General features: G+C 43.6%; 3 protein-coding genes across 8 annotated transcripts; 1 reads left to right on the top strand and 2 right to left on the bottom strand.

Moving 5' to 3' along the window:
- Positions 1 to 42323: 42323 nt before the first annotated feature.
- Positions 42324 to 100451, bottom strand: LOC128122392 (mucin-17-like). 6 transcript variants are annotated; one of them, XM_052757932.1, is made up of 15 exons: positions 99946 to 100451; positions 84686 to 92409; positions 82288 to 82359; positions 80973 to 81044; positions 77094 to 77165; positions 75562 to 75642; positions 67623 to 67694; positions 64866 to 64940; positions 52666 to 52784; positions 48948 to 50668; positions 48054 to 48158; positions 44271 to 44317; positions 42753 to 42786; positions 42538 to 42677; positions 42324 to 42455 (listed from the first exon to the last, which is right to left on the bottom strand). In XM_052757932.1, the coding sequence occupies exons 2-15, from the start codon at positions 92296 to 92298 to the stop codon at positions 42362 to 42364; spliced, it is 10317 nt and encodes a 3438-aa protein (XP_052613892.1). In that variant the 5' UTR covers positions 92299 to 92409; positions 99946 to 100451; the 3' UTR covers positions 42324 to 42361. The 6 variants fall into 6 exon arrangements, with proteins under 6 accessions (XP_052613892.1, XP_052613888.1, XP_052613889.1 ...); XM_052757928.1 differs by lacking the exon at positions 99946 to 100451 and having other exon boundaries at positions 84686 to 92703; XM_052757929.1 differs by lacking the exons at positions 75562 to 75642; positions 99946 to 100451 and having other exon boundaries at positions 84686 to 92703.
- A 2486-nt stretch (positions 100452 to 102937) lies between these two features.
- On the bottom strand, positions 102938 to 108304 carry Lyzl6 (lysozyme like 6). The gene is made up of 4 exons (XM_052759855.1): positions 108124 to 108304; positions 106381 to 106539; positions 105284 to 105362; positions 102938 to 103214 (listed from the first exon to the last, which is right to left on the bottom strand). Exons 1-4 carry the CDS (start codon positions 108263 to 108265, stop codon positions 103145 to 103147), a joined length of 450 nt encoding a protein of 149 aa, XP_052615815.1. The 5' UTR covers positions 108266 to 108304; the 3' UTR covers positions 102938 to 103144.
- Positions 108305 to 121435: 13131 nt separating this feature from the next.
- Rprml (reprimo like) lies at positions 121436 to 122479 on the top strand. Its single transcript, XM_052756484.1, has one exon. It carries the CDS (start codon positions 121701 to 121703, stop codon positions 122052 to 122054), a length of 354 nt encoding a protein of 117 aa, XP_052612444.1. The 5' UTR covers positions 121436 to 121700; the 3' UTR covers positions 122055 to 122479.
- The last annotated feature ends 21700 nt before the right edge of the window (positions 122480 to 144179 follow it).

The raw sequence follows: 144179 nt of genomic DNA, 5'->3' as shown, positions 1-144179 counted from the left end.
GAGCGGTTGGGAAATCAACTGTATAAAAAACAATTTTCAATTTAAAAATTAATTTAAAAGTTTTAAGCGTATGGGTGCAGTGTTCACAGAGGGTAGAAGAAGGTGTAGGATCCCCTGGAAATGGAGCTACAGATAGTTTTGAGCTGCCATGTGGGTGCTTAACCAGGATTCTCTGGAAGAGCAGTAAGTATTTTTAAACACTGAGTCATCTCTCCAGTGCCAGCTCTTTATTTGAATAAACTGTAAAACTGCTTCATACTGGCTCACCCCGAACTTCGTTCTGTGGTGAAATCAAGGATCTATCTTTACCTGAGTGCAGGTCCCTCAAAGATTAAGGGAACACTTCAGGCTCCTGGCAGCAGTTCTGGGCTGTTTCTTCTGCTGAACCACCACTGATAATATTGGTAGCTGAAACACAAGTCAATACTACCCGACAAGTGTGTAGGGTAAGATGTACTGACTGCTTAACAGGAATTCCTTCCCAGAGTGTCACAATAAGCCAGATAGCTCCCTTGTGCTTCAGAGAGCCCCAAACCAAAGGGTAACTCAGATATAGGGTGATCAATCCCAACTCCTAAACCAGATGTAGGATTCCTTCCAGGCAGAATCTGAGGCTGGTGCACACAATAAGGTCATATACCCCTGACATTTCTGTTAAGACTCCAGTACCCAGAGTCAATCAGAATGTGTGGCTGTGAGGAAACATTATCTTTGAAGCTCCTATGTAATCATGTGGGCCCCCAAAGACTTAGGTAGCTCCACCCCTCAAGATCCACTACCTGCATGTAATTCATGTAGCCTCTTTGGGGTTATTTCCACTCCATGCCCACAGTTCTTCTTGACAGAAGTCTCATAGTCCTGGCATCTCCAATATCCTTGGGTCTCCACTGTAAATAAGGCTTCACCTTCACAAAGTCATACAATGGCCTCTCAGGGCCTCTTTGCATGGACTACAAGCATAGATGGATTGCCTGGCCTTAGCTTCCCTCCATAACCTTCTCAGTCCTGAATCTCTCACACCTTCAATACCTGCTAGATGGATGAAACTACCAAGTTCTGCTGTCATCTTGGAATGGAGCCTGGCCCTCCTGGACCACAATTGCGTCAGTTTCTGTACACTGACCCTCAGGAGGCTCTCCCACAGGCAGCTGACTTTGGGGAGCAAGGAACCCTTTCACCTCATGCTTGCTTCCCTTAAAAGGATTTGGGTCTTTAGAAGACAGAGCTCCCAAGGTTTGGGGTTTTTCCCAGGACATCTTTCCTATTGTCCCAGTGCGGTGCCGGGGTTTGCCTTAAGTAGTGCTGATTTCTTTAACAATTGTAACTACTTTCTCAGCACCATGAACTCTTGTTCTGAGTTTTCCACTGTCAAACAAATTAGTCCATTATCTCTAAATTCAACTTCACTCAGGTCATTAAGATAGGGACCAAATGAAGCTAAATTTTTCGCATAAATATCACACAAATGGTCCCTAGCCCAGCTCCTGGTAAGAGTTCCATTCTTCTCTGGAACCTTAGGCTGCATCTCCACTGTTCACATTTCTCTCAGCATCCTTGTCTTCCAAGCTTCCCCTAGAATGGCCCACTAAGCTCTGTTTACAGAATTAAAGAACTTTTCTAACCCAAAGTTCCAAACTCTTCCATATTCCAGAAACAGTTCTAGTAGCTTATGACCCACTTATGGCAGTCAGGTTTATCACAACAATGTCCCCACTTCTTGGTGCCAATTTTCTGTTGTGATAAAACACCCTGACAAAAGGAACTTAAGGGTGAAAGGGAGACTAGGGGTGTGGCTTAATTGGTAGAATACTTGCCCAGCATACGTAAAGTCCTACACAGCTCCACATAAAAACTGTAAGTGGTAGCACATGCCCCAAATTACAGCATTAGAGAAGTGTAGACAGGAAGATTAGGAGTGCAAGGTCATCTTCTGCTACATAATGAGTTCAAGGTGAGCCTAAGTTACAAGAGACCCTATCAAAAAAGGAGGGAGGGAAGATAGGGTTACTTTTTGACAAACAGTCCAAAAGGATACAGTTCATTGCTGTGGGATATTTGTTTACACTGTGTGAAGATATGTCCTTATGATTGGTTTAATAAAGAGCTGAGGGGTCAATAGCTAGACTGGACAGAATAGGCGGGACTTCCAGGGAAAGAGAGGAACTCGGAAGAATCTAGGTGTGCAGGAGAGGCCAGTGAGACACTGAGGAAGTCGGAAGTACATTATGGAGGATAGGTAACTAGCCACTTTGCAGAACATACATTAATTGAAGCAGGTTAATCTAAGTTATAAGAGCTAGTTGAGAACAAGCCTAAACTAAAGGCCAAGCTTAAATAATTAATATTAAGTCTCTGTGTCATTATTTGGGGGTTGGTGGTCCCAAAAAGAAAGTCCAACAACATTTGGCACTCCAGTGTGTGGCACTACCATATGGTTGGAGAAGTCACACCAGCCAGTGCTGCCACAGTTGCCTCCTGCGCCTCCTGATGAGCACTCACATGGCTCAGGAGAATCCAGAAAGCAGATTCAGCAACTTTCCAGAGCTGGGGCAAGTAGGCTTGGTGGCAGGCATGAGGGTTGGCTCTCATGGAAAGGGAAACAGCAACTGCAGCCCAGAACCAGTGGGGTAGCCTGTTGGACCAACCCAGGCGTTGAGGCTAGCCACCAGTGCCATGTGCTAAGCGGAGCCACAGGGTGGTAGCCTAGTAGTTTAAGGTTTGTCTCACAGGGTCAGAGAAGGCTCAGGTGCTTAGTAAAGTCAGGTCCAGACTGAAAAAAACCTCTAAACAGGTACAGAATGCTTAAAAATGTGCTTAGATGCTGACTAAAGAAAAGAAAATGGGTATAGACAGTAATAGAAAATAACAAACAAACAGTATTGCAGCCTGTAAAGACCAGTTTCCAGGCTGCTTCAGGGTTGTAAAGAGAGTGCCACAGAGTAGCAGGGTTTTAGGAAATTTTTCTATTTATCTGAGAGGTCAGGAATGAAAGACAAACATTCTAATGGTAACTTTCTTTATTCTTTCATGTTCGCTCTGAATCTCTTTGTTTTACACAGCTATACATATCCAATGGAAAGCTTTAGGCAATATAAAAAGTTACATTTGAGGGCCACATTTCAATTCTTGAGTAAATGATAGAAAGCAGAGCCATCCTGATAACACACATGTAATAAATCTCTCAGCTTCCTAATTAGTGGGCAACTGTAAAGGAAGCTCCAGCTGTTCTGTTATGACTAAGGAGATAGTCTATGATGGATTCACAACACGAACCAAGGCTGGGTGTGTTTGCACGTGCCTGGTGGACCTGGACACTTCCACCTAGCCAGTTCCAGGTCAAAATAGCCATTTCCGGGTCAAGACGTCTTGCGTATGACCAGGATCTGTGACTTTGCATGGTTACGTAAGAGTGCACAACACAGCCATGTGATCTACACACATGCGTGGAGTAGTTATGTCAACCTGTGCACACCCAGCCTTTATAAGCTGGCGCCATATTTCCGGCTTTCTCTCTCTCTTCCTCTTCTTCTTCTCTACACATGTGTCTCTTCCACAGGCCTGGACACTCGTCTGTCCCTTTTATCTTAATAAAACTCTTGTTAGCAGATTCTGTCATGTTTCATGACATTTCCTCCCAGGGTAAGAGCGCCGCGAAATAACTAACATATGGTGCCGAAACCAAGCGGGTGCTTCCGGGGGCCCTGCGCCTGGAAACCCATAAACCGGGGACTGCTGCACAAACACTGGGGACTTTGCTCTGTACGCAACAGACCGCTGTTCATTTTGCCTGGATGCACCAAAACTACATCCAACACCGCTTCTCCAATTGGTGAGTCCCCCACTTTTTGGCCATTTCCTGAATCTGTGAGAATGACCGTTGAGCGTCCGGTGCCTCACAAGTATTCTTGAAACCGGGGGAACCCCTGGCCATGGTCTTTATTGGCTAAGGTCGGCCCCTATCGCAGGCCTAAATTTCTAGCCATCTCCCACGTCTGCAGCCCGAGATATTTCTTGCAGTGGGACCACTGCTGTTGGGTGCGTCCTGGGGGCCACGTGAGGGCAACACGTTCATCCAGCTTGACGAAGCAGCAAACGCTGTCTGGATTCCTGGGGGAATCCTTGCCTCACATGGAGGGGCCCCCGCTTCTGTGGCTGACGAGCCAATTAGCGGCCTGTGCCCGGTATCCATCCTTGGCCTTGGGGATGCCTGGGGCCTTGGCTCCGGATGTTTTTTTTTTTTTTTTTTAATTTTCTGTCTCTCCGCTGCAGACATGGGAAACAAGGCTTCCAACCCTATTAGTCCTTCCTCTCCATTAGGCTGTCTTCTTGAAGCTTTAAAACCTCTCAGCTTAATGCCTTACATAAAGATTCCTAAGCTGACCCATCTCTGTACTAAACAATGGCCCAAATATGCTTTAGAAAACAACAAAAAATGGCTGCCAAGTGGCTCCTTAGATCCCGTTATTTTACGTGAGTTATCTAATTTCTGTCAGCGTGCAGGCAAATGGAAAGAGTTGCCCTACATAATAGCGTTTTTCTTTCTGAGTGCTAAACTGTCTCTTCTGGATTCCTTTTCTCCTGCTCATATGATCTTAGCTATGCCTAAACCGGAGGATTTTCTGACTCCGGAATCTCTAACTTTAGATCCTGCTAACGAACCTCCACCTATTTGACCTCCGGCTCCCACTCCTACTCCTAGGGCAACTGTTCCTTCAGCTCCTCTTCCGGATTCTTCTCCTTCTAAAGCTGATCTTCCTCTGGCAGCAGCTGCTCCTCCCTCAGCAGTGGTCGTTTCCAAAGGCCCTGACCTGGCTCCGACCTTCACTCCTCCTACCAACTGTTCTTGAACTGCTAAATTGCCTGAATCCAGCCATCCAAACCCTTCCACTGTTCTCCCTTTGTGAGAGGTGGCTGGTGTGGATGGACTGATTAAAGTTCATGTTCCATTCTCTCTCTCAGAACTCTCTCAGATAGAAACTAAGCTGGGTTCTTATACTTCTAATTCTGCTTCCTTTATTAAACAGTTTCAATATAGAACTCAATCTTATAGTCTCACCTTTCATGATATATACATGATACTTTCTAATAATTTACTTCCTGAGGAGCACAGGCGGGTATGGGAACAGGCTAGGACTCATGCAGATGAAATTCATCAGACTAACCTTTCACACCCGCCAGGAGCTGAGGCGGTTCCTGATCAAGAACCACACTGGGACTATAACATCCAGGGTGGCTATCTAGCCAGAGATAGGTTTATTACCTGTCTCCTGACAGGTCTCCATAAGGCTGCCCTAAAACCAGTAAACTATGAAAAACTAAAAATGATAATTCAGGATAAGGATGAAAATCCGTCTCACTTCTTAGAGCGGCTCACCAAGGCTCTACTTCAGTTCACTAGCTTAGACCCAGAGAGTCCTGAGGGCAGACAGTCGCTAATGACCCACTTTGTCTCACAGAGCTTCCCTGACATTAGGGATAAACTTAAAGGTTTAGAGAACGGCCCTCTGACTCCACAGGCAGATGTGCTGGCAATAGCATTTAAGGTGTACCATGGGAGAGATGAGAAGGCCCAGAAAAGGAACTGCCAGATGCTGGCAAGCACTGTCCGACCGGCTCCCCGAAAGCCGTTTGGTCCCTGTTTCAAGTGCGGGAAAGAAGGCCATTGGGCCCGGGCTTGCACCACTGCCCCACGAAGGGCACCGACAAGACCTTGTCCAAAGTGTTGCCAAAAGGGTCACTGGTCAGCTGACTGTCCTAATATCCCAAGCGACATAGGAACGCCAGACGAAGACCACCCTCCGGCTGACTTTCTAAGCTTGGCCTACAGCGAGGACTGATGCTGCCCGGTTTTTGCCCTGGCCACTCCCATCTCACACAGGGACCAAGGTGTAGTGGGTAGCCATTCCAGCTTTGATCTGGAAGTTCCAACCCCCATGAGACTTCGGCAACTGTCACGCCTACAAGGCAGGGCGAAAGGAGGCACCTGGAGACCTGAGATCTGGATGGGTGGGGCACTGACTCGGTTCTGGGACCTTGGATGGTGAAGGTGGGCCAAGCAGAGCTCCAGAGAACACCGCTGGACTGCAATACACCTTCCCCAGGCCCTGCGACCTACCTATCCCTTAACTTGTAAGTTACACCATTAAATAAATCTCCTTTTAACTACGTGAAGTGGCCTTAATAATTTCACCAATATCTGGCGTTCACGTGGGGCAAATTCCAAAGGCCTGGGTGGCTCCCACCCTCAGCCTCCTCCCCGGCTAGTGGGTACCTAAACCCACCTGCAAAGTTCCATATAACCAGGGAACGCCTACACGGAAAAGCTGGTTGAGAGAAGAGGCAAAAAATCTAGAACAAGGTAAAATCAGAGGATTTGTGATCTCCCAAGATCAAATATTTGGTGAGGGATGTTTCGCTGACAGGAATGTACAAGCCACTTATGATGAGCATACAATATCCCTATGCCGTACAGCAGCTCTAAATGCTTGGGAAAAAATTCCAGAACCTGGAAAACCAACTGAGGTATACACAAAGATATTTCAGGGACCTCACGAACCCTTCACTGATTTTTTACAAAGGCTGAACACAGCTATAACAAAAGCTGTATCAGATAAAGAATTAAGAAAAGTATTAACTGAGTCCTTGGCGTTCAACAATGCTAATGTAGAATGCAGAAGAATACTTACACCATTAAAGATCAGATCAGCTCCTTTGGAAGAATGGATTCAGTATACTAATGGTGTTGAGTCTCGTAACTACAGTAATGAGGCTTGGATAGGAGAGACAAATCCCAGAGGTGAAAGAAGGCCCCGTGTTACCAAATGTTTTAAATGTGGTACACCAGGTCATATAAGTAAAAACTGTACATGGGGTACTCCTAGAAGTAATACTCCTTTTAGGAATAGCCTAAACAGGAGACCCCAACCACCTCCCGGATTATATAGAAGGTGTGGCAAAGGCCGACATTGGACCAGTGAGTGCAGATCAAAAATAGATATACGAGGCAACCCTTTACTGGTGGGAAACGCCTCAGGGGGCCTCTTGCAGGCCCCCAAATCAAATGTAGTATGAACATTCCCAGCCACTGTGGAAGAAATTCCTCTCCAGGACAACTGAATAAACCAATGCCTAAAGTAAAAACTGATACTGCAATGGATGATAAAACAGCTCTGATAGGTGGATCACAGTTTACAAAGAACACTATAAAAATATTTTGGCAGACTTCCATAAATGAACAAAGACCAAAGCTTAGAATTCGAATTAATGGCCTGGTTCTGGAGGGCCTGGTAGACACAGGTGCAGATGTGACTATAATTACACCAAAATCATGGCATCCGAATTGGCCTGTTCAAGAGGTAGATGTCCAACTTTTAGGGATTGGCACCCTATCTCAGATAAAACAGAGTTTGAGATGGGTTGAATGCATAGGGCCAGAAGGACAGAGAGGAAGGCTGAGGCCATATGTAACAAATGTAGCAGTAAATCTTTGGGGCCGAGATCTGTTACAACAGTGGAATACCCAGATTAAAATTCCTACACTTTCAGAAAAGGAATACAGACCAATGCATGTTTCTAGGAACAATATCATGACATGCTATAAAAATCAGTCACCAACCATTCAGGCTGTTCACAAACAGAGCACAACTGCTGTTGAACTCTCAGAAGTACTAACTGCCTTACCTTTAAAATGACTAACTAATAAACCTGTCTGGGTTGGACAGTGGCCTTTGACAAAAGAGAAGCTACAAGCTTTAGAACAGCTGGTTCAAGAGCAGTTAAATGCTCAACACATTGAAGAATCTACCAGCCCTTGGAATTCTCCTGTATTTGTTATTAAAAAAAAGTCTGGTAATTGAAGAATGCTGACAGATCTGAAAGGTATTAATAAAGTAATTCAGCCAATGGGCTCCCTACAGACTGGGATGCCCTTGCCCTCTCTTCTACCTAAAGAATGACCTATAATAGTTATTGACTTAAAAGACTGTTTCTTTACCATACCCTTACAAGAAAATGATAGAGAAAAATTTGCCTTCACAGTACCTAATTATAACAATTCTCAGCCAGTCAAGAGATATCAATGGAAGGTCCTCCCACAGGGAATGTTAAACAGCCCTACTTTGTGCCAATACTTTGTGCAGAAACCATTGGAGATAATTCGTGTAAAGTTTCCACAATCTATAATTTATCACTATATGGATGATATCCTATTAGCTGATCCAAAATTAGATACATTAGAAAGCATGTTTGAAGAAGTAAAAAAAGTTTTGCCTCGCTGGGGACTGCAAATTGCTCCTGAAAAAATACAAAGAGGAGATTCTATTAATTACTTAGGATATAAGATAGAGCTACAAAAAAAAAATTAGACACCAAAAGGTACAACTAAGGAGAGATCGATTGAAGACTCTTAATGATTTTCAAAAGTTATTAGGAAGCATTTCCAACTTACTGGGTATCATGGGAATACCCAAAGATGGACTACAAAATTTGGCTAATACTCTAGAAGGGGACAAAGAATTAAATAGTCCAAGAGAATTATCAGCCGAAGCTGAGAAGGAATTAGCTCTAGTAGAAAAGTCAATTCGAGAAGCACATGTGGATCATGTGGATCCAGAACTTAAATGCATTCTTGTCATATTCCCCTCCAGACATTCCCCAACAGGTATTTTGATGCAGAGGGAAGATATTATATTGGAATGGATATTCCTACCACGTAAACCAAATAAGAAATTAAAGACTTATATAGAAAAGATCTCTGATTTGATTCAAAAAGGTAAACTAAGACTTTGCCAGTTGACAGGAATGGACCTAGCAGAAATTGTAGTACCTTTAACTAATGAAGAAATTTCATCACTATGGAAAGATAATGAATACTGGCAGAGAGCCTGCAGTAACTTTTTGGGAGAGATTAACAACCACTATCCCAAAAGCAAGAGAATAGAATTCATAAAGAAGACCGAATGGGTCCTTCATCACATTGTATGACAAAAGCCAATTTCTGGAGTCCTCACATTCTATACTGATGCAAATAAATCAGGGAAAGCAGGATATAAATCAGGAGACTTAAGTAAAGTGGTACAAAGTCCATACAGCTCTGTACAAAAGGCAGAACTGTATGCCATTATTATGGTACTGATGGACTTCACAGAACCCCTCAATATAGTCACTGACTCTCAATATGCAGAGAGAGTTGTTTTACATATTGAAACTGCTGAATTTATTCCTGATAATACAGAATTAACTTCATTATTCATACAATTGCAGGAAATCATCAGAAAAAGGGAACATCCTATATATATAACACATGTCAGATCCCATACAGGTCTGCCAGGACCTCTAGCACAAGGTAATGATGAGATTGATCAGTTACTAATAGGTAATGTGCTAGAAGCTTCAGAATTTCATAAGAAATACCATGTAAATAACAAAGGTTTGAAGAAGGATTTCTCCATCACTTGGCAACAGGCTAAGGATATTGTGAAAAAATGTCCTACCTGTTCCATCTATAACCAAATTCCATTACCTGCAGGGAGCAATCCAAAAGGTATACAAAGAAATGAAATTTGGCAGATGGATGTGTTTCATTTTTCAGAATTTGGAAGATTAAAGTATGTACCTCATACCATTGACACCTATTCAGGATTTCAATGGGCAACTCCTATGAGTTCTGAAAAGGCTGATTATGTGATTACACACCTATTAGAAGTTATGGCCATCATGGGAATACCTGTACAAATTAAGACAGACAATGCCCCAGCATATGTCTCCAATAAAATGAGACAATTCTTTGCTTATTACAATATAAAGCATGTTACAGATATACCACACAATCCCACAGGCCAAGCAGTCATAGAAAGATCCAATCGAACTTTAAAGGATATGCTAAATAAACAGCAACAGGTAACAATGACTCCTAGAAATAGATTGCACAGTGCTTTATTAACCTTGAATTTTCTCAATGCTGATGAGAAAGGAACAACAGCTGCGAAGAGACATTGGACGACAGACAAAACTCCTGAGCTAAACCAACCGGTTTATTTCAAGGATGTGCTGACCTCAGAATGGAAACCTGGATATGTTCTACGTTGGGGAAGGGGTTTTGCCTTTGTTTCTGAGGGAGAAGAAAAGCTATAGATACCAACAAAATTAATAAAAATTTGATTCAAACAGGAAAAACCCCTTGATGAGGAGAAGTAAAAGATCATCCACCAATGTGACATCTCTACAAGTTGTAAGAAAAATTTAACGGCCGGGCGGTGGTGGCGCACGCCTTTAATCCCAGCACTCGGGAGGCAGAGCCAGGCGGATCTCTGTGAGTTCGAGGCCAGCCTGGGCTACCAAGTGAGTTCCAGGAAAGGCGCAAAGCTTCACAGAGAAACCCTGTCTCGAAAAACCAAAAAAAAAAAAAAAAAAATTTAACAATCAAAGGTTGGGGTAGGGTTCTGTTTTTGTCTTTCCAGGATAATGGAAATACCCATCTTCCAAAAATCATAAGGCCTTGGATATCCGGATGTTTACAGCAGAAAGAAAGAATCTATTGGTACCAATCTACACACGGTAAAATCTCACTGTCTAACATCTATCTCTCTATCAATCTAAAAAAGTTGTGGTTCCAATTCAATTATAAGCCAAGCTGGCTTTGGAGATGGAATTGGCTCACTCCTTCTCTAAACCCAAGCACATTGATAAAAGAAAAGTTTGAGAGATTCTTCAGTCCCATATCAGAAGAGCCCTCTGGTGTGGGACAGAAGGAAACCAATAAAAAGGGACCATTGTCTTCTAGATTCTAATTCTCTCCATGCTTCCTCTTGATTTCTCAGAATCCTTTCTTTCATGCTATGTCCTCTTTAAATCCAAACCTTCCATTTTGATAACAAATAAGTTTTTCTAATAGCAATCTCAGAAGTCTCCAGAAGGAAGATGGGGCCCCAACAACAACTCTACCCAATCCAGAATTATGCCATGGTAATCATCATCATACTACACTTCTTACTAGAATTTCAGACAATCTTACCCATTACTCTAAGACTTGCTGCAGAACCTACAGTTAGTCTAACTGAGATTTAACTATCTGAGCTTTCTCACAGTACCCAACAGAGATAACATCACCCCCTAAACAGCAGGAAGCAATTCTAAGAAAACGATGCCCCTTCTCCTTAGGTTTCATAATTCTCAGGGTTATGGATGATGGTTATAGGGCTAGGGGTGGAAGAAAATATTAAACTCAGTATTCTAAAAAAAAAAAGAGGAAAAAGGGAAAAGAAGAAATGGAATGGATAGGTATAAGATATTATGGTAGATTATTGTATATACTAGTAAACAAATTTAGTAAAATAGCAGCCTAAATAATTTGCACTATAATTTGCATTGTTATGGATTCTTATATGTTGATACAAATGTAAACTATTTTTATATTCCTGTTTAAGATAATTTGTATATTGATACAAATACAGAACTATATTTGTTATAATGTACATATATTTCTACTCTTATTTGAAATATTTGTATATTGATACAAATGTAAATTTATATCTGTCATATTTTATGTATGTTCTACTTCTGTTTAGGATATTCGGTATATTGATATATATCTAAGATTATTGTCATATTGCATATCACACTACATACTCCTACCTCTGTTATAAATATTGATATATATTTAAGATTATTGTCATATTGCATATTGCACTATATACTCCTACCTCTGTTACAAACATCTTGTGTATTGTCACAATTTTGAAGTCATTGTTCTTTACCATACATTTGCTCATAGACTGTTTACCTTGTTTATGTGAAGCCTTAGTCCTTAGGTTATTTCGGTAGATAAGACTTTTAGATTTATAGTCACCTATGCTTGTCATCTCTATAGTTACGTTAGTTAGGTTATCCAGGTTTACAGATACATAGATCAGATGGACAGGTAATCTTCAAACACTTCATAGACCTAGAGAATATGGCATTTAAATAACTTAGAATTCTGTTGACGTGAGACACAATTGCTCCTGGCTGCACCAATTTGATCCTGAGAGAATGTTGGGCTTCTAAGACATTTCCATTTAGAAGTTTGTCTTCTTGGCACAAAATGGCCTACTGGGCAAAGAACTGCCCTTGCCTCGACGGCTGACAGTACGAATGCAATGCTGTCCTTTCTGGACAAGCGGGACACAAGGAAAGCGACCACTGTACTCTGCCAAGACAGGGTAAGATGGTCTTTCAGAATTCCTGCTTCTAAAAATGGTCTGTCAGATACTTTAGGCCTGTAGCCAATTTGAATGCACCAACAATGCTGAGAAACATTAGGTGACTGTCCAGGCTGCCAGCTGTCTCGGTCTACTCTTGCAAGATTCCCGAAAGTTGCTTGCACCCATCTACCATTTCTCAGGTACCATTATATGTTGCTAGAGTTTTCCTGCCTGGCCCACAGTCAGGACAAATCTCTCTCACCCGCCAGTCCCAACCCGCTCAAACCCGATCAAGTAAACACAGACACTTATATTGGTTTCAAACTGTATGGCCGTGGCAGGCTTCTTGTTAACTGTTCTTACAGCTTAAATTAATCCATTTCTATTAATCTATACCTTGCCACGTGGCTTGTGGCTTACCGGTACTTTACATCTTCCTTGTCCTGATGGCGGCTGGCAGTGTCTCCCCGACTCAGCCTTCCACTTCCCAGCTCTATTCTCCTCCTTGTCCCGCCTACACTTCCTGCCTGGCCACAGGCCAATCAGTGATTTATTCATTGACCAATCAGCAACACATTTGACATACAGACCATCCCACAGCAATTATATTCCTTCTCAGGTCTTTGACGGGATTGAAGACTAGCAGTTATAGTTACAACTTAGTAGATAGAATATATTAAGTATTAGATTCAGGCTCTTTAGGATAGGACACCTTTTGGAATGATCTTTGTAACATGCCATTTACCTATGCTCTATACTTCTCTGGATTTTAGTATGTGTTTCTTGCTTGATATTGTTTGCATTGGTTGTAGTTCCATCTTATCTAGGTCATTATCCCTCATTATTCCTGGACAATATTTGATAACCATTCCTTTGTATATAGTCTTGTATTAGGTTAGCACCTTCTTACTTAGACAAAAAGGGGGAGATGTAGTGGGTAGCCATTCCAGCTTTGATCTGGAAGTTCCAACCCCCATGAGACTTCGGCAACTGTCATGCCTACAAGGCGGGGCCAAGGAAGGCGCCTGGAGACCTGAGATCTGGATGGGTGGGGCACTGACTCGGTTCTGGGACCTTGGACGGTGAAGGTGGGCCAAGCAGAGCTCCAGAGAACACCGCTGGACTGCAATACACCTTCCCCAGACCCCGCGACCTACCTATCCCTTAACTTGTAAGTTATACCACTAAATAAATCTCCTTTTAACTACGTGGAGTGGCCTTAATAATTTCACCAATACCAAGGGTAATAATAAAAGGAAATGGGTGCCCCATCTCGTTCCTTTTGGACACCGGAGCTACCTACTCTGTCCTGAGAGAGTTTTGGGGACCCACCTCTCCTGCTCGTCTCCCTATTGTTGGGGTTGGGGGACAGTCTTACCTACCTCATCAGACACCACCACTTAATTGCATTTTCAGAGGCATCCCTCTCACACACACATTCTTAGTGGTGCCAAGCTTCCCTGTACCTTTAATGGGGAGGGATCTTCTAGCTAAGGTAGGAGTGTCCATTTCTTTTGCTCCACACATTCGCCTCATCCCAGATGCGCCAGCAGCTCCTCTTCTCCTTCTCCTAGCCACTCACTCTACTGACTCTAACAATTCTTTTCCCTTGCTAGCCTCTCAGGTAGACCCAAAAGTCTGGGATACCCAAAACCCTTCTATTGCTAGACACCATCAGCCTGTTATTATCCAGCTACAAGATCCTGCCAGGTATATCACCCAAGCTCAGTATCCTCTCTCACTCCAGAGCCTAAGAGGACTTAAGCCTATCATTTCTGACCTTCTCAGGAAAAAGCTGCTCTGCCTAACCTCTTCACCTTTTAACACCCCCATACTTGCAGTTAAAAAGTCTAATGGAACCTACCACCTGGTTCAAGACCTCCGGTTCATTAACTCTGCAGTGGTCCCTCTCCATCCTGTAGTGCCTAACCCTTATATTCTCCTGTCCACTATCCCTTCGGGAACCTCTCACTTCTCAGTTCTAGATCTCAAAGACACCTTCTTTTCTATTCCTCTCAGTCCTCAGTCTCAAAATATCTTTGCTTTCACCTGGACTGACCCTGATACTCACTGGTCCACACAGCTGACCTGGACTGTTCTGCCATAGTGATTCAGAGACAGTCCACACCTATTTGGTCAGGCTCTGGCCTCTGACCTGCTTTCTCTGTCTCTCCCTGGCTGTAAACTAATACAGTATGTAGATGATATTTTACTCTGTAGTCCGTCCTTACAGGTTAGTCAAACTAACACCTCTGCTCTCCTAAATTTCTTATCCAGCTGAGGTTACAGGGTATCTCCTTCTAAAGTTCAGCTGTCAACTCCCCAGGTCACCTATTTGGGTTTATCCATTACTCCAACTCACAAGGCTATTACTGTAGACAGAAAGTGTCTAATCCAGTCCCTCACAGTCCCTTCTACTAAACAGGAGATTCTGTCTTTCCTAGGAATAACTGGCTTCCTACAGTCTTGGGTTCCATCTTTTTCTCTCCTTGCTCGCCCCTTATACAAGGCAGCTCAGGGCTCGCCACATGAGCCCCTCCTTCATCCTGTCACTAAACCTTTCCAAAAGCTCCAACAGGCTCTTCTTCAGGCTCCAGCGCTCCATCTCCCAGACTTAACCTGTCCCTTCTCCCTCTATGTAGCAGAGAAAGAGGGATTTGCCCTGGGAACTCTAGGGCATCAGCTGGGACCCTTCTTTGTACCTGCAGCTTATCTGTCAAAATAGCTAGACTTTACCAGTCAGGGCTGGGCACCTTGCATCCGTGCCTTAGCAGCTGCTGAACTCCTTATTTGGGAATCAAAGAAGCTAAGCTTTGGGTCATCCATTACTGTTTTCTCTCACCATAATCTGTCCCATCTTTTAACTTATAAAGGCTTACAAACTTTACCTCCTTCCTGGGTTCTTTCTCTCCAGGTGGCATTACTAGAGGATGCCACACTTACTTTCCGGACTTGTCCACCTCTTAATATTTCAAGCCTCCTCCCTCAACCTTATGCTGACTATTCTCTTTCTCAATTCTTCACTGAAACCTTAGAGGAACTGTTACCTCGCCCTTCACACATACAGGAGGGCACATTGCCTCAGGCTACTTATACCTGGTACACAGATGGCAGCTCCTTTTTATATGAAGGGACCCGTAAAGCCGGTTATGCCATAGTGTCAGATACTGAGATAATAGAGGCACAGGCATTACCCACACACACCACTAACCAACAGGCTGAGCTGATAGCTCTCACCCGTGCCTTCCAATTGGCACAGGGACAATCTCTAAATGTTTACACAGACTCCAAATATGCTTTTCATATCCTCCTGTCCCACGCTGCTATTTGGAGGGAGTGTAGCCTTCTCACAGCAAAAGGGGGATCCATATCTAATTCAGGCCAAATAATGGCCATGCTGGGGGCTTCCCACTTCACCAGGACTACAGGAATTGTCCACTGCCCCATCATCTCTAGGGGAAACAACTGGGCTGACCAGGCAGCCAGGACAGCAGCCCTCCAGGGCCAAGTCTCACCTCACCCACCACAGGGAATTCATACAGTACAGCCTTCACCCTCACAGGGAACTCCAGACACTAGACAAATTCTTTCCTATCTACACCAGCTCTTTCATCCTAATAATCTTGCTCTGTCTCAATTCGTAAAAGCTCACCTGCAGCCCACCTCTGAGGACTTACAGTTCTTAAGAACTATTGCTGCCTCTTGTGAGATCTGCCAAAAAGCAGATCCCAATGCCAAGTACAGGAGTCAGCCTTTTCCCACCCACCAGGCTAGAGGTTCCCTTCCAGGGACTGACTGGCAGCTCGATTTTACCCATATGCCCACTGTCAGGAAAGTTAAATATCTCCTCGTGATGGTAGACTCATTTTCAAATTGGGTGGAGGCATATCTGGTTTTCTAATAAGCGGGCTCAGACAGTTACAGACCTTCTTCTCTGAGAAATTATTCCTCGGTTTGGGGTTCCTGCTTCTCTTCAGTCTGACAATGGCCCAGAGTTCACCTCTCAGATTTCTCAGACACTAGCTAAGGCTCTTAACATTCCTTGGCATTTTCATACCCCATACCATCCTCAATCCTCAGGAAAGGTGGAGCATACCAACTGATCTTTAAAAACTATTCTTACTAAGATGTCACAGGAACTTCATCTCGACTGGGTAAGATTATTGCCTCTAGCTCTCCTCAGGCTCAGGGCTCTTCCTAAAAAGCCTCTTTCAATTTCTCCATTTGAACTAATGTGTGGAAGGCCAGTTCTAACACCAGGTCTTTCATCCAACCCCCCAACTGTTCCAGATAGCCTGTTAACTCCTCTTTTACGTCACCTAAGGTCTATCCTATGGAGCTACGCAGACTGTTCATTACCTCAGCCATGTGACAATAATTGTCCACCTCCAATACACATTGGGGATCAGGTTCTTCTCTTCCCTCCAGGCCAGCGCCCTTCACCCCTTTCCCCTAAGTGGCAGGGACCCTTCAAGGTAATTCTTGCCACTCCGACAGTTGCTAAACTCGAGGGCTTTCCTCACTGGGTCCACCTGTCTCATCTAAAACCTTTTATCTCACCTCCATCCCAGAAAAATCTCTCTTCATATACATCAAAACCAACAGGGCCTTGCACTCTCAAGCTCCAGAGGACATCAGGATCCACTGCCTTGTCACCAATTCCAGAGGAATAAGGTATCACCCCTTCCTTTCCCAACCAGGGCCACACAGAGCCAGAGGCAAAAAGGACCATCAAAAATATCCAGGCGGTAAGGAATAATGTAATACAACAATCTATCATTGTTTGATACTCAGCAACTGATCACCTGCGTTTCCTAAATGCTAACCTAATAAGGGAAACAGGTGCCTTAAATAAACTACCTCTAATAAGGCTTGTCTCAGATAAAAATTAAGCAGAGTACTAAGGCCAGATCTATCTCAGATAAATGTCACATGTCTCCATCTGGGCAGGCCAGATCTACCTCAGATAAATGCCAACCCCAAAAATAAAATAATGATTCTTTTTTCTCTAAGCTTTTTCTATGTCAACAGTATCTTGTCAAACAGAAGGTTCCCAGCCACAGCACGGATGGACAGCTGCAGAATGAAGGGATGGCAGAACGTCATTCCAGGACCTGCCCACCATCATCCCAGGACTTCACAAGCTACCCTCCCCATTTCCCCCAAGAGCCAACTGACACCCACTATTCAGCCGGAAGCAGTCTTTGAGGGAAACGTCGCCTCATACTAACTCAACCACAATTTTTTTCTTTTTTAAAAGGAAGAGTCAGGGATGATGGATTCACAACACGCCCCCATGGTTGGGCATGTTTGCACATGCCCGGCGGACCTGGACACTTCCACCTAGCCAGTTCCAGGTCAAAATAGCCATTTCCGGGTCAAGGCGTCTCGAGTGACCAGGTTCCGTGACTTTGCATGGTTACGTAAGAGCGTGCAACACAGCCATGTGATCTACGCACATGCGTGGAGTAGTTACGTCGACCTGTGCACGCCCAGCCTTTATAAGCCAGCGCCATATTTCTGGGTTTCTCTCTCTCCTCCTCTTCTTCTCTACACATGTGTCTCTTCCACAGGCCTGGGCACTCATCTGTCCCTTTTATCTTAATAAAACTCTTGTGAGCTGATTCTGTCATGTTTCGTGACATTTCCTCCCAGGGTAAAAGCACCGCAAAGTAACTAACACTGTATAAAGGATTTCAAGGAAAAAAGGCTAAACTGTAGAGAGGTCTAAGAAATGAAGAAATTGTACATTGTATTCCATATTTCTAAGTTAGTAACATTTTAAACTAACATTTCATGATTAACAATCATAAAGGTGTGTCATTTTCTCTCAGACTTGGATTGTTTATGTTGAGAGGGAGAAAGCTGCACAGCTGGGAGGCTCCCTGGTGTGCAGCCTGTAAAGTGAAGGCAGGGGCATAGTGCTGAGTGAGATAAGCTACTTGCCACTCTCCGAGGGACAGTGACATAAAAAGCTTCTAAATCTTAAAATGTAGCATGTAATGTTAGACCATAAAAAAGGAAACTTGCAGCTCTTTCTCAGAGCTATGAAACTAGATTATACTCTGCAGTCCTGGCTAGTTGGAAAAACTTTTCCCGCGGTATAGCTGGACAAAAGCTGTTTCTCTCTAGACCTTGGTTAATTGCTTTCCTGTCACCCACGTAAATTTCAGGACCCAACATAAACAGTTGGTTGAACTTTGAGTCTTGTATCATAAAACTGAAATTAGGAGTTTGTGCAGAGAGTTAATTGCTGAAGATTTTATGCAAGGCATTAATTACTGTCCTAGATAGCAGCCAGACTATCGAGAGAGGGACTGGGGCCATGATAAAGTTGCTTTGTGCCTATAACCTTGGTTCAACAAATCAGACAGCTGGCAACTTTAACCTTGTGAACTGGACTGCAGCTGGCTATCTGTCCTTAAGAACAGGGCTGCATTTCCTGGGGAGGTTTATCTAAAAACCCATCTGCAGGGTACCTAGTCTAATCTGAACTTTCTTTGAGGCTTTAAATAAACTAATGGTGTAAAGGCTGTCTCTGTAGCTGGAAATACCACTATTATCCTACGTCAGCCTAAGCTATAATATAAAACAGGTTTCTAAGTCTCTCACAGTTTTTGTGGAGTAATAAGTCTAGCTATGAAAGCAAATGTTTATTCATCAAAATCACACAGTTTAAGAAGAAACCATCTTCCTGTCAATCCACAGAAATAAATGTACTCAATAAGGGGAATATACATTCATGAAGAAAATATATCACCAATACAGGCTGTGGGAAACATCCAATAGCTATTTAGGGAAGAATTGTAGTAACACATGACAAAATTATAGACAGAAGCAAATGGTATTCATAATCTGTGACCCTAAGGTCCATGCCTAGTGGAGCTCCCCATCAGAGAATTACTTATCTAGTGGGTTGACCTGTTGAATATTAGTTGCCATCTGCTGTAGATTACCATGGATCTTGGCAAATAGTTTAAAAATAATAAAGTGAAGTCTTTAAAGAAAGAGTAAAGTAATATAAAAAGAATAAGACATGTAAGAATAGGAAATATGCAGGGCCTCTGGATTGTGTATGGTGCCTTGTTGAGTTTGAATTTTTAAAATTCTAATGACCAAAAAAAAGGCAGCTGCTGAGAGATATTGGATTGCAGAAAAAATTACTGAATCAAACCAGCCTATATATTTTAAGGCTTTCTTAACTTCAGAATGGAAGTTAGGATATACGTTGCACTCTGGAAGAGGTTATGCCTTTGTTTCCATAAGAAACAAAGAGCTATGGATTCCTTCAAAATTAATAAAGATCAGATTTGACCAGGGAGATCTCCTGAAAATCATGGTTACAGACATTGTGGGAGCCCGTTCTCGGGTTCCTCGTGGCTTTACCCAGCAGGTCTGCATAGAGGATGATTAGACCACTGGCCTGAGTGCAGGTGTCTGAGATGGTCTGCACTTGGCTGTGCTGGGGGAGGAGGTCTTTTGCTCCACCCCTTGGCATCTCTATAAAAACCCTGGGGCAGAGACAGTCAGGCCCGTTGGAATAGGTTCCAGGCCCTCTCGAGGCTATCCTTTATTTTCTATCTGTTTATCTCCGCGATATTCTCCGCAATAAATCCTTCTATCTAATATTTCCTGCTGCTCGCACTCAAGAAAACTCTGGGGAACTGTGGGGGTGGTTGGGTAAACGCCCCACAAGACATGAAGGAAGAAACCTAGGAAAACTACAAGACAGGTTGCTGCAAACCACCAGAAAATGTAATGAAATCTAGTTACTATTATAAAAGCTACTACTTGGAAAGGTCGAGGACTTTTCCAAAGGTCAAGCCATGGCTTAGGAAGTCTTGGTAATATTTTAGCTTTTGTATGTACATATCTGGTTCCTACAATGATTTTCTTGTATGATATGTGTGCTTCCAAGAACTCCTAACAGTGTATTTATCTAAAATACCTATCAAGCATCCAAGGCCAAATGATCTCCTGAACTAAGGTAACACCCTTATGGAAACAACACCTGTCTCTTATGTCAGGCGGATAGCTTTATTTCTTGTGCAATTTAAACTGAGACCCTCTTTTCTTATAAAGCCTTAGTGGTATTTATACTAACATTATAGACTCCTAACATTTACCTAACCACCTCTAGGAATGTAGTTTGAGCACATAAATTCCCTTTTTCTGATATATTAACCGATTTTAGCTCTTAGATGACCTCCTCCTTTACCACTCCCTTTTTGGACTGTAAAAGAAAGCCTGACAGTCACTGCCTGAGGAAAACTCTTGTCTGCCTTTATGACCCTGTAAGAATTCAAGCCTGGTGACCTTGCTTTGGCTAAAGTACTGCTCTTGCATGGGTATATAATTGTAAACCTCAGAGACTTAGGGAGGATTTTGAAGATTTTGACTGGAGAAACTCAATGGAGAACTAGAAGAATGAGATGGAAGATGAGGAAGAGCCAGATGGGAAACAGCAAGATGGGTAAGAAAGAGATGAGAAAGACCAAGATGAGGCAGAACTAAGATGCGAGAATTAAGATAGAACTTAGACAGGACAGCAGATAAATGTAGAGAGAAATCATGCAAGAAAGGAGCTAGGCATGAGAACAGAACTGAAGCTGTGTAGATAGAATCTTATCCCAGAGTAATAAAGTAGACAGACTAAGAGCTCACTGTACTTAGATTCTTCTCCTGAAAATAATTTGCACCCTTAGTAGCTTCTCTTCTGGGACCCTGGGAAGGAGATTATTAAGGCAGGTCCCTAATAATATTCAAGAACAGGTGACATATATGTGGATCTCTCTACATGAAAATTGTTCTGAGACTGAATAAGACATGATAAATCTTATTGGCTACAGAGCCCTCATTACTTATTATTATATGCCATCCTTTCATATGACATGGATGGAGATTTATATTATGGTTTGGTTATGCATTTTAAACAGACTCATAAAGTTAAAGATGTCTTTTAACGCTCAAACACAGAGCAGAGAATCATCTTTAGCTGATTTGCACACACCGCACATTTTATACTTGTGTTAATACAGATATGTATGTTACCTTTAAAAGTTTGTGTGTTTTCAGAACAAAATGACAAGACACCAATGAAGACAAGACAAATACCCCAGGTGATACAGCCTCTCAGAATGCCTCTGTTACAGTTTCCTCAAAAATCTACACCTAGGACAACTTCAAAGCTGCTAGCTGAGATGGTTCAGCCTCACAGACTACTCCAGCCAGGACTTCAGATAAGCTCTATACTTTCCCATCACACAGAGACTGGACAACAAATGATACTGATAGCTCTCCCAGGATTTGACCATTATCCCTATTTTCCTAGGGTCTCCTAAAGATGTCGTTGCTGTGGGATGGTCTGTATGTCAAGTGTGTTGCTGATTGGTCAATAAATAAATCACTGATTGGCCAGTGGCTAGGCAGGAAGTATAGGTGGGACAAGGAGAATAAAGCTGGGAAGTGGAAGGCTGAGAGAGAGAGACACTGCCAGCCGACACGATGACAAACAGCATGTGAAGGTGCCGGTAAGCCACGAGCCACATGGCAAGGTATAGATTAATAGAAATGGATTAATTTAAGCTGTAAGAAGCCCGCCACGGCCATACAGTTTGTAAGCAATATAAGTCTCTGTGTTTACTTGGTTGGGTCTGAGTGGTTGTGGGACTGGCAGGTGAGAGAGATTTGCTCTGACCTTGGGCCAGGCAGGAAAACTCTAGCTACATGCTGTCACCCCTAGACAACAGGTGGGGTGGGTAGTTTTTGGCCATTCGGTGGATTATAAATGTTTATTATTGTTCAGGGGGTTGTTGCAAGTTGTTATTGGTCATGGTCAGGGAGGAAACAAAGCAAAGGAGGTTAGATTAAGGGATCTCTTTCTTTTAATAAAAGGGGGGAAATATAGGAATGATAGGATAAAAGGGTAGATTATTGATTCTACTTTTAAACTAAAGAGCAACTATTAATCTCGAATATTTTACATTGGTATAAAATTTTGTTTATTGATACAAATTTAAAGTTATTTATGTTTTAACACACTGTATATATGTTTCTACTCTTATTTAAGGTATTGTACCTATGCAGCTTATTTAAAAATGTAAAGTTCTCATTTTTGAAAGCTATCATTATAAACTACTTAGGACAATTAAGAAATGCAAGTTAGTAGTTTGTCATCTATAACAATCAAATTTGTAGCCATGTTAGGTATGTCTTCAAGGTCAAACAGAGACATATTTTAGATAGATGGATGGCCTTCAAACACTTCAGAGGCCTACAGAATATGGCATTTAAGATGTTTTAATAACATATGGTTTTTCATGACAGTGAGATAGGTCTGTGCCTGGCAGCACCAATATATTTCAATAAAGGATGATGGGCACTGAAGAACCTCCATATGGAGTTTTCTTTTAATGTACAAAGCTATCCATTGGTCAAGAAACTGCCCTTGCCTTGACTGCTGAGAGTATGCTGTCCTAATTGGACAAGCAGAACACAAAAGAAGGCAACTACCGAACTTTACCAAGACAAGGTAGGCAGCCCTTCAAAATTCCTGCTTCACAGAAAACTCTATCAGATATTCTAGGCCTATAGGCTGAAGATGGGTGCCCCAACATTGCAAAGGAAACTTGGGTAACTGTCTAGGAAGCCAGCTGTCCCTGCCATTTCTATAGTTTTAGAAGTTGTTTGCTTTGCATTTCCTGTTTACTCAGGTAAAATTTTATCCTTCTCAGGTCTCTGATGGAGGCTGAAGACTACATAGTTATACAGTTTTCTTTGTTACCAAATTCATAAAAGAAACTTACAAAAGAGATGTTAAGTTTATAAGGTTGAGAGACATAAAAGCTTAAGGTGTTTATTTAAAAAATGTTTTAAGGCCTAAAAAGATATTTTTAGGATGATAATACAAGTTGTGATAGAAAGTTAATTAGGTACAAAACTTTGAACTCACCAAGATATGGTAAATAATAGAGTATTTTCTCTGAATTTATCAAATACAAATGGGAATGTAATCCTTACTTGGTAATTGTTCTTATTGTATATAGTTTTCTTTGTTAAAGTTATAACATTTCCTTTTTATTTAGACAAAAAGGGGGACATGTTGCAGGATATTTGTTTATACTGTGTGAAGATATGTTACTGTGATTGTTTTAATAAAGAGCTGAATGGCCAATAGCTAGACAGAAAAGAATAGGCAAGACTTCCAGGGAAAAAGAGGAACTCAGGAAGAATTTAGGTGTGCAGGAGATGCCAATGAGACACTGAGGAAGTTGGACATACATTATGGAGGGTAGGTAACTAGCCATTGTGGCAGAACATAGATTAATAGAATCAGGTTAAGTTATAAGAGTTAATTGGGAGCAAGACTAAACTAAAGACTAAGCTTTCATGATTAATATTGCAAACTCAGGAAACAGAGTAATGAACGCATGCTGCTGCTTAGTTTCATTTCTCTACTTAAATAGTGCAATATCTTATCTGGGAAATGGTTTCACCCACAGCATGATAGTCTTCCAACCCCAACTAATGCAATTAAGATAACCCCTTACAGGTATGCCTAGAGGCTTATCTTCTAGGTAAGTTTAGATTCTGCCAAGTTGACAACTAACACCAAACATCACACTGTATTTGGAGACAATTTGCTGAGAGTGGCTGGTGCCAAAGACATGTTCTGCCCTGGCTTAACTTGCCAAAGTTGTTACTGGAGCTTTTAGGCAAAAGCCTGGGTAGGTTCCACCAGCCCTACAAGGCTTAGATACCTGTTCTCAATATATCAATTAAAAAATGTCTAATAGTAAAAAGCAGAGATATTTAGTCAATGTGATCAGAGGAACAGATGAATGGGTTTAATGATTCTAAGTCTCTTCCAGGGTGCCAACAGGAGCTATAGGTTTTACACAGAGGAAAAATTATAACACAAAGAAGATGTATGCATAACTAAGCAGTCCTGATCTAGGTATGAGTTTAGGGATCATTGTCTTAGCTTCAATCTTACAAGGTGTGTGGTGTTTGCTGTTGGTTGTTTTTTTACTCTTTGGGGGACCTATCACCCAGCTCCCAAATAAATTCACATGGAGGCTTATTCTTTCTTATAAATGCCCAGCCTTAGCTTGGCTTGATTCTAGCCAGCTTTTCTTAACTTAAATTATCCCGTCTACCTTTTGCCTTTGGACTTTTATCTTTCTCTATTTCTGTATACCATTTTTTTTTCTTTCTTACTCTGTTGTTGGTTGTGTAGCTGGGTGGCTGGGCCCTGGAGTCGTCCTCTCCTCCTTTTCTTGCTCTTTCATTTCCTTTGCTCTTTTTCTCTTCTATGTATCCTCTCTGCCTGCCAGGCCTGCCTATCCGGTCTCCTGACTTGGTATTGACCAAGTTCGGGTTCTTTATTAGGCCAATTAGGTGTTTTAGACAGGCACAGTAACACAGCTTCACAGAGTTAAACAAATGCAACATAAAAGAATGCAACATATCTTTGCATCATTAAACAAATGTTCTAGAGCATAAATAAGTGTAACATATCTTAAAATAATATTCTACAACAGTGGTTTGAAAGAAAATGGTCCCCAAAGGGAGTGGCACTATTTTGAGATTTGGCCTTAGTGGAGGAGGTGTGTTTCTTTCAAACCACCACATTCCACTCCCTGGCCCCCAAAGGCTTGCAGCCATATCATAATACAAAATGCATTCAGTCCAACTTCAAAAGTCCCCAAAGTCTGTAATGATCTCAAACTTATTTAAAAGTCTAAAGTTCAAAGTCTCTTCTGAGATTCATGCAATCTCTTAACTGTAATCCCCTGTAAAATCAAAATAAAAAAGCAGATCACATACTTCCAACATATAATGGCACAGTATTTCCTCACTATGCAAACTCCAAACTCTGCATCTCATGTCTGATGTCAAAATGCTCTTCAGATCTCCAACTCCTTTCAGCTTTGTTGACCGCAACATACTTCTTTCTCTTGGGCTGGTTCCACTTCCTGTTAGCAGCTTTCCTCAGCAGGTATCCCACAGCTCTGGCATCTCTAACATCTTGGGGTCTTCAAGGCAATCCAAGCATCACCTTCACAGCTTCACACAATGGCCTCTCTAGGCCTCCATTTAGGGACACTCCTGACATATGCCTAGACTCAGTGGCTTTTCTTAGTCTCTGAGGAGAGTTCCATAATGCCTTTCTTCTATCCTTGAAGCCAGAACCACGTGGCCAAAGCTATAAAGTTCTGCAGCTTACTGGGGCTGGAACATGGCCCCCTCGTTCAATTACTTCCTCACCAGCTTTCTGGGTTTTGTTTTGGTTTTGTTTTTTTCCAGACAGGGTTTCTCCATGTAGTTTTGGTGTCTGTCCTGGACCTCGCTCTGTAGACCACGCTGGCCTCGAACTCACAGAGATCCACCTGCCTCTGCCTCCCGAGTGTTGGGATTAAAGGCATGTGTCACTGCTGCCCAGCGAGCTTTCTGTTTTTGATAGTTTCCTTTACTGCCTGACCTTGGCTGTCCTGAAATTTGCTCTGTAGACCAGGCTGGCCTTGAACTCAGAGATCTTTCAGTTACAACTTCACCAGCTTTCTGTTTTCAATGATTTCCTTCACTGCCTAAGCTTGGCTGTTCTGGAACTTGCTCTTTAGACCAGGATGGTGGTGGTGGCCATGTTGGAAGAGCAGCAGTCAGCAATAGAACTTATGGAACACAACCCAGCAGATGGCACAAGGACGGTGAGTGAGCCCTGCAGGGGCAAAGCCCCAGAGGGATTGTCTCCAGAACGACCCTGGCTTCTGCTGCGCTTTCTCCTGCTTTGTGCTATCGTGTTCTTACTGTATTTGGCGTGGTGTGATTATTATGTGAAAGACTCCCACTGTATCTAGTATAATGTGTTTGTTTCTTGGAAAAATACCCCTCCTCACTGGGCAATTTACTTGCTGATTATAATGAAGATGATTTTTTTGTTGTTTTTGAGACAGGCTCTTTCTTTCTTTTTTTAAATTAGATGATTTTTTTTAGATCTATTTATTTATTTATTTATTTATTTAGTTAGTTAGTTAGTTATTATGTATACAGTGTTCTGCCTGCATGTATGCCTGCAGGCCAGAAGAGGGCACCAGATCTCATTACAGATGGTTGTGAGCCACCATGTGGTTGCTGGGAATTGAACTCAGGACCTCTGGAAGAACAGCTAGTGCTCTTAACCGCTGAGCCATACTTGCTGATTATAATGAAGATGATTTTTTTTTGTTGTTTTTGAGACAGGCTCTTTCTTTCTTTCTTTTTAAATTGGATGATTTTTTTTTTAGATTTATTTATTTATCTATTTATCTGTTTATCTATCTATCTATTTATTTATTTATTATGTATACAGTGGTCTGCCTACATGCCAGAAGAGGGCACCAGATCTCATTACAGATGGTTGTGAACCACCATGTGGTTGCTGGGAATTGAACTCAGGACCTCTGGAAGAACAGCCAGTGAGTGCTCTTAACTGCTGAGCCATCTCTCCAGTCTGAAGATGATTTTTATAAGAGCAATGACACTTGGTTGGATTGATGATTTAAAATACAAGTAGTTAGGACAGTTAGTAAAGATTATTAGGGAAAAGGTTTAGGTAATTCTGCCAATTGCTCCAATAAGAAATACAAGAAAGATAAAAATAAGGAAAGAAGTCACTGCCCCCATTGCTAGATCTGAGACTTGCTGAGGACAGAAAGTAATAACAAGTTAGTTTCATGCATTACAGACCCACAAACTCTGCCTGTGGAAAAACAGGCTGATGATCAAAGAAAGCAATTACGTCCCTACACCAAGGTTAGGTCTGAGTTCCTTGGTCATGTAGCTTACAGAATTAGTCACAGGTTTTGGTTTGCGCCTTGAAAAAACAAAGTTGTGAAAGGAAATCAAATGGCCCTATTGTGTGTAAAGAAAAAGAAAAACAGATGGTTAGCTGAGCACTTGAGTAAAACTTTGTAGAGTAGAAACAGGCTTGGAATCTGCTGCGCTGAAACCGCAAACAGCTGCCTGCCATCCAAAGGAACTGGCGGAAATACGCTCGGCTTGCTTAAACCTTCTCAAATAGTAATAAAAGAATCAGTGCTTTGAGGTGAAGATGTTATGGTGGGAAAATTAATACAAAGGAAAATGTCTAACTACTTGTGGGCTTCTAAGGAAAACATGTAACTTGTGATCATAATGTGATTTTTTCCTGTGTAAAGGTTTTGTTTTTGGGAAATATGTAACTTGTGGTTGTGAGGTAATCTTTTCTTGCATAGAAATTTTTGTCTTAGGTGGTATAAAAAGGATAAGAGAAAAATAAAGAATAGAAGAAGAATGAGAAAATAAAATGAAGAATTAAGCTTTGCCCCCTCAGATAAGTTTCCCGTGTGTGTGTTTAGTATTCATTAGTATTCACTGACTCTACGTCTCCTCTCACCTTCTCTGACCTGTTGAAGCTGGTTGGCCTCAAACTCAGAGATCTGCTGCCCTCTGTCTTCGCAGTGCTGTGATTAAAGGTGTGCACACCACATCTGGCTCTAAGCTTTTCTTTAATTCCTTTTTACAAGCTGGAAACTTCTCTAGGTGGGATCTTGCCCCGAGGTCACCACTTCCTTTATTCCATTTCTTCATCTGTTCATCTTGAACACAGCTCCATTCCACATAACTCCATTTCTGGTGCTTCTTTTCTCCTCAAATTGTTCTACGTGTTGTATTTTTTTTCTTGCTCAGCTTGCTCCTTTTCATTATAAATCTTCATTAGAGTTACCACTAATAACCACACAACAGAGTCTATACTAGACTGTTTCGAGATTTCCTCTGCTAAGGGAATTAATCCAAAACTCTTCACTTTAGCCTTAGGCAGACAAGGGCAAAAAGCTGCCATATTTTTCACCAAAACATCACAAGAATGATCTCTAGGCAACATACTAAAATTCTTCTCCTCTGAAACCTCTTGCTCAAGGCACCCACAGTTTAAATCACACTCAGCATCACTGTTTTCCATGTTCCACTAGGATGGTCCATTAAGCAGCACTTAAAGTGATCACCTGCTTTTCTAATCCACAGTCCCAAGGTCCATAGTCCTTCAAAGAAAAGCATGATCAGGCCTATCACAGCAATACCCCAGTCCCTAGTACCAACTTCTGTCTTAGTTAGGGTTTCTATGTTGTGAAGCGACACTGTGACCATGGCAACTCTTATAGAGGAAAAACATTTATTTGGGGTGATTTACAGTTCAGAGGTTTAGTCCACTATCATCATGGTAGGACATGGTGATGTTCAGGCAGACATGGTACTGGAGGAGTTGAGAGTTTTACATCTTGATATGCAGGCAACAGGAAGTAGTCTGTCTCACTAGCAGTAGCTTGAGTATAGGAAACCCCTATAGTGGCACACTTCCTCCAACCAAGCCCTGCCTCCTAATAGTGCCACTCCCTTTGGGGGCCATTTTCTTTCAAATCATCACAGTGTCATTGTGGGGGTGGACTTTGAGATCCCCTATGCTCAAGCTATGCCCAATGGGACAGTGCACTTGCCTGTGGATCAAGATGTAGAACTCTCAGCTCCTTCTCCAGCACCATGTCTGCCTATAAGCTGCCATGCCTCCCACCAGGATGATAAGAGACTAAACCTCTGAAGTGTACGCCATGCCAATTAAATGTTTTCCTTTATAAGAGTTGCTGTGGTCATGGCGTTTCTTCACAGCAACAGAAATCCTAAGTTAGGCAATGTGCTATGAACAGACCTTCTTCCAGCTCAAGCAAAGGTTTTTCAGCAATGCCAACTCCAGGGTTTCTATACTCTTAAGGCTGCCCTATGAGTACAGAAGGACATCTGGTCTGGCTTTTCCACACACAAGTAACTCAAGATTTTCTCCTCATGGTTGGAAAGCAGTTGAAACTGCTATGTTTTTGAATTACAATCCGTCCTAGAATTTGGTTTTGACTTTGTGGCACTGAGGCTCAAATCCAGGGCCTCATATATGCTAAGTGACCTCTCTGTTAGTGAGCCACATCCCCACTATCAGGTCCAAAGCTCCCCTTTTCCCGAAAGGGCAGTGCTGCTGACATTGTCTTAAACAGAAGGACTGTGGCCAGGTAAACAGAAGGATTGTTAACAGGTAAACAAGCCTAAAGGTGGGTTCCTCTTGACCTCCCCCCAAAGGTAAATGACCTCAGGCAGGGGCATCTCGTTCCAGATCAATCCCGGCAGCCTGTGTTAACTCAGATTTCTACCCTGCTGACTATCATGAAACATCTGCTTGCTTTTCCTGCCAGTTTGCTCTTCTCTTTGCCCTCCACAAGAGATGGCCTTGGCAGTTTGAATTCCCATAAATCTTTCTGCCCAGAGTAGTCTAGTTGGGCAGTTTCTCTGTGCCATCGCTTATAACCAGCATTCCTAGGTTTTTAAATGAAGAGAAATAAAAAAAATTGTGGTTCAGTTATCCCAGCTACTATTTGAGGTGTCCTATAGCTTCAAGATCAAGTAAGATTTGCAAAACACCTATCAGATATAGGGAATCACTTTTTATTTCACATCATATAAACAGTGGAGAAAAGTATGGACTTCATCATCCCTGTGACTGAAGTGATTAATTCTAGGTAGTAGACCAGTTCCAATCACTTAGAGGTTACAGATTCACATCCAGTTTCCTTTGACGGCAATTAGACTTTAACAATCCAGTTCAATCCTTTTGTCTAAAGTCTAGGATTAGAATGTTTAAAGGAAATCTATAAGGCTTACCTTCATGATCCTGTTAGTCAATCCAAAGCAGTACATTTTCAGTTCCCGGTATCATGAGCTGTTCGGAGCAAGGGCTCTGATATAAAACTGCCTTATGTCTGCTGCCCAGATGAACCTAAAAATCACATTTGGGAGAGCCACAAATATCAAAACCTGCCAGAGATTTCATTTTGGATGTACATTTAACTCATTTTACAGAGTGACCATAAAGATTAAATAGCATAGGAGAACAGTTTAACTGTATTAATAGGGAACCCTAAATAAATATTGTAGATGTAACCAACCATCTTATTAAATAAGAAACACAGAGCCGATTCAGAGAAGAAAGCCAAGAGGTCAGAGCTAAGAGCCTCACCCTTCCTGATTCAGCGATCCTCTTCAGCCAAGAGAGCTCTCCGAAAGGGACCTACTTCCTGTGTGTATGTCTTTATATAGTCTAGCTGTTCTGCCTTCTCATTGGTTGCAAACCCAAACACGTGACTGCCTCATCACTGCCTCTATGTACCGCCCTCCAGGTCCTTAAAGGCGTGCGCCACTGCCGCCACGCACTTGCTATGACTCTAATAGCTCTGATCCCCAGGCAACTTTATTAACATACAATTAAAATCACATTTCAGTACAAGTAAAATACCACCACAAAATATTATTGTTTAAGCCACAATACTTTCCTGCATAATTTTCAAGGCCAATGATGAACTGGTCTTTGGTGAACAGTGATGATAAAAGTAACCCAGGAAGCCCTGCAGAGAAAGCATAGGATTGTAAGTGAGCAAAGGAATTGTTTCAGTGTTCTTATCTGGTAGCTCCTGATTGAGAATATGACCCAAAGTGTGGATAAGATGATTCTGATACCTGTTAATTGAAGTTCCTAATCTCTGTTAGAAGGAAGAAATTCACTGATTTCTGTGGAGATATATTGTGTACCCTAATAAAATTTGCCTGAAGATCAGAGAGACAAAGGAACAAGCCACAGCCACCACCTCTTACCTCGAGGACTCCTCAGCCTGAAAAGGCTTCAGTTCCTGTCTCCTCAAGCCTTATATATCTTTCTCCGCCCAGCCATCACTTCCTTCTTAGTGCTGGGATTAATGGCATGTGTGCTTCCTAAGCAAAGGTATGAGATCTCAAGTGCTGGGATTAAAGGTGTGTGACTCCCAAGTATTGGGATTAAAGATGTGTGCCACCACTGCCTGGCTCTGTTTCTCTCCTAGACTGAGTTAATCTCATGTAGTCCAGGGTGGCTTTGAACTCACAGAGATCCAGACAGATCTCTGCCTCCCGAGTGCTAGGATTAAAGGTGTGTGTCATCACTGTCTGGCTTCTATGTTTAATCTAGTGACTTGTACTGTCCTCTGATCTTCAAGCAAATTTTTATTAGGGTACACAATATATCACCACAGATTTCTATGAATTTTACAAGAGAAAGAAATATGCATAATTAATCAGTCCTGATATAGGTGTGGGCTCAGTGACCATTATCTTAGCTCCAGTCCTGCAAGGTGCCACCAACAACCTTCCTAACATACCTTACAAGTAACTAAAACTATTAGGGGCTCATCTGCATCTCAAAACTTCTTTGAGAAAGCAAATTTCTCTTAGGTTAGATATTTTACATGTTACTGTGGAATTTTTCTCTTCTTGAGACAAAGTCTCACGGTGTCTGGGCTAGGCTTTAAACTACTTAGCCTGAATCATCCTGGACTTCTGGTCCTCCTGTCTCTGCCTCTTGAGTGCAGGGATGACAGGTGTGCATATGCCGCGAAGCACAGTGTTTTGTTTTTGTTTCCTATGGTGGGATATCCAACCCAGGGCTTCCTATAATCTAAGCAAGCACTCGACCAACTGAGCTACGCCCCCAATCCTACAATTTTTGTTGTTAGACAGGGTCTCATTGTGTGGCTGTCCTGGAAGTCACTAAGTAGACCAGGTTGGCTTTGAACTCAGAGAGATCAATCTGCCTCTGCCTCCTGAGTGCTGGGATTAAGGGCCTGTGCCATCATTCATGCCTGGCCCTACTCTAAATTTCTTATACTACTAGCTCTTTCTTAGATGTTCATTTCATTTTTAAAGATTTATTTATTTATTTATTTATTTATTTATTTATTTATTTATTTTATTTATTTATTGTAATCAGTGAGTGCCCTATCTGCATGTACACATTTATGCCAGAAGAGGGCTTCATATCCCATATGGTTACTGGGAATTGAACTCAGGACTTTTGGAAAAGCAGACAGTGCTCTGAACCACTGAAACATCTCTCCTACTTCATTTTTAGAAAGTGATATGTATTCATAATTTTTGGGCAATACAAATAAAGTTAAAGCATTATTATTATTTATGGATCTGTGCACACATTGTATTCCTGTCACTAGTTTGTAAGCTATTAAACACCTGAGGACCTAATACTTTATTTTTTTTCCATTCCGAGAACCAAGATGCCATACTATCTAAAAGAAGACCAACAGTCTGCTAATTGAGTAAATGAATGAATAATTTAAAAAATAAAACTGCTTTCTCCGTATGAAGCTGATCATTGTGAAGCACTTTAAGCGTTTGTTTTTATTTACATGTGCAAGTCTGTGTGTATGTGCACATGTGTGCAGGTGCCTGTGGAGACCAGAAGAGGGCAGAAGACCCTCTGGAGCTGGAGTTACAGGAGGTTGTGAGCCACCAGATGTGGGTGATAGTACCCATACTCCAATCCTCTGCATTGTCTGTCAGTAAGTCCTCTTAACCACAAAGCCATCATTCCAGTCCCATGATGACAAATTATAAATGGACAGTGCTGCAGGGCCACTGCCCAAACTAACAGGGATAGGTAGGGCTACTGCCACTTGTTTTAATCCTTTAAAAATTTTAAAATCATTTTTAAAAATTGCACTTATTTATTTACATGTGTGTATGTGCGCACATGTGCAAGCACCTCAGTGTGCATATGGAAGTCAGAGGACCACTTGTCAGAGCCTTTTCATTCAGTCGTGGGTTCTGGGGATCAAACTCAGGCTGTCAGGATTGGCAGCAGGAGCCTTTACTTGTGAGCCATCTTACTGAGGCCCTTACCACAGTTCTGGCTGTCAATCATTTTCCTTTATACCATTGGTAGGTGTGATGGGGATGAAATAAACACTCCTCTTAAGGTGCTTAAGATGTTTCTTGATTTTATTTTAAAATATTTTCTGTGTTTAAAAATGGAAAAAATGTTTCAAGGCCAGCCTGGTCTACAGAGTGAGTTCCAGGACAGCCAGGACTATACAGAAAAACCGTCTCCAAAAAGAAGTAGGAACTGTGTGTATAATGCATATTTATAGTCCAATTGGATAACAACTGGGGAAGAGATAGTTACAGTAATCCAAGGTTCTGTTTTAAGTAAATAAATAGATTAATATGATCACTTTCTTCTCTCAACTATATCTTGACTTTACTACCCTTAATGGGATTAACATGTGAATTTTTGTTGTTGTTGTTTTGTTTTGAGACAGGGTTTCTCAGTGTAGCCCTGACCATCCTGGAACTCATTCTGTAGACCAGGCTGGCCTTGAACTCAGAGATTCTCTTGCCTCTCTCCAGTGCTGGGATTAAAGTCATGAGCCACCACCACCCAGTAACTTGTGAAATTCTTAAAACCTAAAGCCTATGAAACGGTTTTGCTATGCAAACAGTACTAGAAAGTGCTGTGGGATGTTCTGTATGGCAAATGTGTTGCTAATTAGTCAATAAATAAAACACTGATTGGCCATTGGCTAGGCAGGAAGTGTAGGCGGGACAAGGAGGAGAATAAAGCTGGGAAGCAGAAGGCTGAGTCAGAGAGACACTGCCAGCTGCCGTGATGAGAAACAGCATGTGAAGATGCCGGTAAGCCACGAGCCACGTGGCAAGGTATAGATTAATGGAAATGGATTAATTTAAGCTGTAAGAACAGTTAGCAAGAAGCCCACCACGGCCATACAGTTTGTAACCAATATAAATCTCTGTGTTTACTTGGTCGGGTCTGAGCGGCTATGGGACTGGTGGGTGAGAGAGATTTGCCCTGACTGTGGGTCAGGCAGGAAAACTCCAGCTACAAGAAAGTAATTACAAATTTTCACATTTTCTAATCTTTCCAGTACCATCTATATTATCTAAATGGATATGGGACCTAGTCATAGGCTAGGAACAGACAGAACATAGTCCAAAAATTAAAGAATGTCTTCTAGGCATTCACTTCCACTCTAGGAAGTGGGTGGTTTAGGATGGAATAGGGTCTCAACAGTGTACAAAAGAGGACATAGCATACTTATAATTACCACTGAGTAGAGTTCTCAAAGTCCACAAAGGGTTAATCCATGAGGGACCAATACAAACAAGAAGAGGCAGCAAGGTCAGCAGCAAGTAGTCAGATAAAATAGCCTGTCAGAAAAAGGACAGGTGGCTGAACTGGGGGACATAATGGGATGTTGTCTAAGGCTTTGGGAAAATAAAATGGTCTGCCTGTTAACATGGAATAGGGCTTTTATAAGGCATTAAAGAATTGGTTTTCAAACTTCCAAATGCTTTAATACAGTTTCTCATGTTGTGGTGACCCCTAACCACAAAATTATTTTTGTTGCTACTTCCTAACTGTAATTTTGCTACTGCTATGAATTGTAATGTAAATTATCTGTGTTTTCCAATGGTCTTAGGTGACCCCCTGTGAAAGGGTCATTGACCCCCAGGTTAAGGACCACTGCGTTAAAGGCTGCACTGTCCATCTTCTGGGAACTGGCATTCTGACAGGCATTTTGGGTAATGACAATAAAGCTACAAGTGACCAAGTCTGTCAAGCTCACACGTTAAGTCCACATACAAAATAATAGAAGTCATGCAGCGAGGTGACTTGATGGCTAAAGGCGTTTGCCGAGTGTCAACACAAGTCTCAAGACCTAAGTTCAATTCCTGCAACCCATGTAAAGGTAGGAGAGAACGGATTCCATAAAGTCACCCTCTGACTCGACATGTGCTCCGTGGCTCCTGTGCCTACACACATACATACACACACCAAAAAATAAAATAAAAATAAAGACAAATTTTAAAAAATAAATAGCAACATAAATTGACGTGGAATATTCTACATGAGTACACTTTGGTTCGACCTCTTTATACCACAGTCACGGTCAGGAACCTTTAAAAAATCATGTAACCGCTGGGCAGTGGTGGGGCACGGCTTTAATACCAGCATTCGGGGGGTGGGGGTGGATCTCTTGAGTTCGAGGACAGCCTGGGCTACAAAGCAAGTTCCAGGACAGTCAGAGCTGCAGAGAGACCCTGTCTCAAAAAAAACCAAGAATCATGTAACCATCCAGAAAGTCTGAAAAAACCGCTTCCGGTCTCAAGCCTTCGGGGCTCTCTGCGCGTCCCTGGCCCAGGAAAAGTTGATGATGGTGTGGAAACCGGGCCCGCTGCAGCGTTCGGGAAGGCCCGGATTAGCAACAGAAGGGCAAACTGGGAGAACGCTGTGAACGGGAGAGAATGCTGTGGGAGGCCCACGACGTGAGCGCTCATCTCCCGCCCCACACCTTCCTCTGGGGTGGCGTGAGAAGTGCGGGTGGACCTGTGTCTCGCTGCCAGATGCTCCTGTCGGTCCCTCCCTCAGCGTGGGCGGCGGCCCTGTCAGTTTCTCCTTCAGCGCAGGCAGGCTGTCTGTCCCTCCCTCGGCGCCCGCGGCAGTCAAGGCCGTTTTTTCCTCGCCTAGCACTCGCGACTGCGCAGGGACGTGGGGGCGGGGCCACAAAGGTGAGGGGCGGGTCCGATCGTCCAGGCGCCCTCAGACCCCGCCTTCAGGGCGGGTATTTGGGTTTATTCTTCTACTCCAGTCTCACTGCCCAATACAAGAGTCTAACGTTTCAATTCCAAGGTTTAATTTTTTTTTTTAAATTTTATGTGTTTGGGCGTTTTGCTTGCTTGTATATTTGGGCACCACATACATGCTTGGTGTCCACGGAGGGGCATCAGATAGATCATGAGTTGTGAGACTGAGCTTTTAGACATTGAACCTTCTCTCCGCTCCTCAAATGTATATTTTAGATGGCCAGAAACCGGAAACTGGATGGCTCAGAGACCTAGGGAAAGAACAAACATGACTTATAGGACCCTAGCAAGCCCGGGCAAATGTGGCGCTGGCAGACCTTGCCTTTCCCCCTTCTTTCTCCCTTATAAACCACAGATTATACATACCCCTAAAGCTAGCCATCAAGGTCTATTCCCATATTTGGATATGTCTTTTTTTTTGAGGGGGGGGGTGGATTTTTTGAGACAGGATTTCTCTGTGTAACATTCCTGGCTGACCTGAAACTCACTCTGTAGACCAGGCTGGCCTCGAACTCACAGAGATTCACTGGCCTCTGCCTCCCAAGTGCTGGGATTAAAGGCATGCGCCACCACCGCCCGGCTTGGATATGTTCTTATACCAGACTCATTCCTAAGGATGACTACTGAAGTCCAGCAATCAAAGCCCCTTTTGGTTCACCTAATTAACATGCCCAATCAAAATAAACCATCACATCCTAAGCCCACTCTAACACAGGCATCCCCTTTTTTTTTCTTTTCTTGAAAATTATACCTGCAAGATCACTTGCTGCTGTTTTTTCAACACTTAATAAAGGGTCTCTCTGTGAAGACAGGTGTTTAGGTGTGGTTTGTGCCTACTCTGGGTCCACGAGGGAGCTCCCACTGTGCAAGGGTTTCTTTACAACTGATAAAAAAAAAGTCACTGAAATGATTCCTAATGATATTCTGCTATACTCATAGATCAGTGCCTAGCCCAATCATCATCTGGAAGGCTTCCTCCAGCAGCTGATGGGAGCAGATACAGAGATCTACAGTCAAACATTAGGCAGAGCATGGGGAAAGAAAGATTGTAGGAGTCAGAGGGGCCAAGGACACCAGAACACAGCCCACAGCATCAACTAAGTAGGGTTCATAGGTGCTCACAGTGTCTGGAGCAGCAATCACAGAGCCTGCATGGGTCTATGCTAGGTCCTCTGCATATACGCTGTGGTTGTTTAGCTTAGGGTGTTTGTGGGACTCCTAACAGTGGGAGTAGAGGAGTCTGACTCTTGTCTGCTCTTGAGACCCTTTTCTTCCTACTGGGTTGCCTTGTTTATCCCTGATGAGGCTAAACCCTCGATGAGGGTTTGTGCCTAGTCTTATTGCATCTTGTTATGCTGTGTTCTGTTGAATCACTGGGAGGCCTGCTCTTTTCTGAAGGGAAATGGAGGAGCAGTGGATCTGGAACAGAGGGTAGGTAGCCATGGGGGAAAGGACTGGGAGGAGTGGAGGGAGGGGAGGCTGTGATCAGGATGCTTGTATAAGAATAAACAAAAAGAAAAAATTATTATAGGGGAAGGAGAGAGCAAGAGAGAGGGAGGGATGTGGTCGGGGGAGGAGAGAGGGAGAGGAGAAAGAAATGGGAATTGCCTGGGCTTTTGAACCCTCAAGCCCACCCTCAGTGACATACCTCCTCCAGCAAGACCCTATCCTCCTTAATCCTTCCCAAACAGTTCCACCAACTGGGGACCAATTATTCAAATATATGAGCCTAGGGGAGGCATTTTCATTCAAACCACCACATTCATCCTATTTACTTGGGTTCTGGATCATACTCAGGTCACAAGGCTTACATGGCAACTGCTTTCACACAATGAGCTGTAGGCAGAGTTTTCCGTGGAGATCAGAGATCAGCTCTGCCCTGCCAACCACTCCCAAATGGCCACACTGAGATTTAATATTAATTATAAATGCTCAGCCAGTAGCTTAGACTCATTTTTAACTAGTTCTTATAACTTAACCCACTTCTATTAATCTATGTGCTGCCCTGAGGCTCGTTTACCTCATGTACATACTTCCCATTCTGCTTGCTCTGCATCTCATGACATCTTAAAACCCCTCCTGCTTCTTCTTCCCAGCATTCTTAGTCTGGTTCTCCTGTCTAACATTATTCTGCCTAGGTATAGGCCAGTGAGCTTTTTTATTTATTTATTTATTTTTGATTTTTCAAGACAGGGTTTCTCTGTGTAGCTTTGTGCCTTTCCTGGAACTCGCTTTGAAGACCAGGCTGGCCTCGAACTCACAGAGATTCGCCTGTCTCTGCCTCCCGAGTGCTGGGATTAAAGGCGTGCGCCACCACCGCCCAGCGAGCTTTTTTACTAATCCAATCACAGTGACATATATTCACAGTGTAAAGGAATATTCCACATTCCCCCCTTTTGTCTAAATAAAAAAGTTTTAACATTAATATAGTAAAATTATATACCACAAAAAACTTATCAAGTAAGAATCAGTTATAATATATAGTCCATTTGTATTTGGCAAATCTAGAGAAAATATTCCATCATCTATCTTATCTTTGTGAGTTGAAAGTTTTATACCCAACTTACCTTTTATCATAACTGAGGAACACTTTAATTATCCAGTCTTCAACTCCATCAAAGACCCCAGAAAGGAGCAATGTTACCTACTGACAGGGACATCTGGCTGCCTGGACAGTCACCCAAAGTTCCTCTGTAATGTTGGGGCATCCATCTTTGGCCTACAGGCCTAGTATATCTGGCTGAAATTTTTAAGAAGCAGGGAATTTTAAAGGACTGTCTTACCTTGTCTTGGCAAAGTTTAGCAGTCTCTTTTTTTGTGTCTTGCTGGTCCAGTTTGGACAGTATACTGTCAACAATTGAGGCAAGGGCAATTTCTCTGCCCAAATGGCTAGCTCCTGCCTTAAAGAAAGTACACTTCATATGGAGTTTCTTTGATGTCCATCATCTTCTTTGAAGTAAATTGGTGCTGCCAGGAGCAGATATGTTTGTCATGAAAAGCCTTAGTGTAGCTGTAAGTTTTCCTGAGTCCCGCCCAATCCTGCAGCCACTCAGACCCAAATAAACACATAGAGGCTTATATTATTTTCAAACTATATGGCCTAATGGCTCAGGCTTCTTGTTAGCTAGCTCTTATATCTTAAATTAACCCATTTCTATAAATCTATACTTTGTCACATGGCTTGTGGCTTACTGGTACTTTATCTTACATATTGCTTCTCCTGGAAGCAGCAAGCAGTTTCTTCTGACTCTGCCTTTCTCCTTCCTCTCTCTCTAGTTGGAATGTCCTGCCTAACCTTATTCTACCTCACCATTGGCCAAACAGCTTTATTTATCAACCAATCAGAGCAACACATAGTCACAACATACAGAAAGACATCCATAGCACCTTAGGTTATTTAAATATATTAAGTGGCATATTCTGTAAGTCTCTGAAGACCATCTATCTATCTAAATATATCTATTTAACCTTGAAAACATATCTAATATGATTACAAGTTTGATTATTATAGATGACTAATAACCTGTTTTTAATTATACATTGTATTTTTAAATGAGTTGCATAAGCACAATACCCCAAACAAGAGTAGAAACATATAGTATAGCAAAAATAACTTCAAATTTGTATCAATAAACAAAAATTCATATCAATGTAAAATATATTGAGATTAATAGTTGTTTTTTGGATTAAAGTAGATTCAATAATCTACCCCTTTATCTCATCATTTCTATATCCTACCCCTTTTATCTTTTAGACAGAGATCTTTGAATTTAACTCTTTTGTTTAGCCTTTTTTTTTTTTACTATGAACAATAACAACTTGTAACCAACCTCCATTAAATGATAACATCCATAATCCATCTTTTGGGAATGTGGGTATTGTTCTTTAGACTACCTTCCTGTAGTCTGTGGTTGCTGGTATCTTTGGGGAAACCTTGAGAAAACCAGGATAATTGTTAAGTCTTAGCTGGAGTAGACTGTGAGGCTGGAGCATCTCAGTCAGCAGCTTTGAAGCTGTTCTGCATGTAGAATACTGAGGAGACTAACAGAGATGCTCTGAGATGTTGGATTACCTGGGCCATCTGTTTTCACTGCTGTCCGGTCTCCTCATTATGAAAGTACAGAAGCTTTTAAAGGTAACACACATTTCTGTATTAATACAAGTATAAACCGTGTGTTGTACACAAGTTAGCCAAAGATGAATTTTTGTTTTATGTTTGAGTACGTAAAATATGTTATTTGTTTTGTAGTTTTCCTAGGTTTATTTCTTTATATCTATAGTCAGGATTTTCGGGGGGGGGGGTCTTTCCCAATCAAATCTGAATATCAACCTGGAATGAATTCACAGCCTCTCATTTCCTGTGGAAATAAAAGCATATCTTCTCCTCCAAAGCAACATACCTTTTGACTTCTATTTTTGAAGTTACTTTTAAAATACATAGGTTGGTTTAATCTAGCAGCTTTCAAAATCAAATCTCTTAGCAGCTGTCACTTGTTCATCAATAATCAAAAAATTCAAAGACAATACAATAACATACAAGATCCAGATTCCCCGTAAGTTTTCCATCTTTACGTGGCTTTTTAAAAATATTACTTTACTCCTTCTTCAAGGGCTTTATTATTTTAAACTATACTTTTTCTATGACTGTCTATATACCTTTTCTCCTTTCTCTCCCAAGCTTTTGTACATTTTTAAAGACACTGTAGCCTGTTTAGAGGTTTTGTCTGAATCTGTCTTTTACGGCCTATCTGTAATCTTTTCTGTCGGCATGAGCAAAACTTAACCCACTATGCTGCTTAGCTCATGGTGTGCTGGCAACTGGCTCACACTGGTGGCTCAAGGCCGCAGGCAGCAGCCAGGAGACATGTCTCTGTACCATGGCTAGCCTGAAAGATAGGAGACTAGGAAGCTGCATGTGGCTGCGTTTTTGTGTATTTATAACTTTTTTTTTTTTAAAGCTTTCTGAGGTCTTATGTGTATGTAGGTGCTGCACATTTGGGCGCCATTTGTAGGCACACTTTTCTGTCCTGGCCTCCCACTTCCAAATAAGCAGAAATTTATTATTAATTATGTTCAGCAGATAGCTTAGACTTGTTTTTAACAAGCTCTTATAACTTAACACATTTCTATTAATCTATGTGCTGCCCCAAGGCTTTTACCTCATGCACATACTTCCCATCCTGTCTGCTCTGTGTCTCATGGCATCTCTGGAGACCCCTCCTGCTTCTTCTTCTCAGCATTCTTAGTCTGGTTCTCCTGCCTAACTTTATCCTGCCTAGCTATAGGCCAGTGAGCTTCTTAATTAAAGCAATCAGAGACTATGGGGGCCCAGCCCCTCGATAGTCCCCTCCCAGGGTCTGGGAAGAATCTACAACCAGCTGATCATTTAATCTTTGATGATATGAAATGAATCTATGTACACGAAATTCCTTGGTCCATACACTTTATTATTCTGTCAGTTCTCTCTCTACACAGCTTCTATTCTGCTCTCATGCCTAGCTCCTTTCTTGCCTGATTTGTCTCTACCTTTATCTGCTGTCTCCTCTAAGTTCTATCTTAATTCTCTCATTAGTTCTGCCCCATCTAGGTTCTCATCCATCCAATTCCTTTCCATCTTAGCTCCTCTCCCATCTCCTTCTTTCTCATCTTGTTATTCCCCAGCTGGCTCTTCAACTTCTATCCTGTTCCTCTAGTACTCTCTTCTAGCCCTTCAATCTAGTTCTTCACCATCTAGTTAGTTCCTTTCCAGTTCTTACCCATCTAGTTCTTCCATTCTCTTTTCTCTTCTCCATCTCGTCAAGTCCTCTCTCCCAAAATTCTAAGTCTCCTTATGTCTCTCAGTTTTTTTCAAGTGTCTCAGGTATTCAGTTATAAAAACCAAGCAATAGCAATCCTCTGGCTGAGTACAGTCACCAGGCTTGAGTTCTTACAGGGTCCTAAAGGCAGACAAGAGTTTTCCTCGGGGAGTGACCATCAGGTTTTCTTTTACAACCCAAAAAGGGAGTGGTAAAGGAGGTCAACTGAGAGCTAATGATAGGTTAGTATATCAAGAAAAGGGGATCTATGTGCTCAGTCTACATTCCTAGAAGTGGTTAGGTAAGACGTTAGGAGTCTATAATGTTAGTAAGGCTGTATAAGAAAGAAGAGTCTCAGCTTAAATTGCACAAGAAATAAAGTTATCTGCCTGACCTAGGAGACAGGCGTTGTGTCCATAAGGGTGTTACCTTAGTTCACGAGATCGTTTGGCCTTGGATGCTTGATAGGTATTTTAAATAAATACACTGTTTGGAGTTCTTGGAACCACACATAGCATACAAGAAAATCATTGTGGGAATCGGTGAATATATATACAAAAGCTAAAATATCACCAAGACTTCTTAAGCCATGGCTTGACCTTCAGAAAGTCCTTGACCTTTCCAAGTAGTAGCTTTTGTCATAGTAGCTGGATTCCATACATTTGCCTGCTGCTTGCAGCACAATCAGTGATATATATTCACACAGTGTAAAGGAAGATTCCACAATGAGCCATCTTTACTGGCCCATAATATCAACTGCTATGCATTGATTTTCATTTATTCACAAAGGCCCTTGACAACCACAAATCTACAAAAAATAATTTATTAATAAAGGATAGCAGATCATTCTGTAACTTCAGCATCCTCGGCTCCTTCACTCTCTTCTGCTTCAGTGGCTGACGATTTCGGGACGGGTGTGATTTCTTCCTTGGTCCCCCTGGAAGAAGAGCAAGGCCAAGGCTTTCAGATTTTGAAATGTGCAACTTGCCCTAAGCTCTTTATTTGTGCTAGACATTTACCAAGATATATCATGAATGGTAATTTCCTCCTCTGTAGAGAACTCCTTGGACTGCAGATCCTCAGTCCCGCTTTTCTTTTCTGTGTCACATTTGAATATATTTGTAAGCCACTGTGGCCACCTTAACCAGGCAAATCTTTCCTAGGAAACAGAAAGGGAGACATTAGTTCTGCTAAACCTGCCTTCTCCAGCCACAGCACCGAGTCTCAGGCTTACCTGACTCTTACTGTCCTTGTAGGATTTCTTACTCCTTGGAAGAAAACACATGCAGAAGACAGTTAGTAGTGATTGTGTCATGTGTGTGTGTGTGTGTGTGTGTGTGTGTGTGTGTGTGTCTAGGGGATATTTTGGCTCTCCCAATAACAAAAATCACCCCAGCACTGGGACTTGAAAACAATTCCATGCATGTCTGGCTTCTAGGAACTTTCCAAGTCTGTTCTAAGGGCCCCACAATGCCTCTGGGGAGATCTTTGGATGTGGCTTGTCTTGGAGCATAGCCAAGGCACCAGCATGACAATAGCTCCACTTATCCTTTTCAACAAACATATCCCTTTGAAGAAGCCACCCTGGGCAGGAGCATTTTGCCCTCCTTCAGACCAACTCTCCCATGCGGACTTGCTGAGGTGAGGGAGGGGCCGCTCCTGTTTGTCTAGCTGCTTTATCCTCCAAGTGCAATGCCCAGGTTCACAGCACAACTGGCAGACTCACAGAATTTCATCCTGCAGACTGCCTCTGATGAGTGGGTCATGAGAACAGTTTAAAGGGCTTGACTGGCTGAGCATGATGGATCATACCTATAATTCCTGTACTTGGGAGGCTGAAACAAGAGTTCGAGGCCAGTTGGGCCATGGTGGCACACACCTTTAATCCTAGCACTCGAGAGGCAGAGGCAGGCAGATCTCTGTGAATTTGAGGCCAGCCTCGGCTACATAGTGTGTTCCAGGCCAGCCTAAGTGTGAAATACTGTCTCAAAAAAAAAAAAAGGCAGTAAAGTATATGACTAGCACCAACACACACACACACACACACACACACACACACACACACACACACACACACTAGCTATCTTTTCTCAATCCAAGGACAATTAGAAAACTCAGAGTGCACTTTCCAGACATATATGCTATACAGATTTGAAATGAAACATGACCAAAGCCTGAGCACAGCTGAATTAAAAACTAGGCCCCACCAGGGAGAATGGTCCTCTTCCTGACATGCCCTAGAGAGTGACCACAGGACCAGAAATTTCCTCCATTCTCCTTCACTTCCTCACAAGAAGGAAGGTAACTAGTGTCCATATTTTCTCCCAGCTTTAGTTCTACGAGGTTTGTGTCATTCCTAAGAACAGGCTCAAAAGGTGGCCAACAGGATGAGAAGATGCGTTTTCCTCCTCTCCTAGGAAGGTCTCATGTTCTACTCACAGCCCTGCACTGTAACACTGTGGCTCCCCTTCTTCTTCCCCAAAGCATCCAATTCTGGAGTCTCGGGTTGGAGCAGACAACACCAGCACAGGGGTACAGCCCAAACCTATGGATTTCTACCCTTGTGCTTGGAGGCCTGGAGACACCAGAGGCATCCATGCTAGTTCCTGGTGCCTCTCTGGGAGCCAGGCAAAACAACAGAGAAGATAATATTCTTTCTGGCCATTTTCTCCCTGTCAGATGAGGGAATTAGGTGCATCCCGAGTTCTCTGCTAACTCTCATGTTCTCCTTGAAAGACTGTCTCATATTTACCCTGTGGACTTTTCTTCATCTCCCTCTTTTGTTCTGTGTGAATAAACCTGTTTGGGAAGAAAAAACAATTCTGACTGTAACAATGACGGATGTCTCTAAATCCTTTTACTCACCTAAAGTCTTACCTGCTCAGCGAGCACAGGAGCCTGTGCTGCAGTTGTCTCTTCACAATACCAACCTTCAGGTTTCGCTTAATACGTTGTACTGATTATTTTAGATAAAATTCAGCAAACAATTACTAATAAAAATAATTTCTGAGCCGGGCGGTGGTGGCGAACGCCTTTAATCCCAGCACTCGGGAGGCAGAGCCAGGCGGATCTCTGTGAGTTCGAGGCCAGCCTGGGCTACCAAGTGAGTTCCAGAAAAGGCGCAAAGCTACACAGAGAAACCCTGTCTCGAAAAACCAAAAAAAATAATAATAATAATAATTTCTGTTAAAAGTGAAAAGCATGCTTTTTTTGGTGTGGTTTTTTTTTTGGGGGGGGGACAGAGTTTCTCTGTTTAACAGTCCTGACTGTCCTGGAACTTGCCCTGTAGTGCAGGGTGGTCTGGAACTCACAGAGATCTGCCTGCCTCTGCCTCCCGAGTGCTGAGATTAATGGTGAGCACCACCATGCCCAGCTGGCCAAAAAATATTTTTAAGTTCATCAATGTATATACCCAAAGTCTAAACAATGGCATTGTCTGAAAAATTAAGAACATTCACGCCTGCACGCAGAATGGCTTCTCACGTCAACACAAACTAGACACTCTGAGTGCAGCAGTAATGCAGATGTAGAGTATCTGAGAGTAAACTTGGAGATGTGAAGTCCTATGTGATAAGAGCTCCACAACCCTTCTGTAGGACATCAAGAAGAAATGACAGGCCAGCCTTGTCTATGGATTCAAAAACTACAAGAGCCACACCCAAGAGATGGCTCAGCTGCAACCGCACCTAACTATGTGAGTTCAATCTCTGGGGTCGGTCCACTTGGTGGAAAGGCAAGAGCTGACTAACCTCCCTATAGCCTCCATGTGTGTGCCCACTGCACAGCAGATGAACTGTTTGTTTTGAGACAGGGTATTACTGTGTAGCCCTGGCTGGACTGGAATGCTCTGTTTATATTAGACTGACCTTGAACTCACAGAGATCTGTTTGTCTCTGCCTCCCAACTCATAATTTTTTTTTTTAAATTTAAAAAGCCAAGGTGGGAGAGATGACAGATCAGCAGTGAAGAGCACATGCTACTCTACCAGAACACTTTGGTTTGATGTCCAGCACCCAACATGGCAGCTTACAATGTTACTGTCTGTAACTCCAGTCCCAGGAGTCCCAAAACCCTCTTTTGGGCCTCTGAGGGTATTACGTGCATGTGGTGCACAGACATACACACAGGCAAAACACCCAAATACACATACACACACATGCACACATGCATGTATGAAAAATAAAAATAATAAATCTGCAAAAAATAAAAAAAATAAAATCTGCAAAAAGAAGATTGAAAAATTATATATTAACTTAGGAGGAAAGAGATTCCCTGCCTCAATCCTACTAAACAAAAATAGATAAATTTTAGAAGGGCTAAAAAATAGAAATAACTGCTGGGTATGATGGTGTATGTGATCCTACCACTAGGGAGGTGGAGGCAGGAGGATAAAGGGTTGAAAGCCAGGTTACATAGTGAGTTTCAGGCTAACCTGGGCTACATCAGACCTTGTCGCAAAGAAACAAACAAGAAAAATCAAGAGAGAGACATGTACAAATGACAAAATAGTGCTAGGAAAGTGCTGGAAAGCAGTACCAGAATGTGCCTGGATTCCCTGAGGTGGCAAAGCCTCTATAATGACAGCATAACTCACACGGAGGGAGGCACAGGCTGGTAGATGAGTGGCTTCCTCTAGACACTCTCCTTCTCCACTGGGTGGTTTTTCCATGCAATGTATTAACGCTTTGGGTGGTTTCATTGTACCCCCACACTCCAATACTTCCTGTTGGTCTCTAAGGAGGTGAAACTGACCAGTGGTGTGTGTGAAGGGTTAGGTGCAGGCTTCAGGATCAGGGGACAGGGCGCTTTACTCTTGGTTTGGCCACTCTTTCATCCTAGGAGAGACTTGATAAGCTCTTCCTTCCCTGAAGGAGTCTGTGATTCCATCAGACAATGAATGGAGAACTCTGTCCTGTGCTCGGTAGGCACAGTGCTGACACTCCTAAGGATGCCAAAGACAGTGTGCAGACCCACCCAAGGCTTCTGCCTCTGGAGCTGGGACTAGAGAGCTCTGTTCCTCCACACGTTTATTTTTAGAACTACTATTTTCTCCATCATCATTTCTTTAAGGTAAAAAGTAGTAAGCTTTCATTACTTGACAACCAAACAGTCAGACAGTTGTTCTGCTATCATTTCTTCATCTTTCACCACTGACTAACCTATTAACGGGTGACATTTCAAAAGTCTGAGTGTTGGCTGGAGAGATGGCTCAGAGGTTAAGAGCACTGGCTGCTCTTCCAGAGGACCTGAGTTCAATTCCTAGCAACCACATGGTGGCTCACAGCCATCTGTAATGAGATCTGGTGTCCTCTTCTAGCCTGAAGTCATACATGCAGACAGAACACTGTATACATAATAAATAAGTAAATCTTTGGGGTTGGGGATTTAGCTCAGTGGTAGAGCACTTGCCTAGCAAGCACGAGGCCTTGGGTTCAGTCCTCAGTTCTGGGGAAAAAAAAGGACAAAATAACAATCAAAAGCCTTAGTGTCTGGGAATGCAGCGTATGCTCAGCGTGCACAGGCTGTGGGTAAGTCTGCAGACCCCAGTCCCTGTGTTCAAATGACTGGAGCACTGGTCTGTCCATCGCTCTTCTCCGTCTGTCACTCTTTCATATCTCTCTCTCTCCTCTCTCTCTCTCTCTCTCTCTCTCTCTCTCTCTCTCTTTTTCGAGACAGGGTCTCTCTGTGTAGCTTTGGTGCTGTCCTGGATCTCACTCTGTAGACCAGGCTGGCCTCGAACTCACAGAGATCTGCCTGCCTTTACCTCCCGAGTGCTGGGATTAAAGGCGTGCACCACCACTGCCCGGCTCACCTCTTTTTTTTAAAGACAGCATTTCATATATTCCTGGCCTGACTTCACTAGACTGCTGAGAATGATTGTGAACTCTGGCTCACTCTGCTTCTCTTTTCCAAGAGCTGGGACTACAAAGGCGTGCCAAACATCTTTCTCTGATGCTATTTGAAGTAAGTACTGGATTGTATCATTCCTCATAGTGGAATTGATGGAATGCTTCATTTATCTTCTTTGAATACCACTGCTATCTACTACAGGCAAAACACTGGGTATGCTTACTGTTCTCACAGAACCTATCATCTAAATTGGTAGAAGAAATAATGAAAGTATGAATATATGCAAGCACAGGGTGAAGTGTAAACACAACTAAAGAGCAATGGAGGATTTCACAGAGATTTCCCGGGAGGTCACAACCACAGTAGGAGTGGAGGTGCTGTCTCTACAGTGGCCAGAGGACATCCTCTGCCGTCCACACTCAAAATTCCACCATCCTCACCGACAGAGAACTCTCCATTGCTCCCACAGTGTCTCACACCAACACCACCCCTCTGACACCAAATCAGAATGTTACATAATGACCTGACATTGAGGAGCCCTGCTGCACAGACAGAATACCTGTGAACACACAGGGACATTACTTGTACACAGAGGGTAAATGACTCAGGTTTTCAGTTCGCAGATTCTAAATCTATTACACAGACAGGGTACATTCTAGACACATGAATGTACTGTTGTCCTTACCTCAATGAGACAGAAAATGATAATCAAAACTGTCACGACTCCAGTTACAGATACTGCCAAGATGACTTTGTTGTTGTAGCTGAATCCTGGAACTTGTTTTGCACGCTGGAATATATAAAATAAGTGAATGGACATTTGTGTGGTTGTTAAAAACTAATAAAGAAAAAAGAACGAGAGAAGGTGAAGGCTACCTGTGCATGGTAACTTATGTATATAATCTAGCATTTGGAAGCTAAGCTAGGAGGACTGATAGGAGTTCAAGGACAACCTAGAACACCAGGTGAGTTCCAGGCTACCCTGGATTAACATTAAGACTTTGACTCAATAAAACTAAGAGCTGGGCTTGGCAAGGTGGCACACACTTTTAATTCCAATACTCTGGAGGCCGAAGAAGGTGAATCTCTGTAAATTCAAGGCCAGCCTGGTCTACACAGCATTTCCAGGCTACATAGTGAGACACTGTTTCAAACAAAACAAAATAAGACAAAACAAAACTCCCCAACCAAACAATAAACAAAAGCAAAACTATGGGCTACAGCATATAGCTTAGTGGTCAGGTCCTTGCATATTATGTATACAAAGTTCTTAATTTAATCCCCAATACTATAAAACAAAATGATAGTAAGAAAAAAATGCTAATAAAAATTTTCTACTTCAGTAGCTCGCTGATTCTAAAAGAACATAACAAATCGAACATGCTACCTATCTAATGCAATTATTGTATTTTGTGTTTTAGGCTGGCTTCTGTCAATAAATTTAGAAGCACTGTGGGAATCACTGTCTCAGCTGGGCTAGAGTTGTGTGGCCAATACAAGATCTGGAGTTGGGAGCCCCTGGTGTTTCTGCTTGAATGACTGAGAAGGCAGGGACCCCATGTTCCGGCACTGTTCTCACCTGACTTGGTTCCAGGTGGGATTCTGAGGTCTCATTGAGGTAGTTCTCATTTTTCCACTGCTCTGTATCCCATTCGGTCCTGGAAAACTTGAATTCTTGTTGCTCACTGAGAAGCTTCATCAGGAGCCCTGTTCTGGAGATGAGCTTGGCACAGGACAGTTGCACTTCGGTGTCAGTGCAGTCCATCTTCAAAGTCCTGATAACATGAGAAATAAGCTTCCTCACGTCATTGTTGGGGATGAGGGGCTGCAGCTGCTTGTTTAGATGAGATTCAAAGTGTTCACCTGGTGACATCACCAATGGGTACTCATATTCTTTGAAATGGGAATGTTTCTGAGACCCCAAGATGAATTCTAAATGTGGGTCACTGATTTGCTTAACTGTTGGAATTACATAGGATGTAGGCACATTAGAATATACAACAGGATTCTCAGAGGGTATGTTTTCTGATACAGCTTCTTCAGGCATCATGGCGGTTGGTTCGAGGATGTTTTCTTCAGTATTATCTGTTGCAGCCTGATTTTCTTCAAGCGGTTTTTCTGTAGAAGGTTCTAAAGCAGCATATAATTCTGAAATAGGCTTTTCTGCATAACTCAGGTCTCCTAAAGATGAAAAGACCCCTCCAGCAGGGGAATTTACCAGGCTCCTCATTACAGAGGATGCTGGTTTCTTTGCAATCAACTGGAAATGAGATTTTTTCTTCCTAAGGTTTCGATGTCTCTCTTCAGACTGTAAATTAGGATTAGACCCCTTCGTTCTTTTCACATTGGCATTTGCACTTTCTAAAACATAAATGGTGTAAGACAAGTCTTTTCGTCTGTCTATGAACTCAGGTAGAGACTTTGTAGTGGGAGCCTCGTCCACCAGAGACTGTTTTGGGGAAGAAGACACTGCCTCCCTGTGTTCCTTTGGGAGCAAGGGCTCTGAGTGGAAAGAATTTCCCACTGACTTCCTGGGCTTCTGCCCCAGATGGAGCTGCTGCAGCTCTGTTGTGGGTGGGCTCCTGAGCTGCCCGTCTTTGGCGATGTTCTCCACAGGTGCCTGGTCACTCTGCTTGCTCCACAGGCTCTTGGCACTCACGTCCTTGAAATGCCTTTTCTGTATGCTTCCTGTCCCCTTGAGCACTCTGTTCATCCTGTGGAGCCTTTTCTCTGCCTTCTCAATCTCTGCAAGACTGCTTTTCTCTGCCTGGGCAGGTTCCCATCTCTTTTCAAATATTTCTCGCTTAAATTTTTTACCTAAATTATTATACTTCTCCTTCTGTACAACAGTTTTCCCTTCCTTTTTAACCTCATTAATTTCTGCATCTAACAAATTTTCTAGAAAATAAAGTTTATTCAATTTATTTTTGTAAGTGAAGTTACCGGACTCGGATTCATTTTTAAGAGGAAGACTTTCTGTATCATTCTGCACAGATCCCAAGGAATTATCTGAATCTTGTTCATGAGAAAACAGCAGTTTAATGTATGGTAACATTGTTGACACTACATCTTCCAGATTCCCCTCAGAAAAGTACGGCAGTATGTAATTCAGGGCACTCATGACGTCATTTTCATCACTAAAGTTGATCTCTTCTTCCATGGAGCTGGAGGAATTGGCATTTTCTTTGTCTGAATAGCCCTTCTCTGGTTCAATAATGAGTTCCATGGTGGTGTTCTCCTTCCGGGTCTGCAACACCTTCATGAATGGTCCTTCTGGGTTCCCTATAGATGCTTCTTCAACTATCAAAAAGGAAGAGATTGCCTTTAGTCAGAGAATACTTTAGCCCTTTCTCAGTCCACAGCCATACACTGTAATCAAATAAATTATGGGCCAGCAAATACTGGTGTGCCATTCGTGTTTGTGGGGAAAAAACCTAATCTTAATCCCGTGAAATGACAGGAGCAGAAAGAGAGTGTCACTGGCAAAGCAGCCACCTACTGGGAACACTACACACTGTGCACACAGGAAGTCTATTAAGACAGCCAATGGATCAGTAGAGACCCTGGGCCTTAAGACAAAGCCAGCCTCTCTGCAAGTCTGACTGACCTGCAGAGAACCTCCTCAGGTTCCTACACATTCACATCATCCTGCCTCAGAGTCCAGAGGCCCATTAGGCTTCCTCTCTTCATCTTTTCAATGTGCCCTGTGTTGACACACCCCACCGCTGACCACGATGATTGACATTCTTTGACAGGAGTGAGGGCAGAAATGCTAAAGCAGCTGCCTTTCATTCACATCTGGATGAATGTTCTTCTCTACCTACCCACCAATTTCTTCCTGTTACCATATTGCTCTGTTGCCATGTATTCTAGCTCCTGGAACAAAAGCATCCTTTCTGTGTATCTTCCTGGTTCTTCCCTTATATTTGAGGGGAGGGGGTTATGAAGTACAGGTGAAGACATATTTAATGTCCTGGGTTTATCCTTATGCACAATCCATTTACAGAACAACAGCAATTTCTAGATAAATATTACTCAAAGTCATAAAATGTCCAAGGTCAGAGCTATTCTTGTCTGAAGCCTATTCTCATTCATTGCTCATTATTCTAGCTCCTTATGGGAACAAATCAAAGCTTCTGGTAGTATGAAGGTCAAGTGGACCACTGTGTAGCTGTGTTTCTTTCCCAGGAGAATTAAGAGGATTTTGGGTGGTAGCGAGGGCCCAAGGGAGCGGTGAAAGGAAAAATGTGGGTCTGTGGACAGCCTAGAATTAGGGAAAGATAACTCAAGCATGAGGTGACAGCAGTTGACACTTCTGATGTGTAAAAGAAGTGAAATGCTTGCCATTTCTGGGGAAGAAGAGAATAATGTAATTGGTTAAAACTTTTTTTTAATTAAAAATAAGTAACATCTTATTTATATAGATAGTCAAATGCTAATTCTATTTATCTTCCCCAGACCAAGGCTAAAGGCATGCATTCAAGTTATTCAGACAAGAAAACTGTCATATTTCGGGGTGAAGTTAATGCTAACAAACTAATATATAGAAAAATATTTTAGGGCTGAGCACAAGCTATTCCATGGAGCTAAATCCTGGTTCCCTTTTAAAATAAAAAAAAATGAGATAGATTCTCATTCAATTGCTTAGTCTGGCCTTGACCTTAGTTCATCTTACTTCAGTCTCCTAAGTAGCTGGGATTACTGCCACATGCCACCACATTCAGTTTAGAAAAACACTTAAAATTACCTGAATGATCTGGTGATAGAAAGGCCTGAGGTTAAAAGCAAGTAGAGAATTGGTCAGTGTCGACATGGAAGAGCTCTTTGCTCCATTATCAGAGTGAGGCAGCACTCACTGGTCATATAGAATAGAAGCTCTCACATTCTAAATGAAAAGGTACCACTTATAAAATTACAAAAAGAAACTAAACACAATCCATCTAGAGATGTCCAAAAGGCAGGAGTCATTTGAGACTGATGTCCACAAAGCCAGCATACAGAGTGCGGTGCACTACATGCCTGTGTGATCATGGGAAGCAAGGTACCAGGCAGACAGCATCGTGCAGAGTCTGTGGTCCTTTATGTTATCCCTCCCCCATTCACTCCTTTCTCTTGCTCTTTCTGCAAATGGAACAGTTCTATTTTTCAATCATGCAATAATAGCTGAGAGCCCAACTTTCAGCAAAGAAGTTATAGATGAATGAATAAAAATAAGCAATTATTTTCAGTTAATACTTTTCATAACTAGTTAAAAATTAAGGCATAAAATTAGAAACATTTATCAGGAAGAGACTCACGACAATGTGTGGTGTTTATCAGACATCCACTATGACAATGCAGTTTGACTGTCTTGCAGACAATCTCAATATCAGTTTTATATTTGCAGAGGCAGCAGACCATGTGTTTAGGTAAGACCCTATAAACAGAAAGACAGAACACTGGTTTACTGAAAAAGCCTTACTGAGGTGCAGAAGAGGCAGGCCAAGGCCACCACAGCGTTGGAGAGGAAGGAATTCTTGAGGCACGTGGCGTGGGCAGTTGGGTGGGGACTCAAAGGCAAATTGCTGCTCTCTGAAACTGAAAATCATCATGGAGGAGGACAGAGGTGCTCAAAGAAGGGCGAGTGTCAGGGTGTCAGTGTCAGTGTCTAAAACAAAGGTGACGGGAACAGAACTAGGTGACATGGATGGAAGAAGCCTCTCCTCCCAGCTCAAGTCTCACTCGGTTGGTCATGAACAGGAAGAAGGGCCTGGGCAAGCCTCCAACCTAGGGATACTTTTCCCTATTCCTGTTATTAGAATATTAGAGATTATGCAAGGCCTAAAATAGCCTACTTTAACCCATACTTCACGGTTAACTGGCAGCATGGATCACTCTGACCAAATCTGGATTATTTTTGTGTTCCAATGAATAAGGGCTGTGGTGCAGCTCTTTGGTATGGTGTTTGTGCAGCAGTAAAAGGACCTGGATTTGATCACACACACACACACACACACACACACACACACACACACACACACACACACACACACACACACACACACTTTGGGAGACACAAAGAGAAAGTGAGAACAAAGGAGGGATAATAAATAATACAATGTAAAGAGAATCTGAATTCCTAATGATACTCAAAAAGAAAAGCAGGGTAGGTCTTGGAGAAAACACTAGCTAACTGATGTGGAAGAAAATTTTGCAACTACCAAGTAATAATTAGTTCCAAAAAGGTTCTCAAAAACAGTCAGGTGAAAGATGTTTGAGAGTAGGACCTTTAAGGTCTCAACAATTCCATAGGTTCATTCTTCCTCCTTCCTTCCTACCTCTTCTCCCTTCTCCTTCTGTGTTTGTTTTTTGAGACAAGGTCTTTCTACGTAGCACTGGCTGTCCTGAAACTTGATATATAGACCCTGCTGGCCTCAAACTCATACAGATCCATGAACTCCTGCCTCCTAAGTGCCACAGCCAGTCTCTAGTTATTCTCAAATTACAACATATAAAAACAATAATTTGAAGATCTTCAACATTCCCCTTTACATGTGATCAAACTCAACATGACAGGTCACTTTAAGTCCCATCAAGAAGGCAGTACAGATATCTGACCTGAATTACTCACAAGGAAACAGACAAATGTTAGATTTGAAGAGATTTAAGGAGTAAGTCATTTCATATAGTATGCATTCACCCTTTATGAAGCAAATGTTAAAATCATAGACCACTCAGAATAGAATTATCCCATAAGACTGAAAAAATTAGCTACAGCAAAAGAAGCTGGTCCTCAGTTACAATGGAAAACATGGCGTAGAGAGGAAGCTAGGGTCATAGAACAATGAATTAGGGCTAGGGGCATGGAAATTTCCCAAAACTAGCTTCTCAATGAAGGTGAGTATGCTGATTTGCAAAGACAGTTTAGATTTGATGATCACACCTTGGCCCTATGCTGTACAGAAACTTTGAATGCTTGGGATAGGGTTGAAGAATCAGGAAAGGTGACTGATTCATTTACTAAAATTATACAAGGCCCCCAAAAAACCCTTCACTGATTTTTTTTTCACAAAAATTGACTTCAGCTGTAAATAAAATGATATCAGACCAAGAAGCTAATAAATATTAATTAAATCTTTGGCTTTTAAAAATGCTAATTTAGAATGCAAAAGGGTGATTAAGGTTTTAAAGGCAAGATCAGCAGAACCCATAGATGAATGGATCTAAAATACAGTTGATATTAGATCTCACACTTAGGATAATAATTGCATAGGAGAAGTAATTTCTAAAAATTTTAATAAAATTCAAAAGGTCAGATATTTTAATTATGGCAAACAAGGTCATCTGAAAAGGGGTTGTAGACAAGGCATTCCTAGAAACAATGTTTTTTCTAGAGGTAGTCCAAACAGAAGCCCAGGCAGAAGGTGTGGCAAAGGCCAACACTGGACTAATGAATGCAGATCAACAAGGGACAGGCAAGGTAACCCTTTGCCATCATGAAATGCCTTAGGGGGCCTCTTACAGGCCCTAATATCAAATTGAGCTCAATCATTCCTTATCAGCATTGGTGAAACTCATCCACAGAGCAATTAAAAGACTTAATGCTTGTTGTTAAAAATCATACTGCTCTGGATGCAGAACAGCTTCAGTAGATAAAACAAAATTTTCAGGAGAGACCATAAAACAAGTATTTTTACAAACTTCTTTAAATGATCAAAGACCAAAGCTAAAAATACAAGTAAATGACATTGTAATTAAATGTTTACTAGACACAGCGTGGATGTAACAATAATTTCTCTAACATTTTGGCATCCAGATTGGCCTCTTCAGGAGGTAAATATTCAGCTTCTAGGAATTGGAACTTTACATCAGGTAAAACAAAGTACAAGGAGGGTCGAACGTAGAGGGCCAGAAGAACAGGTAGGGAAATTAAAGCCATATTTAATTTCCTAATGGCTAACATAGCAATAAATTTATGGGGATGTGATTTGTTACAGCAATGGAAAACCCAGACTAACATTCCTCCAATCTCAGAAAGAAACCATAAAATAAAGAATGCTTCTGAGAAAAATATTAAAAGGTATTATCAAGAACAGTCACGGGCCGGGCGGTGGTGGCGCACACCTTTAATCCCAGCACTCGGGAGGCAGAGCCAGGCGGATCTCTGTGAGTTCGAGGCCAGCCTGGGCTACAGAGTGAGTTCCAGGAGAGGCACAAAGCTACACAGAGAAACCCTGTCTCGAAAAACCAAAAAAAAAAAAAAAAAAAAAAAGAGAATAGTCACGGACTGTTCAGGTTGTACATAAACAACACACAAAACTGGTGATCTTTCACAGGTACTGACAGCCCTACCTTTAAAATGGTTAACTGAAAATCCTGTCTGGGTGGAACAATGACCTTTAACATCAGAAAAATTATGCGTATAAGAACAGTTGGTATAGGAGCAGCTAAATGCTCAACATATTTAAGAATCAACCAGCCCTTGGATTCTCCTATATTTGTCATGAAAAAGAAAGAAATTTCTGGCTAATGGAAAATGGAAACAGATCTAAGAGCCACTAGTAAGATGAATCAGCCAATGGGCTCTTTATAGAGAATTTCCTTGCCTTCTTTATTACCTAAAGGATGGTCTATTATAGTAATTGATTTAAAGACTGCTTTTACTGTACCTTTACAGAAACAGGATAGAGAAAATTTTGCCTTCACAGTACCTATTTATAATTCCTAGCCTGTTAAAAGGTATCAGTAGAAAGTTCTTCTACAAGGGATGTTAAACATTTCCACTTTGTGCCAATATTTTGTATAACAGTCATTGGAAATAATTCATAAACAGTTTCCTCAGTCTATGGATGACATCTTCCTAGCTGATTCAGATGAAGACACCTTAGAGAAAATGTTTAAAAAGTAAAGAAAATTTTGCCTTGTTTGGAATTATAAATTACTCCTAAAAAATACAAAGAGGAGATTCTATTAATTGAGTAGGATATAAGATATCTTTACAAAAAATTCAACCACAAAAAGTACAAATCAAAATAGATCAATTACAAACTCTTAATGATTTTCAAAAATTGCTGGGAGATAATAACTGGCTATGACCCACAATCAAATTAACTACTCATAAAAACTAAGTTATTTCAAACCTTACAAGGTGATAAGGACTTAAATAGTTTAAAAAATTATCAGCTGAGGCTGAGAGAGAATTGGCTTTGGTAGAAGAGAAATCACAGGATGCACATGTGGATCGCTTGAATCCAGAGCTTGATTGTATCCTAGTCACACTACTGTCTACTCATTCTCCTACAGGAATTCTTATGCAGAGAGATGATAGTATCATAGAATGGATATTTTTTACCACACAAAGAGAGTTAAAAAAAAAAGACCTATGTAGAAAAGGTTTCTGAATTGATTCTGAAAGGAAAATTGAGACTTCGCTAATTAACAGGAATAGACACAACAGAAATTGTGGTACCTTTTTACTAATGCTGAAATTTCCTCATTATGGGCAGAAAATGAACATTAGCAAAGAGCTGTCAGTAATTTCTTGGGAGAGAACAGTAACAAATATCCCAAAAGCAAGAGACTTCAGTTTATAAAAAGGACTAATTGGATCCTTCCTCACATTGTACGAGGAACACCAATTTCTGGAGCCCCTACATTCTATACTGATGCAAATAAGTCAGGAAAAGCAGATTATAAGTCAGGAAATTTAAGTGAAGTGGCTAAAAGTCTTTATGATTTGATTCAAAGTCAGCATTATATGCTATTCTCATGGTATTATTAGATTTCCCAGAACCTCTTAATATAGCTCCTGACTCAATTTGCATAAAGAGTTGTTTTACATATTGAAACTGCTAAACTTATTCAGATGATTCAGAATTAACTTCGTTATTTATTCAATTACAAGAAATAATCAAAAATAGAAATCATCCATTGTATATAACAGATATCAAATCGCATATGGTTAAAGGTAATGATGAAATTGATCAGCTATTGGTAGGAATTGTGCTAGAAACCTCAGGATTTCAGAAGAAACACCATGATAATAGCAATGGTTTGAAAAAAGATTTTTCTATCACTTGGCAACAAGCCAAGGTAATTATAAGGAAATGTCCTACTTGTTCTTTGTATAACCAAACTCTACTACCTGCAGGAAGTAACCCAAAAAGTAACCAAAGAAATAAAATTTGACAAATGGATATGTTTCATTTTTGTGGAGTTTGAAAAATTAAAGTATGTGAACCATACCATAGATAAATATTCAAGATTTCAATGGGCAATGGCTTTGAGTTCTGAAAAGGCTGATTCTGTAATTACACATTTATTAGAAGTTATGATCATTATGGGAATACCTGAACAAATTAAGACTGACAATGTTCCAGCATATGTCTCTAGTAAAATGAAACCGATTTTTGCATATTGCAACATAAAGGATATTACAAGTATACTACACAATCCTAGAGGACAAGCAGTTATAGAAATATCTAATTATACTTCAAAAGAAATGCTCAATAAACAGAAGGGGATAATGAAGACCCTCAGAGATAGATTGCACAATGCTTTATTAACTTTAAATTTTTTAAATGCTAATGAGAAAGGAACAACAGCTGTGGAGAGACAATAAATAGTAGAAAAAACTGCTGAACTAAAGCAGCCTGTATACTCTTAGGATGTGTTGATCTCAGAATGGAAACCAGAACATGTGTTATGTTGGGGAAGGGGTTTTGCTTTTATTTTTCACAGTAGAAAAAAAAGCTATAGATACCATCAAGATTGGTAAAGAGTAGATTCAAACAAGAGAGACTTCTTGATTAGGAGAGGCGATAGTTCATCAAACATCGTGGCCATTCAATCTAAACTAACTTAAAAGGCTATCAAGCCAGGCGGTGGTGGCACATGCCTTTAATCCCAGCACTCGGGAGGCAGAGGCAGGTGAATAGCTGTGAGTTCGAGACCAGCCTGGTCTACAAAGCGAGTTCCAGGAAAGGTGAAAAGCTACAGAGAAACGCTGTCTCAAAAAAAAAAACAAAAAACAAAAAACAAAAAAAAAAAAAGGCTATCAAATGCCTTTCATTTGATCAGATATAATCTGCCAAAAAGAGAAACTCCTCAAAGTCAGAGTTGGGGCAGGCTTCTGTTTTTGTCTTTCCAGGAGAATAAAAGTATCCAAGGAATCTGAAGACTACTGGACAAATGAGACATCTGAAGAAGAAGATGAATCATCCAGAGAAAATGTCCCAAGAAAAGGAGTAAACTGGCCTACTGGTATGTCACATTTCCAACAGAATAAAATTTCATAAATCTTCCTAAATGCTTGTTTCTGCTGTTCTTTACAGACATATAATGCAAATGGTCTTTTTGTAGTCCCAATTCATTTAAAAATTAAAGCTAGCTTTGGAGTTGGAGCATGACTCTCTCCTTCTCTAAATCCAAGCGAGCGTGTTAAAGAAAAATCCAAAATCTCTGTCTCATGTCAAAAGAGCCACCTGGTGTGGGACAGAAAAAAACTAAAATTAAGGGACTATTCTATTGTCACCAATCTTATAATCCTTTGGTTTTAGACTCTTTAACGCTTTTCTTAAGATATAAATATATATATATATATATATATATATATATATATATATATATATATATATATATATATATAAAACTTTCTGACAGATATTAAAAGTCAAATAGAGCCGGGTAGCGGTGGCACATGCCTTTAATCTCAGCACTCAGGAGGCACAGCCAGGCGGATCTCTGTGATTTCGATGCCAGCCTGGTCTACAGAGCAAGATCCAGGACAGGCACCAAAACTACACGGAGAATCCCAGTCTCAAAAAACAAACAAACAAACAAGTCACATAGAGCATTAATTCCAGAAACAGGCTTCATCTAGCTTCCTGTAGGTGATTTCGGGCTTGAGTCTGAAGCAGGTAACTAGGAATTAAGTTTGTGCACTCTGCATGTACTTAACAAATTATGGTCCTTTAACCTCTCAGAGATCTGCTGCATATGACATTTAAAAAAGTTTAAGTTTTCTGCAGTGATCTATGACCATTCCTGGCAGTAACAGTTGAGGTCTCTAAGAAGATGATGGGGTCCCACAACAACGAATCCACCTGGATTGTAGTAATGCCACTAAGCTGACAAACACCACCCAAAGATCAGCTTTGGACTACAAACTGCTCAGGACAACTTAACATCAGTTAGCTAAGATGGTAGAGCCTTGTAGACTACTCCAATCAGGACTGCAGATAAGCCCTGCACTTTCCCATCACACAGAGACTGGACAACAGCTAGCTCTCCTAGGACTTGACCACTATCTCAATTTTCTTGGGGTAGCTTAAAGATGCAGTTACCACCAGACAGCAGGAAGTAATTTTAAGAACATGATGCCCACATTCCCAAATGATGGTGTGAGTGGTTTTTGGTCGTTCAGTGGATTATAGATATTTGTCATCATTTGGGGGGGCGTTGGTTGCAAGTTGTTATTGGTCATAGTCAGGGAGGAAACTAAGCAAAGGAGATTAGATTCTGAGATCTCGTTCTGAAAAGAAAAATGGGAGTATAGGAATGACAAAATGGGAATATAAGATGGTAGGATAAAAGGGTACATTATTGAATCTTTTAAACTAAAAAGGCAAATACTAATCTTAAATATTTTATATCTGTATGAATTTTTGTATATTGATGCAAATTTAAGGTTATTTTTGTTATACTGTATATATGTTTCTACTCTTGTTTAAGGTATTGTACCTATGCAGCCCATTCAACAACATAATGTAAAATTCTAGTCCTTGAAAGTCGTTGTTACAAACTATTTAGGATAATTAAGAAATACAGGTTAGTAGCTAGTCAACTAACGATCAAATCTATGGCCCTGTTAGGTATATTTTCAAGGTCAAACAGATATATTTTAGATAGACAGATGGTCTTCAAACACTTCAGGAACCTACAAAATATGGCACTTAAGGTTTTTTGTTGTTGATGTTTGGCTTGGTTTTGGTTTTGGTTTTTCGAGACAGGGTTTCTCTGTGTAACAACCCTAGCTGTCCTGGAACTACTTCTGTAGACCAGGCTGGCCTGGAAAAAGAGATCTGCCTGCCTCTGCCTCCCAAAGTGCTGGGATTAAAGGTGTGTGCCACCACTACCCTGCCATTAAGATGTTTTAATAACAAGGCTTTTCATGACAGAGAGACACATCTGCTTATGGAAGCACCAATTTACTTCAAAAAAGGATGGGCCTCAAAGAACCTCCATATGGAGTTTGCTTTCATTGTGGCAAAGTTAGTTACTGGGCAAGAAACTGCCCTTGCCTTGACTAGTCAGAGTATACTGTCCAAATTGGACAAGACAAAAAAATAGAGACTGCCGAACTTTGCTAAGACAAAGTATGAAAGTCCTTCAAAATTCTTGCTTCACAGAAAAGTCTGTAAGATATTCTAGGCCTGTAGGCTGAAGATGGATATCCCAATGTTGCAGAGGAACCTTGGATGACTGGCTAGGCAGCAAGATGTCTCTGGTGTTTCTATAGTTTTGGAAGCTGTTTGCTCTGTACTTCCTGCTTTCTCAGGTAATATATCTTTCTGGGGTCTTTGATGGGGCCGAGGATTAGACAGTTATAGTTACAGTTTTCCTTGTTACCAAATTCAGAAAGAAACTCACAAAGGAGGTGTAAAGTATACAAGATTGAGAGATATAAAAGCTTAAGCTTGTTTATCTAAAAAAATGTTTTGAGGTCTAAAACGATGGTTTTGGGTTGCTAATACAAGTTAGGAAAGAAAGTGAATTAAGTATGAAACTTCAGACTCACCAAGATAGGATAGATAATGAAGTGTTTTCTCTGAATTTGCCAGATGCAAATGGACTGGACACTGTGAATGTAATTCTTAGTTGATAATGATTCTTATTGTATATAGTTTTAGTGTGTTAAGAGTTAATACCTTTCCTTTTTATTTAGACAAAAAGGGAAAATGTTGTGGGATATTATTACACTCTGACACTCCTGAGACTGCCAATAAAGTTTACACTGATCAGAGGGGAGAGTAGTTACTAGCTGAACAGAATTAACCATAGAATTTTTGGAGGATACAGGTCATATAGAGAGACACAGGAAGTGGTAGGAGGGGGTTAGAAAGATTCTCAGGCCCTTTAAGAGTTCACTGAGGCTTTTACAAGTCACTCCCACCTTGAGTCATAAAGAAGGCCTGACAGTAACTGCCTGGTGCAGTGCTTATCCTCTTTTATGACCCTGAAAGAATTCAAGCCTTGTGACCTTGCTTTGGCCAGAGAATTGCTGATTGTATGGGTATATAACCTGGGAACTTTGGTAAAAAGGAGGACATCAGAGAAAACAAGATGGAACAATAAAGAAACATGGATAGATAGAACATGGTGTGAGCAGATTCATTACTTCACCCTCTGATTAGTTTTTCCTTGCTTATTGAACCCTGTGGTGATATTTTATTTGTGCACCCCAATAAAGCTTATCTGGAGATTACAGGAAAAAGCCAACCACTATATTAAACACAGAAGTCAGGCAATGGTAGCACATGCCTTTAATCCTAACATTCAGGAAGCAGAGATCCATCCGGATCTCTATGAATTCAAAGCCACACTGGGAACAGAGCCAGGTGTGATGGCATACGCCTTTAATCCCAGCAATAACCATGGAGGTCTGTAGGTCTGTACAGACAGACAGGAAGTGATGTAGCTGGGCAGAGAGAGGAAGTAAGAGGGCAGAGACAGAAAGGCATATAGGCGTGGTTATACAAGAAGTAGGCCTCTCTCTCTTTGGCTGATGATTTCTAGCTGGCTTCTTTCTGCTTCCCTGACCTCTCAGTTTTTACCCCAAAATCTGGCTCTGGGTATTTTATTAATAAGACTATTTAGTAATTTGTCTTACAGAATCCAAAAAGAAGGCTTTTAGGCTGGCACTTAAAAGCCTTCATTACCCTTATGCTTTTTTCTTAGTGATTTTATTATAACATTTTGTTCCTTTTTTTCCGAGTCAGTTATATACCTGTGATAGTACATGATTTCAGAGTATCCAAAGGAAAAGGGGTCAGCCATTGTCTTGTCTCTGACTGCAGCACACATGTTTTTGTCCTGAGAGGACTGGTAAAATAGTTGGTGGGTTCAAAGTGCAGCTCTAACAAAAAAGACAGGGTATTTAAAGTCCAAAATGTCACTTTAATATAAACAGCCACTAGTGTTTCCGGTTGGGTCACCATATTCCTACACTGACTCACTGTCCATATCTTTAGAGGTGGAGAGTGCTAATGTCATGAGTCCTTCGGGATGCAGTGGGATTCTATTGTTGCTGATTCCTTTCCTGCTCTTGCTTCCTTCCCTGACTGTAGTTCCTCTTTGTGTTCATCTTGGGTATTACCAGGATGAAGTCCCGTTTCTTATCAATAGAGGCTGCCACAGTGTTGACACTTCTGCTCCACGTCCTTCTGATCTTCCTCAGAAAACCTGCATTTCTCTGTGAGCACATTCACCTGAAGCTGCTTCATAGCAGTAATTCTTCTGGGTAAAGTCTACAGGCATCTGGAAAAGAATCTTGAAGCTGCTACATGGTTCCTGTCAGGCTGGAGAAGGCATGCACTGTGCATCATCTGGCCATGAGCTTATCTGTAATTTGAATCTTGAGTAGCTTCTACTCAATCTTCAGAAACCTCATCTGCAAAACTGTCACCTTCCTCTTGAGTTTTTGTTTCTAGAACCAGAGAGCCATGGGGGAACTTGTGCTACCTTGCCCAAGAGGAAAATGTGGCAGGCAGAGGTCATGCCAGGCTGGTAGCCACTGCCTGGTTCTTTGCAGCAGGGGCCAGAGTACAGCTGAAAAGAGGGGGCAGTGCTTGCTGCTGCAGCAAACCCTGACTACTTGGTCCCCCTCTGCAAGACTTCCAGGCTGGTACCCTTCAGACTATTACCTCCATGCCATTCTTACCCACCTGTGCTGCAGTTCCAACAATGGGTAACTCAGACAAAGATTTCTTATGTAAGTCACCAAAAAAAACACATGCTATAGAAGAAACACTGCTAGAGTTCATCATACATAAAAATTTAAAAACATGTGCTCTTCAGAAGATATTTTATTAGTGAAAACATCAGCCACAAACAGAGAGAAGATACTGACTAAACACATATCTGGGAGAAAGGACTTGTATGCAGAGTACAGAAAGCAAATGACTCAGCAAGGCGGCTCAGTGGGTATTGGCATTTGCAATACTCAGAAGCCATATGGTGGAAGGAGACATTTGGAAGTTGTCCTTAGATCTTCACATGTGTGCCATGGCATGTACTCACCATACACATTCACACACACACAAATATATGCACACAAAATAAATAGAGAAAAAGAGATCCTTGGTAAGAAACTGGGTATGGTGGCAAAAGTCTGCAAAGCCAGAAAAGCCAGAATTCAGGAGGCAAAGGCAGGAGGATAGCAGCAAGTTCAAGGGCAACCTGGGCTATATAAAAGAGACTCTGTCTCAAAGACAAACCCAAACCGAAGCTCAACAAGAACAAAAACATCCAATTCAGATATGGACACAGGTGTAAATATACACCACTAAAACATACCTGGGTATAACCACACACTCCACAGCACCCGTTATTAAACAAATGCAAATCAGATTATAAGAACACAAACATTACTAGGTATCAGCTAGTAGGAAGACAACTTTTTATTGTTGTTGAGACAGGGTCTCATATGTATTCCAGGCTAGCCAGGAACTACCAATGTAGCCAAAGATACCTTAATCTTTTATTCTCCTGCTTATACTCTGTGAGTGCTGGGGAGGACAGGTAGTCACCACCATGCCTGGTTTATATCAAACCCATGGCATCATGCATGCTAGGCAAACATTCTACTAACTGAGCTACACCCCTAATCCAGGTAAATGCTTTTAAAGAAAACTGAAAAATAAAGACCAGGTGAATGGAGCAACTGCCATACACTGCTGATGAGATATGTTAAAGACCACACTCAGTGAGAGAAGACAGATCCAAATGGCCACACACTATGGGATATCATTTATGAGATGTGCTGGAAAAGGTCAACTATAGGTTCAGAAATAAGAACAGTAATGGATTAAAGGGTGAAAGGAGTGACTGACTGAAAAGGCACATGAGGGGCCTTTGAACTTTTATTACTGCATGTGTGCATGTGTGCATTTGAACACTCACGTGGAGGTAAGAGGACATCCTTGTCGAGTTAGCTCTCTCCCTCCACTTTAATGTAGTTTCTAGGAATTAAATTCGGGTCACCAGGCGTTCACAGTGCTGTGCACTAAGCCACCTCACTGCCCATGATGGGCCTCTTGGGGGCGGCAGAGTGCATGGTTACCTAAGCTCTGTGGCAGTGGCTAGCCAACTATGCAAATACATCAAACTCTGCACTTGAACTTAATTGCATGAAAACTTCCTCTCAATTATCTTGACAAGAAATTAATAAAATAAAAAACTAGCATAAAACAAACTTGAAAAAGAGCTAGGTGAATTATTCTAAGAAAATGAACCTTACAGATGTTCCAGCTGCAGAGTCATCATGAGGATGTTCTCAAGCGTCGTCAGTTGCACTTGCGTTGTTCCCAGGTCTCTGAAGGAGAAAGCCAGATTTCATGAGGAACCATTTTCGTCACATGTGATTACTTAAGCTCTGGCTTTCCTATGAAGCGATCTGGCTCAGGAGTAAGTAAGCCCATCAGAGAAGAAACTTCTATAGAGCTTACTATATCTAAGGCTACTACTTACACCACCCACTTAACGAGATGGCACTGAATAGAATTCTATCTTCTTACTTCTCATTTTCATATTGCATTTACCACATAACTACTACTTCCTATTTCCTGTTCTTTTTAAAAATAGTATACACTTATGCTTCTTTGCTTTCTGAAACAATGACATACTCATCTCTCTTCTTGACTTATTTTGTGTGTATATGTATTTGTGTGCCTAAGCAGATGCACGTGAATGTGTGTGGGTGCCATAGAAGCCAGAAAAGAGGACTGGATCTCTTAGGGCTGCAGTCAAAGTGTGTTGTGAGCTACCCACATGGGTGTTAGGATTCAAATGCTAGTCCTCACAATAGAGCAGCAAAAGATCTCAACTGCTGAGACCAGCTTTGTCCATGTTGCATATCTCTCTATGATCTTTAATACTGGTCTTTCCCCAGGCTGAATGTCTTTATTTATCCTTTCTTCATCATTTTCTTTGTTAATAACATTTGAAAGGATTAATTTTATTTTAAATTGTGTGTATATGGGTCTGTGTGTGTGAATCTGTGAGTATAGGTGTCTATGAAGGCCAGAAGCATCAGATTCTTCCAGAGCTGGAAACAAAGGCAGTTATGATCAGCCAGCTTGGGAGCTAGGAATCAAAACTCAGATTCTCTGCAAAAGTAGCATATACTCTTCTTAACTACTGAACCATCTCTCCAGCCCTTAATAGCATTTTAAAATAATCAAGTTAAAACTGAAACTGTGACTTTTTTATCCTTAAGACAAAATACTCTTTGATGGGCAAGGTAGAGGACAGAATACAAAAAGGAATAACACTAAAGACCTCTTGAAAAAGTTGTATGGAAACTTCTACCACTACAGAAGATATCACAGAGGGGGGGAGGGGGGAAGGGGAGAGGGAGGGGGAGAGGGAGGGGTGGTTTGAATAGGTATGGCCCCCACAGACTCATGTTTGAATGCCTGGCCCATAAGGGACATCACTATTAAGAGGTATGGCCTTGTTGGAGTAGGTATGGCCTTCTCAGAAGAAGTATGTCACTGTGGAGGTAGGCTTTGAGGTCTCATATATGTTCAAGCCATGCCCAGTGTGGCAATCTCTCCCTGCTACTTGTGGGTCAAGATCTAGAACTCTCAGCTACTTCTCCAGCACCATGTCTGCCTACATACTGCCATGTCCCACCATGATGATGATGGACTAAACCTCTGAAACTGTAAGCCAGCCCCAATTAAATGTTTTCCTTTATAAGAGTTGCTATGGTCATGGTGTCTCTTCACAGCAACAGAAATTCTAACACACAGTTTAAGTGGAGTAACCTATAATAAGGAAACATTTCCTTATAAGACACCACAGGCTAACAAATAAAAAGCTCCTTATTGGGAATGGATCACTTGCTTTGGAGTTATTGGCCTCTGAGGTCCCATAGATCTCCAAATATTATAGGTTATTGCTAATGCTCTTGGTTATCTTCCATAACTTGATGGTATTACCTCACTGCAGAAGATATCACATACTTGAGCCACAGAATATGGAGAAATCAAATTGGTACTCAACTGGAAGTTTCATATTTACTGGCTAGCTTTAATAGTGTTGGAAGGTGCTATGCACAATACTAGAGGAGAAAGTAATCATCAATCTTACTCAACCATGAATCCTGCAAGCTAAAATAATAATTGGCTGGGCAAGGCATGCTCACTGATTAATACTGGCACAACGTAAGATAATAAATAAACAACCATTTTCTGATGAATTTAAGATCTGCTCCACAAGCTAAAACCCATACCTGGCACATTACTGAGGCATGAATCTGTGCCCATAGAGGTCATAGGCCCTAGAGGTAAACCTACAATTATCACTCTGCTAAAGAACATAGTACTAAATGAAATTCTAATGACTTATCTTTAAATCCCTAGAGTAATGCATCCCTCAACCCTTATTAGAGAAGATTCTTTTTGGAATAGATGGCAATTAACACAGAGACCCACAGAGGTCACTGTCAGAGAATAAGAGACTACAGAATACTCAGCTCTAAATGGGATATTCTACATCACACATCTCTCTTAAGGCTCAGGAGTCATTGTGGAAGAGAGGGCAAAAAGATTGTAAGAGCCCGATGCTGTGAATGACTACATGGCAGCAAGTGTTTTCCAGACCTATCATGGCAGTTGTGACAGCATGTATGTATGAGACCCGTATAAACACAAGCCAGACAAAGAGAGGGCATGAAATGATGCCATTAGCTAATGGGCTATTGGCAACTGATAGCAACCGGAAAGGGGAGGCCTGCTTTAAGAGTGTGGCCCCAGACAGGCTGACCATGCTCCATTGGAAAGCCACACAAACAAAAGTATAAGAACACAAAGCTGGGTGGGTAGGGAAGGGGTGTGGATTTGGAAGAGTTGAGAAAGGGATGAATATGATCAAAACACAGTGTATGATATTATCAAAGGATTAATAAGAAATGAGAAAAATATTCTCCAGTGAAAATCAATAAGGACAGGAATCATCTCATGAACCCGAAGATTATCATCACAATACTTACAGATATTTTACTGCTGGCAATTTAAAAAAGTAGGGATCTTCAACAATTGTGAGAGGATTACGGCTGAGAATCCTGAAAAATACAAAGTAACTGAAATTATTAGCATTTTCAATGTGCATGCGTCTACTTATAAAGTTTACATTCATTTCTTTGGTATGGAATTTTTTTTTAATTGCTCTGTGGGCCAACAAGATGGCTCAACAGGTAAAGGAGCTTGACAATTTGAGCAAGCCTGACAATTCAGGTTCAATCCCCAGGACCTGCATGATGTAAGGAAAACACTGACTTCCCCAAGCTGTCCTCTGACCTCTACAAACATATCATGGCAATCACATGCCCTAGCATACATGTATCCACACACAGACACAAAATAAATGAGTAGACATTAAAAAAACATTTTGGTTTACCTATAAACCACCCCTAGACTCCATAAACATTCGTAGTTTGGAAACGATCCACATGTATAGAAAATAAAAAGACCATAGGGAGAAAAACAGAAAAAAAAGTGGATTGCAAAGAAAAAAATGCCAAAGAATTTTTCATTCAAATATTTTACAGATGAGGAGCTGGAGATATGGTTCAGTGGTCAGAAGTGCTGGCTGCTCTTGTAAAGGAACCAGGTCCCAACATTGACACAGTGGTTTATAAGCATCCATAACTCCAGTTTCGGGAGATCCAATGTCCTCTTCTGACTTCTGAGGGCACGATGTGCATGGACACACGTGCAGGCAAAATACTCAGACACAAAAATAAATAAATCTAAAAAATTGTTTTTAAAAATCCTACAATTACACTGATAGTAAAACGTAGGAAATATTATTTTTAATGACTCCCACAATCCAAGATGCTTGTCCATTTTTAGAAATACAAAATACTTTGTTGTTAATTCACTCAGTTAAGGGAGGAAAACTTTGTGGGAGAGGGGCTAAGGGATGGGGAGATTACTTCCCTGGCTTTGGAGACAAAGAAAAAAGGATGTCAGAGGAGGAACTGGTCGTATCCAAACTCCATCAAATGCTCACTTGCATTCTTGGTTAACCAAGCCTGTGTGAGGGTGCCTGTCACTATTTGTCTGTCTCCTGGCCCATGAACTTCTGAGGGCAGGGACCAGGACTTACTGTTACTGTCATCCTGTGCCTGAAATTACTATGGTATTTTTAAAATGTCTGTTGCATAAATAAGCAACACTGTTTATACATCAATGAAATCAATAAATTCTCTCTCCCACTGTGTTGACACAGGCCTTGTTTTGGTGCCCAGGCTGGGAAACAAACAAAAACAAAAAAATGAATAGAAGAATTGAAGTCAAACAGAAGAACAGAAAATCTGCCTTCAGGTTAAAGCTAATCAATTCAGTGCATATCTATATCATGTATTAATAATTATTTTGGCCAACATTGATTGTGCTGGAGGGGAAAGGAGTTCAAACCCTATGGTGGTTTGAATGAAACTGCCCTTATAGGCCTATAGGGAGTGGCATTATTAGGAGGTGTGGCCTTGTTAGAGGAAGTGTGTCACTGAGGGTGGGATTTGAGGTTTTAGAAGTTCAAGCCAGGGCTAGTGGCTCACTCTCTCTTCCTGCTACCTGCTGATCCAGATGTAGAACTTTCAGCTACCTCTCCAGCACCATGTCTGGCTGCATGCCACCATGCTTCCCACCATGATGATACTAGACTAAGCCTCTGAACTGTAAGTCAGCCCCAGTTAAATGTTTTCCTTTATAAGAGTTGTCATGGTCATGGTGTCTCTTCATAGCAATTGAAATCCTAACTAAGAGACACCCCTAACTGAGGAGTTATAGACAGCTGAATGTTTCTGGAGTGGGGAGAATAAGTTTTTCAGAGTGAGACTCCTGATAGGACAACCATGCTCCAGTAATGCTTCCACAATTAGGAATGCATAGGCACAATGGGTGTGTTTCTATTGCTGTGATATAAAGTACTCTTAACCAAGGCAACATACAAAAAAGAGTCCATGATGGTAGAGCACAGAAATGACAGCAGGAGTAGGAAGCTTGGGGCTCAAGGAAGCAGAGAAAGCAAACTTGAAATGGTGCAAGTCTTTAAATTCTGAAAGCTCACCACCAATGATGGACCTTTTTAAACAAGGCTCGTACTTCCTAAACCTCCTCAAATGGAGCCATCTGGGGACCATGGATTCAAATGACTAAGACAATGAGAGACATTTCTTTCAAACCACCACAATGAGTATTAAAAAAAAAAAAAGAGGACATGAAATCAGGGGTGGATCTGAGAGGGGCTGGAGGAGGAGAGAGGTGAGTATCATTAAACTACACTGTATGAAATTCTCAAAGAAATAATACAAATATTGTATTAAAAATCCATTGTGCTTCCAGGCATCTGTCATTACTGTTTTATGTTTAACTGTAACAATATCTTAAGTGGTCCAGGTTATAATTGGTCCATGTACCCATGAGGAAACCAGGTACACAGAGGCTACATAACTTGTTTTGTTTCTAAGATCATAAACAGTAAGGCAGGAATTTGAAGTCAGTTTGGACACCAGAGCTTGTGTTTAACTTATGAGAAAAGATGTAAGAGAGCTGCAACTTAACATTGATTTTCAGAGGACTTAATATGGAAAACCTCAAAACTTCTTCTTCTTTTTTCAGTGTGTATTCATTGTATAAAATAATGAGTTAGAAATTATTTCTTGTTTTGTGTGTTTGTTTTTTGAGGCACAGTCTCATGTAAATAAAGTTAACCCAAACCAGAACTCACTAAGCGTATCAGGATGGCCTTGAAACTCTGATCCTGATTTAAATCTCATGTGCTGGGATTACAGACATGAGCATTGTCATGACTGGCTTAGAAATAGTGGTTTAAACTTTCTGTGCTTATCTGAGAATGTCTCTATATTTATTCTTTTCCCTAATCATTTCCATGACTAATACCTAACTAGCCCATTGTCATTGAGACTTTAGAGACTTAAAGTCATGACAACATGGTGACATTAATGAAAACAATAATGTAAGAACATCAGAATTCATTCCTCTATCAAATGGTGAATTGTAAAAAAAAAAAAGCCAGAACCACTTTTTTCAGAACTCTGTAAATTTAATCAAAGGCTCATCACACTACAGAATAATTTATTTATTGAGAAAATCTAACTCAATCTCTGTAACAGAAGCAATGAAAAGTGTGTTGTTTTAAGTTGCTCTGGATCATTCCTCATTCTCCAGCTCAGTGGTAACAAACAGCCCATGGGAGTACAAACTGGTGTACTATGGAAACCAGTGGGGGAGATCCCTCAAAAAAGTTAGAGATAGAGCTACTGTATACACAATATCACTTCTGGGCTTAATGTCAAAGAACTCTATATCATATTACAGAGATACTTGCTATTCCCTGATTACTGCTGCTCTTTTCACAATAGCCAGGAAATACAAACAGCCTAGATGTCCATCAATGGATGACTAGATAATGAAAATGTGCTTCATGGATGCAAAAGGCTATTATTTAGCTTTAAAGAAAAATGAAATTTGCATATAAGTGGATATAGATATAAATAATCATTCTAAGTGAGGTAACCTAGACCCAGAAAGACACCACAATGTTCTCTATTGTTGTGTATGTTAGCTTGAATCATTAGAGATGTGTGTCTAAATAGGAGCACCCACAAAGGGTAAGAAATTAGTCAAGGGCCATGAGGATAAAGGGATTTCAAAGGAACAGAGATAGAATTTATAAGAAAATGTCCTACTTGTTCCTTGTATAATCAAATTCCACTACCTACAGGAAGCAACCCAAAGGGTACTCAAAGAAATTTGACAAATGGATGTGTTTCATTTTACAGAATTTGGAAAATTAAAATATGTACATCATACCATAGACACATATTGAAGATTTCAATGGGCAACTGCTTTGAGTTCTGAAAAGGCTGATTCTGTAATCACACATTTGTTAGACGTCATGGGCATCATGGGAATACCTGTACAAATTAAGACTGACAATGCTCTAGCATATGTCTCTAGTAAAATGAAACAGTTTTTTACATATTACAACATAAATCATATTACAGGTATACCACACAATCCTACAAGGTAAGCAGTTATAGAAAGATCTAATCGAACTCTAAAAAATATATTAATAAACAGAAAAGAGTAATAAAGACCCACAGAAATAGATTGCTTAATGTTTTATTAACTTTAAATTTTCTAAATGCTAATGAGAAAGAAACAACAGCTGTGGAGAGACACTGGCTAATAGAAAAAAACTACCAAATTAAATCAGTGTGTATACTTTAAAGATGTGTTGACCTCAGAATGGAAACCATGGTTTCCATTAGTGAAGAGGTTTTGCTTTTGTTTCTACAGGAGAAGAAAAGCTGTGGATACCATCAAGATTGATAAAGATTGGATTGGAACAAGAGACTTCTTGATTAGAAGAGGTGATAGTTCATCAACCAGTGTGACCATTCAATCTAAACTAACAAGACTAACAAATTCTTTTCATTTGATCAGATATAACTTGCCAAAAGGGAAACTCCCCAAAGTTAAGGTGGGAGAAGGGTTTTGTTTTTGTCTTTCCAGGAGAATGAAGGCAACCAGCTAAGGAATCTGAAGACCACTGGACAAATGAGACATCTGAAGAAAAAGGATGAATCATCCAGAGAAAATGTCCCAAGAAAAGGAGTAAATAAATTGGCCTATTGGTACATCACATTTCCCACAGGATAAAATTTCATAAATCTTCCTAAATGCTTGTTTCTGCTGTTCTCTACAGACATATAATGCGAATGGTCTTTTTATAGTCATAGTTCAGTTAAAAATTTAAGCTGGCTTTGGAGTTGGAGCATGGTTCTCTCCTTCTCTAAACCCAAGCATGCTTGTTAAAGTAAAATCTAAAATCTCTGTCTAATGTCAGAAAAGCCACCTGATACGGGACAGAAGAAAAACCAAAATTAAGGGACTATTCTATTGCTAGTAATCTCATTGATCCTTGGGTTTTATTTTGACTTTTAAAAACTTTTCTTATGGTATGAATATTATATCAAAATTTGTAAGATTAATATATATATTAAACTTTTTATTGTGATATTGTCATATAGAGTACTAATTCTAGAAAAGGGCTTAATCTAGTTCCCAGTACATGATTTCGTGTTTGAGTACTCTATCAGGTAACTAGGAATTAAGTTTTTGTACTCTGAATGTACATAACAAATTATAGTCCTTTAACCTCTTTGAGATCTGCTGCATATGACATTTAAAATGTTTAAGTTTTCTGCAGTGAACCATGTCCATGCCTAACAGCGACCTTTGAAGTCTCCAAAAGGATGATGGGGCCCTACAACGATCCCACCTGGACTATGATAACACCACTAAGCTGACAAACACCACCTAAAGTTCAGTTTTGGACTACAAACTGCTCAGGACAATTTCAAGGTGGCTTGCTGAGATGATCCAGCCTCACAGACTACTCTAGCTAGGACTTGAGATAAACCCTGCACTTTCCCATTACACAGAGACTGGACAACAAATGATATAGCTAGCACTTCCAGGACTTGACAATTAAGCCAATATTTTTTTCAGGGTCCCCTAAAGATGTCATTGCCCCCAGACAGCAGGAAGTAATTTTAAGAACACAATGCCCACATTCCCAAGAGATTTTTGGTCATTTAGTGGGTTATGGATATTTGTCATAATTTAGGGGAGTTGGTTACAAGTTGTTATTGGTACTAGTCACGAAAAAAGCTGAACAAAGCAGATTAGATTCAGGGATCTTGTTTTAAAAAGAAAAAGAAGGGATATAGAAATAGAATAAAAGGGTAGATTATTGAATCTACTTTTAAAAAGCAACTACAAGTTTTAAATATTTTACATTGGCTTGAATTTTTGTATATTGACACAAATTTGAGGTTATTTTTGTTATACTGTATAAATGTTATAGAAGTGATAGGATAAAAAGGTAGAATACTGAATATACTTTTAAACAAAAAAGCAACTACCAGTTTTAAATATTTTACACTGATATGGATTTTTGTATGCTGATACAAATTTAAGGTTATTTTGGTTAGAACATACTGTACATACATTTCTACTCTTATTCAAGGAATTGTACCTATTCAGCTCATTTAACAGTGCTGTTCTGGGTCCCTATTGCTCCTACTGGGTTGCCTCATCCAGACTTGATAGGAGGGTTTGTGCCTCATTTTATTGTGCCTTATTATGCCATCTGCCGTAGATATCTCTGGGAGGCCTGCTCTTTTTTTTTAAGAGAAGCAGGAGAAGTGGATCGGGGGGAGAGAGGAAGTGGGGATATGGAAAGAGTGAAGGGAGAGGAAACTATAGTTAGGATATAATGTATGAGAGAAGAATAAAAAAATACAAGAGGAGGAGGAGAAGAAGAGGGAGGAGGAGGAGGAGAGATGACGATGACGACGAGGAAGCAGCAGCAATTCCTGTCCTACCATGGGAAATATTTCCTGAAGAAAACTGCCCTATCTATCACAAAGAGTTGGGTGTTGGATCCTAACAAAGGAGTCCCAGCACACACTTGGTGGTTGTGTCCATTGTTGTCAAGCTTCTGCTGCTTCTTTTTTTTTAATGAGTTCTTATTATCCTGCCTAGGTCAGCCTTGAACTCCTGGGCTCAAGACATCCTCCTGCCTCAGCATCTGAGGGCCTACAAGCATACACTGTGCCTACCTCACTGGGCCAATCTGTGATAGTGACTGAATTCTGGGAGGTACCATTCCATTCAGACCACATGATGTGAATATCAATGTCCAATACCAGTTAGCGCTGCTTCTCTCATCACCGGGAAGCAGACTCCCTTTCTGCAAAGATGGACACAAACTAGAGATAACAAGCCAGTGTCTCCTGCATGAGTCTTTCCTAACCCACCATCCACGCTCCTCTGCCTGAAAAGCAGACCCTGTGGTTCCTTTTCCCAAGTTAGGAGTCAGCAAGCTGTGCTGGAGAGAGGGGACTGCCACAAAGCATCTACAGAACAGTTCATGCAGCTCTAGCACATCCCAACCCTTCGCCAATGGGAACCAACTGTGAATCTGGGTTTCTGACCTGCCAGACAGGTGACAGTCACCCAGAATCAGATTCAGAGCAGAAATTTCCTCTTGAGTTTATAATGCCTTCCTGGCCACTGAATGTCACACAAAGTGGGGTTTTTGCTTTGTTTTTTTTTTGGCACAAGAGTCTACTATTAGTCCAAGACTGCTTCCAAGTTATGATCCTCCTGCCTCTGTCTCCTGAGTACAACTGCTGGTATTTAAGCAGATGCCATAATGCCAAACAAACATGAATTTTTGGCTAAAAGCTAATAAAATTCACTTTCTTCTTGAGGAAGAAAAGTATTATATAGAACCAGGCTAGAGCAACATATTTTCTTTTTCAATATTTTCAACCATATAGCTTAATGCAGATGGCATCTTATCCCTTGCTGCAAAGGTGCCTCTTACCCACAGAGAATCCATGATTTCAGAGGCATATACTTCCTGAAAAATAATGTTCTGGATGATGGGGAGAGAAGTCACAGAGTGAATTCTCAGCTTTACATTTCTGAGGAAGCACCTACACCCTTTGCTCCCTGGAGGACTTGTTATTAATCTTTGTTCTTTGGGAACTGTGCATGGGAGAGGGAATCACAAGTGGGTTTCCAAAAGCATCACACATCAGAGCCACAGCACTAGGGCCCCATCATGATACCTAGTGAGTGTTACTTGAGTGGTGTTACTTCTAGTGTCTGTGCTGAAGGTCAGGACTAGGAAAGCAGATCATGTCCTGTAGTTTACACAGGTCTCCTAGTCTCCTGGGCCTTAGTTTCCTCGTTGGAAAAGAATGAATGGACCTTAAGACAAGCTATCACAGTTCACACAGGGTTTACACTCGGTGAATCAATACTCCATTGGGTTTTTAACACACAAATAAGTATTTACATGTGCTTAACTTCTACTTCACTTACAACTTCTGTAAAAACTGCATTCCATGCCATGCTTGAAATGTTCCAAAGCTCAGTTCAGTGAGTAAATTGCACCCAAGGTTCCTAAAATCATTTTAAAAAATTAAAGACATAAGCCAAAAGAAAAAAATTCTTCAGAACAGTTATCATTTAACAATCATTCTAATATAAATATGATGAAACATAACCTTTCTCAGAAATGGTTTCAATGTTTTCTCAATTCACTAAGAAAATCTCATTGTGGATGATATTGGCTTATGATTTACACTTCATATTTACTTATGCAATGCACTAACTACAGTGAATTATAAATAAATCCTTTTTTTTTCAATGATCTTACTTTACTAGGAGGGGGTTTCACAACCTCAGTATCCCTGAAATTTTGGGTTGGACCTCTCTGTTATGTAGGTTTGTCCTATACGCTGGAGGATGTTTAGAACAGCTGTGGGGTCTGCACACTAGATGCCCGTTGCAAATCCACAGTTGACAAATGTCACCTGAGTACACAGCCACACTGACTAAAAATCAGTGCTGTGTTGTGATTCAAGTCTCACTCATTTTTACCATAGACTAAAAGAATGTGGCCTGGTGAGATGGCTCAGTGGGTAAAGATGCTTGCCAACCAAGCCTGAGTTCAAGCCCCAGAACTCACATGGTGGAAGGATAGAACTCAAGTTCTGTGATCTGTATAAAGCATGAGAATATGCACACATCCACATGGGTGTACACACACACAGACAGACAGACAGACAGACATCCACATGGGTGTATACACAGACAGCCAGACAGCCAGACATCCGCATGAGTGTACACACAGACAGACAGACAGACAGACACACACACACACACACACAGGCATACACATGAAAAATAACTTGCTTTGTAATTGTAGTTACTTTCTATGAGCTATAAAGTTTATTTCATTTGTATATGTATAGTGGGTTTCATCATGACAGTTTACATTATATATGTGTGTGTGTGTCTATGTATACATGCATGTGTTGTAGCTTACTTATCCTTCCTGCTGCTCTCCATTGTCCCTTCCTTTTGTCCCTTTCCTCCCCACAGAGTCTCACTTTTCCTTTCATGCTACACACACACACACACACACACACACACACACACACACACACACACACACTTAAATCTAGATTTCAAATGACAGAAAAAATGGCATTTTGTCTTTCTCCCACTGCCCTCTTTTGTTTACATCTTTCTAGACTTCCTTCTTGACCTCCATAGTCCACCTTCTACTTCTATGCCACATATATGTGTATTTACATGGAAGTCCAAGGGTTGTGAATCTAGCTCATTGATAGAATGCTTGCTTAGCAAGTACAAGGCCTTGGGTTCGGTCCCCAGCACTGAAAAAAAAAAAAGGCATAAGTCTAACTTCTACAGATGAGAGAAAACATGCAATATTTGTTGTTCTAAGTCTGGCTTATTTCCTACTAGCAAAATTTTAATCACGTAACAGAATAAGTAGCATGGGGTTATAAAATTCCAAATGTAAATGAGTTGTATTTGTAACTTACATATACTTCAAAAAAGGTAATGATTCAAATGTCCCTCTTTCAATATAGCGTATTTTATTGCAGGATAAATCCCTAGGAAAAGTAAAACGGAAATATTGCTTTGATTAGCTATTAGATATCTAATTAGTATGAATAAACAATAGAATTTAGAACTGATAATATTATTGTTTTTGTCTAGACTCTAAACCATTGGATTTATACTTGAACTTTCTAGAGCCCCTACCCGGATCCACATCTATTCTAAATGTATCAATCTTCATGATCTTCATATATAAAAAGATAGCTATAGATGCTGGTAAGTTTTGGAGGTAGTCTTTCCTGAGAGAAGAATAATTATTAAGTGACTTTTGTTTTGAACATAATGTAGAGTGCACAGCTCTCACCTCAGCCCCCTGAGTACTGAATGTACAGGCACAAATCTGGCCCCTGGGAGCTGAAGAAAGTAGAAATCAGCCTTACTCTAGACTGAGTTGGTAACTGGGGTGGGGGCACTGTCATAATCAAGTTCTAACGAGCTCTCCAGGTGGTGCTATGAGGATTCTTTTTACAGTGCCATGGCTCCTCAGCTTGGCATTCAAATCTAAAGAAGTCCCGGTTCCGTCCTTCTTTCCCTTATACTCTGCAGGTGCTCATGGCACCCTCAAACTCTTGGATGTGTTTGGCTTTTTCTTCACTCTTGTTATTAGTATTTAGCACATTCTCCCCAAAGGGCCTATTGGATGATTCCCAGTAATTCTTCAAGGTTTTATCCAAATACAATTAGTGTAGGAACAGCTTCCCTGAACTAAATCCAAGTCTTTTCTCCTCTTCTGTACTCTAGACAAAATTTATACCTCAGTGACCTAAAAAAAATGTATGTATGAATGTGTACATGTGTGGAGGCCAGAGGACAGTTTCAGAAATCAGCTCCTATCTTTCACTTTGTTGAAGCAAGACTCTCTTGTTTCTGCCACACTGCTTACTGGAGGCTAGCTAGCTGAAAACACTTCCAGCTCCTGTCTGTCCCCATTTCTTCACAGTAGTGCTGGGATGAAAGATTCACAGTACTACATCTGTCTTTTTTCTAATGTGGGTTTTGAGGACCAAATACGGGCTTTCCTGGCTAGTGCTTTTACCCACTGAGTCCTATCCCCAGGCCTCATTACTTTAAAAAAATTTATTTTTATGTGTGTGTGTGTGTGTGTGTGTGTGTGTGTGTGTGTGTGTGTGTGTGTACAGGTGCTCACAGAGAACCAATAAGGGCATCAGATCCTCTGGAGCTAGAAGTACAGAAGGTTGTGAGCTCCCTGATGTTGATGCTGGGAACCGAACTCTGGTCCTCTGCAAAGCAGTAAGTGCTCTTAACTGATGAGCCATTTCTCCAGCCCCCTCATACTTTTGAAATTATTTTCACAACCCTTCTTCTAATCATAAATTCCTTGAAATCATGGAGTCTATCTTATCTACATTGCCCACCAAGTTTGAGACTGACACAAATATTTGAGCAAACTCAAATATTTATAAAATAAACACATAGTTGATGAGTTTAAGAACAGTGGCTTATTTGGAAAAATTCAGTTTATGACTTTATGGCTGAACCCTCTCTGCATCTCTGCAGCATTAAGATTCATGCTCCTGTGTTTGTTTCTCTCGAAGTGCATGAGTTTGAGAGGGAAGGAACCCTGTCTTACTCATCTCTGTGCCTCCAATAATAGACACAGTATTGGGCATGTTCTGTTTGAGCACATTTTTTAAAAATTGAGGGACATTTAAATAAAGGAATGACAATAAATTATGTTATTATGAACCAACTGTTTACAAACTAAAATAAATAAGAGGACTACTCTACTTAGGTATTTTATTGTTTTCCTCCAAACATTTTTGTACAGTTTGGGAGTTCAGATGCAAAGGGTCCCCAAAAATACCAATATAAAAGTAGGACCAGTGCAATCATGGCCATTCTCTAAGTGTCAATAGAAGGAAAATGTTTCTGGTTTGGTTTAGGATGAATCTCACTTTGTAGTCCTGGCTGGCCTCAAATTTAGAGAGATCCGCCTGCCTCTGCTTCCAGAATGCTGGGATTAAAGGCACGTGCCACCACACCCAGCAGATGGAAGATTTTTTAAACCATATAAAGATCTGTATATGCACTTCCCTAATGCTCTCAAATAGAAAGTATACCCCATACATTTTTAAAATATGTCGTTTTTATTTAGCTCAATAAGGATTAAAGATGTACACCACTCTGGACCCTATGGGTAAAGGTTAGAAAGCAAGCTTTCCCACTGAACAACATAGTGCATGCTTATCTCTAAACAGAATTACTGTTGCAAATACTCCTTCCTTGGCAACTATGTTGTTAAGATTTTTACTTTTTTATAGGGTATCTAGACACTATAGCCATGGCTAGCCTGGAACTCACTATGTAGACTAGACTGGCCTCAAACTCAAGAGATCCACCTGCCTCTACCTCTCTAGTACTGTGGTTCAAGGCGTGTGCCACTAGTCACATCTTTTTTTGTCTATTTTCACATAGGCACAAAAATTATTACATTAAAAACTATAATACCGGTCTGTTCTCCTAATGACTTAATCATGTTAATGATACTATTTATACAATCTAGCATTTAGCTACTTATTTAGTATTTCAGTGTCAGTTTAATTCAGATTAAATCATTATAAGAAACTAGGTATGATGGCACGTGCGTGCAATCCTAGCACTTAGGGGGCCGAAGTAGGAGGACTGTTGCAAATTCAAGGTCAGCCTGGGATACATTTGAGTCCTAGTCTCAAAAACAAACAAAAGAGCATAGGGTATTATTGTGGTTAGTAGAGTGCTTGTTCAGCATGTACAAAATCTTGAATTTTATTCCCAGAATTACATAAATTGTGTGATAATGAATGCCTGTAATCCTAGCACTTAGAAAATAGAGGCAAGAGATTCAAGAATTCAAAGCTAGCTTTGGCTATTTAGAGAGTTTAAGGCAAGCCTGAGCTACATGAGACCATATCTCAAAGAGGGGAAAACGTTCTGGGTTAATGACCTTCAAATTAATATAGTTGTCTATTTTCTTCTCTTTGATACAACTATTCAAAGTTAACATTAATTTCTCACATCCTACTACACTGCCTTAAATATTTTTTGCAGTCTAAATTAGTAAATTAGACTTGTTAGTTAGTTGGATTTGCAAGCCCACACACAGACCCAGAAACAATGGAGCCAGCGACCATAAACCAAAAACCTCTGAACTGAAGGGCCAAAGTGAATCCTGCCTCCTCCCAGTTGTTCTTATCAGGCACCCTGTCACATCAACAAAAAAGGCACTGGCACAAGTCCTCTAAAAGTGTCAAACCACTCCTATAGTAAATGAGAACATGGATCAGACTTGATCGAGGTATGACAGACTAGATCCAAATACAAGCATATGCCTTAGGAAACAAGGGTCGTGTGAGGTCCAGTAATTGCTCAGACCTTACTAACATTTCCCCCTGCAAATGGAGTTCTTCTATCTGAAGCTCGTCTATATGATTTAAGAAATTTAAAATGGATAGAAGGCATTTTCATGTTAGAGATGGGCTGAGCCCTCCCCCGCCAAACCCCTGAGTGGCATAACTGCAGATTCTGTTTTATTATGTTTTTGCCTTTAGAGCCAGGGTCTTGCCAAGCAGCCCTGGAACTGGTATGAAACCCACTATGTAGAACATGAAGATCTCCAACTTGGAGCAATCCTCCTATTTTCTACCTCCTCAGTCCTGGGATTATAAGCAAACACTGTCAAACCCAGCCAATAATTGCACAATTTTATTGCTTGAAGAGATGTTAGTATCTATCTAGTTCAAATCCCTTGTTAATCAATAGATAACCCATAACTTACAAAGAGATATGCTTAACTAACTTACAAAACCTGGAGGGACAGCAGGCCTTCAAATGTATCCTTATGTAATTCAGTCAGGTGATTTTCACTGATAATTCTGGAAGATTAAAAGGTTATCTGGATCAAAAATCATCAAACAGATGGACAACATTCAGTGGTGAAATGGAATGGAGAAATACATGCTGTCATATGCTATTGCTGAGAGTATAAATTGTCATCAGTGTTTTGGGGAGCAATTAAAATTTCATCTATACAATGGTCTCCACCCTAGAGATTCCATTTCTAAGTATCTAGCCTATAGAAACACTTGTCTGAGGTATACAGGATGTTTAACTCAGCCCTATATGAAATATTATGCAGAACTAGAAATTAATAGTATAAGCCTCTACATAGGGGAAAGGAAACTTTAAATATCATGAAGTGAAACCATCAAGTCACCAAATGTTATCAATCATGTAAAAGTGGTAAGGAAAGCAGCAATACTCCTATTTTTCTATATGAAAATATGTCTGGAAGGATATATACCAAATTTTGAGTAGCAGTTACCCCAGAACTGAGGGATTATGGCATAAGGAAGGTTTCACTATCCCTCTAACTTAATTTATAACCATTAAAAACATCATCATAGCCGGATGGTGGTGGTGCACACCTATAGTCCCAGCACTCAAGAGGCAGAGCCAGGTGGATCTCTGTGAGCTTGAGGCCAGCCTGGTCTACAGAGTGAGATTCAGGACAGGCACCAAAACTACACGGATAAATCCTGTCTTGGAAAAACAAAACAAAACATCATCATAGGCCAGGCAGTGGTGGCTTACATCTTTATTCCCAGCACTCAGGAGGCAGAGGCAGGCAGATCTCTGTGAGTTTAAGGCCAGCCTGGTCTACAGTGCAAGTTCCAGGACAGGCTCCAAAGCTAGACAGAGAAACCCTGTCTCGAAAAACCACACACACAAAAAGTGTCATCATAGATGATTTCTGAACTGGAAAACAAATTTGTCTTTCAATGAAAACCCACAACATTTAAATTAAAAATTTTGCCTGTACTGGTTAAGGTTCCAACTCAGGGCCTCATGTACTAGGCAAGTGTACTAACACTGAACCACATCCCAGTCCTCATGCAACTTATCAGAGAAACTCAATTAGTACCAATTTATTTGTTTATTTAGAGCCATTAAGTTTCCCTATCTCTAACCTAAACATTCCATGTCCAGCCACCTATTCTAAAGAAATTCAGTGGGATGAACAGAGGAAATGTCTTTCCTCAGACATATTGACTTCAAAACCTGGACAAAAAAGGGCAATATTTTCTATAACATTTGGAGAGAATATATACTACTCACAGTTTCTCAGCCCAACGGTATGCTTTCCAAACATTTTTGTCAATGTAAGAAATATCATTTCCTTGGAAATTCCTGTGAAGAAACCAAAATGCAAGCGGGGTTGATTTTGGTTGGTAGGGCATAGGAGAAGAGCGGCAAGCTACACGGAATGAGTTTTCTAGATTATCCTAGAAACACCGTGTCTTTTGCTTCCGTGTTGCGTGTGTGCATGTGGAGGCCCAAGTCTGATGTTAGGAGCCATCTTCAATCATTCTCCTGCTTTACTGAGGCAGAATCTTCCAATCCAACCTAGAGCTCACTGGTATGGTAGACTTGCTAGCCAGACTGCTCTGGAGAATGTGCTTCTGACTTTCAAGGCTGTAATTACAAATAGACTGTCACACCAACCTGTCATTGATATGGATTCTGAGGATCTGAACTCCAGTAACAGCTGAGTAACCTCCCCAGGTGTCCCAACCCTTCACCCTTCTTGGTAGAGCTAGTAATGGAATTCAGGGCATTTTGTGTGCCAGTCAAGTATTCTACCACTGAGCTGTATTCCTAGTCCTCTGGTCATTCTGAGACAGGATCTCACTAAGTATAGTCCAGGCTGGCCTTGAACTTGTGACTCTCATTCTTTAGTTCCCAAGTACTAGGATTATAGGTATATACTACCACACCAGGCTTCCGAGACATTTTTTTAAAATGAAAATATATCCTTGAGTGGCACATGCTTAAAAGAATCTAATGTTGAACACCTAATTTATGTTTAGTTTCAACTCTGTGTCTCACTTTGAGCATTTACCTTTAGCTCTGGTCTTATTTCTCAGTGAAGACCTTCTTGCTCAGTTTAAACATACTTTTTCTTGTGGTAGGGAAGAAGGAAATCCACTCATTTGATAGTGGACATCTCCATTCAGTCCCAAGCTGTCTAATTTTATGTTCACCAAGAAGGAAAATGCCTAAAACTGAACTCACCACCCTCAAGCTGCTCTCGCTCCTGACTGCTGAGTCCATCTGTCCTTCTCATCTTCATCCAGGACAGAAATTGTGGGCACACTCCAATCCTGTAGCCCTGGCTGGTGTGGAAGTCACTCTGGAGACCAGGCTGGTCTCGAATTCACAGAGATCTACCTACCTCTGCCTCCTGAGTTCTGGGATTATAGGTATGCGCCATCACATCCAGTATCAGTCCTCAACTCTTTCGTCAGTCACTAAATCCTATCTTCTCTTACTCTGTGGGGATTCAGGGTTTTCTTCCCACTCCCATAATAGCCACAGTGGCTCAGCTCTTGCTCACTTTATTCCTAGACTTTGTACATCTTTCTATATGGTCATCAAGAATTAAGCTTCCCCTCTGGATTCTCCTACACAAGGATGCTAAAATGATCCTATTTCTGAGCGTTAAGACACATGCCTATATTTATCATTTGAGAAGCTGAGGCAGGATGATCATGAACTCAAGGGCAGGCTGTATTACATAGCAAGGTTCTGCCTTTCTGTTTTAATACTTTTACAAAATTTCTTGGAAATTTATAATGGTTCTCTGTATCGCACTGTTGACTTTCAAATCACTTGAGCTGATATTCAAAGTATTTCATAACATCTCATTGTTTTTTAACTCAATCTCTGCTGGTAGACTAGTCTATTAGATCCTTATTCTTGCAGCTACGGCTTTGTCTATGCTGGAATACCTATTTTTACTTTATTTTAAAATCAGGCACTCTTTGAGCCAAAGGTAAAGTTTTAATGTAATATTCTCCCTTTCCCCATCTATTATTTCATGTTCCAGAGAAAATGTCACACGTCTATGTCTCCCATACTTCTTAGCCCTGAGTAGTGCACACAATACATGGAAAAATATAGAAAACTAAGAACAAGAATGAGCTCTGGACATAACTGAGATTGCAAAGCTAACATTCATGTATGCTAAGAACTAAGATAAGTATTCCATGTAGTCAACTAAACCTCACAACAGTTCTGTGAAACAGTAGCCATCATATATTCTTCATTTTACAGGTGAGGAAGTCAATTCACAGCAAGATACTTTACCCAGGGTTGCAGAGTTTAGGTCAAAGCCCAGGAGTCCAGCTCCAGCATCTACTCTAATCACTCTGATGCACCCTCACTAATAAGATAAATTATTAAAAGGGAGGAATGAAACAGAAGACCAAAGGTTAAGCAATGATATAATGGGGCTAAATAAGAATGAATATAGAAAAAGAAGGACTATCATAAATAAAAGACTGGAGAAGGGACACTGGAGGAAGAAGGGAACTGAGGACAAGGAAAAGTTGACAAGAGAAGAGCAGAAAGTCAGTCAATGGGAATTTGGGTGACAAGGAAGGTCCAGGAAGGCTTTGAGAAAAAGGGTGCTATGTCAGGCATGCTGTAAAACAGAAATAAAGGAGAGTCTTACAAGATAGCAAAAGTGTCATTGTAGGTGTCGGGCTTTGGCACAGGCACTTGCTGGAGTCTCCGCACTGGGCTGAGATGAATGCACAACAGTGTCTCATTTTCACACAAGCAGAAGTCACAGATGTCGGTGTACAAGTAGGCATTTTGTTCCGTAGCTAAATCTTGTTCTGTACTAGAACTTTCAGGATATGTAGTTGAGGTAAGTTTCACTTTGAAAAATGTAACTGTGACTTCAGCTGGGCTTGGATACTGTTTCTCAGCCAGATCTGGAGGTAGAGGTGTCATTTCAGGGAACTTTGGAGTAGCAGCTGTAGTTGTTGGGACTTTAAGATGTGCAACCTCTGGAGAAACAGCTGCAATTGTTGAGACTCCAACATCTGCAGCCTCTTTCGAAGCAGCTGTAGTTGTTGGGATTTCAGAATGTAGAGACTCTGAAAAAACAGCTATAATTGTTGCGACTCTACAGTCTGCATCCTCTGTAGGGGCAGCTGTAGTTGCTGGGACTTCAGAATGTGCAGACTCTGGAGAAATAGCTGCAGTGTTTGAGACTCTACAATCCAAAGCCTCTGTAGAAGCAGCTGTAGTCTTTGGGACTTCAGAACGGGCAGACTCTGTATAAACTGTAGTCTCTGCAACTTCAGAATGTGAAGGTTCTGGATAAAATATAGTGTCTGGGACTTCAGAATGAGCAGACTCTAGGTAAGATGTAGTCCCTAGGACTTCAGGATGCGCCGACTCTAGGACTTCAGAATGCTCAGGCTCTATAGCTGATGAATATGAATGTTGAGTTTCAACATGAACTGAAGTTAGAGGTGTTATCTCATAATGCTCTAGAGATTGAGCTACAGTCTCCATAGGTATCTCTGAAGTCTGAGCTGGGGTGTCCTTCATACGAGCAGAACGTTTAACCATTGTATTAGGTTGTCGAGTAACCGAAAATTCTGAGTGTAAATAGTGAGTTATGTTTGGAGGTTGAACCTGAATCTTGTCAGAAGGTGGGAGTGTCTCTTCAGGGTTATTTGGAGGAGGAATAGTAATATTCTCTGGGGCTTCAGAAAGTTCACCCTCTATCTTAGATACTTCAGTAGTAGCATGCTCTACATCAAGATGTTTAACTGGGACCTTGTGTGACATCATATGCTGAATTTGATGACCTGGCATTGCATCTTTACTATCATCAAACACTGGAGCTTTGGTACCAAGCCTCTCATGTAGCTGTGCAGGCTGAGAGAAGGTCTTTTGTACAGTTTTAAAGAGTCCTTCCCTAGTAGTAAGTTGATGAGTTATGGCAGCTTCCAAATCTAAAGGATGAACCGGGATTTCAGTTATGCTTGGATGCTGAATGTGATTCTGTTCTAGAAGTGTCACTTGAGAATTCATTGGAAGACGACCTTTAGTCTCACTGAGAATTGCAGGATGATGAGCCTCTCTAGTAGGCTCTGAAGTTACAGTGGGTTCCATGTCTAAGGGCTGATATGGTGGTGTTAGATACTCAGCTTGATCCTGAATTAGAGCTGGAACCTCACCCTCCGCATATCCTAGAGTTTGAGCTACAAACTTTTTAGGTGGTTTTGTAACCTTAGCTGTGGTCCTCTGCAAATTTTCAGTAATGTTTCCTACTGTAGATGGGATATAATCATCAGGTTCAACTATGACTTCAGTTAGAGTTCTTGTAATAGGAGCGACAAGTTCTGGGTTTAGCAGCACATTGTGACCTGAACGATGAACTGTAGTCTCCAGAGCTAGAGGATAGTGAGTCCCTGCAGGAGGCTGAGCAGATATGGTGAGTTCCTGGTCCAGAGACTGAAATGAGATCCTGGCTGGTGTTGGATACTCAGCTTGACCCTGAATTGGTATCGGAACTGTCACCTCTTGAAATTCTGGGGCTAGAGCTATACCCTCTTTAGGTGGTTTGGTAATCTGAGTTGTGCCCTCTTCCATACTTTGAGAAAGTTCTCCCTCATTAGTAGGTTGATGAGTTACAGTACGTTTTAGATCCAAAGGCTGAACAGTGACTTGAGGTGGATTTGAATGCTTATTGTGAAAAGGCTCTGAATATATCACCAGAGGGTACTCTGGAGGAGGAACTGTAGTCTCCTCTAGAGTTGTAGGATGGTGAGGCTCTCTAGTAGGCTCTGAAGTTATGAGTTCCTGGTCTGTGAGCTGAAATGTGACACTGGGTGAAACTGGATACTCAGCTACAACAACCTGTCTAGGAGGTTCTGTAATCTGAGTTGTGCTTTCTTGCATGCTTTGAGAAAGTTCTCCCTCAGCAGTAAGCTGTGGAGCTAAGGTAAGTTCCAGATCCAAAGGTTTCACTGTTACTTTAGCTGGGTTTGGATGCTGAGTATGAACTTGTTCTGGATGTATCTCCAGAGGGTGCTTTGGAGGATGAACTCTTACAGTCTTCTTGGAGGTTATAAAGTAGTGAGTCTCTCTAGCAGGTTCTGAACTTAAGGTGAGTTCAAGTTCCAAGGGCTGAAATGAGACACTGGGTAAGGTTGGATACTCAAGTTGATTCTGAGTTGGTGTTGGAGCTGTTGTCTCCTGATACTCTAGGGCTGGACCTACAGCCTCTTTAGGTGGTTCTGTAAGATAAGTTGTAGTCTCTTGCATACTTTCATAAAGTTCTCCCTCAGTAGTCAGCTTTGGAGCTATGGTAAGTTCCAGATCTAAAGATTTAACTGTGAATTCAGCTGGGTTTGGATGCTGAGTGTGAACATGTTCTGGATATATCACCAGAGGGTGCTTTGGAGTTGTAGGATGGTGAGCCTCTCTTGTAGGCTTTGAACTTATGGTGAGTCCCAGATCCAAAGGCTGAAATGATACAAGAGATGTTGAACCTTCAACTTGAGCCTGACCTGGTGCTGGAACTGTCACCTCCTGATATATTGGCACTGGAGCTACTACTTCTTTAGGTGGTTTTGTAAATTGAGTTGTGCTCTTCTGCACAGTTTGAGAAAGTTTTTCCTCAGCAGTAGTTTGACGGGATACAGTAAGTTCCAGATCCAGAGGTTGAACTGTAACTTGAGTTGGCTTCTGGTGCTGAACATGAACATGTTCTGGATGTTTCACAAGAGGGCGTTTTGGAAGATGAACTATTATTGTCTGCTTTGGACTTGTAGGATGATGAGGCTCTCTGGTAGGCTCTGAAGTTATGGTGAGTTCCAGGTCTAAGGGCTGAAATGAGACAATAGGTGCTGTTGGATACTCAGCTTGATCCTTACTTGGTGCTGGAACTGTCACCTCCTGATACACTGAGGCTGGAGCTACAATCTCTCTAGGTGGTTCTGTAAGATAAATTGTGCTCTCTGGCATAGTTTGAGAAAGTTCTCCCTCAAGAGTAGGTTGTGGAGTTTTGGTAAGTCCCATATCCAAAGGTTGAACTGTGATTTCAGCTGTGTTTGGGTACTGAGTGTGAACTTGTTCTGGATGTTTCACCAGTGCATGCTTTGGAGGAACAACTATTATATTCTGGTTTGGAATTAAAGGATGGTGAACCTCTCTAGTAGACTCTGAAGTTATGGTGAGTATCAGGTCCAAGGGCTGAAACGTGGTATTGGATGAAACCAGATACTCAGCTTGAGCCTGACCTGGTGTTGGAACTGTTACCTCCTGATACACTGGAGCTGGAGCTACAGCCTCTTCAGGTGGTTCTGTAATCTGAGTTGTGGTCCCTTGCACACTTGAAGAAAGTTCTCCCTCAGCAATAAGTTGTGGAGCTAAGGTAAGTTCCAGATCCAAAGTTTGAACTGTAACTTTATTTGGGTTTGGATGCTGAGTGTGAACCTGTTCTGGATGTATCACCAGAGGGCGCTTTGGAGGATGAACTATTACTGTCTGCTTTGGAATTAAAGGATGGTGAGTCTCTCTAGTAGGCTCTGAAGTTATGGTGAGTTCCAGGTCCAAGGGCTGAAATGTGGCATTGGGTGAAACTAGATACTCAGCTTGAGGCTGACCTGGTGTTGGAACTGTGACCTCTTGATACACTGGGGCTGGAGCTACAGCCTCTTCGGGTGGCTCTGTAATCTGAGTTATGTTCTCTTGCATACTAAGAGAAAATTCTCCCTCAACAATAGGTTGAGGAGTTATGGCAAGTTCCAGATCCAAAGTTTGAACTGTAGTTTTAGTTGGGTTTGGATGTTGAATGTGAACATGCTCTGGATGTATCACCATAGAGTGCTCTGTTTTGGGGGGTGTTGTAGGATGGTGAGGCTTTCTGGTAGGCTCTGAACTTACGGTGAGTTCTAGGTCTAAGGACTGAAATGAGGCAGTGGGTGATACTAGATACTCAGCTTGATTCTCAGTTGGTGTTGGAATTGTCATCTCATTATATTCTGGACCTTGAGCTACAACCTCTTTATGTGGTCCCATCATCTGATTTGTAGTCTCCTGAATAGTTTGAGAAAGTTTGTCCTTACTAGTAGGTTGTAGATTTATGGCAAGTTCCAGATCCAAAGATTGAACTGTGGTTTTAGTTGGGTGTGAAATTTCCCCTTGAAAATTAGTCTGTGGATTTATAGTTCTCTTCGGTAAATGCTCAGCCTCTTGAATAATTTCTGAAGTTGCAGTAACTTCTAGGTCCAAAGTCCGAAATGACCCATTAGGTGATGACGTAGACTCTACTCGATCCTTATCTGGCCTTGGAACTATCATCTTGTGTGTTGGAATGTGAGTTACAGTATTTTTCAGTGGTTTGGGAGTGTGATTCTCATGGAGGTCTGTGGCCATTTGCTGATGGAAAGAAGGTCTTATTCCCATACTGTGACCTGGAGGCAGTTCGGAGGCTTCCTGCTGAGCTGAAGAAAGGTGCACCTCTTTAGGTTGCACCTTTGTTGTCTGAGCTATGGCCTCTTGGAAGGCTGGAGATTCAGTTTCGAAGACATATGGAGGCTTTGAAAGGGCACTAGTCTGGATTTGTGAAAATTTACCTTGCTCAGTGGAATCTATGGGCTCAAGTAGGTCCTCCTGCGGAAATGGAACTGATCCAATCTCCAGAGAGGGCTTTCGAGTTATGGTAAGTGCTGGGTCCACATGTTTAACGGTGGTTTTATATGATTTTGAATGTTCAGTTCTGAACATTGCCTCTAGATCTGCAGGTGAAAAATATGTATCTGTCATTGAAGGCCAAGCTGAGCTAACCTGCTGACTTAGAGAAGGTTCCTCAGGAAGTTCTTCAGGCTGGGTTGGGACCCCTTGACCAACTGAAGAATGCTGATCCTCTGTTGAGGTGGTTGAATACTGAGTTGGGACACTGTGTGATGCTGGAGGATGAACTTGACCATGACCCAGGGATGGAACTGTTAATTCATGGTGAGCTGGAAGTTGAGCTACCTCTTCACTAGGCTGCTCTATAATCTGTTCTGGAGCAGGTTCCTCAGGAAGTTCTTCAGGCTGGGTTGGGACCTCTTGACCAACTAGAGAATTTTGCTCCTCTGTTAGGATGGTTGGATACTGAGTTGGGGCATTGTGTGATGCTGGAGGATGAACTTGACCATGACCCAGGGATGGAACTGTTAATTCATGATAATCTGGAGGTTGAGCTACCTCTTCATTAGGCTGCTCTATAATCTGTTCTGGAGCCTCCTGCTGGTCTGGAAAGGGTTGTCCTTCCTCAGAGATCTGTGATATTCCAGCTGTGTCTTCTTGTTGGCTTAGAGGTTTATGATACAAAATAGGTTCTGGGGATTGAGACAGAATATCCTGTTGATTTGGCATTTCAACCTCTTCAGGAGATGCTGTAGCCTCATGGTACACAGGAGAAGTTCCCATCTCAGCTACGGGTTTTTCTGTTATGGTAATCTCCACATCTGGAGGTTGACCAGTCACATTTGACAAGCTAGAATGCTGAGCTTGATAGTGACCTGGGGGTAAAACTGTCACTTCATGATGCTCTGGAAACTGAGCTGCTTGTTCCTGATCAGATGCAGAAGGTTTAAACTCTTCAGCATACTCAAAGGCTGGAGCTGGTACCTCCAGCTGGCTTTGAAATTGACTCTCCTCAGGAGGCTCAGAAGCCTGAGCTGGAGGCTTCTCCCCATTCAGAAAGGGTTCCATCTCATCAGCATACTCCAAAGGATGCACTGGGGATTCCTGCTGGGCAAGAGAAGATTCAGTCTCCTTGGTAGGCTCTGAAGTTATGGTGAGGGCCACATCCACAGGTCTAGCTGTAACATGTGGCAAGTGATAATGGTGCTCTTCACTCTGATCTGGCTGGACTTGGTGAAATGGTGAAGTTTCACCTACACTCTCAATAGGAGACTCTGAAGTTTGAAGCAGAGCCTCCTGCTCGACTGGAGGGACCTCTGCAGGCTGAACTGAGGCTTCAGGCTGGTTTCCAGAACCTGATCCTACCTCCTCAGGAGACTCAGAAAGTTGAACTGGCTGCTCTAGTTCACTGGGAGAAGATTCATCCTCCAACACAGGGCCCAGATGTTGAGACAGATCTTCCTGCTGGGTTGGTAAGGGCCCCACCTCCTCTGCATTCTCTTGAGGCTGAATTGGAGATTCCAAATCAATTCCAGAAGATTCAACCTCCTCAGGATACCCAGAAGGTTCAGCTGGCTGCTGCTGCTGGCTGGGGAAAGGTTCAGCTCCGACAAGAGGACCTGGAGTCTGAGTTGGAGTCTCTTCCTCATATGGAGATGACTCAATCTCCTTTCCAGGTTCAGAAGTTATTGTAACTGCCACATCTACAGGTTTGACTGTAATCTTGGGCGAAGTATAATGGAGAACTTGATCCTGACTGGGATGTGGAATTGTAGTTAGTGGAGTTTCAACTACACTCTGCATAGAGGATTCTGGAACTGGAACTGTAGCCTCTTGCTCAACTAGACTGATTTCTTCAGGGAGCTTTGTAGACGGAGCCAGAGCTTCTAGCTGGCTACCAGAATTTTCAAGGTCTTCAGGAAGCTCTAAAATCTCATCTGGGGCCTCGTGTTGGGTTGATGAAGGTTCCAACAACTCAGAACTCTCTGGAAACTGCCCTAGGGTCTGTGGCTGGCTCAGAGTAGCTTGTGCCTCCGTATCTGCCTCTGAAGTCACTGTCTCAAGATCAACAGGATTCACTGTGACATTTCGCAAGTTTGAGTGCTGAGCTTCATTTCTATTTGGAGGTGGACCATTTATATCAGGATGCACTGGTCGTTCCTCAGAAGGAAGAGGACGGTGAGCTGGGATTAAAGGCTCATCTTCCTCAGGGGGTTGTGGGAAATAATCTGGAGCATCCTGAAGGGGATTCTCTGGATTTGGAACTTGTGTCTCCAACTGGTCAGGTTCAACCTGTTCTAAGAGCTCTGGCATTTCATCTGCACTCTCCTGGGATTGCAGAGGAAGGCTGTAAGAATAAGTTTCATTCATATTTAGGTCTTCATAATAATCATCCATGATTTTTTGAGGTTTTCCAACAACCACTTTAGCAAGTTTCTTATGCTGAGCTAGATCTTTCTTCAACTCCTTGGGTGAAACAGTGAACTTTGTTGCTTTTGAACTCCGGCTGTCTAGTGGTGGAACAATTACTTCATACAATTGATGATCTGTAGCCTCAGATAGACTGGGAGTACTTCTGAACTGTGAAGGCACAATGGGAGCCTGAATTTGATCCCCCTTTAGCATTAAAATGTTCTTTGGCTGCTTCCCAGGTGGTATCAGCTTGTTGGTCAGATCCTGATGTGAAACAGCAAGCTCCTCAGGCTCTGGGTTCGGCTCCCGAGAAGTACTGGGATCCTGGAACGGAAGTAAACTGTCAGTCAACTCCTCAAGAGGGACCAACACTTCTGTGGAAGCAGAGGACCCCAGATCCTCAGTGCCCCCTGTGTCTGTCTTGGGTGCTCGAGTATGTGGGGATTTAGGTGGATGATCAGAGGGGTGCCAAGACCAGAGCTTGGTTGGCACCCAGGGCTCTGAAGTCAACTGGACTGGGTTTCCAGTGAACTCTGGAATGGGAACAGCCAGGGCCAGCAGCCACAAAAGTTGCCACGTGAAGAGAAGCCTTCGTGCGCCAAACTGCAGTAGAGACATGACATGCAGTAGGGACTCAATCCACAGTGCTGCCCCACACTGGTGGGAAACTGAATGAAAGCCCCCTGAGCTCAGGGAACCTTGGCAACCAGGCCTACCCCGCCCCGCCCTTTATTTATGACAGCTGACCTTTGTTACAAAACCATTACTAGGCAGGGTCCCAGTTGGATTCTGCTTGCTTTCTTGTCTGTGATCATTCCCCCTTTTGGATTCTCTTTCAACTTTGTTGTAGAAAACTCAAAAGGCCAAATTGAAAAGTTATCTTAGAGTATCTGTACCCTGTTTCTTGCTTCTGTAGCTTTTTTCCCTAATGTCCAGAGTAGACTGATCCATGAAATAAGCATCAAATGATGTCTGTTGTTAGGACTTTAAAAATAATCTTTAATTATAATAAAGTCAGACATTTTTATTATTGTTGTATGGTGGCACATGCCTCAACATGTATGCAGAAGTCAAAGGACAGCCTATGGAGTGGGTTCTCTCCTTTCACCTTTAAGAGGCTTCCAGGGTTGGAACTCTGGTCACCAGGCTTGCATTGTGAGGTGGCAAGTACCTTTATCCACTAAGTTATCTGCAGGCCATAATTGTAAACTTAATAATACAATAGCATCTTTCTTCAAGTTTTACCTCTCACAGACCTTTTTAACTTAGACCTTCTGTAATGTGCTTAACCTTTCTGTTTGTCCTCAATTTTGATGTACATTTTGGAACACTGCTTACTTTAGGACAAAACTACCACCTACAATCCTTTCTCATCTGAAAGCATTCTTTCTCTTTAACCTTCTTTACCAAAATGCATTTTATATCTATAGTCTTTTATATTCTCTCACTTGATTGTTACACTTTCTTTACAAATTTAAAAACATTTTATGTCATACTGCATACTGATACATATGGGTAAGCAGGATGCTTATAAATTGTAACAGCTTACAGTAATGCTTTGAGCTATACAGCTTTATACCTATGTTCCAAAATTAAGTATAAGCCCATCTCAGATAAACAGAGGGTATGGGCCACTCAGAAACGATATAGCTAACAGACTCAATGAGATTCTGTTGTCTTACACAGACGAGTAAGAATTATTAAGAGACTTCATGGTTCATATTATCTGAGAAGAGAATTACTAACTACTCTAGTTACTGGCACCTTTGGGGGGGTGGGGGGAGACTGACATCCACAATCTGTAATAGTTTCAATGCCCTTTCTGCTCTGTCCCAGTGCTAACCTAGGAGGTTATACTATCCACTGCCTTTCCTTAACCTAGGAACATGGAATGATACATTCTTTATGAAGAGATTGACCATTAGACTTTACTCAGATATTTCTTTGTCAGGACACAAACATCTTCTGATGTCTGCTGACACCTCAAGGTGCACAGAGGTTCACTCTACCCAAACTGAAAGAACTCAGAAAGTTACAGCCTCAAGAACATCACACACACATACACACCACAGTTGTTTAAACCTGCAACCTGTTGAAAACTTAAATGGTCTCTTCAAGAAAACAAAAAGGGCATTTAGTTAAGTACAAAGGGACGCTTCCTGTGCGAAGTTACCAGCAGCTGTACCTTGCCTGTGCCTCCATCTGCACCACTGCTTTTCTTGTGGGATGATACAGACTCTTGGTATAATATACACTCAATATATGAAATGGCTATAACCTCCCACTATTCTCTTTCTAATTATTCCACCACTGAATTCCTTCTTAGACTTGTTTTTATTTTTCTGTTTACCACATTCTTAACATATAACCTTCTGTATATAATTATCAGTAATTTTGTTTCACAGTCCAAGAAAGCTTATTTCTAAACTCAAAAGTTAAGATAATGAAAATAGCTATCTTAAAATACGTGTCTTAAATAATGACTAAATCTTAATGTCTGACAGCCGCACAAGGGGAGTCTGAGCCATTATTACACAGAATGTAACTGTCCTAGGTCCAACCAAACAGATGAATTTAAAATGCTTGTAATAATAATTGTTCTATGTTTAAAAAACAAAAGTATACACATAATTCTTAGACCATTATCCTAAGTGAGGAGAAGCAGACACAACACAGGGTCTGGCTACCCAGTTCTAGTCTAGGTACAATCTGGTATGACTCATTGTCACCACCTCAATCTATTCCAGAAGTTTCTGGTGCCAATTTAGGGATCTAAGCCAGAAATGTGGTATGAATCCCACACACTCACAGGTTTCAAATCGGCAGATGGAAGCTATACTTCCTGCAGACTCTTGCCTCCTGTGGATCAAGGCTTGAATCACACACTGAGGAATGTGTGGGTGGAACTGATCATGGTAAGTCTATTCCACTCCATCACTAACACCCTTGCTTCTGACTTAGACACCCTAGCCCTATAACCATGGAGTCTAGGAAAAAAGAAAACAAAAACAAAACAAAAAAACCCTCAGAATCAGTTGGAATACCTTTTCTACATCTGATTTATTCACTGCTTAAGTCATTCCACAAGCAGTCAAAGAAATAAATGTTTGGCCAGGTGGTGGTGGTTCACACCTTTAATCCCAGCACTTGGGAGGCAGAGGCAGGTGGATCTCTGAGTCTTCAAAGTGAGTTCCAGGACAGCCAGGGCCACATAGTGAGACCCTGTCTCAAACAACCAAAAAGGAGAAAAACCAAAAAACTAATTCACACAGGAGTTTATGCAAATATTTAGATAAAGATTTGCCAAGGTAACTGAAGACTCTAAGATATTCAGATTAGGCAACTACTTTAGCATAAAAGCAAGTCCTTAATCAGGAACTAGAGAAACATTTCCTCCTTCCTCCAAAGCTTGTGGCAAGTAAGTCAGCTCCCCGACTGAATTTACAAGTTCTGTCAAGTATATGCTTAACAAAAACTTGCCACTGAAAAGGGAAATTGAGAAATAAATTAATAATAATGCATCCCTTCCCACACTGAAAACAGAGCTTTTTCTAGCTTATATACAGGCTCTTTGGCAGTGCCAACAACTCAGGGGTTTCTGTCTTCATGGGACATCAGCACCACTTCTGCAGCACAGCAGAACTAAATAAAAGAACTGAAGCTCATGAAGCTGTTAGGGATCTGAATTAAAGTCCATTCTAGAAGTAAGTGTGTGTGTGTGTGTGTGTGTGTGTGTGTGTGTGTGTGTGTGTGCGCGCGCGCACTACTGACATTACTGACACTAAAAGCCAGGGCCTCACACATGTTAGGCAAGCTCTTTACCATTGAGCTACATCCACAGAACACCTAGAGTTTTAATGAAAAGAGTTAAAAAATAAACAATAATCCCAGCTAACAGTGAGGTATCCTACAGCTTCAAAATCAATTAAGATTTGCAAATGAACTACCAGATATTGGCATTTTTATTACATACTACACAAACAGTGGAGAAATTCATGGACTATCAAAGTGATTACAGTGATTAATTGTAGATGGTGGGCCAATTCATATATACCTATTTACTTTCAACAGTAGTTGTCCTCTCACATAATCCAGTTCAATCCTTTTATCTAAAGTCTAGGATTAGAATGTTGAGAGTATGGTTGGTCAAAGTCTACAAAGTTTTCCTTCATCCTTGTTTGGCCATCAATGGAAACCAAAGTAGTAATTTGCCAGTTCTTGGTATTGTGAGCCATTACAAGGGCCTGATGTCAAACTGCCTTATGTCTGATGCCAAGGCAAACCTAATCATAACAGACTTAAAATATCAAAACCTGCCAAAGACTTCATTTTGGATATACTTGAAATGCAATGCTCACTTTACAGAGTGGATGTGAAGAACATTTTAACTATGTATAGAGAACCCTAAATAAATGCTATTCTTTTTAAGTCACGGTACTTTCTGCATCATTTCCAGGAAGTCCTGCAGAGAAAGCATAGCATTTCGAGTGAGCAAAGAAATGCTTAAGTCTTCACACCTAGTAGGTCCTATTTCAGAATATGATCCAAAATGCAGATGAAATGAAACTGCCACCAACCCCTCTCCAAATTACTAATCTGTAGCTAGAGTTTTCCTGCCTGGCCCACAGTCAGGACAAATCTCTCTCACCTGCCAGTCCCACAGCCGCTCAGACCCGACCAAGTAAACACAGAGACTTATATTGCTTACAAACTGTATGGCCGTGGCAGGCTCTTGCTAACTGTTCTTACAGCTTAAATTAATCCATTTCTATAAATCTATACCTTGCCACGTGGCTCGTGGCTTACCGGCATCTTTACATGCTGGCAGCTGGCAGTGTCTCTCTGACTCAGCCTTCCACTTCCCAGCTTTATTCTCCTCCTTGTCCCGCCTATACTTCCTGCCTGGCCACTGGCCAATCAGTGATTTATTTATTGACCAATCAGCAACACACTTGACATACAGACCATCCCACAGCACTAATCCATCAAAAGGAAGAAATATACCTATCTCTATAAATTTTACAAGCAACAAAAACTATGAGAGGCTCATCTGAATGAATACACTTCTGTGAGAATACAAATTATTCCTCATGTTAACTCTATAAATATTTTACAAGTCACTGTGAATCTTTTTTTTTTTTTAAGACGTCTCATATAACTGGATTCTCTTTTTAGTCCCAGGACAATGTTGAACTTCTGATCCTCCTATCTCCAACTCTTGAGTGCTGGGATTAGAGGTGTGTACCATTATGCCCACCTTTCATTTTTTTAATGTGGTGCTAGAAATAGAACCCAGCGCTTCATGCTAGGCATGCACTCGCTCTATCAATTAAGTGAATTCCCAGTCTTACAGTACAGTAGACACTGCTAGTTCAAGATGTCTACTCCAATTGTGAAAAGTGTTATATTGTCTTAGTTAAGTTTTTATTGCTGTGAAGAGACACCATGACTCCAGCAACTCTTATAAAGAAAACATTTAATTAGGGTGGCTGGGGTGGCTCCCTTACAGTTTCAGAGGTTCAGTCAATAGTCATCATGACGGGGAGCATGACAGCGGGCAGGGAAACATGGTGGTGACTACATCTTGGCTTGCAGGCAACAGGAAGTCAACTGAGACACTGGGCAGTACCCTGAGCATAGGAAACCTCAAAGCCTGCCCCAACAATGATACACTTCCTCCAACAAGGCCATACCCACTGCAACAAAATCACACCTCCTAAGAGTGCCACTCCCTATGAGATTATGGAGGCCGGTTAGATTCAAACTACCACATATATATTCCTAAACTTTCAACAATACAAAATAAGTCAAAGCATTATTAGTAACCTGTGGATCTGTTTATGCATCTTCGTTCCATCACAAGTCGTTATTCGCCCGATAGGCCAATATTTTGTTCTTTTCTTATCCCAAAATCAAGCACAGTCCACACCATCTAGTAGAGGATTGATAGTATGTCAGCTGAATGACTGAATGAGTGAATGATTTAAAAATGAAATTGCTCTATCTGAAGATCTAAAACTAATTGCCTGTTAGAAAGCTGACATGCCCAGCACTGTCAGGAAGACTGGCCGTGTGATAGTCACATTGGGCTTTTCTGGACAAGCAGGAAGCACAGAGCCATTACCTAAGATAAGTTCACCACAGTTGTTGCTGGTAATCATCTTCCTTCATGAAGAGAAAATGAAGTAAAAATTTCTCTTAAGGTGCTTTTAAAAATATCATTCTCGGGCTGGAGAGATGGCTCAGAGGTTAAGAGCACTGCCTGCTCTTCCAGAGGTCCTGAGTTCAATTCCCAGCAACCACATGGTGGCTCACAACCATCTGTGATGAGATATGGTGCCCTCTTCTGGCCTGAAGTCATACATGCTGTATACATAATAAATAAATAAATCTTTAAAAAAATATATCATTCTCGGGCAGTGGTGGTGGCACACAGCTTTAATCCCATTAATCCCAGCACTCGGGAGGCAGAGGCAGGAGGATCTCTGTGAGTTCGAGGCCAGCCTGGGCTACCAAGTGAGTTCCAGGAAAGGCGCAAAGCTACACAGAGAAACCCTGTCTCCAAAACAAACAAACAATCAAACAAAAAATATCATTCTCTTTTCTATATTTATAAAAGGTATGTGTCAGGGGGAACAAGGTAGGAACTACCTGTATTCACCAAAGCTAGAAGAATATTTAAACTCTGTACTAAGTATGACTTCACTTATTCAATGATGGGCTTAATTTGTAAGATTCTTTTTTTGTTTGTTTGTTTTGTTTTGTTTTTCTCTGTGTAGCTTTGCACCTTTCCTGGATCTCACTCTGTAGCCCAGGCTGACCTCGAACTCAGAGAGCCGCCTGGCTCTGCCTCCCGAGTGCTGGGATTAAAAGTGTACACCACTGCCCGGCAACTTGTAAGATTCTTTTTTTTTTTTTTTTTTTTTTTTTTGGTTTTTCGAGACAGGGTTTCTCTGTGTAGCTTTGCGCCTGTCCTGGAACTCACTTGGTAGCCCAGGCTGGCCTCGAACTCACAGAGATCCGCCTGGCTCTACCTCCCGAGTGCTTAACACCTAAGATTTATGAAATAGTCCCAGTTTCCAAAAAGCAGGAAAAACTCACTACTGTTTTGTAATTTCTCCAGTGACATCTATACTATATAAATGCCTGGACCTGGTCACAGGTTAGAAACAGACCACAATTAAATAATTAAACAATGCATGACAGATGATCTCCTCCATTATTAGAAGTGGATGAACGAAGATGGAAGAAAGTGTTGAACATGGTACAGAAGCAGAGATGGTGTAATAGGGATCCCTACTGAGGAAAGTTCTCAGAGTCAATAAAAGTGGATGAGGAACGCTACATAGACAAAGACAAGCAAAAAGACAGATCAGGTGGCCAATCATTAACTGAAATGGTCCTTGAAAAGGACAGGTGTTTGAATTGAGAGACATAGATGTGGCCCCAAGGCAGGCGCTGGGAAATTAAATCGGTTGGCATGCTGACATGGAAGAGGGTTTCTACAGCACATTAAAGAAGCCTATTTTCTGGGAAATGGTTACAACGGACAGTTTGTCAAACTCACACATCTTAAATCTACAGGAAAGCAACACAGCTAACCTCCTGTGATGCCTTAAATTTAAAGGCAACAGAAACCCGATGCGGAATATTCTACATGAGTACACTTGGGTTTTGACCTTTTACACCAGTCACTGCTGCAAACCTGAAAAAAAAAAAAAAAAATCATGTAACCATCCAGAAAGCCTGGAGCCCTCGCGGCTCAAGTGAAAACACACCGGGATGCACTTGCGAACCAGAGAGCCGCACAAACGCTATGGCTGAACTCAACTTCCCTCCAGCTCCCTCATTTGTACCCACTTTCACGGACCACGTCTGAAGAGGAGGCTTCGGGGCTCAAGGCTTCGGGGCTCTCTGCGCGTCCCTGGCCCAGGAAAAGTTGATGATGGTGTGGAAACCGGGCCCGCTGCAGCGTTCGGGAAGGCCCGGATTAGCAACAGAAGGGCAAACTGGGAGAACGCTGTGAACGGGAGAGAATGCTGTGGGAGGCCCACGACGTGAGCGCTCATCGCCCGCCCCAGGTCCCACGAGTCGCCGCCCTTCTCCCCGCACGCACAGAGAGAGGCTTTTCCTCTGAGGAGGCGACGAGTGCGTGAGAAGCGCGGGTGGCGAAGGGCGCCCGGCGGGCTCACTGCCCGCCGCCGCCGGGTCCTGGGCCTGTGTCCAGAGCTCCAAGGGGGAGGGACCGGGACTCCCCAGGCGCAGGAGGTGGCCTCGTCCATCCTCCCTCCTCAGTGCAGCCTCCACCAGAGGGCCCAGAGCTCAAGTTTCCATTCAACGCTTTCGCGCTCTTGGTGCAACTCCTACTTCCTCCCCTCAGTGCGCCTGCGCGGCGAGCAACGCCTGCACAAGGCGCACGTGCGAAGGGTGTGGCCCGCGGCGGGCCAGCTTCGTCCTTCCGCTTCTCACCCGGCAGACAGACCTCTGGGGTCTAATCCTCGGCGCCAACCGCACCGCTCCGACGCTAGCGCTGACTCTAGTGCTCCTAACCAAGCATTTTTTTCAAGGGTAGACATACAGGATCCAGCTGGCTTCATCTTCACTTCCAAAAGAGTCTAAAATCCAGTTAGCACTGTTGAACTGGTGGGAAAAGACTTCTAAAGGTGGGATCCTTTGAGTTAACTTTAAAGAGTTTTAATGATGCAAAACTAAGCCAGAATTCAACCACTAGGGGTCTAGCGTGAAACCTTTAAAGACATGCCCCTGCTTGTCCTGGAGTTTCTGCTGATGTGTGTATGTGGAGTTTGGAGAGTGTGAGAAGCTGTGAGTTGAGAAGAAAAATTTGGAAAGGGATCAAAATGGACCCACATAAATACTGGAGCTGATACACCTAAGAAAGGTGTTCCAGGAGATACAATGGGCTACTTGTTGGAGTAACGCTCAGAGAGAAGGTGAGACCTACTACGGCTCAATAATTCTAGGCTTTCGGAGGATGAAAGGACTGAAGAACATTTGAGTTCTAAATGACAGCCCTCAGGTCCATACTGGTCTATGATGTTTTCACCTGTCCTCGACAAAATAACTGAAGTAAATTTTATTTTAATGTTTACAGGTGCTTTTGCCTACATGTATGACTGTGCACCACGCATACTTGTTGCCCACGGAGGCCAGAAGATGGTGTTGGATCCCCTGGAACTAGAATTACAGGCAGTTGTGAGCTGCCATGTGGGTGCTAGGAATTGAGCCTGTGTTTTCTAAAAGAGCAGCCAGTGCTCTTAACCACTGAGCCATCTCTCCAGTCCTGACAATATTAGTTTTTCATTTTATAAAATGAAGTGTATTATATTCCCCTCTCCTGCATGTATGACTTCCATAAAAATTTGATGCTATTTTACCAAAAAATGCTGAGACTAGTTGTAATATTCTTAACGAAGTATTGAAATCAAGTTCGAATTCGTGATGATTAATCCTTATCAGCTTGACTAGATTTAAGATCGCCATGGAAACACACACGGGGTGTGTCCGGGAGGATATTTCCAGGAAAGTTTTAACTGAGGAAGGAAGACCGACTTGAATGTGGGTGGCACTGTCCCTTGGACTGGGGTTCTGGACCAATCAAAAAGCAGAAAGCGAGCTAGCGGAACATCAGCGTGCATCTCTTTCTGTTTTCTAACTGCAGATGCCATGTGATCAGTTAGTCTCACACTCCTGCTGCCATGTCAACCGTGATGGACTGGACCCTCAAACTGTGAGCCAAAGAATGAAAAATGAGAAATAAAACCCTGGGTTTTTCGGGTATTTTGACACAAGACAAGTATCTAATGTAGGGCTCTTCTGGCTTAGTGATTGACTTCCTACTTGCTTGTGAAATATAGAAGTCAGGAAGCTAGTGAACAGTCAGATCCTTTGTTGATGCGGTTAAAGCTCGGGGTAGAGGAATAAGTGGCCCACGTGAACACTCTAGTTTAGTTAGACACTACTGATAGTGGCTGTGTGCAGGACATTTCCCCAGCTGTCCCTTTTCTGCCTTTGTGCCTTGTCCTTAAGCAAATTATACTCCATGTCTGCTCCTGCCAAACCAATCAGATCCTATCCAGAAAAGCTTTCATTCGCGTGCACGTGTGTGTGTGTGTGTGTGTGTGTGTGTGTGTGTGTGTGTGTGTGTGTACAGCCACATACCACTGCACAGGTGGGTAGGTCAGGACCACTTCCAGGAGTCAGTTTTCTTCTACCATGTAGGTTCCTGGGATTGAACTCAGGTCCTCAGGCTTGGCAGCAAGCACTCTTGCCTGCTGAGCCATTTTGCTGGTCCTCTTCTACTTTTTTAAAAATTATTTGGGTTTTTTTTTTATAATCTAGATTCTCATTCATTCTCTCCAAGTCATTGGCACCAGTTACCATTTTTTTTATCTCAGTACCATTTTCTCCATTTCAATGCCAGACCCTCAGCCCCACTGGCTACCTATATCTGAATCTTCTATTAACCTTTAAAAATAGTTGTCGGGGTGTAATTACTAATAGCTTGATACTGTTTCTAAGCAACAAGTATAGATTTTAGTAAATATTTTATCACCCACTGTAGTGTCTGTGGCTGGCCCTTCTTCACTAACTTAATTGTGAATCCCTTAAGAGCAACATATATATATATATAGATATAGATATAGATATATAACATATATATGTAATATATATATGTCAGTCTTCCTTTTTCTCATGCCTAGAACACTCAAAGTGTTACGTACTCAAATGTAAGTGGAATTAAGAACTAAATAAACATTCTTTGCCCAGAGTGTGCTTTAATAAATTTTTGAAAAATAATTGTATTTATTTGACGTCTTCTTGGTTTGCAAATGACAGTTAAGAACAAAGGAACTGGGTCTGGATGAACACAAGCAGGGAACCTCCATAAGACATTTTCCCCTGGGACTCTGGTCAGTTTTACTTGTGAGTGGGAAGAGAAGAAAATAGTGTGAGGTGAAAGCAAGAAGATGAAGTAGTGAAGAATCTCCCAGTAGAAGAGGGGTTCTGGAGTGACTCTCCAGTGGGTCTGCACCCTGGTTCATCCCAGATGGCATCCTGTCATCCAATAGGAGAGCGGCCGTTCTGAACAGTGCAACCTCCATTCTACCCTGTGGAGTAAAAAGAGAAGGTTTTTGTTCTCTGTTTAATTGCTGCTGCCCCACGTATGTGATCTAGTATTGGAGACGCCTCCCTGCAAAGCAGCACCCAGAGTCCACTTCATTCCTGACTGGGCTGTCCTTTCTGATTCTTCTTTGAGGTTCCCTCACTCCTGGGGCTTGCCCTCTTCCCTCATTCATAAGCATCCACATTTTTTTTTTTTTTTTTTTTTTTTTGGTTTTTCGAGACAGGGTTTCTCTGTATAGCTTTGCGCCTTTCCTGGAACTCACTTGGTAGTCCAGGCTGGCCTCGAACTCACAGAGATCCGCCTGGCTCTGCCTCCCGAGTGCTGGGATTAAAGGCGTGCGCCACCACCGCCCGGCAAGCATCCACATTTTTAATTCCTCACTTCCCTTTGAAGGTGGGGGTCACTATTCTATAGGATTTAGAGCTAATTAAAACAAAATCCTAGTTGCAACCTTTGAACCTCCCCTTCAAAAAGGATCATTAAGTTTCCTTCCTGGCTCTTGTTTTGAGCATGCAACACTTACAACTCTTTGCGTTCTTACCAGTTCCTGTATATGGGGCCATTTGTATTAGTTTTATGTCCAGTTTGAAGCACAGAAAAGATTAAGTGGTCCCCTATGCCTCCAGTTTTGAGGAGCTGAAAACTTTGAAGTATCTGTACCACTAAGGAGTCCCTTTTAATAGAAAATATCGTTGATTATGAGAAGGCCTCTGCAGGAGACACGTTTATATTACGACTTCGCTATGCTTTCGGTGGATTGGATCAAGGGGGAAAACACTGGTTCACACTGAACCAATTAGAGTCACTGTATCAGGAACTTTGACCAGGACTTGACTAACCCATCCACCAAGGACTTCAAGTTATAGACTTGGGATGCTGTCTTGTGGATTGGAGAGCAGGGGATGCTGGTTTGCAGAGATTGGTGACTTGAATGTGGATGGTGACTTGAATGTGGAAGCCGTGGAAGCAGAACTGGCCATGAGAAACCTCTCCTGAGGTTCCAACTTTCTCCTGAGGCCCAGCTGCATCCCTTCAGTGGGCTCAGTAAGAGACATCCTCTCAAAATAAATTTCTGGGCTGGGGGATGGTTCACAAACATAAAGACCAGAGCTGGAATTCCCCCCAAAACCCACATAAGTGTCAGGAAGGCCTGTCGCCCTCGAATTCCAGTGTTCTGAGGGCTGAGACAGGGGATTCCTGGAACAAACTGCTTAGCCAGACTAGCCAAATCTGTGAGCTCTGGGTACAATTTGGAGACTGCTCAATGAATAAGGTGAAGAGAGACTGAGGAAGACTCCATCAACATCAGGCCCCACACACATGTATGCAGACATGCTTACCACACACATACACAAACTAAAAATAAGTAACGAAGTATTTAAACATGTGAACAAACAGTTTTCCTCTGCTAACTCAAGTTGCTTTGTCTTATTATAATCAAAAGTTATTGCAGGGCAGTGGTGGTTCACGCCTTTAATCCCAGCATTGGAAGATAGAGGCAGGTGGATCTCTGTGAGTTCAAGGCCAGCCTGGTCTAAAAAGCAAGTTTCAGGACAGCTAGAGCTACACAGAGAAACCCTGCCTCGATAAACAAAACAAAAACCAAAAAAAGAAAGAAAGAAAGAAAGAAAGAAAGAAAGAAAGAAAAGTTATTAATTCAATATCAGAGAAAGAACCAACCCCAGGTATTATGTCAAAGAGTGCTGTTCACTACCCCATCTTTTTCCTTTTTTTAATTTTTTGAGGTTTTCATTTTTATTTTGTATGTGAGAGTATTTGCCTGTGTACCATGTGCATGCAATGCCAGTGGAGGCCAAAAGAGGGTGTTGGTTCCCCTAGGACTGGAGTTGCCGATGTTTGTGATCTGTCCTGTGGGTGCTAGGAATTGAACCAGGGTCCTCTGACAGAGCAGCCAGTGATAGTAACCACTGAACCATCTCTCCAGCTCCGTGTTTTTCTAAACCTCTGTAAGCGATTGCCCACAAGTCCTTGTCCACTGCCTCTCGCTCTGTCATATGCTCCTCCTAACTCAATCCCACCCAGCCTCCTCACCAGTTTCTCATCCCTCCTGATCCAGACACAATCTTTTTCGCACAGTGGATAGATGGAAGGAGGTTGGGACCCAGCATATCTGAAAAGAAAGAGGAGGTCACCTGTGATATGTTCAAAGGCTAATCCCAAAGACTAAACAGACACTGTCTCTGCCTGCACTTGTCAACCTAGGGCCTGAGCACTTCCAGATTAGGCAAGGCCTCCATCCTAGGGACCCATTTAGATAGCCCTGCAGAGGCTGCCAGAGATGGGAAGTGGGGCCCGGAGGAGACTGATCCTGCCCACTGCTGTTCCTCCAGCCAGGGTAGGTAATGGCTCACCCAGAGTTTTCAGATTTCTGGGAGGAAGGGGTGTAAAACAGACAACACACAGACCAAGAAAAAGTCCTGCTTATAAAAGGGTCTGCAGGTGAGAAACCCAAGAATGTTAGGGTAGGAAGGAGCCACTGGCCCTGTCAAGCCTCCCAGATTAGCTTTGAGGCAAGAAATTTATACCTGGCCTTTGATCCGGCCATTAGCCTGGGAACAAGTGAATGGTTATACCTGAGCATTTAAGGCCACAAGTCACATTTCCAGGCTGTCTCCCTCCTTTTCCCCTTCCCTCCCTCCCTCCTCCCCTCCTTCCTTCCCTTCCTCAGACAGCATCTCACTGTATGGCCCCAGGCCAGCCTTGAATTTCTGGGCTCAGACAGTCCTCCTGCCTCCGCCTCCCAAATAGGTGGTACTAAAGACAACAGCCCTTAGAAGTTCTCTGAGCCTAAATTTGCTCATCTGGGAAGCAGGGATCATAAAGTTTCTATTGTGTGGAAGGGTAGATAAAATGAGCTGTTCATATGATATGCTCAATATAGAACATATTGTTAATTAGTGTGCCTGCAATGCCACTCCCAGCCATTAAGAGTCTTTCTGGATCCTCCTCAAGGGACCCTCCAGACCCCATGCAAGGATGGGGTATTAAGACTGTGGAGCTATTCCTCTGCTCAGTTAAGGGACTCCTTGCTCTTTAAGCCATCCCTGGAAGGACATGCCCAGGCTGCACCTGTATGCAGAGCCTGGCTTCCTCTCTCAGCCCTCCCACCCCAGGGCTCCCAGGCAGACCTTCACAGTCCGTGTGGCAGAAGTTCTCTGAATGACTCAGGTAGTCGTTGCACCAGTAATGGCTGTTGATCTGGAAGATGCCGTAGTCGAAGCTGCCGTCTACATTCTCGTTCACCTTTGATGTGTTGAAGTTGCTTTCCACAAAAGCCAAGCACAGCCCTTAGAACAGAGAGAAGAGGCTCAGGCATTAGAAGGATGCAAACTGAGTGGGAAGGAGTCGACTGAGCAAAAGTGGGAGCAAGGCATCAGGAGAGGGAACAAGGCCCAAGAGGCTAGCTATTCCTGATGAGCTAGAAGTACCCACAGACTCCATCCGTCCTTCAGTCCATTTCCCTGTCCATTTGTACAGCCGTCCTCCCATCTTTCCACCCACTTATGTTTTCTGCACTTGCTGAGTACCTACTGTGTGCCAGGACAATGCACAGCCCAATGGACTGGTGTTGACTTCAAGGGGCCTAGAACAAAAGTATGTGCTTAACACACACACACACACACACACACACACACACACACACACACACACAGCAGGAGAAGTGGAGAAAGTGTCACAAGGCAGGTGTGCACAGATTTCCGGTGGAAAGGAAAGAGCCCTTCCATGCAGAACCATGGACAAAGCCTTTGCACGGGCTGCTCCTCTGGCCTGGAATGCCTTTCCTCTAGACATTTGTCGTTTCACTCAACACTGCCCAGGGTCACTTCCCCAGAGTCTGTCCCTGACCTCCACCTTTCAGCAGTTACCTTTGCACATGAATTTGTTTTTAAGGTTTTTTTTTTTTAAGTGTGTGGGGGGGTGGGCAGGGCAGGTGGGCAGACAGACAGAGACAGAGAGACGCAGAGAGAATGAGAACGCATGTTGAAGTCAGAAGACAACTTTTGGGAGACGGTTCTCCTCTTTGCCTCTCTTGTTTCTGCAGCTGCGTCACGGACTCCAGGCTGGCCGGCGTGTGTGGACTCCAGGCTGGCCGGCCCGGGAGCTTCAGGCTACTTTCCCTTCCTCTGCACTCATTTCGCCATGGAGTCCTGGGATTATAGGTGTGGTAAAACAGAGTCGTCTTTAATTATGTGTGTCTCTGTGTGTGTGACTTCGGGGTACCTGGGGAGGCCAGAGGTGTCAGGTTCCCTGGAGAGGGACTTGCAGGTGGTTGTGAGCTGTTTGACGTGGGTGCTAGGACTCAAATCCAGGTGTTCTGGAGGACCTGAACAGCTTCTTAACTGCTGAGCCATTTCTCCAGCTCCAACTTTTCAAAACCATCTTGGTTTTAGGGATCCAAGTCAAGTTGTCAGGCTCACAGGGCGAGTGCTTTTACCTGCTGAGCCTTCTGCCGGCCCCTTAAGCCTTTTTTTGTCTGCTTGTTTGAGACAAGAACTTGCTATCTAGCCCTGCTTGGCCTCACAGCAACCCTCTTGCTTTCAACTCTGGGAATCGTAGACCTGCATCATACACTTAGGGCATGTGTCACCACCAGCCAAGACTTTATGTCGGCGTGTGTGCTTGTTGCTGCTCTTGCCCCTCCTAGAATGTGATCACTGTGAGGGAAAGAATTTGATTACATTTAAAACAGTGGTGCATAATAAGTGCTCAGTTAACAGTTGTTGGTTTAAATGCGGCATGTTGGGAAAGGCCTCTTGGTGGGGGCGGGAGATGGTTCTTTGAACTTGACTTTGAAAGACACATGGCAAAGGAGGGAAGGGGGTAAGACAGCTAGAGGAGGGGTGGAGGGGAGCTGAGGCAGCGGCACTCACAGTCCGTCAGGGAGTAGCCCTCAAACCCATCCAAGTCCTCCTCGTGCAGTATCTTGGCCAAGGCACAGCGATTGATGAGGTCTCCACCATTCACCACCAGGAGGCAACTTGCCATGCAGATAAGCAGCACCTTCATCGTCATCAAAAGGAACGAGGTGCCTGCCAGCCTCTGAGAGCCTGGGGGAATCTGAGGACAGAAACCGCATTTTTCCTGCTCACTCAATGCTCAATGCCTGGTGAGTTTCAGTGCCCCCCTCTACCCCAATCTCACATTACAGCCCAAGCCTATCCTGGAAATCAGTATGTAACCAGGCTGGCCTTCAGCAATCCTCCTGCCTCTGCTTCCAGAGCCTTAGCGTCACAGACAAGAGCCACCACACTCAACTCATTTTTTAATTCATATCATATTTTTGGTCACGGGAAATTGAAACACAAAAGGGGAGAGAATAATCTCATGATCCTCCACATACCCATTGCCCAGATTCAACAGCTCAAAATCAAGACCACCCTGGCTTCATCTGCAGGTCCTCCTGTAATTAGGCACAGGCAGCATTTGGGTGCCAGGATGGGGAGTGAGGTTGACAAAGGAGAGAAAAGTAATCTGTGCTTCACCAGCATTTGTGGTATGTATTTGAGCACATGCCTTCAGAGGAAGGACTGGAACACTGGGGTGCCAATCTCCCCCAAGCCATACTCCCAGACACATGAAACACGACCTTCACCTCTGCAAACTATGCCTTATGCAATTCCTGGTGGGTTACTTGTAGATTCTGTTGGCTTGTTTCTGTCAAGGTGCATATCAGAAAGCAAGTAAAAGTAATCTTGTTATAGAAATAACCTGCACTTTAATGTGCTCTCTCTCTCTCTCTCTCTCTCTCTCTCTCTCTCTCTCTCTCTCTCTCTCTCTCTCTCTCTCTGTGTGTGTGTGTGTGTGTGTGTGTGTGTGTGTGTGTGTGTGTGTGTGTGTGTGTTTGAAGATCAAGGACTCTGAATTCCCACCCACTGCCAGCTATCAAAGACTGGGCTGCTGTGTGACTTTGAACAACATACTTATCTCTCTGGACCCCATTGTGAAATGAAAATTTATTTATCAATACCTACCCAATCAGAATGATGGTATGATTAAGATACATAATAAACACCCAAGACTTTGTTTCACGTTCCTTACAAAGTGGAACTGAGACTCCTAGGAATGTGGCAGATTTCTGGACTACAATAGGAATATGGTGTGGGCATAATGATTGGTTTGAACAAGAACTACCATGGGCACCAAGTCTGAGGTGGTGGAAGCTAGAGAAATATCAGGGCTTGTATACATGGTCTTGGTCCTCCCCATATTGCTTAGAAAAACCCAGACAGTGTTTTGACCTTGCAACTAAAATTAACATTGTCAGTGAGGGACAAAGGGACACTCTGTACCTCTAGATACATAAACTCTTATGACATGCTCTGGCCAAGGATGGGAAGCCTGGGTCTAATGATGAAGAAATGAAGAAGAGAGTATCTGTAGAATAACTGTGTTCTCTCCTTCAAAATGTTCACTCCATGAGAGCACATGGGGCCTGCTCCTGTCATAGGATGTACGTCTTTCCCTTTAAACCAGGTGTATGGTGTTGATAGCAAAGGCCAGGATCCCTCCACCTTCCCCTCAGCATCTGCAGGGGCAAGATGGCTTCTCTGGTGACCTTGCTTGCCTCCTGGTCTCTCGTTCTGTCTGTCTTTGCCACACAGCATGCACTCGGGAGGGACCTTCTTTGGCTGTTCTCACTACCCCACTCTATTGTTGCAAAGAGAACAAATGGCCCTGTTGGATTAGGGTCTCAGGTAAATAGCAAATTGCTGTTTGACGGACAGATACATGCAGCCCTCCCCATTCTGACTCAGAATGTCCCTCTGAGATAGGTTTCTCGGAGCCTTAGGATGCTGAAAGGTCTGCCTTGGGCCATTACACCTCTCAAGGATTCCCCTTGGGGTGACAGTGGTCCCATCATAGGGCTCTATCCCGCTTCCAAGCCTACCTACTTCTCTGGCCCTAACTCCCAGCCAGCCCAGGGCCTTCTGGAAGGATCTACAGGACAAGGTGGTTTGCGGCAGGAACCTCCTCTTCCTCACCAAGCACTCTCCAGCCCCACCTGGCTAATGGTTCTCCTTCTTCTCGAGAAGGCACGTGTTCTTGACCACCCCAGCCTTCTGGAACCCTGGTTCTATGATGTCATCACTGCCGTAAATATGCTGGTTGGAACTGTGCAAACTGTCTAAGCTTTAGGTAGCAATGGCAGATGGGTCTGGAAGGCAAGGTGTCCCATGTAAGGCAGACCAACAGGCAGAACCCTTCCACCTCCCTTTCTTTCTGGGAACAGGACCACCCTGGTTTCTTAGGAAGAGCTGCCAGTCACAGGTCCCTGCCCCTGAGCAGCAAGGGTGTGTGTCCATGTTTGTATTCTGAATTGGAACTCTGCAGAGCTGAGGAGCTTTGCACAGGACCCAGAGCCTGCAGTTTGAATTTCTATGGACACAGCCCCTAGGAGGCACAAAGCCTTGATGAAAAGTCTGTGGATCCAGTCCCAGAGGCAACCCTTCAGGGATCCACATACACCCTTCCTTCTCCTGTCTGGGACTCAGTGAGTGTCCCTTTTTCCATAAACAAATTTGAGTTGTGTTTCTGTTGTGTGCTCACAAAGAAGACCTACCTGGAAGTACTTCAAAGGGGCACTGAAAAATATTTAGAAATTACTGTCATTAAACAAAATATATTTTGTGGAAAGGGAATTATGGGTCAGACATAATTAAGAAACACAACATAACTTACAAGTTCAGAAACAATGCCCACCATCTTGAAGCTGATACTTGCTGTGCTAGCCAGCAGCCACTAGAGGACAGAAGCAGCCCATGTCCAAGGTTTCCTGGAGTGTCTTCCCTTAGGTGCCCCAGCCTCCCCTAGTTGGCCACTACCATTTCCTTTAGACTTGGTATGGCTTGGATTTCAGCCTCCGTCTCTTTGATTCTGATTCTACCTTGCCAGTCCATCAACACCAGGAGAACTTCCTGCACTCCCAGATCTTTGTCAAAGAGGGTCCTGAATCGAATAGTGGCAGTCACAGTTTCCGGTTTGTGGAGCTGACGATGGCATGAGAGAGTTGTGATTCTCGGGGTATCTTTAGAGAAATCTCCCATTCACTTTGCCTGGAGCCTCACGGTTAGGAAGCAGAGTGACTGACGGGATCAGTTGCTGCAGCGTCACAGGCTTGGCTAGCCTAGTTAGCACACAGTAGACAGGGTGAGACCGGGGCAAATCACTCAATAAAGGAGAAGAAAAAGAGAGCAGGGTTAATGCACACAGGCGAAGTGATGGTGCTGTGCCCGTGGGATGAAGCACAGAGTCTTCCTAGGAGAACAAATGTCAACCCCAACAGGTCCTGCTACAATGCTCAACACTGCCAGCAGGGAATCCTAAGAATCAGCTTCAGAGAAGCTAAGCATCGTGCCCAAAGTCTCCAAGCTGGTAGGAGGCAGCCTAAAAGCTAAACCCAGATTTGACATGAACATGTGAGCTTAGCTGCTACTCGAGGGCACTCACATAAACAAAATTGTCATTATTTTTTTTCTTTTTTGGGGCAAGCCTCTGTAACCCAGGTTAGCTCCAGACTCGTGGTCCACTTCCTGCCTTAGCCTCCCAGGTGCTGATGGGCTTACCATTGAGCACCAGTGTCCAGCCTGCCGTTGTTATTTGAGGAAAGCCACACCACATGTTGCAAATCTGTGAGGTGGCTTAGTACGTTTCCCGTTTTGTTTTGTTTTCATTTTCTGTTGATAGTTGAGTCTAGGTGCCTAATTGGATGAAGGTTTAAACTTTCATTGAGTCTAGTTGTCTCCCCAAAGGTATTTTCCTACTTTATTTCTGTTGCTGCAATTAAAATACCCTGACAACAAACAACTTAGGAGAGAAAGGACTTGTTTTAGCTTGCACTTCCAGGTTACAGTCCATTGCTTCTGGGAAGGCACCATTGCAGTTCCAGGTTACAGCCCATCGCTACTGGGAAGTCACCATTGCAGTTCCATGTTACAGTCCATTGCTCCTGGGAAGGCACCATTGCAGTTCCAGGTTACAGTCCATTGCTCCTGGGAAGACACCATTGCAGTTCCAGGTTACAGTCCATTACTCCTGGGAAGGCACCATTGCAGTTCCAGGTTACAGTCCATCGCTACTGGGAAGGCACCATTGCAGTTCCAGGTTACAGTCCATCCCTACTGGGATGTCATCATGAAAAGAGCTTGAGACAATGGTCACATCACATCCCCAGTGAATAGTGGAGAGAAATGAATGCATGCATGCTGCCTGATTGCCTTCTTGTGATCACCTTGATTTCTCTACTCTTAAACAGTTCAGGATCGCATAGGGAATGGCACTGCCCACACTGGGCATGCTCCTCCCATATCAGTTGACTTGGTTAAGACAGCTCCCAGCAGACATACCCATAGGGCAATCCAAAGCAGACAGTCTCTTGTTGACAGACTCCCTTTCCAGATGATTCTAGGTTACATAAGCAGTTACAACTCACTATCACAAGCACATAATGGCTTCCTTAACAACATTGGCATGGTTGGTGTTCAGTGCTACTCCAAGCAGTATATACTCTTAACAGCTGAGCCATCTCTCCAACCAGTTCCCTTTTTAAAATTCTTATGAAGTAAGAGGTAACAACCATTTTTTAAAATAAAGGCCTACATAGTATTATTTCAGCCCCTTCAGACCGTAAGATCTCTGTTTCAGCTTTGGTGCTGTCTTCATGGCACAAAATCAACCACAGATAATGCATCCGTAAATAAGTCTGTGCTACAGTAAACTTTCTTTGTAAAAACAGGCGGTGGCTAGATTTGGTTCATTAGCTTGGCACTGATCTGTCTTATAAACAACAATGTGTGGTGTGTCTCCTTTGAAACCAACCCTTGTAGTATTAAATAATCATTTTCTTGTGTTAGTGGCTTTATGCTAGTTTCAGAAGCAGGGTCTTTTTTTTTTTTTTTTTTTTTTTTTTTTTTGGTTTTTTGAGACAGGGTTTCTCTATGTAGCTTTGTGCCTTTCCTGGAACTCACTTGGTAGTCCAGGCTGGCCTCGAACTCACAGAGATCTGCCTGGCTCTGCCTCCCGAGTGCTGGGATTAAAGGCGTGTGCCACCACCACCCGGCACAGGGTCCTTTTTCAAATGAAGCATAATAAAATTCATCTAGCCAAGGGCTGGATAGACAGCTCAGCAGTTAAGAGCACTGGCTGCTCTTACAGAGGACCCAGGTTCACTTCTCAGCATCCCCCCTGTAACTCCAGTTCCAAAGGGTCTGTCACCCACTTCTGGCCTCCATGGATACTGCACACAAAGGACCTGGATCTTTGAAAATCCTAACAATAGCAGTTAAGACCATGAAGTGAGTGTACCAAGACAACCACTCCCAGAAGCAAATATTTATCAAACCTGCCCCTTGCTTTACCTTTTCAGTTGTCTCATTGGCTAGAAGAAGACATATGGCTAGTTTGTGGAAAGTGTGAATTCTTGGTTCATCTGTGGTTACAGTCAATCACAGGTCACAGGTGGATGGATCCCTGTGCCCGAACAGTTCGAGTGGAAGAGGTAGTAGGATTGGCCCAGGCACTATCGTGGGTCCTCTGTTTCTGGAAGAGAATGTGTCGTTGGCAACTCCCACTGTAGCTGGTTGCAATGGAGACAAAGCAAATATCACCCATTTTCCCCAGGTCAAGCTTCCTTAACAAGACTGAATACAAGCTTAGCCAGAGCTAGCCCCTGTGCCTTGCCCCAAGTACTTGTTTGATGCCGAGTTCAAAGGCACTTTCCTTAAACTACTGAATTTGAAATTACTTCCTGTCTTCACAGGTCCTGATGCAAGTGATGAGAGACACTACATGTCTGGTCCTCCTTTGGGTCAGTATCTGATTGCCATCCTGTTACCTTGGAGACTCAGTGCTGAGCCCTTAGATGTGCTCATGAAGCCCGAGAATGGTTTCCATGCTTAAGCTGGAGTTGGCATCACTAAGCCATTTGGGACACCAACTGAAGCTTCCCTTCCTGTGTTCCATTAGCCTGTGGCACTGGCCTCGCCTCTGGGTGTCCAGTATGCATTATCTGCTCCTAGATAACATTTTTAACCAGCTTGTCCTTACCAAGTTTCTCTGTTCTCCTCTCTGCCTGTGCTCCTTATGGTGGGGACTGACCTGCACACCATGATTTCCCAGAGGTGGCACCCCTTTTTATTGTTTTGAGACAGGGTACCATACATCCCAAGTGGGTTTCAAATAAAACAGGTAGCAGAGAGAGGATGACCTTGAACTTCTGACCTACCTGCCTCTGTTTCTCCAGGGCTGGAATTACAAGCCAGCAACACCATGCTTGGTTTATACCACGCTGGAAGTCAAGCCCAGGGCCTTATGCAAGTGCTCTACCAGCTGAGCTACACCCCCAGCCCTTCCTTTTGTTTTTGTGAGACGAGGTCTTGCTCTGTATCCCAGACTTTCCTGGAATATATGGGAGTTCACCTGCTCAAGCTGGTTACCCCACCCCTCCCCAAGCTGGTACTACAGGTGTGAGCCACCATGCCTAGTCCAGGGGGGCCACCTCTCTAAGGTTCCACCATCTCCTAGTGCCACCACACTGGGAACAAAGTCATCAACACATAGACCCTTGGGGAACATTCCAACCCTATTCAAACTTCAGCAACCATCAAGCAGCCCTGATTTTCCCTCCAGCTGTCTACACTGGCAAATATCCCCCAAGGGTCCATGATAACAGGGAACCCACAGGCTCCTCAAGCCCTGTCATTAAGGGCTGGCATCTTGCTTCACTCCCTGTTGTACTGGCTGGTGGGGAGGCTGGTGCACAAATGGGCAGCCCAGAAGGAGCCTTCTCCCGCTTTTCCTTCCTCCGGGCTCCTTCTTTCTGCTTGGGAAGCCAGATGCTTTGCAGTTTAATTACATGCTTTGCAGTTGGAAGTACAGAATGTCAGTGCTGGAAAGGAAGGACCTCGTTATAGATAATAGCTACCAGCATTTATTGAGCACTTACTCTCTGCCAGGTGCTCTGCCAGGCCTGTTTCCAGGCATGACCTCATTTAACTTCTGCAGCAGCAGTATCTATGTTCTGCATAAAGAACCTGAGGCTGAGGAGCTACAGAGAATTTCCCGAAATGTTCTAGGTGGTACCTCACAGCACAAAATGCCAATGGATACTGGGGAGGGTCCATTGTCAAATGCTGCATCCCAAATCCCCTATAGGGAACTCACAAAGCACACCACATGCTTAAGGCCCTGAGAAGTCTTGAAGCAAAGAGACGTGTTTGGGCCAGTGTCTCTTGTGCTGCAGACTTTGCAGAACCACTGCTCCAGAGAGGACAGTAGATAATGACCAACCTCCTCACCTACAGATGGAGTATGAGGCTCAGGCACTTTGGGGATAGACCAGACAAAGGCCTTGGGCTTCGTGCTTCTCCATACACAGAGTACAGGAAAGCAGAAAGTAGCTTGTCTGGTCCACTAATCTGTTTTTATAAAGAAAGTTTTAGTGAAGATTTTCCGTGTGTGTGTGTATGTGTGTGTGTGTGTGTGTGTGTGTGTGTGTGTGTGTGTGTGTGTGTGCGTGTGTGCGTGTGCGAGGAGGTCAGAGATCAACCACAGGGGTTGCTCCTCAGGCACTATCCACCCTCACTCTTTTGAGATAGGGTCTTTTATGGTGGTATTTTATTTGTACTGAAATGTGATTTTAATTGTATGTTAATAAATAAAGTTGCCCAGGGGTCAGAGCTATTAGAGCCATAGCAAGAGCATGGTGGTGGTGGAGGTGGTGGCGCACGCCTTTAATCCCAGCACTTGGTAGACAGAGCTAGGTAGATCTCTGTGTGTTCAAGGATATAGCCAGCATTGGAAACACACGCCTTTAATCTCAATCCCAACCATTGAAGACCTGGAAGTCTCTACAGACAGGCAGTGACGAGGCAGTCATGTGTTTGGGTTTACAACCAATGAGAAGGCAGAACAGAAAGACTATATAAAGACAAACACATAGGAAGTAGCTCTCTTTCGGAGAGGTCTCTTGGCTTAAGAGGCTAGCTGCAGGGTAAGGCTCTTAACTCTGATCTCTTGGCTTTCTTCTTTGCATTGGTTCTGTGTTTCTTATTTAATAAGACGGTTGGTTACATCTACAGTCTTTCACTTGGAGGAACCCACCAAGTAGACTAGGCTATCTGATCCGTGCGTCTCAGGAGCCCTCCTGTCTCTGCCTCCCCAGGTCTGGTATTACAAGTATGTGCTAACACACCTCCACCTTTTTAGAATCATGGTTTGTGAGGATCAAACTCAGATCCTCATGCTTGCAAGATGAGCACTTTACTAAGCTATCTCCTCAGCTTCCTTGATTAATGGATGAACCAATCAAAATCCTAGAGAGGAGGGTTGACTTGTCCAAAAATCACACAGCCCACCAGGAGCCCAGCAGAAACATATTCTCGATCACTGCAACTCTAATATTCTCTAAAACATGGACCAACTGGTTATATTGTTTCACCTGTTATCCTGCACCCAGGAAGCTGAGGCAGAAGCATCTTGAGTTTCAGGCCGGCCAGGACACTATAGCAAGACCTTTTCTCAATCAATCAATCAATCAATCAATCAAGCCTAAATCAGACAGAAGGTGAGACATGGAGTCTCTGATACCTATGACGAATGTATCTGCTCTCATTGTGCAACGCTTATATTGGCACTGCCCCTTTCCCCAACTGTAGAAGTTACCCCCAGGCCTTTCTCCCACCGACTTAGTAAGAACACATTGGCTCATACAGTCTGAGGACCTGCCTCTGCCCTCTGCCCACTGCCACAGCAGAATAGGGCTGGCACCCTAGTGGCATCATCATGTGAACAAGGGGCAAACAAAGCAACTAGTGTTTAATTCTGTACCCAATGCAGTAAAGACGCCATTGGCTTCCCTCCCGTCTGCCAACTGGAAACGTGAGACCATTTGGACAGGAACTGGGCAGAAGGCAAATTTGCCTGCTTCAGGAAGAGCTGGCTAAGATAATGACTCATGTAAACAGGGACCAAGGAGGCTGCTCACAATGCTTCACAGAATAAATTCCCCTCAAGGGCTCTCGGCCTCTCTGAAGCGCACTGTCTTTCCATGGTCAACTATTTCCATTTTTAAAGTTGCAAATTAACTTGGTCTTACCTCTTATTACAATAACTCACGTGTGCATAGAACACTGTATCCATCCTGTTTACAGTGTAGATAGTTTCTAATATCTGCTCATGAGGACATTTTAGTCCCCATGGTTCAGTTAGTCAGCAGCACTAATAAGGGAGGTTTTATTAACCTCTTTGCCTGAGGGGGGAGCATTTCTAGACAACCATGATGGCCCACACATGCCAGAGGGCTAAAGGTTAACTCCAACAGCTGCAGGGACAGGACATTACAGCCTCTGGGTGGCCCCCGGCAGTTCCCCTTGGGGACCAGATTGTCCACATGGCCCTTCCAGATCTGAGAGATGCAGACTGTGGCTGAGGTAGAGGGTAAAAATAGTCCCATGTGGGTGGCAGCTGGGCCCAGAGGCACCTGCTTCCTTCTCTCTGGAGGAAGGTGGCAACCAGGTGACACACAGCTCCTGGGTTCCTGAGGCCCCACCCTACAGCTTGGACGTCCTATCTTTCCTTCACAGCAAAGCACACATATGTCTACCCACATCCATGAAGTGCTAGAAAGAGTGTGAACTTGGTTGTAAGCTTTACAGGTTTATCTACTGCCTGTATCACACTGCCGGCTACGACCTCGCAAGATTTTTCTCCTACGTCTCTGTGGAAGAAAAGACTTCTTTCTCCAAGGCTTGCTGTGAGAGTTCAACAACCATGAGAACTGCTGACATGTTTCATTTTGCAGCCTCAGTTTTTCTTCCCTTCCCCTTCTACCAACTGCTCATATTCTAGCACATTCTCCAAGTTTGGCCATTAGGAAAGTCAAACTACCCCATGGAAAGGCCAACGTGAGGGATTGAGGTTCCCTCCTGCCAATGGCCAACTTGAGGGAGTGTAGTAGTTTGAATGAAAATAGACCCCATGGGATCACAGGGGGCTATTGGTGAAATTATTAAGGCCACTCCACGTAGTTAAAAGGAAAGTTTATTAGTGGCACAACTTAGAAATGAAGGGATAGGTAGGTCGCAGGGTCTTGGGAAGGTGTATCACAGTCCAGCGGTGTTCTCTGGAGCTCTGCTTGGTCAACCTCTACCATCCAGGGTCCAGGAACAAGAGAGCATGGCGAGTCCCGATCTCGGGTCTTCAGGGCGCTCCCTTGCCCCACCTTGTAGGCGTGATAGTTACTGAAGCCTCAATGGGGGTTGGAACTTCCAGACCAAAACTGGAATGGCTACCCACTACATCGTGGCACTATTAGGAGGTGTGGCCTTGTTGGAGGAAGTATGTCACTGGGGGTGGGCTTTGAGGTTTCAAAAGTTCAAGCCAGTGCTAGTGGCTCACTCCAGATGTAGAACTCTCAGCTACCTCTCTAGCCCCATGTCTGCCTGCATGCCGCCATGCTTCCCGCCATGATGATAATGAACTAAACCTCTGAACTGTAAGCCAGTCCCAGTTAAATGTTTTCCTTTACAAGAGTTGCCATGGTCATGGTGTCTCTTCACAGCAATGGGAACCCTAACTAAAATGGAGAGATCTGGGAAGCTAGTCCTCTGCCCTCAGCCTAACCTTAGCCAAAACCTGGAGTACCATCTTATAAGGGACTCTGTGCCAGAGCCACCCAGCCTAGCTACTTCCAGATCCCTGTCCCTCAGGTACTGTGAGCAAATCAGTGTCTGCTCCATGTGGAGGGATTTGTGATCAGCCATTGATATGGAAGGAATGCCTTTGCCTGTCAGGATTCCCACAAAAATTAAGAGTTCAGGGGTCCAGAAGATGGCTCAGTCGGTAAAGTGCTTGAGTTTGGATCCCCAGAACCTGTGTGAAAAAGGTGCTGAGGAGGGGGAGACAGGAGGGTTCCTGGAGCTTGCAGCCCAGACAGCCTGGCTAAGTCAATGAGCTCCAGACTCGGTGACCCTGTTTCAAAAATAAAATAGAAGGGACTAGAGCTATGGCTCCATGATAGACTATTACTGTAATTAATGAGGCAATTCCACCTAATTTATCTGGTAATCAAGAGAGGTTTATTTCTGGGATAACTTACAGCCAGTAGGGGATTTGTTACAGGATCCAGGAGAGGTGAGGTACCATCCAGCGGAGAACTCTGGCTTGGTCTCCCATCCAGCTTCCAGGACCACGAGGTATCCAGAAGGACCAAACACTACACACCTCGAGTCTTAAGGGGCTCCCTCTCAGCCACACCCCAGGGGCAGGTCAGCCCCAGGGGCAGGTCATAGGCAGGTGTAGTTACCTGCTGTCACTCTAGGGGCAGTGTTTCAAGGTCAAAGCTGGAACAGTTACCCACTACAATAGAATGCTTGCCTTACATATGTTCAATCACACTAAGTACAACCTTTAGTCCTGGGAGTGGGGGGAGACAGAGAAATGGTTGAGGAAAACGCTAAATATTGACAGAGGGAGAGGGAGAGAGAGAGAGAGAGAGAGAGAGAGAGAGAGAGAGAGAGAGAGAGAGAGAGATTAAGGGTTTGTACACACCGAACTGTGACTCATCTTGCCAGGACTCATGGTTCCAGACAGGCAGTGAAGGACAGCCGGGGTTCAGGTCAGGCAGGACCCCATTCCTGAACTGACGGAGCCTGAGAGCCCACATCTACACAGTGACTAAACTTAATGGGGGAATAAAACCAGTAGTCAGGAAGCCAGACAAAGCCCCTGTAGCAAGTAGGCCTGAGCTTGATTGGCAGCTGACAGCTTCCATAATTTTGTCCCCAAATCCTAAAGGACACAGTAGGGGAAGCAATATGTTCTTCCAAACTAAGTCCACAATGCCCCTCTTCTGCTGAGCCCACTTAAAGCTTTCCTGTGTCAGCCCCCCACCCCCACCCCAGGGGTTCCTCCCTCTACTGGGAAGCTTCCTGCTCTGCCTGCCTTCAATCAGATAGGCACAGGCAATTGGCTAATTCTCGTAACCGAAAGATGCAAGCGTATAGCCTTGGCTTGTCCTCAGCCGGTGATCTTTGTCCACTTCCACAAGCCCAAGCTCTCTTTTTCCCTTCACACCCCAGGTCAAGGGCAAACATCTCTGGTTCCTCCTTCCACACTAAGTTATCCAGAGAAATCGACCCAAGGATGATGGAAGGGGGTAGGGGACAGGCAGGAATAATTGAAAGCTTATGGACCAGGTCATTGGCCCACATATACTGATCATGCTCACTGGAGCAGGCATTGCCCTGAAAGTTCCTCTAACCCTCTTCCTGCTCCCACCGTATGTATCGGACAGCCGGGCTGCAGCTGGATGGAGTCAAGGACATGGGCTCCAAGCCCAGGTTAAACTTTGGTCTGACCAGAAGGATGACAAAGGACATAACCAAGCATTTCTCTGAAAAAATCCTGCTGCCAAAAGCAAAGCACAGACTGTCTGGGCCAGACACTTGCAGTACAAAACAGCCTGTACATTACAGTAGGCAAGACACTGCATTCCCGTTGGCGGTATGGAATACAAATAGAGACAACCGGAAGGAGTTTGTGTCTAGGTAATTGACCCACCCCAGACGGCAGGATTTTGCAGTTTTAGAAGGTTTCCCCCACTTTGGCTAGTTCATGCTTTCTAAGTCGTCTACAATGACTGTTTCTATTAAACAAACAAACAAGTAATAGAAATTCTCCCAAATGACTTAATGTTAATGAATATATTAAATAGGGGTGGCATGTGGAGCCAGACGTAGGATAGGAGGCAAAGAGCTCTCCTGGCCGTGACAGCCTTCAGTCAGAGAAAAGCTGAGAGGGTCCAGCAGGGACAGCCTGGCCACCCAGAGCCAAGCCCGGTGGAGTGTGCAACGCTGGGGCCACAGCTACCCCCAACCCGCCATGCGAGCATTAAATAGAGTGAAGAAGCGCTCCAGACTGTCTCTGGAGCCACAGTTCTGGGAACCCGCACCTTGGGGCGTCTTTCTAAGCAGAACAGACAGCAGCTGCCCAGAGTGAGTCAAGGTTACTTGGCCCGCGGGCGGGAGCTGCCTGGACGTTCTGACCCTTTCCAGCCGGCTTTGCGCAGGCTGCACGCTGGGCGGGATTTGTGTTCCCGCAGTTTGGGCACAGAGAGTGGGCTGGGGCAGGGCGGGGTAGGGCGGGGCGGAGCTCGGCGGTTGCCAGGGGCGGGGCGGCACGGCTGGCGTGGATCTCCGTGGGCGACTGCCACGCACTATTTGTTGGCTCTCTCCAGCTCGCGCATCGCCTGTTGCTCTCTGCTCCCGGCCGCCGGTTTCCCGCCGGGAAGGTAGGCGGACCGAGAGTGCCAGCGCGTGGGCCGCCTCCCGCCTTCCTCTCCTCCCGGCTCAAGGGTGATCGAAGAGCCCCCCGGGCGTCCCCGACAGCGCGGACGCTGCCAGCTCCCGGCGCGCCCTGGACCGCGCGCCCAGACTCCGGGCGCCGCGCCGCGATGAACGCGAGCTTCCTGAACCACAGCGGCCTGGAAGAGGCGGGTGGTGACGCCCGGGCCGCCCTGGGGAACCGCAGCCACGGACTGGGCACGTGGCTAGACTGCTGCCCCGGGGGCGCACCGCTGACCGCTAGCGACGGGGTCCCCGCGGGGCTGGCGCCCGACGAACGCAGCCTGTGGGTGTCGCGCGTGGCGCAGATCGCCGTACTCTGCGTGCTGTCGCTCACCGTGGTCTTCGGCGTTTTCTTCCTGGGCTGCAACCTGCTCATCAAGTCCGAGAGCATGATCAACTTTCTGATGCAGGAGCGCAGACCCTCCAAGGACGTGGGCGCCGCCATCCTGGGACTGTACTGAGCTCCGGCCGCCCTCGCCAGAGTCGCAGCACCGCGAGGAAGGGACAGCAGAGCCTCCTCCTCAAGGCTTTAGCCACCGCCTGAGGTCAGCGACGTGGCTCACACTGCCCCGGCCTGGACATCGAGGACTGAGCGGCGGCGGAGCGCGAAGGGACTGTCACGCCGGGTCTCTCCTGTGTGCGCTCCAACGGGGTCCGGGGGCGCAAAGTTCGTCACAGGTTTTTTACAAAGAGAAGTTCAGGGCAGGGTGGGAGTGGGAGAGGGGGCAGGAGATGCAATGCGGGGTTGAGGTCACTCGCGTGGGGATTTCGGGAATGTTGGTGGGGGCCGGTTCCAAGGAGGGCACGGGAAGAGGCGAATGAGCCTCTGAGATTTTGCAGCTGATCTCGCATTGCATCTGAAAATAAATTTTGTAATAAAACCATAGCCGTCGGATTTTCTGGCATTCTATTTGTAGTGTGTGTGTGTGTGTGTGTGTGTGTGTGTGTGTGTGTGTGTGTGCGCGCGCTGGGGGAGGCGAGGGAAGGGAACGTGTCCTACTTCTGGCCCTAGTTTGGTCGACTTAAGTAGCCGTTGGGCAGACAGCTCTGGAGCTCCTTGGGTTCTCAGACAAAGGCGAGAGAAAAAGGAATTGTTTTTTGTTGGTTTGGCTTTTTTTTTTTTTTTTTCCTTCTTCTTCCTACAAAGAACTGTTTTCTTCTACTCCTGCAGTAGAGGAGGCAGGTCCTTTGGGGGCATCCAGACAGTTGGTGAGATTAATTAAATCACTGGTAATTTTAGTCTTCTTCATAAAGTGGAAATGGAAAAAGAAAGTGAAAGAAATCCAAAGGGGGGATGGCTATGAATAAAATAAATATATCAGATAAATTAATTTGTGTAGGCAGGGGCTGGATCTAGTAAAAAAATCCAGGCTGAGCCCAGAAGCCCCATCTAAGGACTTGTTTCACCCTACCCTTTTAGGTGGTAGATGGATGGACTCAGAACAAGCCCCTTAAATGGCTTGAGAATGCTATTTCTTCTGGGCACTAGACCCTCCCATTAAGAAATGCATCCTTCACTGTCTTCCGACCTGAAACCCAGTTCTGGAGGGGACTTGGTGCTCACTGGCCAGAAGGAAGGGAAGGGGGCATTTGCAGCAAGCCTTTGCTCTAAGGGACAAATAGGTTCAGGCCACCTCAGGGAGAAAGCCCTCTTCCCACTGGCTTTTTTACCTATGATGCCCTCTTAGCCAGGCTCATGCATACAGTACTTGGAAAGGTTTCTGGGGAAAGGAGCTCAGGTCCCTCCCTCTCCTCTCCAACTGAAGGAGAATGGGAGAGAAGATGGCTGAAGCTTTCCCTGGCTTTAGAATGGGAAGCAGGAGGGACCTTCTCTCTTTGTCAACAGTTGGGAAGAGGAGGAGGTGGCGGGGAGTTTCTTAACGAAAGCATAAGTGGTGACTGAGTCTGAAGGATGCAGACTCTTCCTGGCTCCCACTCAGTTCTGCGGAGTCACAGATATGGAGATATGTCCCTTCCACCAGTCTGCCATTCAGTCACATACCTGGGGAGTCATCTGTGGGATGGGCAGGCCAGTGAGGCCAGGTATCATGAAGCCCTTGTTAAATATCTATGAGACAACTCCCCACCCCCTGCCCATGGAATGAATATTGGGATGTTGATGATTAGCATTGTCTCTGGTAGCCTGTCTGATTGGGTGGAGAGGGACTTGGAAGATAGGGGCAGCTTGGACACTGTGATTCTGGATTCTTGGCATGAGTTAGCATGAATGCCTGGGGTCTGGGCCACCTGGTGGCCAGGGTAACACTACCCAGACCACCACAAAGAAGTTTCTTTAACTCCCCAAAAGAGGGAGATGGGGGATTGGGGAAGAATAAGGGCTTCAGATGTCTGCCTGGCCAGGTTCCAGTGAACACTGAGAACTTCCTGCAACAAAAGGGCCTGCTACTAATGTGACAAGAGGGGGGTGGGTCAAGAGCTCAGGCTCTTGAATTTGCCGACAAAGAAAAGCTTTAGTGGAGAAGCCTTGCAGGATCTCTCACTGTAAACAAAGACCTGTTTGAGAAGTACCATGAGTGTTTTGTTGGGTTTTGTAACAAAAGCTCTAAAGTCTTCCTATGTATCCCAGGTTGGCCTCCAACTCAAGATCCTCCTGCCTCAGTGTCCTGTGTGCCAGACTTACATGCGTGCAGCAACACTCCAGGCTTACCATGGATGTTTGGCTGCCCATTCCACAGTGTTTGAGCATGCATTCCTAGGCAAATGTGCCTGGGTGCTTGCTCACACACGCAGGTACATGCCAAGGCCAGGCTCAAGGAGGAAACAGCAGGCAGGCACAGGTTCTGGGAGGAGGAGCAGTCTCATTGTGACCATTCTTGTTCCTGCAGCCCAGAAAGTGGAGGTGGTGGTGGTGGTTATTGACTAAATTGCCTTATGTAAACCTCAGACAAGAGGAGGAAGGATGATGTGAGGTAGAAACCAGTGAGGCACAGTGCTCCAGAAGAAAGGCAACCCAAGATCAGAATCTTGAGCCTTGGGACTTTGGAAGAAAGCCCTTCCTCTGTCCCCAACCCTTGTGCAGAAAGAATTTTCCCCGTGAGGCTGGCTCATGATACAGTGGCCAAATCTCAGAGGTTCCCAAATTCAGCAAGGAGAAATGCTGGATCCTTGTCTGAGAAATCCTCATTGCTCTGTTTCCTGGCTCTGTGACTTCAAAGAAGTAGCTCAACCTTTCTGTGCCTCAGTGTCCTCATCTGCACAATAGGAGTGGTAGGACTCAGGGCTCCTGTGCCATGTGGTATTGCCAGCACAGGGCCTGGTACTTGAAGGACAGCTAATAAAGAAAACTACTAGCATTACCACTAACTTTATTTAATGTATGAGCTCCTTCCCCAATAAAATGGAATTGGCTCTCTGAAATGAGAACCCTGAACAGAAAAATGATAATAATTCATATTCATGCCACATTTTGCTGTTTTCAAAGTTCTTTCATAAGCATAATGGAAACACTTTGTTAAGTCCCTAATTTGTGAAGCACTGACTTCCTATCCTAAGATGAGGAAATCAAGGCCCAAAGAAGCTGCCCGAGACACACACTAGGACCTTGCTGAGTAAGAGGAGCAGACACCCTCTCAGTTGCTGTTATGGGAAAGGAAACTGACGTTCAACTTAACAGACTTGCCCACATTCATTCTCTCAACTAACATCACTAGCAAATCTACCGTGGGTCGGGTCCTGGGCCAGGGGTCTGCAAGAGTCCAGTCCCAGCGTGCCATTCCTGAAGCAGCAACGCCAGTCCTGGGAGAGGGCAGCTGGAGCTCAATCAGGTCTTCTATGCCCTGTCCTCTGATCCCGGAGCAGGGGACAGTTGGGAGTGCTAACACCCGCACCTCCACTCCCTCCCACACTGGCCTGTCCAAATTTCCCCTGAAGTGTGCACAGCCATGGTGGAGCCCCGCCCGCCACGGATCCCAGTACCACACTGGATCCGCAGTAGCCTGGGGTGACAGAACTGGTTTCAGAAGGGAAGAAGAGAGCAGAAGAGCCCAGTGTCTGTCAACAGTGGCCTCACTCCCTGACTGATGGTTCTTTGATGAGCAAAACTGGGTTGTAGGGGGACGCCACCACCTCTTGCTCCAAGCTGCCATTCAGCCAAGGGCTCCAGCAACTGGAATTCTCATCCTGGGCTCCTTTTCTGCCCCCATGTCTCTCGTCATGACCCAGAGCCTGGATCCATGAGGGGACATCTTCCCATTCTAGCTAGAGCAGGAAGCAAGAATAAGACCAGGAGTAGGAGAGAAAAGGAAAGGGGGAGAGAATATGAGGGGGAGCAGAGAAAAGGTGGGATGGAGGGGGAGGCAAAGCCAGAGACCCAGCAGGAGGCTCAGACCCCCCCCAACCCCCACCCAACCTGCAGGGTTCTGGCTACACACAGGTTGGCCAACCACAGCCACTTCCAAGTCTGCTGAAAATAAAGAGGAGAAGCAGAAGCATCGAGGGGGGTGATTGAGGTGGTCCCAGCCCTACCTCATGGGGTCTGTGTCCTCTGCCAACCACATAACCTCCTGGTGAAGGTGAGCCCTCCTCAAAGCCAGGCCTGGGCCCCACTCCTCCATACTCCATAAAGCGTCATCCCTAGCTGGGGAGGGAAGGCATCCTAAGGGGTGCAGTTCGGGTCATAGAAAAAGAGGCTGGGCAGTGGGTGGAGGGTTAGGCAGGTATATGCAGAGACTCGGGGTTTGGGGCTGAAGAGACAAGCCTCAGCTTTCCCAGCTGCCAGAGGAAGCCACTCACCCTGTCAAAGCTCCAGTTCCCTCATCCCATTAGCTGACCTCTGGGTGGTTGAGAAGTTAAGTGAGAATATGTCTGGAAGCTCTCAGTCACACTGTGAATTAAGTGAAAAGAAACGTTTTAAAGTGGCCACGCATCTCTGCCCTGGTCCGTCAAGACTCAACGACAGCAGAGGAGGTAGTGAGTCAAGGTGGCATGAAACACTGAACCACAGAGCCCCCAAAGCCATGCTAGGTCCTTGAATGTCAGCTCAGACCCATACGTACAATCGGCGGAGGTCACACTCGGTGTGTTTTTCCTCATAAAATTATTCCATAAGGAATTTTACATTTACAGCAACAACAACAAAAACAGAGAATGGGCAAAAGGTAGCCCCAGTCCTTCGGCCAGGAAGAATTGCCATGGATCCTTTGCTGTAATTCCTTTTGTATGTTTAGGAATCAAAACAGCAAAAATTGGGCTTTTTGATTTAAAAAAACGTCCTTATAGTATCCATGCCATTTTGAACATGCTTTGAACGGTTTGAAATGTGTGCCTGTTTTCGCTTAGCACTATACAGTGATAGGCTCACATTGGGAACTGACATCATAAGTACCCTAGTTTTTCGTTATGCACGTATCACCCTTTAGCTAACTGATCCCCTGCAGTTGGGTTTCACTCGGTTTCCAGGTGAGTGGAAAGGCTCCGGCTGTGCCCCACTGCACCTTGTAGATGGATTCTGGTGAGAAAGCTTAGCTGGTGACTTGTGGTAGCTGGAGTGCTTGTGTCTAAGCTTGCCTCCCATTGCTCTCTTGGGATCATCTCTCCAGGAGGAGCCTGCATGCTCCCGGATGGAATCTGCAACACGCACTGAATCCCATATACGACCCAAACTATTAAAACCTCTCACATTTGCCGGGTGGTGGTGGCGCACGCCTTTAATCCCAGCACTCGGAGGCACAGCCAGCGGATCTCTGTGAGTTCGAGGCCATCCGGGTCTCCAGGGCGAGATCCAGGACAGGCACCAAAACTACACAGAGAAACCCTGTCTTTTTTTTGGCCAGGCAGTGGCAGAGCTAGGATCTGGTGTCTTCATGTTGGCCTCCACATGCTGTGTCTTTTGCTCTACTATAGCTGTATCACTATCTCACTGAAGTGACTGGCACAGAGTGGGAGGGGAGGGATGCGACAGGAGAAAGATGGAGCCACAGGTGTACAGAGGGCTTGGGAGAAGTAGCAAGCTCTCTTCCCATGGGAAAGGAGGTTGATCATGTGATTCTAAAATTCAGAGTCTTGGGCCAGGCTGGGAAATGCCAACAGGGTGGCACCCCTCTTTCTGCTGCTCTGTCACTCACCTGCAAGCCTCTTTCATTATTGGTGTCCTGCAAACAATTCCACTTGAGCACTACCCCCTGGGCATGCTTCTTCTTGTAGAATGGGATTATTTGCCAGAATGCAGCTTCTGGCTATCAGGACAGAGCTTGGCCACAGCTCGTCTGTGGCTGTCCAAGTAGCTCTGCTTCCTCTGCAGGGTGCACGCTCTCACCATGAAATAGAGGGAACTGAGGTCCAGGGACAGAAGGAAGAGCAAGCAGCATTTGGATGGTGGACACCTCCCTTCTGGACACTCACCACCTAGCCCACTAGCTCCAGGATTGATTGCCTCAAAGTTGGGTGCGGGGGCAAATGCAACCGGAGGGACACCCCTGTGTTCTGAGAGGTGGCAGTCAGGGGCCTCAGGCTTTTCTCTCCTTACCTAGCACTTCTCCCCAGCACGGGCAACCCAAGTCTTTGTTATGAGCAGGGCACTAGCAGGGACACAAGGGAAGAGCGGTGCTTTATGCCCACGTGTGAATTTATGGTGTACTAAGACCAGGGGAGGTTTAGTAGAGATGAAATGGCAGAGCTCCCTCAAAGGGCACTGGGGACCTCTATGCCCCGGGCCCCGCCCACCTTCAAATGTGTCTTGTTGTTCTCCTGGCTTGCATCTTTGAATAATGCGAGATTCCACTTAAAAACAAATGTGATTTTGATTTTGCATTAATTTTGGGAGTGGTATACATATAGGCATTCACATGTATACACACCAGAGGGTGAAAAACTCTAATGAATTGTCATGGAGATAAAACTTGGGATGAGGTTGCCATAGTAACGGAAATGTTTCTGAAAGGCCACATCACCTTGGCAAAGTAGGAAGCTCCTGTCAACAATTTGCAATTAGAGGCCAAATCACAGACCTTCCCATCAGGGCCGGGTGCACTTTCAGTTTCTCTTATTTCTCCTTTTTTTCTGATTTCCTGTTTCTCCTGATCATTCACAAGAGCATGAGATTTTTTTTATTTGGGAGACTTTGATTCAACTTCTGGCTTGGTCACTGAGGAGTCAGTTATGTGAGAGCCTTGAAGAGGTGAAAGGGAGTAGGTTCCCTGTTGATTTGATGTATGGCCTTGGACAAGTTGTCTCTCTCTCCTTTCCTGAGTTTCTTCTCATGCAAAATGACTAGACCAGACTCTGGATTCTTGTATTGTTCCAGCGCTCTGCCCGAGGAGGACCCAGCCTCCCACCTCCTTCCTGCCCCTAGACAGGAGACAGCTGAGCTGTCCATGGTTCTGAAGTCCTGCATGCCGAGTACCTGAGCCAAGTTCTATTCTCATCCATCGTGACCTTAGCACTTGTACAGCCTGGGGGGCTCAGAACGTCTCAGCCAGAAGCCCAGAACCCATGTGAAGCTGGAGAAAGCGAACCTTAGAGGAAGGATCTAGTGATATATTCTAACCGGATGATCTCTCTCAGGAGCAATTAGGAGCCATTTCCTCCCTTATCTGTGAAATTTGGGTGACAGTCCAGAAGCTTGCCTGGGCTATGTGGAGAGGAGGACCCCAAATTCTCAGTCTTTCCACACTGCATGAAGTTTAGCCTTTCCACTGGTGATAGCAGACAGAGATCAAAGACACAGTCCCTGTCAGGAACTCATTTGAACTGAAAGAAAAGCAAGGTGGTTCCCAGGTGTAGCAGCTACATGTCCCCAAACAACAGCTGAGCACTGATTTGTGCTTGTTATGAAATGTCTCAAAACCACAATAGCCGACCTATGTCCTCACCTAATTGTCCGACCATCCTTCTGTAGTCTACTTCCCTCCTTTGGAACACAGGATGGAAGAAGAAAGGAAGGGGCCACTGATGAGGAGCTCATGCTGGAAGGCGTAGGGAATTGCTTTGGAACATCATGTGTTTTCCACCCGATTGTCCCCATCTGGCCACGTAATGCAATGGGTGGGAGTGTGGAGCCCAGGATCAAGAAACCCTTGACTCAAGCCCAGCCTCTATCCTGAATAGTTGTGCAACATTCTTCCTGAGTCCTCATTTGGAAAATGGAAATTACAGTTACACATATTTTAAGTGTTGTTGGAAGAGTAAATGGGGAAACATATAGCAAGTCTGGGGTCTGGCAACATTGAAAGTAACTGGTTATCTTTGGCTGTGCTACAAACTGGCCTCTAGGCTTTACATTGATGATCCTGTTGGTCAGATGGGTGAGGTGGGCACTCCTGATGCAGCAGATGTCAATGGTAACTGAGCCATCCAGAGGTGACACACTGGCAACTGTATCCATATCTGGCAAATTAGGAGGGTGAGTTTGTCAGGGACAATGGACCTCTCTCTTCTCCTCAGTCCCATGGCATTTTATTCTCCAGTTTTCACAGGAGGAGAGCTGCACTTAGGACATGGCCAATTTCTTCACCAAAAGCAAAAGTTTTTGGACCTTCAGAATTGGCACACTGTAATAGGCTTTCTTTTGGGCAACCAACCAGCTCCCAAATTATGACACAGAGACTTATTAGTGATGAATGTTTGACCTTATCTTATGCTTGTCCTACTAGCTCTTATAACTTAATTTAACCTGTTTCTCTTCATCTACGTCTTACTTTGGGGCTTTTTACCTCTCTTTCCTTTTTTATATTTTACTTTCACTGCTTCTCATGTCTGGCTGACTGGTGGGCAGCAGGCTGGCTGGCCCTGGGCATCTCCTTCTGTTTATCAATCAATCATAGCAACATATATCCACAGCATACAGGACATCCCACAACATCCTTCTTTTTCTCCCTTATTCTCTCCTTTCTTCTTCCCCAAGCCTAGATTCCTCCTCCTACTTATTCTCTCTGCCTGCCTATCCCTCTCCTGCCTATCTATTGGCTGTTCAACTGTTTATTAGACCAATCAGGTGCCTTAGGCAGGCAAGGTGAGACAGCAACACATCTTTACATAATTAAACAAATACAGCATAAACAAATGTAGCACATCTTTACATAGTTAGAGTAACAATCCACAACAGCACACAATTGGCATCTTTTCTCCTCTGCCACGTCTTATGTATTAAAAACAAGTCACCACTCAAGATCCAAAATGGAAGGAGAAGACACAAGAACATGAGTACCCGGAAGCATGGTTCATTATGGGTATCTTTTGAAATTAGCTCTTAGGTTGATTAAAAAATATTTTTATGACTGGAATTTAAGGGAGGTTCCACTCCCTTATCCCTCTTCAGAAATAACTTTGGAGGTTGGAGACATGGTTCTGGGGATAAGGTTTTGTTGTACAAGCTTAAGGAGCATGGCTGAGACCTTCAGCACCCACACAGAGGCTGGAGGCAGAGGGGTGCTGTGGCCCACTTGTGATCCCAGTACTCGGGAAGCAGAAATGGATCCCAGGGGCAAGCTGCCTAGCTAGACTGGTAGAACCAGCAGGTTCTGGGTCCAAGTGAGAGACCCTTCCTTAGGAAATAAAGTGGAGAGTCATCAGCAAAGACACGTGATGCCAACCTCTGGCTTCCACATGCAAAAACATACAGATGCACCCACAGGCACCGCCCCACACACATAAAGAAATTTGGATTTGCTGACTAAAGAGATTCAAATTCATGTGATGGGCACGTTAGCTACCACCCGAGGCTGCTTTTCCCCCTTATCACCCTGCAGGGTTAGCAATGGGCTTTGTGTATCGTAGGCATTAACACAAATTGCACTTTCCTGTAGTATGTTAATGTTTCTAGACCAGCTTTGTTTTCCTTTGTGTGTATTCCCTTCAGCCCATTCCCCTTTGCAAATTCCCCATGTCCTCCATTTTGGTCTATAGCATGTGGCTGAACATTATTAAGATATAATCTTTTTATTTGTGTTCCGTGGATTTTCCTTAACTGTGATAGTGGATGTATTTGGATTCACCTCTATCATTTTATGTACTAAGCTTTAAAAAAAACTCTCATTTTATTTGCTTGTCTTCTTTTTCTCATGCCTTCTATTGGCTTGGAAATTAAGAACTTTATATTGAGTCTTTTAGCGGTTACCTTTCAAGTTTTGACATCATTGTTGGAAAAATCTGAAGTTAGTATCTACCTTCATCCTGAAAAAATGGAACTATAGATGTTTTATATACATGTAAAATATGTAACATATAATATTTGGAAGCAAGGGCTCACATAACACAGGGTGGCCTCAAACTCACTATATAGCCCAAGATGACCTTGATAAAATGTTTAAATTCTGATTACCTCCTCCATAGATAAAATTGAGTTTATTATTGCTTTGTTTTATTTTTGAGACATGTTTTTAAACTATGTAGCCCAGACTGGCCTCCAACATGTCATCCTCCTCTCTCAGCCTCTGGAATTCTGGGATTACAGTTGGTTATCACCATATCTGGCTATCATGTTATTTTTGCCTCATTTTTACCCCTAGCTTTTTTTTTTAAAGCTGTCTCCAAAATATTCACTATGAATGTATCTTTTGAGTTCTACTTTAAATTTACAGTAAAATTAACTTTTGGGGTGTTTTCTGGCTAGTTTTATGCCAACTTGACACAAGCTAGAGTCATCTGAAAGGAGGGAACCTCAATTTAAAAAATGCTACTATAAGACTGGGCTTTAAGCAAGCCTGTAGAGCATTTTCTTAGTTAGTGATTGATGGGGGAGGACTCAGGCAATTGTAGGTTGTGCCATCCCTGTGCTGGTGGTCCTGGGTTCTACAAGAAAGCAGGCTGAGCAAGCCACAGTGAGCAAGTCAGTAAGCAGCACCCCTCCATGGCCTCTGCATCAGCTTCTGCTTCCAGGTTCCTGTTCCATTTTTCCTGTCCTGACTTCCTTCAGGGATGAACAGTGATATGGAAGCCAAATAAACCCTTTCCTCTCTAACTTGCTTTTGATCACAATAATAGTAACCCTGACTAGGACAGGATGTATGGCATTATGAATTTTGACAAATGCTTAGAATACATGGACAGACCTCCTAGGGCAGCCTCTTGGTAGTCCAACCTTCCATCATTTCCCTTGACCTCTCATGACCACTGATCTATTCTCTATCCCTATGGTTTGTCTTTTTCTGAATGTCAAATAAATGGGATCATACAATTCAGTCTGGTTTCTCACATTTAGTTTAATGCACCCAATGTTATTTCATCTGTCAGTAATTCATTTCTTTTCATTGCAAAATAGGTACTATTCCATTACTATTCCATGGATTATTAAACCACAGGTTTGGTTTGGTTTGGTTGAGACCTGGTCTAATTACATTACCCAGGCTACTCAAGTGATTGCTTGGCTTAGCTTCCAGAGTGATGGAAGCATGGGTATATGCCACCATGCTGAGCCATATCATAAGTTTTAAATTTTGAATTCTTATTTTTGTCTATAGTTGAGGTATATTTGGGTTGTATCCAGTTTTGGGTGACTATGAATAAATCCAATATGAATATTCATGTATAGATATTTATGCATGTATGAATAAAAGTTTTCATTCCTCTTGGGCAAATACGTACAGGGGAGGTTGCTGGGTCATATGTAAGGATAAGCTTAATTGTATGAAAAACTGCAGACTATTTTCCATAGAGACTGTTTAATGCAATTGCATTCTCGCCAGCAGTGATAAGTCTTTGGGTTGCTATATACCCTCTTTGCCCCCGGTACTGCCCAGTGCTTGTATCTGGCTTTGATTTCTTAAAAATCTGCATTCTGGGAATCAAACTCAGGTCATCAGGTTTGCCCAGTGTTTTTATCCACAGAGTCATCTCACCGATCTCTGGACATGGGTCTTTCTGTCTACATATGATTCTGGAAGATGCGTTCTGGTGGCCCATCACTGAGTTTGGTCAGCAGGAAGAGTCTGTCCTGGGAGGCTGACCACTTCTAGACATTCTGGTCCAACTGGATTTCTGTATTCTTCTGTTGAGGCCAGACCTGGCCTATGGTAGCCTACTCTGAAAGCCTACTCCAAGAAGTTTCACCTAAGGGCTTAGCTTTCCTCAGATGGCCTCTCTCTTGCACCTGCCTCTTCCTACTCAGAAGAGAAAGGAAGAAAGTCAGCTGTGAGCTTGAGAAGAACGGTCATGGAGTGGGAGGGAGATGGAAAAGGGTGGGGGAGCAATGCTTTGAGTTGGAGAACGGGATGCTGAGAGAAAGAGCCTGGAACAGGAAACGTGCCGAAGCTACGTTCTAATGTTGTCCCTTCTCACCATAAGTCAGTGTAAGGTATGGCTGGGGGGACTCAGGATGGACCATCATGGGTGCTTCATACAGTGAAGGACGGTTTCAAGGTGGAGACATTTACAGTGTTCCTAAGTGTCTGAGAGTGGTTTTCCTTCCAAAATCTTCCAACTGCTGGTAAGACACAGTGGCTTTGCTGTTTTCTTTGCTGCAGAAAGACTCAACCTGCTTTTGTCTTTGTGCCCCAAATGAAGATTTAAACTAACAAAACTCCTCTCCTTTCCCCAGAGACACTAAAGCAAACTGAACTCTAGGATGGGAAAAAATAGTGGCTCCCGAGCATCACCAGGCACACAAAACCCAAAGACGGTGTGGTAGGGTCCAGCAGGGGCTACGCTTACGGCTTTCCAAAGGGAAAACAGAATGCTTTTTCTTTTTGAGCCAAACTTCTTTTCAAAACTAAATAAACATCGGAGGCTGCACATAACTGCCTGCCTATGAGCTTTCTCTGCCAGTCTTACCATCTGTCTGCTGGTAGGAAGCAGATGACGATCCAGCCGCTAAGCCCCCCCTCCACCTGGCCCGGTCTCCCTGGTTCCTCTCTGGCCACACTTGAGGTTCCCACCACATTCCTTACACCGATGCTCATCCACCTGTCTCTGCCTGGTGAAGCAGCCTTGAGTGTGGCTCATCCTGTCAAGCTGCTTCAGCGCGGCTGTCCAGACACCATGTGTCTGCACTGAATTCTACATTTATTACGAAAACAAAAACAAAAACCCAAAACTTCCTATCTCTTGTTAGTCGCCCAACTTTGTAACAGATCTTGGAAGCCGGTGACACATCTAACTATGGGGGACACTGAGGGGTCATACAGAGAGTTTTGGAGATGGAGCAGAGCTGGCTAGAATTCAGTTCCCCCCCTCTCATCAGATGCGAGCCTAATTCAGTAGGCTACACTCAGTTTTCAGGCTACACTCAGTTTTCAGGCTACACTCAGTTTTCAGGCAGACTCAAATTAGGCAAGGTCTCTAAGGTCCAAGGAAGTCAGGTTCCATCCTCAGCCCACTCCAACACCTCTAGAGGCCAGGGTGGGTCATGGGAGTGGGTCATGGGAGGGATGCTTCCCTATGCCTAGCCTACATGTTCCAGGAGTGTTCCTCACGTAGGCCCTGGAGTCGCTCATCCTTTGCCAATCCCTGCTTTTGGCTTAGGCAGGCTCTGGGGCGCCTTGAGTCCTGCCACCAGCCCAGTCCTCCTTCCATGTAAGAATAAAAGGAAGCCATTCTCTGAGCCCCACACATGCCTCCCACCCCCGTATCTTCTTTGCTAGCTCCTGCTGTTGCGACTGTCAGGAGTGGAGTTTTGGGTAATTGTTGCTATGGAGATCCTGTCTTGAATTATTGTGCAAATGTATCCCATCTTTCTCCTTATTTGGTATGGGATATGGATGCCTGGAAAATGTGGAGGCTGAAAATTCTTCACGATTCTCCCTTGTTCTCTAGCTTGCTTAACCTGAGCCAAAGCCTCAGGTCACCCTGCTCCCAATGCTCACCTTCTCTAAGTTTCCTGATTGGTTACTGACAATGGAAAGAGTCCTGGGCAGCTGAAGCCCCCTGCTCTCTGTGGGTCATGGGTGGGACATCCCAAAGGAAATGACCCTTGGCACAACTGTCTCCGGGTGACTAGCCACTCCCAGTCTACTGGCCACCTTTCTCTAAGGGAACAAAGCCTGTGTAAAAGTTGAGAAGTTGTTCAATTGAACCCCAATTCCTCCTGTTTCCATAGCCACATCCCGTACTGGATCTCAGCTGCATTACCCAGATGAGAGGCTTGCCTGTCTCTCCACATGTTCTTCTTCCCACGTGCAGATGTCTGGATCATTAGCACTATTTTTATCATGTGTCTCTCATGTCCAAGGTCTGGCCCATCTCCCCGTTGATTCCATATTAAATACAGACTTGAACTGTAGTCAAGGTATCCAGCATCTCTGCCCGCCTCCCCACAGAGCCCCTGCATCCTCTGGGACTCAGTTCTTATTCCCTTTGCTTTCTGCTCTGGATGGCTCAGAAAGACCCTGCTCACTCCTGCCTGCCGGGCACCCTGGCTACCTTCTCTTCCTCTGAAAACTCTTCACCTTCTGGAAGACCCTGTCAGCCTTCTTCCTCCAGAGCACTCACCGCGCAGCTGCTGTTGATAATAGTGGAGTCTTTTGGAAAGGGACCAGGGACAAAAACAAGCTGCATCTCTTCCACCGGCTTATCACTATATGGGGTGTTCCTGTCCGACAGAAGCCATAGGCCACAGACGCACAAGGGCCTCCTCTCATATGTCTACTTGGGTCTGACATAAAGGGGTCCATTGTCACGCAACAGTCAAAACACGAGAGACAGAAGAAAGTCCTGTAAGGCAGAGTCCTGGGGGCTAGAAGACGACTCAGTAAGTAAAGGCGTCACCTACCAAGCCTACTGACCTGAGTTCAGTCTGCAGGATCTGCGTGGTGGAAGGAGAAGGCTGACTTTTGTAAGTCTCCCTATGACTTACACCACACACACACACACACACACACACACACACACACACACACACACAAAGTGTAAAAAACAAAAAATACAAAAATTTTTAAGGAATCCTGGCCACATGTAGAGATGCATATATTGCTGCCTAGGAGAGAACAGGACCTGAGTTTGAAATTACAAGACTCACTGGGTAATGAACACTGACTTACAAATAGTCCTTATGGGTTGTTGATCATTTTCATCTAAAGGAGAAAATGGCCCCCATGCTAATTGCTCGCTCCTTCCCTTTCTTCCCACGCTCTCTGCAGGCTTGGAGTTCAGACTCCGTATTTTCTTATCTTGGCACTGAGACAGGGACAGGTGATCGTGGAGTGTCTAGTCTTCCACGAGTAGAGGCAGCATCTGGACCCCAATCTAATAGGGGAGCCACACCCAAAGGGAGTGCCTAGTCTTAAGGCACAGACGCCCCAAATGCTCTAGTCTGGAAACATCTTTGCTCACTGGTGGGGTGGGACTGAGAAGACGACACACACAGTGCTCAAATGGTTCATGGAGCTAGGTACAACTGGGTTCAACTTTGAAGAAGAGTGAGTCATTGCTGGGGATGCAGCTCAGTGGAAGAGCGCCTGCTTAGGATGTGTAAGTTCCTGGGCCGGGTCCAGTAGCACAGGGAGAAAGTCAGGTCAGAGAAATCACAAAGACAGGCTGGTGGAATTGGATGTGATGTGGCCAGCTTCCTGGAAGGGTGAGTGCTGAAGGCAGGGTTTGGTGACAGGAAGTCTGGCCCATGCATTGCTTCAGAGATGTCTGTGGCCTGAGACCTACGCAGATAATTGAAGACTTCATTCCTTTATTGGTTTAGTTTGTATAGAAAAGTCTTTCAAACTCTTTTTTTGTTTGTTTGTTTTTCGAGACAGGGTTTCTCTATGTAGTTTTGGTGCCTATCCTGGAGCTTGCTCTGTAGACCAGGCTGGCCTTGAACTCACAGAGATCCGCCTGGCTCTGCCTCCCGAGTGCTGAGATTAAAGGCGTGCGCCACCACCGCCAGTCTTTCAAACTCTTACCTGACTTTTATTAAGAATGTGGTGAGCTCAGTCACTGGAAGGAACATTTATGGCCTGTCAGCTCTGCACTTAGCATCTTATTATATGGATTAGCTCAGAGCACAGAGGGCAGAGACTAGCAAACACGTGGTTTGGGTTTTGTGAAGGTTTTCATTCAAGCCTCTTTCAACGAAAGAAAGAACCCCAGTGCAAGCCTGCTGAGGCAGGAACAGTACCATCTTCCCATACTGGGAAGCCCAAGCATCCAGACTTGATGCAAGGGTGTAGCTGATGTTGCCACTGCACGCGCGCACACACCACACACACACACACACACACCACACACACACCACACACACACACCACACACACACACCACACACACACACACACACACACCACACACACACACACACACACACCACACATACACCACACACACACACACACCACACATACACACACACACACACCACACACACACACCACACACACACACCACACATACACCACACACACACACACACCACACATACACCACACACACACCACACACACACACACACACACACACACCACACATACACCACACACACACACACACACCACACACACCACACACACACACACACACACACACCACACACCACACACACACCACACACACACACACACACCACACATACACCACACACACACACACACACACACACACACACACACCACACACCACACACCACACACCACACATACACCACACACACACACACATACATACACACACACACACACACACACACACACACACACACACCACTGTGGTTCCACTGTAGTCCTTGGGAGCTTCTTTGTCAGGAAGCCTCTTGCGTGACTGTGATAAGAGCATTCAGGTTGGGGTGTCATGGATCTTTAGAGACATCAGCTAAGGTTAGGGTAAAAGAGGTCACGTCAACTGAATCTGTTCCCATGTGTCTCTCTCAGCAACTTCTGCCCATATCATATTGACCAGAGCTAAGCGACATGACAATTCCTAGCTGCGAGCATCTCTAACTGTTTTTGTTAAGTAAGCACCCCCAGGAGAATCACTACTGTCAGAGAGCCAGCAGTGTCCACAGGAATACCAGAGGAAACTCTAACTGGCTCTACGTGTCCACATGGTCATCTTTAAACCAACCTCTATGACCTGTCGATTGACTGGCCAGCCTCTTATCGGTGGAGGAGGCAACTCTAGCTGGCCTGTGGATTTCCATAAGAAAGAAACAATGCCACCAGCAGAAAGGGATCGGGCTCTTCTGCTGGGCAGATAAACAACATATGCTCACTAGAAGAATTTTTCAGCAGAGAAAGAAAACATACCAAAAAATAACTTCAGAAATAAATAGCTTCAGGGATCTCCCCCCCTCCCTGGCACAATATACCATAAGGCACGTCATGTTACAGGGACTAAATATAGCCACTGTGAGAAGACAGAGGAGAAATTATTTAGACAGGAAGACTTCTGGCGGGAGGGAATTTAGGGCTGGGTTGTGAAGGAGGTGGTATGTAGAGAGGAGGGGCAGAGAGGCACGAACGATGTGAGGAAACCAGAAATGGGGTTACCTGGGGGAGAGAGGGGCTGTGGCCCCTGAGCATTCCCACACGGGGGTTAGAAGGTATCAGAGGCTTTCTCTTCCCATTTGGGTCTGTAACTGGCTTTGCAGTAGCCCCAGTGAGCTGAGGACATTGAGCAGGGGACAGGGAAGATCTCTAATGCTGAGGTCCGGGAAAGAGGAGGGATATGGCTGCAACATGGAGAGCAGAGAGCCCCTGGGAGCGAGTTCCTAATCCAATTAAGAAGCAATCATGTGGACGTTTTCAAAGGCTAGCCAGTTACCAGGCACCTCCCAGGAGACTCTATCTGGCGGCTTGACAGTTCACTGCTAAACCTGGGCTCTGGAGCTGTAGGCTGGTACCGCAGCTGGGCGAGGAGCCCGGGCTCAGACAGCTGGGGTGGGAATCTTTTAAGGATGAACAGGATGGGTGAGGAGCTTGCTGTTGTCATGGAAACTAAGTCTGGATAGATGAGACATGGCCCAATGGGTAACTGTGGAGAGAATACCACCCACTACTAGGCTTCACTGTGGGCGGCCAGCAGGCACCCCCAGAGCCTGCTGTTCTGACCAGCTTAGGGGTTGTGTCCACCTCTGACTGCCTCCTAGGGACATCTCAGTCTGGCCATGTGAGTGAGCTTAAATCGGTCTGGAGAGGTCTGGAGAGGTGCCTTGACACCAGAAAAACCTTTGGCACGGCTCCTACTTCTCCACGTTATGTCAGGCAGAAATACCACACAGAGCCAGGACAGAGGAACTGCAGCCAGGACCAAGGTCCCAAGCTAAGGCGAGGATGGGATGTCTAAGACAGTAGGATAAAGTGGTAGGAGCCATGAATGCCAAATACGTAGCCTCCTCTCTGCTTCTAGCTCTGTCACCCCGAGCTGGCTGGGTGGCCCTTGACAAGCTGTCTCCCTGCCCAGAAGTCTCCTTTCAATCACACTGTTCCTGCTCTTAGACTTAGGAGTGGACAGTTTTGGTCTCATCAGCCTCAGGTCTCAGCACTCTGAACTATCCCACCCCAGCACAGAGTATTTATTCTCCACGCATCCATCCGGCTTGGGTTCTTTTCGGGTCAGATGCTGGGGCAGCCCCTCTCCACTCGTCTTTGCGACGCTCGGGGCATCTGTACTCACACAGGGAGCTCCTCAGGCTCACAGCTAGCCCTTACTGCCTGTGGAGATGGGCCTAGTAAGCGGCCTGCTGCAATTACACTCCCATTTTTCAATGGGTGCTGTTTTAATTGGGCCTTTTCCTGGGACAGGCATGAAGGAAAAAGCAATTTGCAGCCCAGGCTTCTGCCTCTGGGCACTGAGCACACATTTAAGCAGGTTCAGTTTCTCCATACTCCCTCTCCTTTATTCCCTTCTCCTCTCCTCTTTTCCCTCCTGCCCCTTTTGCTCACTCGCCCTCAGCATTCCCCCAACCAGTGGCTTCCTACCCGCCCCACAAAGGGTAGTAGAGAGCATGGGCTATGGTCCAGGGGGAAGAAAAAACAATCCAAAAGTCCTGCAAGGGGGTGCAGGGCAGGGATAGGAAAGAAGTGGCTGGGGCCGGGGGGCGGGGGAGGGGGGGGGAGCGGTGCCAGTGCCTGTGGATTCTCAGAGATATTGAAAAGGCAACAACTGAAAAAGAGGACCTCACGTTCCTGTAGTAAGAAAGTAAGGGGCTGGAGAGACGGCTCAGTGGTTAAGGGTACTTGCTGCTCTTCTAGAGAACCAGAGTTGGGTTTCCAGAAGCCACACAGCAATGTCTAGAACTCCAGCACTAGGGGATCTGATGCTCTTTTCAGGCTCCTGAAGGCACCTTCTCTCTTTCTCTCCCCTCCCCCGACACATAATCTTTTCCTTTCAATTTTTAAAAAGGAGATATCTAGCCTGTCTTTGTCCCATGAATCCTCCAGGAGGCCTTATGACAGCCTTCTAGGATAGTCTCTCTCTCTCTCTCTCTCTCTCTCTCTCTCTCTCTCTCTCTGTGTGTGTGTGTGTGTGTGTGTGTGTCTGTGTGTGTGTGTGTGTACAAGTGTTTTGCTTGCATGTATTTCTATGTGCCACATGTGTGCCTGGTGCCCTCAGAGGCCCTAGGACTGGAGTTACAGACAGTTGTGAGTCATGATGTGAGTGCTAGGAATTTAACCTGGGTCCTCTTAAAGAGCAGCTGTTCTTACCTGCTGAGGCATCTCTCCAGTCCCTAGTTCCTCTTCAACATTTGTAGATTACTTCAGTTACAATTAATATACATCAAGTGCCTGATGTGTGCAGAGGCACAGGGAATGAAGGGGACAGATTAGTGAGCTTGCTCTCAGGCACCCTGCATATGGCACAGCACACCTCTTTCCAAATTCAACTCCAAGCCCAGTGCCTGCTGCAGAGTCTCAGGCACTTCCCAGAGTACACCAGTCCACTCAGCTCTTCCTCTTAGGCTTCCCTGGCCAAGGCTCAGAGATTCAGCTAAAGCCTCACCATGTGTCCCAGGGTAAGTAGAAGTTAGTTCTGCCACACCCCTAAGTACCCTGTAGCTATGGAGCTTATGAATTGTATCACTGTAAACTACTTATATATGTGAGCATGATTCAGGGGAGTGCAGCTTCCCAGAGTCCCCAGACACAGCTGTTCCCGTGTGTTCATCCCGTACCATCTGTTCTTCCTAATGAGGAAGATGTGGTTGGAAGCTTAACTGCCATAGTTAGACAGGTATGGTAGAGTGATGTCCTGCAAATTCTAAGGCCTGTTCATGAAAAGGTACAGATTCTGTTGGCTCTTGCCCTTGGAATGCCCAGCCTTGGACCCCTGGCCCCTGCTGTGAGGAAGCCTGGCCACATGGAGAAGTGTGCTGGTGCTGACTGGGCAGCTCCAGGCACGGCACGGCAGACAGCAACCACCACTCAGGTTGGCAGCATTCCGAGTTTTTTCTCTGTAGCCCTGGGATCTCCCAACTGAGGCTCTGGATGTCACAGAACAGTGACATACTATTCTAACCATGCCTTGTTCCAAATCCTGATCCTTAGGAACTGTGAGCTGCAGCACTGAGTACTGTGTGCAGACCCATGGAGGTTGCAGTGGTTTATCCTGCTCGCACTCCAAAGCCAAGCCCTGTAGCTGGCACCCAGTGGGCGCTTTTTAGTAATCATGGAATGAATGGTTGAAGTCTAGCAAATCGGATTAATCTTGACTGTCAACCTGAATCACCTAGGAGACAAAGCTCTGAGTATGTCTATGAGGGTGTTTGCAAAGAGGTTTAACCTGAATGTGGGGGTACCAGTCCCAGAAGAGACCCAATAAAAAGGAGAAAGTGGGCTGTGCCTCCTGACTGCCAGTCACTTCCCTCTTTGGCTGCCACGCCTTCCCCACCATCATGGACTGAACCCTAAATTCACTGTGAGCTGGGACAAACCCTTCTCTCCTCAGGTTCCTTTGTCAAGTGTCTTGTCGCAAGGAGAAACATGACTCAGACAGCAGGTGAGGATTTCAGTCCAGACTCTCCATTATGGGTCATCTTTCTTTCATTCTCTCCAGAGTTCCACCGCCCACAGGGAACCCAGGAAAGCCCAAGCCTGCCTCAATGGTACCACTGAGTCTTCAACCAACCAACCCCATAAGCTTTCCCAGACCCACAGGTTTCTACTGCTGTAGATGCTTGAATTGGCATTTCCAGTACTGACCACCAGGTCATCCTCAGATTCATAAGCCTCAACATTTAAGAAAAATTATTATTGCTCTTTTTTTTTGTTGCGAGCGCGCACGCACGCGCACGTACACACACACACACACACACACAGAGCATGTGTGTCAGAGGACAACTTTGTGGAGTTAGTTTTCTCCTTCTACCTTCATGGGCTTGAATGTGGGTCACCAGGCTAGGATGTTGAGTGCATTACCAACTGAGCCATTTTGATGGCCCTGCTTCAAAAACTTTTGTGTTCTCTCTGTTCTGTAGGACATTAACACCCCCCACACATACATGAAGGAACTGAGGATGAGCGGGGACTCATAATAATAAAGTGGGCACTTGAATACAGCTCTTTGAATGCCAAGCTTACATAATGCTAATTAACATTGGGAAAGTTTGACTGATTGTCTAAACCTAAGTCCTGGATGCAGACACTCTGTGTCAGAGGCATTACTGATCCCATGAAGGTAAGAGAAGAGAGACATGGGATAGAGGACGTGACTTGCTCAAGTTCACACAATAAAAGAAAGAGCTGGTTTTCACAATCAGGTCATGCAAATTCTTCTGCCTTCTTAGAAAATCTTTTGACTGCATTCTCAAAAGCAGGTGTGTAAGCCATCCTTGGGATGTGTCATTACTACCCCTATTAAACAGACAGGAAACAGATTCAACAGATGAAACCCAAGGTTGGGGTTGCTAATGAGTGCTAAAGTTAGGAATCAAAGCTATAATTGCCACCATCACACCATGTAGCATCTCAAAAGATCACGTCCAAGGTTGATAATGGTCAGGATCCTCAAACAGAGCAAAGCTTGTCCACACATGACACCAGGTCAATAGTTTTCCTACTAGGTCTCACCGATGTCAGCAGCATGACCACAAGCTATGAGATGCTCTGAGGGTCCTTCCATAGCTGAAGGTAGTGCCTGCCCCTACTGTCTCCTCATGTCTCAGACCAGCTGGTAACATCACTGGGTTGGAGATGGGCTATTGGGTGCTCCTGAGAGCTTGAAATTCAGGCATGAGTTAGGCCCTTCTTGAATTTTTTTTGGGCTCCAGAATGACGTGGTTACCCCCATCTGCAGCTACTCCCAGCCTTGGTCTCCTTCCCTAGCTTTCCTCCCTACTCTTTGCTCAGTCCCCACCTAAACCCAATCCACTGAACACTAAGCCCACTCCTCCTATGGGCTTAGGTCCCTTAGTCAATAATCTCCAGCCTGCTGCAGCAACCCCTCCATGGAGCCTACTTGCCTACTCATTTCTTGGGATCTATGACCCCTGCCCCATGTTTCTGGCATCTAATTGCTGCCCTATGATATCTATTTATTTAATTGGCCCATTTTTTTTTTTTTAGATTGTTCTCTCTTGGCAGCCCAGACTGATTACAGATTCACTGATGGCCTTTCTGCCCCTGCCTCCCAAGAGCTGAGATTCCAGGCATGACTTACAACTCACAGCTTAAATTTACTGGGCTTTGTTTTGCTCTCTCTCTCTCTCTCTCTCTCTCTCTCTCTCTCTCTCTCTCTCTCTCTCTCTCTGTGTGTGTGTGTGTGTGTGTGTGTGTGTG

Source organism: Peromyscus californicus, unplaced genomic scaffold (genome assembly GCF_007827085.1).
Source record: "Peromyscus californicus insignis strain IS unplaced genomic scaffold, ASM782708v3 Scaffold_3__1_contigs__length_106647218, whole genome shotgun sequence".
Lineage (NCBI taxonomy): Eukaryota > Metazoa > Chordata > Mammalia > Rodentia > Cricetidae > Peromyscus > Peromyscus californicus.
Note: the sequence above shows the minus strand (reverse complement) of the source record. Positions and strands in the feature narration are given on the sequence as shown.

What these genes read in the sequence shown, in the direction of transcription:
- Lyzl6 (XM_052759855.1), bottom strand. Translation starts at nt 108,265, where the DNA reads ATGACGATGAAGGTGCTGCTTATCTGCATGGCAAGTTGCCTCCTGGTG. An exon ending in GGGCTACTCCCTGACGGACT is followed by an intron (nt 106,540 to 108,123) that starts GTGAGTGCCGCT and finishes CTCTGTTCTAAG; the next exon opens with GGCTGTGCTTGGCTTTTGTG. An exon ending in CTGCCACACGGACTGTGAAG is followed by an intron (nt 105,363 to 106,380) that starts GTCTGCCTGGGA and finishes CTTTCTTTTCAG; the next exon opens with ATATGCTGGGTCCCAACCTC.
- LOC128122392 (XM_052757928.1), bottom strand. Translation starts at nt 92,703, where the DNA reads ATGTCTCTACTGCAGTTTGGCGCACGAAGGCTTCTCTTCACGTGGCAA. An exon ending in ATGCAGTTTTTACAGAAGTT is followed by an intron (nt 67,695 to 75,561) that starts GTAAGTGAAGTA and finishes TGTATTTTTCAG; the next exon opens with GATTCTCAGCCGTAATCCTC. An exon ending in GATGAAGAAAAGTCCACAGG is followed by an intron (nt 42,787 to 44,270) that starts GTAAATATGAGA and finishes TTTTCTTCCAAG; the next exon opens with GAGTAAGAAATCCTACAAGG.
- Rprml (XM_052756484.1), top strand. Translation starts at nt 121,701, where the DNA reads ATGAACGCGAGCTTCCTGAACCACAGCGGCCTGGAAGAGGCGGGTGGT.